Raw genomic sequence first — 117,965 nt, 5'->3', positions numbered from 1 at the left:
TTATTTATTTATTTGTTTATTTTAGATATTATTTTTAATTGAGTGACATAATGGTTTATACATCTAATGGTATGTTGTGCTAAAAATGGTGTAAAATGCTTTTGTTGAGAATGCCCAGTTGGATCCTCTAAAAAAGCTATGTTCTTAACAGAAAGCCCTTATGTGTTTTGTTTCAATTCATTAATCAATAACATACCAATAAATTCTACTCAAAATGATTTTTTTATCAAATACAGAAGCTAAACTTTGAGGCATAAGCGAGAACAAAAAGATACATACAATCAAACAAGGTGCCTGAAAAAGTTTTCTTTGATTTCTTCTCAAAGCAAATGCAAACATAATGAAATCTCCTTCTAAAATAACATTTAAATTAATAAAATCCCGAAAACATCCATTTTCCAAAACATAGTAGCCAATCTGTAAGATAACAATATAGGAGATTATAACGTAATTCAATGTATCATGGTTTTGGATATTATGTAAATAGTGAGTGATCCCATGTAAATAAGCTAACCTGAAAAAAATGCCCAGCATCAATGCAGTGAATTTCTCAAGCCTCTGTGTTTGTTTCCATGGATAACGCAGTCTAGAAATAATACACTATTAATCTCGAATGTATATAATACATTGCAAAATAACGCTTATATTTCAATACATTTCGAGGAGCCTTAATGCGTGTCCGAATTTGAAATCTATTCTCAATCAAACGCTTAATTTGATCACTAAATGTAATGATCAAATAACAACTGAAAATTTTGGAAATATTTTCTAAATAATATAATTCTATTTAATACATACATACGTCAAATGTATACTGAGTAAATATACGTCATGTGATTCCGATTTACATACTGCTATATATAAACTATTTTGTGTTATTTTTTATTTTGCATACAGCGTTTTGCTTCTATTTTATAACTTGAATATAAACAATGGTTCTGCCTTTTCATAATTATGTATAAAATATAAATAACTATTTCTTAACTGATTTCTCTCATATGTAACTGATTTTCATCAGAAAAACTCAAACAGCGGGTTTAATTCTGTTACTGCCCCCTCCTATACACACACTTCGCCTTATAACAAGAAAAACCCTAAATATATGGGTATGTATGTGTGAGCATCGACATAAGCATACATAAATATAACTGCAATTAATGAAATTTCTAACAAATATGTATCACTTTTCACCATATTTAAACTTCAGTTCAATCATTTGATATGTGTGAATAACATAAGATTTGAAAGTGTCTGTACATCAAATGGATAGGTCTCTATGGATCTCAAATAGTAAAATTTCTTGATAATTTTCATGGAATTGTGTCCAGTAAAACTCCTATTCAGTTAAGCAAAGGTGCTTTTCGGGAAGTATGCTTGCTTAGACATGTTGAGGAGAAGCGTGCCATGCGCCGTCTGTCATATATCATTATAACCCACCAGGTCATGTTGGTTCAAGTGACGTCGAAATTTAACGTCGGGATATCCTATCAGATTTGCCTACAGACTATGTAGTATTCCAAGCAGAACAGAATTCTGCAACATAGGCCTATGCAAGCCTCCACAGAATATAACGCTACTTTATGACCTGACTTGAGTACCAGAGCATGCGATTGGGCAGTGGACACTTGGGAAAGGGTAAAGTAATCCGAAGGATCTAGCTTCCAAGTGTTTTGGGTTGATATCAAAATCTAGTCCTGGAAGTAGTGGATCCACTAACAAGTGGAAACCGGCACGGATATGTGAGGGTGTTGGGTAAAGTTCTTAAAGAAATTTCGTTTTTCAAATTAATTTCAGTCTGGTAGTATTTGTGGCATAACTTAATAATGGAACATTTTGTGCAACAAAACGATTAATCAGGTCGATTACAAAACATTGTTGGTACTTCGAATCCTTAGAGTGTGGCTTCCTCCTTCTCTTCAGCAGTAAATTCCACAGTCCAATTTGGATTAACACGATAACTTACTTAGAGTCATTAATTCCTTTTTGGTAGAAAAGAAAAGATTTATAGATGGTCATATTTAGGAAGGAGCATTTGTAGAAATTTTTTCTCCAAGCTTCAGTTTCAATATTACATAAGATCTATACGATAGAAAATACTGCATCATTTTAACATGTAAGTGTAAAATAATTGAAATATGCTCATTTGAACTAAATACCTTTTTATTGAAAGTTTTATTCATATATATTCTGAAAGTATATAAAAAACGTAAAATTTAATCCATATTATTTAGAAATATATTTATTTAAAGTGATGTAATGATCTCTCTTTATATTATAATGTTTTTAAACATGTTTTGTTTCATAAGACGAATTGCTAATATTTGTCCATTAGTATTTCATAAAAATTTGATTAATTTCTAATTTAAATAAATAACGAAAAACAAATTCTGCGTCATCTAAATTAGGGGTCTTCAATCCGTGGCCCTGGCTTGCTGAAGGTATTTTGGTGGCCCCACATTTTAATTTGAAGAATTTTAAGAAATTTTGATTTCAAGAAAAATTGCCTTGTCAACTTTTTGTCGTAAAAAAACTTTTTTTTTCTCTTATTCTTGATGTTTGAAACATTTTATTGACGTGCCTGTTATTTGAGATATCATTTTCTGAAAATGACGAATTTTTCAAAAATTTCACTTTTTTTATGTAATTTATTTTATGCTATATTGTTCCAACTCCAATTAGAATTTATAGATTTACAGTGTGACTCTGTAGTAAAATGCAAGTTTCTTGAAAATCCTACATTAATTGATTTTTATTCGAAGTATGTGACCGAAGACAAGTATCCAGGAATTCGTAAACATGCATTCTTCATACCTTCTATCTTTGGCAGTATCTACATAGGTGAACAGCTTTTTTGTAAAATGAAAATCCTAAAATTAAAACCAAGAACACGACTTTATGACACTGACAGCCAAACATTTGGAGGAAACTTTACGAATTGCAACAACACAGATTTAACCGGATATTGGAGCTTTAATCAAGCAAAAATAATGTCAAATTTCACATTAAAACTAAATTAACTACCATCTCCTGCCAGTAATGTAAGTTTTTTTTTTTTTTTTTTTTTTTTTTTTATTGCAAATGCATTTTGTAACATCGTTCTGTACAATCATCTTTATACTTTTTTTTTCATAAAACATTTTAATTTGATTTCCATTTGACTTTTTGAAACCAGTGTGTATATATATATATATATATACAAATCTGACTCTTCTCTTAGAATCAATTGTAGTCTTGCAAAACAAACCTCCCTTTTTTATCTAAATTTTCTGACTACACTATTTTTTGACAAGTATCCAAGCCCACGTATCTCTGTGAATTTATCGATGTGGCCTTCGGGCACGAAAGGTTGAAGACCCCTAATCTAAATCATTCGTGTATTTTTATTTCTGCTCAAGAAAGGAAATCGGTGGACTTTTCGTCCTCAAACTGTGATTTTTTTTTCTATGCAAAGCTAAACTAAATGAGGGAATGAAGTAGTCGTATGATCCATGGCTGAATTTAAGACTTCTCGATTTGGGTAGCTAAGCAGATATTATTCTCACATTTTATAATGTAAAGCGCATTTTCGCCAATTTATAAGAATCAGGTTTAAAATTAAAAATTACTAGAACTAGTTTACGTTTCTTCATTTAACTGTAAATTAAACTTCTGTAATAATTCTGCAGAAATATCTGATAAATCACTGAAGATTTGAATTAAATTTAACACTGCTTTCTAACGTGAAACATGAAAATTATAACATTATCCCGAATTTACAGTAAGTTATGTTTACTTCTTTTATTTTTCATAGCTACATGTTGTATATTGTGCCAATCATTCGTTTCGTATTTAAATATGTAGTGCTAACGAAGCATCTGAAGAGCAAAATGCATTAAAAAGCAATTCAGAAGTACATCTATCTATCTATCTATCTGCATGTCTACCTCTCTATCCATCTATCTATCTGTCTGTATGTATGTCTACCTGTATATTTATCTATCTATCTTTCTCCCTCCTTTCCGTATGCCTTTGTGTGTGCACACTCGGCGCATGTTCGAAAGGTCCAAGTTCGAGTCCCGGTGAGGGCGTTGTGTATGTATTAAAATAAATTAAAGATTACATAACTACATTTTTCTTATTAGTGACTGACATGTATTAGGGTTAGTTTTCATAGGATTGCCTAATTTTCTTAAAATTATTTAAAATTCAAAAGTTAACTGGGCTAATTTATTTGTACAGTTTGTCCAAGTACATATTTGTATTTTGGTTTATTAGTATATTTTCATAACAGTGATTTATTCTGAAGCAAATGTAAAGTCATTTAATTTTAAAAAGTTTTTTTTTTTATTTCTTTTTGTTTTGAGTTTTTATTGAGCATTTTTTTAAAAATTTTTTTATTTATTTAATTTTTTTTCACTGCTTTAATGGAGTTTCGTTTTGCTGTTTTTTTCCCAGCATCAGTATATGATTTTTGAATCTGCTATTAATTTTAATTTATTACCCAAAATTATTTAACTTTTAAAAATAAATTTTCTTTTTCACTTTTATCAATATTTGTAGAATGAATTCGCTGTTTTAGACGAATTTCATTTGATGTTCTATTTTACTGTATCTGAATATGATTTTTAAATTTGCTATTAATATTAAATTTGCTTTTAATTTATAGGCTTATATATGCTTTTGTGTGTAATATTATCAGTAAATATCTTGACGACTGGGCAATAGCTGAAAGAAAATTAGAGAGGTTTATGGCGTAGATATAATGAAACGATGTGGCCGAAACTGTAGAAAGACATGGCCTGATCTGGCACCTGATGGCTTTCCTCAAGATAAAAGACTGAAACTCTATTAAATGTGCTGCAAGAAGCATGATGATGTTATCAGAACGATCCGAGAATATGTGGATTAAACCTGATGACGAAGAATTTCGTGTAGCTTACGAAATTCTTTCTTCTGCAAGATTGCATCGCCCAATGCGACAAAAATCCCTAAAGGTGTTAATTTTAAAAGGAAAAAAAATAAAGAAATTCTATGTTACACAATAAGCAACCATTTATTCTCTATCTCGATACGTAATATATAGGATTATAATCAAAATTTTTGTTAAATTACAATAGTTAAGCTGCAAATTTAAAGCATTATTTTCATAAGGGGGAAAAGTTTCAAGTCGGTTTCTGTTCCCCTTCTGAGAAGCATTTTCCATCCTCACAGAAGGCTCTGGCATCATAACGTTTAAATTGAGTCAGGAAAGAGTCTTTGACAACTATTAAATAAAAGAAAAATAATTTCCAGTTTTCATAATGCTGTATTAGTTGTTCTAGGAGAGCAACTGAGCTAGGTCAATGCGAACCACTAATTAAAGATATAGACGCACTAGAAATGCAAATTCGAATGAATTTTCTGATCCGTCAGTGTGTTCTGTTCATTAGTAGTTGGAAAGAGTTCAAATATCGCCCAGGTGGTTTAGTGTTTAAGGAAGCCTACTACGGTACCGAAGGGTCCGAGTTCGAATCCCGGAGAAGACATTGATCTAAGACCTTAGAAAACGCAGAAGAACGACTTGCAGTCTTTCCTACAGAATGGCGTAATTGTATAAGTACCAACTGTATAAGTTGATTATAGGTCTTATCATCAAAAAAGAAGTTTAATCTGCTAACCTAACCATTTTAATTCAATCCGCAATTTTGATTAACTACTCTTAATGGAGAAAATTCTCGCGTAAGTTGAATTTGTCTTTTTATCAACATATGGTTTGAAAGTAAGTAAGCCTGTTTGTTAATACTCCTAAAATATTTAGTTTTCCCTAATGTAGAATTATTTCATTGTTGATAGTTCCTCTAATGTTTACATTGATGTGAAGCTTGTACCTTCTTAAAGGGACTGTCGCGCACTTTGAAGTATTCATTTGAAATTTTCATAGGTTGTAGCAGTATGTAATGGTATTAGTGGTATCTTGCAATTTCCTAAAAGCATGCTGTGGGTTTATTGAAGTCGTGGTAATTATAGAGTCGTCGGCTTATTTAGCAACATTTGACCTTAATGGATTTGGTACAGCGCTTATAAACTACATTGAGTAGAAAAGACTCAATGATGCAACTTACAGGATTTACGCTTTAATACTTTTCAATTAAAGTATTTCTAGTGCCAGTTGAACACCACTGATCTAAAGCTTTCATACTTCAGTTTTTTTTATTTCTTTATTTCTTACCTTTTCCTGTCCTAAATAATTATTTAAAAGTAGCTGCCTTTAGCTGCAAAATGATCATCATATAATGTGGGATTGATTGCAGTCACAGTCAACGAACCACACTTTCCCAGTTTCGTATGTATACGAGCCAGTTTCCCTTAGAAAGTCCTCCACGAAGGCATCCCTCCCCTTAGGCAGATAGCCCTCGAGGCTTTGCCATAATCACATACACACTTTCCCAGTTTTGCATATTTTAAGATGAAATTTCGAATGTAATTTTACTGACATAACAGCGACCTATTTTTTTCATATAATTATAGCTTATTTAAGCCAAAACCAAAAATATAAAACCAAAAATCGCGTACACCAAACTTTCAGAAACTGTCAAAATTACAAAACGGGTATTAATGGCAATTTGCTTGAACCGGTGAAGCTGCTATGCTGTTACAAATAACGTAACGTAAGTTGAAATTTTAATCGTGTCTAAACCGTAAACTTTAGAAACCGTTTGTTTAATACAAGAGGGAGATAAGTCTTCCCGAAGGAGAATGAATTTTTATGATTGAACATTAAAATTTTTTGAAGCGTTTAAATGTTCCTGAACCTAGCAAGACAACGATTTTTCCCTTGGCAACCTGATTTTGAGAAACTGGAAGCATTCAGCATAATGATTTGTGCAATGCCGTATGGTAAATTTGATTACGATGTCAGTTTTTTACACTTTTCTGGTGACTGCAAAATTTTATTCCTGAATTCATCCATTTTGTCCGAACTCATAAACGACAAGCTGCCAATTCGTTGCCTAATGTAATGGTTTAGATTTTTAAATTGATTTGCCAAGCGGAAAATGGTTGTCTTGTTATATTCACGAGTATTTGAGAAGGTATCTTTAAACACTTGAAATAATTTTCTGTAAGAACGCGTTGCGCTCAATCACAAAAGTTCATTCGGCTTGGGAAAAACTCATCTCCATTTTACATAGAAACACACGGTGAAACTAACTGCATAAACTACAACCTTAATTCCAGCTAAAGCCCTAAATAAAATTACCTTCAGTATTTTATTCATTATTTAATTATTTGCCGTTTATGACTTATTAACCTTTCATTTATTTCCATTTATTTTACATATCGCATATTTCCGAATATAAGATGATCCGTGTATAAGCCAAAAGGACGTTTTTTTCTTCAAAAATTCACCCCAATTCCAGTATGTAAGCCGAAATGAAAACTAACAAATAAACAAAAATTATGGAGATTAAACATGTTACGATGAGAGTGAAAATGTTGCCAAAGGAGTGTAATATTTTCCAATTAAATCGCTGTAAAGTAAAACGCCAGACGCCAATGTGACAACAGTTCTGGTAACCCTATCTGAAGATGCTACTTTTCCCCCGTTCATTTGTTGCTTTTAACGATCTGTGAGTTATCTGTTCTAGTCTGATTTTCAATGCCATTTTATTTTGTGGTTGAAGGATTAGCGGAAAGAGAAATTCTTATACGGCGTATTTTAAACTTAGATTGTTACTACCAAAAGCTTGCTGAAAATTTTAACAGGGCTGCACGACATTTCTCCTAACTAAAAACCGAATTCGAGGGTACAGAAAAAAAATTTATTCAATTAGCAGAGATGCCGAAATCCGAAAAGGTAGCACGTGATCATCTTTCAGTAGCCAGGAGCAAATTTCGCCAACGTCAGATGTTTCGTTTTGACCATGACGCAATAAACCAGCAATGTAAATGATTTCGAAAATAAAACAACTCATTTTCATAACACAAATATCTTATTCTATTTAAAATATTTTTTTAAAAATATACTATAGAAATATAAACGAAAGAAAACAAACAGTGCTATATTTGGCGATTTATCGGTTGCTCCTGGCTAACAGAAAAGTACGTACATTTTTTGCAAGATTAGTGGATCCTTATAGTAGTATATAATTTAGCTTTAGAAAAAGTTCCAAAAATTTTCGGCTTGTATACGGAAATATACGATAATTTTTTTATTCGTTACTTATTTTTATTTATTTAATGTTATTTATTTCCTCTGACGCTTTCCACAGAGTTCCGGCTTTTCTAATCTCACAAATTCAATCCTGGTTCCAACAGATGGCATTGTATTAAGCCCTATGCTGTAGTAATCGATTTCTTTTCTAGTTTACATATGCATATATGTGTAAATATTTTTATTATTAAAAGAAAATCACTTTCAATTTTCAAATCATACTGTTGAAATTGTAAAGATACAATTTTCTGCCAGGTTTGCGGATATTAAGTTAAAATAAAAAAATCAGTTTAAAAGGTTTTAAACGTCAAAATAACAAATATTTTTACTTCATATATTTATACATAATGCCAGAAGAATAGATAAACAATCAAATTTGAATACAACATAATTTACCAATTTTAAGACCGAATAAATAAATATGCAAGACAAATAAAACCGCGCTTTTAAATTTTTAAATACTTAGAAGTTTATTTACAATTTAAAATGTTACATGTCTCTGTGAAAAAATAATAAAGTTGTCAGAGATGTAAAAATGCTTTAAAAGCCTAGAAGCATAACAAAAATGTAAAAGGTTTGAAACAGAAGCGTAAATAACTTTTGCAGATTAGCAATGGGAGCTCAACTGTCGTTTATCAGAAAAATAATTGCTAAACATTTCAAACAGCTTATTATTCTCTCTTTCCAACAGCTTGCTATACATTAAACTGATTCAAAAAGGACAGGTGCAAAACAATTATAGCTGATAAACAATAGCAGAAAAATGAGAAATTTAATATGACGTGCAAAGGCTTCTCAAGTCATATTTATTTATATAATAAAATCTCAAGAGTGGAGAAATATCGTACAAAATTTCATCTACTTAATTTTATATTTACCGAATAATTTCTAAGTACCTTCGAAGTTATCTTACCTCTGAAAATTTCTTCTGTCGGTATGAAATTCAGCTGTCATATTCAGCATTCACACAAAGCTCTGAAAGTATATTTAGGATAACAATACAAAGAAATACTCTCCAACCTTGGAAACTTACTCACATTTTTACTTATGTTAAGAAATATCCTTACTTCGTGCACATAATTTCAAAACAAGCAGCACCATTTGAAACAAGATAGAATTGTTGCTGGGCAAATAAATGCACTACGTTCTTCCCACTGACTATGAGAACCTGACACACTCATAGCGTTAAAAACCTGTCAGGGGAGGAATATAGTGCAGAAAGCTGAGGTGTAGATTTTGAATAATGTCAAGGTCCGATGGGGGGACTTTTTGCACGTCTTTGGCCTAGTTTTCAAAGAGTATTGGCATGAAGGGGTTTAAACTTCATCCAAATCTTCAACAAAAATGGAGTGAAACGTCTCACCTTGATCTACATCTTAAAGCGTTCTTTTATTGTGCGTTACTAGAATGTTTCAGGAAAGAACTCTTCATTCCCATCCATTCAGCAAAAGGTCATGGTTAGAATTAGTGATAGTAATGCACACACAATTGAGTTGGAGGTTTTGTTTGGGGAAGTAGCACTGTGGGATATTAATGTAATTTTAACATCAAGTGGGAAAAAAAACTTTTTTTTTAACGCATAGAAAAATTATTTTTCATTGGGAGATTTTATTGGTTAGTACTGGCAACTTTATGAGTTGGTTGGTACATGAATAGTCTGGCAGCTGGTCAGTTATTTCACTATTAGCAATAATATTGCTTTTATAGCCAAACTGAGTTAGTATTTATATGTTCCTGTCTGTCGCATTGGATTTTATTTCTCCATGACATGCAAGGTCATAAATAGAACTGCTGTTGTTGGGTCCAGTACTTGATCGTAAAGATACGTGGTTCTGTCTGCTCATTCAAAGTATATTTTGCTTTAATGCATTAAATGAAAAGGACGTAAAAGATAATACAGCATTTGTTTTAGGTGCAACAGAATGATGATCTGTGCCATCGATATTAAAGGAGCTTTTCCTTCATTAACTTTGGTGGAATACATACATTGGAATTAGTGAGAGAATTATAAAAGAAATGAAATTGATTTTGTTCTAACAGCATAGAATGGACGTTAATTGCGAAAGATTTCATACTGTTTCTGGATTTTAGCAAACTTTTGAATGGCTCTAAAAATAATGAAGTCTTCAGAAAGCATACTTCCTGAAACTGTATTAGAAACAGAAGCTTCTTATAGGAGCTAAGGATGGAAGAATACAAATGGATCGATATTTCTCAGATGATCTGATGCCTTTACGAACTGCTAGGAAAAAATATCAGTTTTAGGCTATCAGATTTCTCAGCGGATTTTCATGCTGGAATCTTTTTTAAAAACAGTAATAAGTGAAGCAAAATTGCCTTTAAAGTATCCAGCTTTATTCTAACTGTACCACCAGTGGTTAAGTGGATAAAACCCTTGTAGTTCGTCTCGCTTTCAGGCTATTGATGGTCTTCATGAAAGGTTTATATCATTCTCATATGGATAGGAGAAAATCATGTTGTTATACACGATGACAAATACAAAGTTCTTCACTGAGCTTAATACCTTTATACAGATCATATAAGATAAATTATCTGTTTATCTCACCTGTTTTATAAGAATTCAAAATTCAAAAAATTCAAGACAATTTGTAGAGGATATAACGATAAAATATGTGATTATCGTAGGAGTTTTAAACAGATTTAGGATAGCAAACTATTATGTCTTTATACAGTAATTAATGCTAGTTGAAAGAAAATTTTAAGCGTCTTACTCATGAAATTATTCTTCTCTGAAAACAACAAGATATCTGTTAAAAAAATTCTATGTCTATTAAATTTAGAATTGTTAAAATTGATGGCGGCATTGCTAAATTTAATAAAAATTTCATCTTTTGATTTACATGTAAAGCTATTAAGGATTCTATTTTGATTTACAAATAGAATATGTAACGATGTAGGAACTGAAGTGAAATGACATCAGTGACTAATGAAATTTTTTCCGATGCCAAACTTTTTGGAAAATTTAATCCACACTCTTTTTACATAATTACTGTATACTGTATACGAAATGCAAATTATATTTACCAGCGCGATGTCACTAAAAATAAATTTCTTAAAATTTTTACAACTATGTGGCTTTTATTATTTTGCAATTTTTTACTGCTCGTCTGTATTTATTAATTCTGCAAATTAACCAAAGTCAAGGTTTTAAACAAAATTTGCAAATATTTAGTATGTGTTTTTAATGCATAAACGAACTCCCTACTTAGAAGAAATACAGTTTCCATGCTGAAGTCAAGACAGCTTACAAAATAACGTTCCACTTAAAATTCCTAGCGACTTAGATTTTCGTTTCTAATACACGTTTTTCATTTTTCGATAAAAGATGCATTAGAATTTCAAATTAATGTCACTGAAAAGAAGAATCTACTGATTGCACTACACTACAAACAGAAAAGTCTGGAAACGTGTTATTTTCAAACCATTACCAAGCAATATCAGTTATCGCTTAGTGTTCACATCTTTTCCTTACTCTTGAATCAAAAGGATAATTCTTTAATTCTGTGTTTTTACCCATACCGAGTCTTAACGGTGAAGATTAAATGAATGAAGAAGTCATAAAAGTTCATATCAAATAATTATGTTATTCCAAAGGATTAATTCAATGGAATAATATATAAGTAAATCTTTATTGTTTGGCGTATGCAGATGGGTAAGTTAATTATATCTCCTTCTCTCATCTATACATTACCATTCTAAAAGTATATTACAGCTCTTCTCATGTGTAACGTAAATGTAAATTAAATTAGCATACGAAAGGTATCCCTCTGTAAGGCAGATGGCCATTGTCTGTGTCAACTTATTTGAATATCGATAATAATATAGATCAAACAGTTTTCCATTGAAAATGAATTGTAGTTTGTGTTTATTCGTACGATGACCATCTGCTTTGTTATATGAATAGTTAGAGAACATGCATTTTCACTGCTTAAAACTGAAGTACACAATTTAAATTATTCGTTAGAAGCCAAATCTTATTATTTCTTCGTTTCAAATTATTATTTTTGTATGCTCGACAGTTATTTCGTTTGGTAATATTTTATATTCAAGTTTTAAATTTAACTTTGAAAGTTTATTTTGTAATGAGTTCAGAGAAATCAAAACAAACATCTTAAAAATTAGTAATTTATATTGACTAATTTTTTTCTGTTGAAAATGTTGAATGCCTTAAATATTGATTTAACTTTTCATTTTTTATATGTGTGTTTTTATATGTGTGTGTGTATTTGTGGATTTAATTACGGCAAAGCACACTAGGGCTATCTGCCTAAGGGAACGGTTGCTTTCGTGGAGGACTTTCTAAGGGAAACTGGTGTTTTTATATGACAAGCTACTTAAGCTACTTAACAAACTATAGAAAAACCAAACTAAAAGTACCATTGATTTTTTTAACAAGTAAAGCAATTCTATTTCTGTTAAAACTGAAAATTTCCGCATTTTGTTTTCAAATATCACACGCATTTTTATAAATATTAAAAGCATAAACATTTAAAAAATTCATCAATATTATCTGCGAATTAAATATAATTCTATTGTATGAAATATTACTTATAACCGTTTAATCATACATACAAGCTAAGAATTATAAAAATAAAAAGTACTTTATACAGTTTTTTATAAGTGCATTAAATGTATATAATATATTATGCTGGTTTCCATTATTACACTTTTTTCCTCATATTTATAAATACCGATTATTATTCTTATAATTCTTATTATTCTTGCTTTTCTTGCCATGATTCTTATTGTTAAAAATATTATATTCATGAACGTGATTCAAGTGTTTTTAAATTAAATACGCTTTTCTGTACCAAAGGTAATTTTACTTGGGCTGCACGTTTTCTCAAAGAATATATTTAATCTTCTTTTCATATGTTTTATTTTTTATAAGATTTAAATTGTAAGGAATATTACAATTATGAATATGGATAAAAATATTTCAAATTAAATATGCTTTAGATAATGAAATTTTTAAAATAAAATCCGCTTTAAATATGCTTTTAATTTCATAGTATTCTCCAAAATATATTCAACAAATAAATTCCATGAGAGTAAATTCAGAAGCGTTACACATATTGAATTTTATAAATTTTTTCACGCTTTAAACAACAAACAGTTTATAAAACGAATTTCTTCTTCTTTCTTTCTTTTTTTAAATCCAAAGGAGCGTTAGCTCGGAAGGATTATTAGTCTAGAAACGGGATTTTACGTTGAATCACTGTAAAAGGATGAATCACTTTCCAAATTGTTGCCATCAAATATTTTCCCCCTGTATTAGTTTAAAGAAATTAAATAAAGCAGAACTTCCTCGAATATAGGTATGTTTCTCGCACTGTTAAAAAAACATGAACCTAGGGTATTAAAATTTGACTAACGTAGTCCTCCACCAAAGCATGGGCGCTCCTGGAAGCCCGAATTTGTTTTATTATCTGTTTGACATTTTGTAAAACATTAATGAATTTTTGATTAACAAAGTCAACGATTTGAAAGCGAGTAATGGCAACACTGTACAGAAAAAGTCATTTTTATCTCCAGCGCGCGAGACTGTTTATCCGAAGTTCTAAAGATATGTTTTTTCCAAATATTTTTTATATTGTTATTGAATTGAATTTTATACGGTTTAAGTACGAAGAACACGGTATTTAATAAATAAAGGTAACACACAAAACGTAAAAAAAGTTCCTTTGGGCGTAATATAAAATCTGAAAGCTTTCAGATTTTTTACTTTTTTGCGTTTTATTTTATTTATTTTTTTAAATCTGAATATTATGTAGTTTGACTTGTTTCCCAGTGAGCCTTTTTAGGAGAGGGTATTAGTACATAAACAAGGTTTAAAATATACGGTCTCTAGAATATTACGTTTATTGAGTTTTCATCAAAACATAAATTCGTTACTGTTTTCATAAGCAACCATTCTGTAAGTATATTACCATTCTGTAAGATTAACTCTTCGTTCTATTTACGTTTTCCTTTTAACAATTTGGAGATTTTATTCAATTCCCGATTTACAGGCATATTTACCGGTGATTAAGTCCACGGTTAACTCAAAGTCACGGTTATTCCGAGGGTATCTTAAAAACTTAAAATGAAAAATCCATATTATAATTAACCAAAAAATATTAAAATAACTAATTGCGTGTTTTATCAAGCGGTATAATTTGGAGAATAATTTCCTTGAATCGCGTAAATTAAATCAGAATTCCGAACAAACTATCACACAATAAATAATGGAAGAAAAAATATTAATAGAAAAAAAGAAACCAAGTTATATCGGGTATTAAAGAACAATATATTTACATTAGAACATAAAAAAACATCATTCAGTTCAAGTCCGTTTAAAGAAAGTCGGTTAGAAGTTTTAGTGTTTTTACTGTACAACGTTTATATATTCCAGATTACACACAATTAAATTACGCACTGTTGCAGAAAATAAGAACTTCCGAATATTATATCTTCTTAAATTTTTCTATTACTTTTTCCATTTGGCAGTTCTGTTTTACGCTGAAAGTTTATGACAGTAATTGTTCCATCATTCCGCATTAAACAAACTTAATCTGTTTTTAGACAAAAGCCAGTTTATCCGAAACGTTGTTATCCGCAGTATATCAACGTTCAGTTACTATGTTCAAGTTAGAAGTTACTTAAAAACAAATCATGAAATTATGTAATATCAATGTGATGAATAAATAAATGAACAGTGGTTACGAAATTCTTCTGCCTATCGCACTTTACAGATGAGGAAAAATTTTCAAAGTAAAATGAAGAAATTTACTTTCGTGTATTACTTAAATGAAAATCTTATTTCATCTTTATTTAAAACAAATGCTTTACTACGGATGTAGATCAAAATTTTAAAAGCATTCGGAGAAAATGCGAAAACAGTTTCCAAAATTAGGCTCTATGAAACGCAATTTTAAGATTTGCCTTTTTATTAGAGCAACATTTAATTTTAAATTATTACTGCATATTAGAGAAAAATAATCATCTTAATTAATTTTAAAAATTCGCGAAGTAAAGGTAAAATTAGCATATCAGTTATTTAGTTGCATTTCCAAAGAAAAATGTATGCAAAAAAATGCATTTTTATTATGGTCAGACTGAGAAAGTGATCAATAACTCTATGAAATTAAGTTAAAATTTTACAGGAAATAGAAATCGCTCACTTCTGTTTATTTTAGAATATGTTCTAACCAAAGGAATCCGGATAGAAATCTATCAACGTTTGAACATTTGGTGTAGGAGTTGTTGAAATATAATTCTTAGATCGGATATAGAATTAATGAAAAATATTAGCAATCTAAACAATTTAATCAAAATGCGTTTAAAATTTAACAATATAATTAGAATATTTTTATAATACTTACATCAGAATGACACTTCTCTGGTTTATCTTTCACCTGGAATAAGAATATCTGACATGTAAAAGTGCCATATAAATTTATACCAATGTACACAGCTTTCATTTAAAATGATAGGAATACAGAAAATTTTGTATCAGTAAAGTATATCTGAACAATGCATTAAGTACGGTTATTAACGTTACCGTATTATAAATGGGTAAAATGTACAAGGTGTCTGATTTCAGTTTAACATTTAATATCGATTTCTACTAAAATGTTATTATATGCATATTAAATAAGTGCATTTCACGAAACAATGCCCAATTTATAGTTATTAATTTATAATGTTCGCAAACATTTAATTTAAATTCGTAAAGACAAAGAAAGATTGCTGATTATTTTATAATAATATATTTTCTGATAGGTTCTTATTATCATGCATATAATATTTTATTGAGCTTGCCAGCGGCTAAACTGTAGTCGTTGATGACTGGTAGTTCGACTGGGTTAACATCTCGGAGAACGGGATGGTCGCATGCGCGTGTAAAGCGGGAAAAGCAGCGGATTTTTTTTTTTTTTTAATAAATTGAGACTAGAGATGAAACTTAATATTCATTCTTATGATTCTGTGACGTCCATCATCTGTTTAGGATGGAGAAAGTTACTACGGCCAGAAGAAATCTAGAGTAAAAAACAATGTTGGCGATTTTTGAGTGACTGGAAAGCGATAATTCCCAAGTTTGTTCCTGGAGGGCAGACGGCGAACTCCATATTTTATAAGACGTAACAGAAATAATTCCGAAGAACTTTCAGCGATAGAAATCTGAAAAATTTCGATCGAATAAGTGGTTTCTGCCGTATGACATTACCATACACCATCTCACAGTTAAGCAGTTTCTAATAACACATAATATATATCAGTATTTTCAAACCCCCACTGCCCCTATATTTCCCATATATGGTCCCTGCAGACAACTTTCTTTTCCTGATGTGAAGTTTAGGAAGAAATATTCTTTAATTATTTTAATACTTTTGACAACGTTGCAGTGCTTTCCAGGGCAATTTCGATAATCTTCCAAATATTCTTCCAATTTTGCAATGCCAATGTTTGCTTGTATGTATTTTATTTTATCAAGAGCCACTAAATATTTTTAATTCAACATTTCATTAAATATTTCAGCAGAAGTTTCCTTTCGTAGCCTAAAAATAAGAAACGAATATGCTTTTTAGAAGCAGCTATGATATCAGAACATTGAAATGACTAAAATTCTGACAAAATTTTATTGAACAACTAAAAGAAAAGATGTTTGTAGATTTAATTAAAAATAAATGAAAAACATTAAATGGATGAAGTTTACTTTCAACGAAGCAGATGCTTTAAGTCTAAAACTGCTCTCTAGAATTATTAAAAAAAAAAAAAAAAAAACTAACAATCTGATGTTTCAGGTTTTATCTTGACACTTCATTGATATTTACAAAGGCTATCTTTCTGTATAAAGCCGATAAATCCTACAAAAATTGAAGATAAAGTTTCCACAGAATAAGAAGTGATGATTCGTGTATAAGTTTGACATATAAACTAAAAATCCAGTTATTTTATAATGAATATATTCTTTCTTATCCTGTGATATATAAGTTAAACATAAATCTTTAAATTGCTGAGTATTATAACTTCGTTGAAATACGAATAAACGGAATACCCGATAAAAGCTTCGCTGTACTTGTTAAATAAAAAGAGCAATCCTTATTGTCATCCAATGAAATTCTTTCCTTTAAATAATTTTTTTCAAAAGAAACGAAACGGGGAAAAAATTTGTACATGGTTGTAACATTTTTGTTACTGGAAGTGTTTATCAAATTTTACTTTTGATGCTGACAGTTGTATATAAATAAGGTAGTTGCCGAAAATTTTAGTAGCAGAAACAGATGTTATAACACAGTCATAGTATCTTATTAATTATGGTATAAATGCTAATAAAATCTTTTGTCAAAAAAATATTCCTAAGAAAAACCTATTGATTCTATATGTAACAATTTGTTTTATTGGCGCTCAACGTACCGTTACAACTTAGAAGGTAAATGAATGATCTTAAGACGGATGGATAGATAACGCATAACTGTTGTGATATGTCATGATTTCTCCTCCATCTGAAAATAACAGGCAACTTCTTTCAAATCGTAATAAAAGCAACCAGTGTAATAAGCTATTTTCTAGGCAAATGTTTAAGGATTTTTCAAAAATGAGCAGTATCAATAACAAGGACATTAATTAAGAAATATTGAAATGAAATCTCAGCCATACAAAAAAATATCTGAAAGCTTTCAGATTTTATATTAACACCCAAACGGGCGTTTTTACATTTACAGACACATACACGTTTGTTATGTTGTAATCAAACATTCGTTAAAGTCTTACAAAATATGAAACAGACAATAAAACAAATTCCAAATTCGGGTTTCCGCGTGACCATGTTTGGGTGGAGGACTATGTTATTCAAAATTTTTGTTACTCTAGGTACAGTTGTTTGTTCACTGTGCGAGAAACATACATATATTCATGTAGATTCTTCATTATTTAGTTTCTTTAAATATAATACAGGGTGATAATATTTGGTGGCAATCACTTGAAAGTAATTCAGACATTTAAGGTGATTCAACGCAAAATGCCGTTTTTAGACTTGATGTAAGTTACCTCTCACACCACGTAAATTTACTGGATTGTAAAATGAACAACATTAACTGAAATTTCTAAGAAGCAAAATTTCTAAAGAAGTTCTGCTTGTATTTGCTCTAAGAAAAACACAAGGATTAAGAATCCTTTTTACCCATTTAAAGCAAAACGAGTTTTGAAACGATTAACACTCAAAATTTCTTACATGCGAGTAACTTGAATACCGTTTTAAAGTAAGTAAAAGAATAATAAATATTACTTTAAGTTACTGAAAGTACAGTAAACACCATTTTGTATAATCGAAAGAAAAATACATTTGCTACGGAAATGAAATTGTGAAATTATTATGTTTTTAAAACTTTATTTATATGGTTTAAAAGTACTGTTAATAACGAAACATTTCTTAAAATTATAAAAATCATAACATGCTAATGTAAAGCAAAAGCAAGTTAACTTATTACAAATAAACAAACAAAATTAATTTTATTAGTAATATTACGTACAGCGAATGCTGAATCAAAATAATTAACATTCAAAAGAGTTTTCATTAAGAGCGAAATGACTACAGAGTATTAAAAACAGTCACTTATTTAGTGACATGATTTCAAATAATGACTTTATTTCAATATGCAGTTATAGTCCTAATCTAACATAAAAGTGCATTTTCTGAAAGAAGAAAAATATAGATTCAAGCGTTTGAGTTTTGTAACAGCGCTCATGAAGATAGATGATAGAAAGCCATAAAAACGTCTTATTTCCTTATACTGCTATGATTACAGAAGCGGAAGTTCACCATTTATCTTAATGTTTTCTTTACTCGACTAGTATTACATGACACACATTAGCATATTAAACCAGATGTATCTGTCAAGCTCTTTTGCATCATTAGAATAAAATCATACAGCTGTTAAATTCGCAAAATTTCACAAGAAATTATATATGTTGAACAGTGTTTTAAATTGTCGGATGGATATTGAAAAAAACATTAAAAAATACACGAAAAGCTTTAAAATAAATGGAAATGAAATTTTTTATTAGAACGACCGGGATAAAGGTAAAGTACGCGCGAACTATCTGCCTTAAATCGCATACAAATTCTAACCGACAGCACTTCGGGAGACACGATGTGGGTATGTTGTATCCTACGTCCTCTACCATCTGTCTGTCTAAATAACTTATTTTTCAATAAATTTTACATGCTTCCACGATAAAAAGATTATATGTCATCTGTTTGTTGTCTGCTAATATCTAAATGTTGCACTAACCTAATGTAGTGTTTAGTTCACTTATTGTTGTGTGGTGACGTAAGTTACTTGTGGCCGATTTGGCCTACCACGGCTAAGCGAATACGATGTCCAAATACTGGTGGTATGGCCTTCGTTCGAATACCCACAACAAGCTGGTTACATTGGCTTTCTCGTGTGTTTTTCTATGCGTCATATGAATGCAGGCTAGTTTCTCTTCGGATGTTCTCGATGAAGGCATACCTTCCCATAAGAAAGTAGACCTCATAGGCTTTGCTAAACTGACTTAAAATTTTCTAGAGTTTGATTTTTTGAGGTGGTGTTGCTGAGTCTGCGACCAGAGGAAGCTATATTGATGAGAATTTGTAGTAATGTCGCCATGTGCGTTGCTCACTGTTCCTCAAAGGAGATTTAAGTGCAAAAGAAATGAACCTTAATCTATTAGCAAATATGTTGGTGCAGTTGTTGTGTGGCCGGATTCATCATGTATTTTTTTCACAAGGACTTCTACGTTCTTCCGCCAGTAATGAGACGCAGTAACAAATTTCCATACTTACACTGAATTCGTATCTCAGCCAAAAGGTTCAAAAGGATAAAAATCAACCTCTATCAGTAACCATATGGTTGGGGATTGTCTACCTATAAAGATTTCTCTCTGTCCGCTGTTCCAAATTCATTCATACATTTACAGATTCTTTCATTAAGAACCTATTTATTAACATGCTCTATTGCTCCAATGTGCCACAAATTTTCAGTCATAAAAAATTCCGGATTGTGGTAATGTGGAATGTTTTTGCCATGGATAACTGAAAAGAATGTCATCCTTCCAGATAACAGTAAAAAATCAGTTTGTAATCAGTATTATGAATCTTGCAATCGTATTTGTAAGTTGTAGTATACTTCAATCACTTCAGATAAAAATTAAAGTAGCAAGGATGAAAAAATAATCTCGCCAAGTTACATGACACAGAATCAGTTTTTAAGAATAGTTGTTAATTATCATGAACTTAAAATCTTGCTTGAAATTGTAGTTTGGTGAGTTTAGATAAAACGTCAAGTAGTCGAGATACAAATAATCAGTTGCAACCGTACCATGAATCCGGAAATTTTGTTTAAAAGTTGTAATTTATCCGAAGAACCTTGCCCTTTCAGGTAAAAATTAAAGTCATTAGGATGTAGAAAATATCCTTAAATTAAATGACACAAAATTAGCTGTAATCTATATCATGAATTTTGAATAATCTTGTTTGGAACTTGTAACTTGCTTTAGTAATTTTAAATGAAAAGTAGAGCAGGGAAGATGTCAAATTTTTTACCATGTTACGTAGTACAAAATCAGTTGTAAATCCGTACTATAAATCTTGTAATCTTGCAGTAAGATCTAACATATTTGGAATTTATGCCTCGAGGTTGAACATCGAAATCTGTACTTGGATCGCTGTTTAAATTAGTTTAATGTTACGTAAAACAATTAAAATACACAATTCTTCTGTTACATCTCTATAACTAATACGTGTAAATATTTATAAAAACAAAAATATCTATTTATTGTTACATTTAAGTATGTATTGTTTGTCGCAAAATAAAATAAAAAATAAAATTTTGAAAAGAAAACAGAAGCAAATGTTGGTTATCATTCTGACTCTTTTTAAAACAACTTTAAGGATCCTTTTGTTTTACGAAGGTTTTTCCTTATTTTCCGCTATTTAATCGTCTCAGCAGCAGAACATCAGCAAATGGCAATGCCTTCCTGATGTTCAATTACTCTGAGCGGAAAAAAATATTCATGGCGTTAAACTAATTTTTATGAAGAATTTTTAATTAATTTTAACACACTGATATTTAAATGAATGAATGAAATTAATATTTAAATGAATGAAATCCTAATTGAAAAATCTTTCAGCATGTATTTAATATAATACGCATCGACATGTAATAAAGTAAAAGGCTAACTTTGAATACAATAAAAAAAATCAATGGGAAAAGTATTCATATGCATAGCATTATAACAATATGAAAACAAAAGGAAAACATTTTAATACTTAGTGCAATATCCTTTTACATTAATAGCGGCTTGCTGATGCTTAGGCATTGAATTTAAATTCAAGCGTACTGCTTTGTTAATTTTCCCCTTTTCTTGTACTAAGTAATGTTTAAGGTCATGCTTAATTGATATCGAACACTTCAGATTCTTTCTTTTCATTCCTTTTTAAAATTAAATATTTTAAAATATATTCGATTTCGTTAATGCTTGGTGAGTAGTTCTACAATATGCGACGGGTTCTATAGAACTCTTTCACAGTTAGAGCCCTGTGTTTGGGATAATTATCTTCTTGAAAATAAACATTTCCAGAATGATCTGGTTTTTGCGCATTTTTTTCAAATAGGTTTTTAAAGTGTTAAGATAACCCAATGTTTTCAAAGCAAAAATGTTACATATACGTTTCCAACAACGCTTGCAGCTATACATTCCCATGCAATTATGTTTCCACCACTGTATTTTATCGTTGCTTGTTTATTTTCCTTCTTCACTGTTCCTCCATATTAGCTTGCATCTATCTGATTCTTTAGCTTTGCTAGTGAATTATAATACCATCTATCGATTAGCTTTACTTATGAATGGTTTTCTATCAGCTACTCAGTGTCTGTCTTTTTATCAAATTTTATAATAACCTTCTTCACTCGTAACTTTTTGAATTTCTCACACAATTGAATAAGAGCTTACAAAACGACCCATGATTTAAATGAACCTTTTTCAAAATGAGTCGTTCGTCTCTCTTAAATTCGATCATCTCCCCATAGGGATCTTTTTTTCCTATAGTTCCAATCCTTTTAAAAACTTATTTATAATGTACTACTCAGTGATATAACTTCTACCATATTTTTTATTTCACGAAGAGGTTTTCGTGTGGATTTATGAAGTTTTATATATTAGCTGGTGTTTTATTTGTTTTCCTGCTAGTTTTTCACAATAAAGATAAAAAATTCACATAATCATTTCGTAAAACAAACAGAGGTGAGCAACATATTACGTAATTAGTTGATGATGTGGAAATAAAAAATTTGCTAACCAAAAGATTGAAATGTTTTAGGTGTATAGACAATTTTTTCGTACAATTTTAAGCAGTCTCGATTTTTTAATAAACGCTGTTATATTAATTTATATCATTTAGAGAAAATATCTATGGTTGTAAGCGTGTAATTCTCTGAGTTGTTTTGACGTACACTGCGCGCACGTCGTAAGCTAAATTAGCATAAGCAAATTGGCAAAAACATTTTATGCATGGTATATGGATACTTTTTTGATCACTGTACATTAAAGTGATAGCATTAAGTCAATTTGTGAGAATTCCTGCAGGTTTGCGTTTTCTTTGGGTTATTTAGAAAGTATCTAAATAAAATCTTATATGAATCATTAAGAAATTTAGCAAACTGCACTTATGAATTCTTCTTTAATAAGCAAACTCTTGGTTATCTGAAAAAAGATATTCACTTTTCCACAATATATCAGCGATATTGGAATGTTAATATTCTACAACCTGAGTAGTCTTAGATTAAAAAAAAACTCAAACTTTTTTTTTAAAACTTTTATAAGCTGTTAACCTAAGATAAGACCACAATGTATGTTCTAGTGAATCTTAAACATATATTAAGCTTCTTTTCTAAATTAAATTCTCTTGCTCTCTTCGAAATTAAATATTTATATATATCATTTTACGAGTAAAATTATCCAAATTAGAACTAAGCGACTATATTTCATCATTTGCCATTGTAACAAGCGAAACGTTTTCATAATGACGTGATAGGAAAATTTAAAAAATAGAATTTAAGCTTATCCGAGAAAGGAAAAAGTTAAACAAAGTATTTATATTTTGTATGTTTATCTCGCGAAGATAAATAAAAAAACTTGCAGTCAATTCCATATGAATCGCGGATGGATTAGGATTAATCGCGGATGGATTAGGATTTAGCAGGTTTAGGATTAATCCTTGTCTTAAAAACAAATAAAATGTATTAATTGAAGGAAACTTACTACCACGAATTTGCAGCGTGGAACAAAAACGTCTATGAAAAATACAAAAACGAAAAGATATATGTAATAACAGCAGGGAAACAGACGATTTCAAAGTAGTTGGGCGTTGGTTTTACTCACAATAGTACGTAATTTAATTATACAATAACCGGAATATATAAATGTTTTAAAATAAAAAGTAAAAGCTCAACGAACCTTTTTCGTGTGATTTTGTATTCAGTAAAATTATTAAAGAATTTTTTACATATATTATTCTCCAAAATCATTTGTAATTTAGTTTCTTTATTCCGGATGATGTTATTCGTCATTGACTATTGTTCTTTTTGTTTTGAAAAACCAAATCTATTTTTCTCCACATTTTCTTGAAAGTACAGATAAATTGCTAGCAGTATTTTCTTATCATTATAATATGGGTTATATCTGTAATCTTTTAAAAAATGGCATCGGGTTAACCGTGATTTTGAGTTAACCGCGGACTTCGTCCTGCTATTACCACGGTTAATCGGAAGTCGATTGTAAATTTCTTTCAAACATCAGATATTCCTTCTGTTAATTTCATTTCTTGGATTAAGACAGTGGTAACAAGAAAGATACTGATTTTTTGGTTTCCAAATATAGAATTTATGGGGCTGGAACATAAATTTGAGATTTTAATAGCATTGAAAAAAATACGTATCATTTGTAATTACTAGACTAATTTTAATTCATTATTTCTTTAGAATCGCGGTAAGCTTTGATCTAAGAAAAAGAAAATATTTCTTGTTTATTATCTTGCACCAGAGGGGTGAATAACGACAAAACATATGAAGCCTAATTACTTAGGATTGGGATTAATCAATTATGACAAAGCACACGAGAGCTATCTGCCTACAGGGAAGGATGCTTTCGTTGACTTTCGCCTTAGAAAATCATGGACTCCAAATTCGGACGTCGGAGGACTTTCTAAGGGAAACTGGCTCGTATACTCGTTATACATGAGGAAAACCACGAAAACGCCCATGCAGCCAGCCTGTTCGCGGGATTCGAACCTCGGACCGAGCTACCAGTGTTCAGCGTCTTTACCGCTCGGCCGCTAGTGGGTTCCTACTTACCTAGGAAGAAATGCCTTCGTTACTAAATTTTTTGTGTGTGACTCCGTTAATCTACATCATGCAATTTTCAAGGTTTGCATAGATTAATGAATTTTGTTGATTACTGGTCAAGGCTTTCTGAATTTTATTTATATTTTCTGCTTTTCAATAAATTTGGATCACTCATACCTTATGAGTATTTAATCAAGATTTATTGAATACGAGAGAATTACATTTTATAAATGTAACTGTACATAAGGAAAAAAATATCAGTACAAAGCAACAACGTAGTGAAGAAGCAAAATCGGGATGTCTGAGAGGAAATTCAATTATAACTAAAGAAATTATAGTTATTTACAAGAAACTCAGCAGTAATATTTTCTTTAAACTGATTCCCTTCTCAAATTCCGCTATTACGTTCCTTGCTTGTGCAAGCAAATGAGCTTTGAATAAACGAATGTAACTAAATTAATCTGGATGTCACAAGATTTTGACAGAGATTTGTTTCTCCTTTTTTTCCCATTCTGCATGTTATCTGCTGCTGGAAATTTTAATTTACTAATTCTGTCTAGCAAATGGTTTCAAATATACTCAATAGGATTGAGATCTGGACATTGCGCCGGCATTTTGATTACACGTGAGTAGTTATATAGTGTCCGCAGTTTTTAAATATAAGCCTTATACTTGGGATCATTGCCTTGATGAAATTTTTAATGCGATAGCATGCTCCATTTGTGGGTCTCTTCCAAATAGTTTTGTTTTAAAATACTTTAATACATAAATTTTCCATTTTGCGTCTATAAAATGAAGATTTGTAACGCCACAAGCACTCGTATATTCCCAGACCATCTGATTCTCTACCATATATTACTGAATTAGTGAGATTACTCATTTAAACTGAATACTGGATTTTCTTCTTACCACTTGTTTTCCATCACTCCCACAAATGTTCAGTTTAATTTCATTGTAAACATAGTAGAGTTAATTGTTTATTTTTTAGATGGTTGTTGTTGTTTTAAAATTGATTGTTGTTTTAATCCTTTGTTTTCCCCCCCATTTTATCCTGCTCGAATTTAAAAATAACATTTTAGCGGCATCATCTAAGATATAAATAGCTAACTAAAAGCAGTAGACTGCAATCTACATCATTACCTTGTAATCACGTGCTTCGATTATATTTATTGAGAAATGATTTTCTTTTAGCTATCCGGCGATGAAAGTTATAGTTTCTTAAAATACTCTTAACCGTTTCTGCCTTTCCTGATTTGTTAAATATTTGTTGTGCTTTTTAAATCAATTTGACTACATTGGTTTTAGGATTGCAAAAAATGTTTCTAACGATTCACCTATTTCAGGTTCATTGAAACAGCTTGGACGCTTTAGTCGTAGTTTGTTTTCTGCCAGATTTGTTTTGTGGTATTTCTAAATTATATTACGAACAAGAGCAAATACAAACAGTAGTCAATAGTCCTTATATTCATAGTTCATCTATGTTTCTCTCAGATTTTCTATGATAACAATGAAAAATTATAAATTTCTACACGTCAAAATTTTATTAACCTGTACAAAGTTCGTCAGTTTAATCTCGTCCAGATTTAAAATCCTTCTTTCAAGCATTTTACGAGAAATGTGTACGAGAATGTTTTACGAGATTCACCGCAACGTGGATATTAACAATGTCCTCGGACACCCGCGGTTATAACCAGATTTTCCTGCAGTTAAAAAGCGCGATTATTTGACTATTGGGCATACTCATGTCCTGATCTCACAAAAGTATTTTCATAACTGTATACAACAGCACTCTGTTTATTATTTACAAAATTCAGAAATATTAAAAGCATTTGGAATATTTTACGGTAGATATCCTGAAGTGAGACACTGAACTATAATACAGAGTTTTTAAGTCTCCTTGTACAAATTGTTTTGATCTTGTATGAATGAATTAGACGCACGACTAGTCACTTTATTTCATATACTTCGAAATATCTATAAGTACTAGATACAAATACCACATATTTGAAAGTTTTGTGCAATAAATATATTGGTACCTTTAGTTTAACTATAATTAAAGCAAGAAATAAGATAATGATAGTGAAAAATAGATAAAAGTAAAGCAATTTATATCTGTATCAATTATACATTGTGTATTCATCAGAGGTGCTGGTGTTTGTATAATAATTGTGTCAGGAGGTGGAGAAATAATACTATACTGCGTTCTGATGCGTAGTCGTTGTCTTATTGAGGAAGCAAGTCTGTGACGTTAATATTTTGCCGAGTAGTTTACTTACTATGTTCTTAATGCACTTTATTTGTAGTAGCGTTCTGATTATGCGTCTTAAACTGGACTGAATGATGTTCCTATAACACTGAGTGTTAAATAGCATGGAACTACCAAATATACCCATGAGATAAAGAATAGCATTTTATGGTGAAATTTAGTCATCGGCTTTTAACCTACTTACTAATAACCTATCCAGTTCAAATTTTGTACGCAAATTGTTTGTTGATTGATAATGCAAAATAATGAAGTGGTATTTTTCAGAACTCAATTTAGATTTTTTTTATTTGATGGTGAACCAATTTCTCGCACATTTAATGAACAAACTAAGCATATCAGAATTTTATTGTTTGCACCATCGAATACAACGGAAACAATCTTTTCAGTGAAGCTTGTATGAATATTGTAACTTAATTTCTGAATTTTTGGCAAATTTTTCAAAATAGCTTGATTTTTATCTAGATTATTTGACAGTTAAGATATATAAATTTCAATATCTAACGTATCAGATGTATGTGACTTTTAAATCTTCATGGATTGTAAAACAAACTTCTCGTCCTTTTCTAAAACAAGAATGGCAAAAATATATTAATTGAGAAGATTTAAAAAAAAATTTTTTTTTTAGTTTTTCAAATGGCAGTCTGAAGCAGAAGGGGGAAAAAGCGCTCCGAGTTTGCTATCTTGGTGGACTTAATGAAGAAGTTTGCAATCTTAGCGAACTCGATAGTGAATTAGAGATATTCGTTTTCTTGTGTTAGCTTTAAGTAAAATGTTCGTTAAGTAGCATTGTTATCACATCCAGTTTTCGAAAGTCAATGTTCAAAGCGATTTATTCATTCTCTGAATGACTTTCAAATATTTTTATTTATTTCATATTTTTTGTTTGTAATATATTACTTATGTTTTGGTGATGATTATAAAGAGGTTATTTATACAATAAGTGTGTTTTAAACGGGTATGATAATTAATGCACTAACAGAAGAAAAATAGATTAAATAATCATACTGATATAATTCATCTACATTCTTATAAACGAATAATGAAGTTCACTACGAAGGCATATTTTTCGCTATGGCAAGTAGCCTTTGTATACTTTGCCATATTACTATCAAAACTAAGCAACCATATATTCTTTATTTTATTAAAATACATATTGTAAGACTTATATCAGCTAACAACTCCTATGTCGTTATACACAATAAGTTATTTTTCTCAGATTTCTTTCTGAAGAATTTCTCAAAAAGAAGTAATTTAATTATTTTACTTTGTTAAAACATTTCGTTAATATCCTATAGAATTAGTTGAAACTTGTTTCAGTATTTTTTATAAATTATTGACGCGGTGATAAACACAAGTACAGATATTCGGAAGAATGAAGCCAGCAGTCAAAAATTCAAGTTAGAAAGAGTGAGTTATAAAAATATGTAAAGAAGATGAACAAATAAAGAATATTAAATATTTGTTAAGTAAGCTTTTATTTAAAACTCATAAAGTAATTAATGAACTAAAAGTATAAAAATAGCTTATCATCCTTCGAGTTCCTTGAAGTCAAGTTATCAAGCGGAAAATCGTTGTTTTGTTGGTTCACGAACACTTGAGAAAGTCATTTAAATTCTTGAACAACTTTTACGTAACAAAGCGTCTGCGAAATAACGATCAATCATAAAAATTCTGTCTTTTCTGGGAAAAATCCTGTCCATCTTAGCAAACAAATGTTCTTTATAAACATTCGGCATAAACTTCAACTGAAATTTCAAGAGATATATTGCTTAGAACAGTGCAGGAATGTCATCCATTGAAACATTTTGCTATTAATGTCCATTTTGGAATTTCCGTAGTTTCTGAAAATTTGATGTGCACAACTTTTGGATTACTTTGCATATTTAAGCGACCCTTCATAAATAAGCTGTAAGTTTAAAGGTATAATTAGACGAAAAAGTAGTCGCTATTCTATCTCTTAAAATACGCCACACCGTAGAAATGTGGGTTCCTCGCATAAAGCTGTAGTGAATCTCACAATATATGATGCTCCTTTGAAACTATGGGCAGCTATTTTTACATAATTATTTATGCTTGGAAAAGGTGAAAAATAGAGAAATAAAAAAAAAAAAAAAAACTGAAGTCTGATAGCTTTACCATACAGTCCATATATTCAAAGAAGTGTTGCCTACTTAAATTTTTTTAATGTAATTAACTAATGAAAACTTTAAAAAAAATTAAAAAATCTAAAACTTTATAAAAAGGAATAATTTTGTACCAGTTACGTAACATATGGAGGTTATAAACATCTTTTATCGCGTACAGCAAACTTTTTACAAGTGGGGACATCTTCTATAAATTAGAATATTCTGCGTAACACCTTACTTTTCTCCTGTTCGAAAGCAATTTTTTTAGTTACTAGTATACTTACATTACAATCAATTTAAGTTTACATTGCTATTAAGCAATTAAGTTAATAAAAATTCTATCTGTGTATGAAGCACCACAGTTATAATGATATAAATTCATCCTTTTATGGGTCAAACTGAAAAGGGAAGTCCGTAGATCGAATAACGGGTAGTGAATTTCATAAAATGTCAGTCTTGATAAATTACGTGATAGACGATTGCGTAATTTCTAAACTCTGAAATTTTAAGCTGTATGTGGTATATGCAGTTAGTCTGAATTTTATTTTTTGTCTTTTTAGAAAACTTAGAAGGGCCACAAGGGCAGTCTTTGAAATCGGCTTTTGTGGTTCACACTCACTTATAGTAACTCTATTGATTGTGAAACATTCACTTACAATAATCCTGCGACTAGGAAACACTCATTTAACAGTAAATCTACGAATTCTCATAAAATTATCGTTACATTTTAAAACAAATAAGTTTAGCGTGACTCCGTGCGTTAAAACAAGTGAAGTAAGGATTCAGATTGTATTTATTGATTTTAAGTCGCTCATTTTGTTAACAGAGAGGATAATAATAATACATTCAATTTTTTTAAAAGTACCTATATATGAAACAATGCCAAATAAATGCTAAGGTTTTCACCATAATATTAAATGCGATAAACAATTAATAAATTCCTATGTGCATCACTACGCTTTGTAGGGTTAATTTATAACGAAGCTCAAGTAGTATTCATTCATTAAAAAACAGGTCATGAAATAGATCCATGTTTTCTATTCATGTTAATCGAGGGATGTTTTACGATTAATTTATGTGGCAATATGTTCAAATGATCCAAGAACACAGGCCAGTTTTTCTTTTCAACATTGAGATTGTTGGTTAAGGCTGTAAGGATGGAAGACAGCTATCGCTGCTGTAGTATACCAGTGACTAATAGCCAAGAGGATTTAGGACGCCAGATTTGGAGTATCAATGTCTTAAGCCACTTTAATGATCTGTATCTCTTCCTATCTCCATTCATTACTGCTCTTAAGGGCAGGATGTCTAACTTGTATCATGAACGGGAGTGTACAGCAAGGGTAACTCTACAGTACTACTATATTTATAAGAGCTTAGAGATATCATATATGTATTTTACTTCGAGGATTGTAACTGGCATGAAAGATATACCTAAAAGGAAGTTTTTTATAGCAAAAGATGTGATTATCTTTGAGCTACTTACTCACGCATGGAAAAAATAAAACTGTTCATGCAATATGTTATAAAAGAAGGAAATTTCCCGAGAGGCTTTGATTTGGAATTTTCTCGAATATAATCGAAAATTAGAACTAGAACGAAAGGAGGACTAGAACGAAAGGATGAATTTATATCATTTGGGACAAAAGAATACTTCTTTTTAGTATTTCATTTCTAAATTCGTTTCTATTTTTCCTTTTTTTAAATACCTAGAAAGAGTAATAGTTTTCATTTATCTTGTCCGAGCAAAATAAAACTCATAGACACAATCATATCCCGAAAACTGAGAAACAAGAAAAACGGAAAGATTGTAAACGTGATGCTATTATTCAAAATATAAGGCTTTTAATTATTATTCCATGTGCCCTTGTGAATAGCCGATTCTCAAAAGGCTGCTATTCAGCAAAGCATAATGCATTATTTAATCTGTCTCTCTGTTACTGATTAATAAAATTAGCGATTTGAAAGCAATAAACGCACTTCTGAAAGTTAAAATCTTTATTTTGATGTTTTAACAACGTATCTAATTAGTATAGATTACAATCTATTTAATAAGATATTAAATGGTAATTTTATGAACAATTTGCAGCGCTATAGAATCATTTTTAATATTTTCATAACAAGTTTGGATGCATGTATAAAATGTTTTGTGAAATGTTTCACAGCAAAATTCTTTTCCGAGGCGTCAATTTGTAATCTAACATTTTCAAACTGCACTTTTTCCACAGTTCTTGACAGCGCTTTGAAAACCATTGCTACTAATTTATAAATTATACCTGTATTTTCAATGAAAAAATTTTTTACCTTGGGAAAGCAGAGACAATTTATAAAATAGCAGGTGGAAATAAGAATTTTCGTTACAGATAAGCGTTTCCATTCCTACCATTTCATTTATAGTAGACAGTCACACAGAATTCCATTTTCAGATACCGATCTGCAGCCGCGAATCACTGGTCTCTCTCCTGCAGTTATGTCTCCACACTCGTAAAGTGCTCCCTGTAGTTGAAAGAGCTACCTGCCTAAGACTTACATGGTTTTCTAATGTGCTGTATAAAGCGGAACAGTTTTTGTCACAGTGTTTTACATTAAAGCATGTCATTCCATGAAAAAATAGCCGTAGCACATTTTGCCTTACTAAAACAGTTTAATTCTTTATATAATAGTATTTTATAAAGCAAAAACCTGTAAGAGAAAATCTGGTTCAATCGAAAAATTATAATTTACTTGTTCTCGAAAACTGACTATAAATGAAAAATGCTGTGGTAGAAATATGTTTATGTTATTATATGCGTTTCAAGAACTTGAACTGAATTTTAAACGTCATACAGGTATTCACAATAAGCATAAAACTACGAAATAATAACCGTAATAAACAAGCAACTATGTTTCCTATTTTTCAATACAAATTATTATATTATTATTATTATTATTATCATTTACTAATTTGTTCTGTATAAAACAATATTACGTTTCTGTTTCTTTAATAATGCACATATTACTTTCATTACATAATTTTTTCCTACGCAGCTTAGTAATGCAGAAAAGTACTTTATTTCTTATCTAACAACTTAAATAAAAAATTAAGCATCATTAATTAGCACAACTGAAAAAGGAAGAAATGAAGATGTGTCATAAAAATGTTCAAACGTAATAGTTAAATGCAACGAATTATTAAAACTGTTCTGTTCATATCTTTTCTCGGATAACTATTTATATAAAAATTATAAATGAAACTTTCGTTCAAATCTCTAAAAATTAAGTAAAATCACAAAAAGTTCATCTGTGATATACAAACCATGCATCACTTTTATCACAGTCTTTCAAAGACCGTATTTATTCATAAATTTAATGGTGATATTAGCAGAAAATGATAAGATTCATACACTGACTGCTTATTATTTTCAGGCTGAAAAACTAACAGTCTTGAAAATGGTGTTCTGCAAATTTCGAAGTTTTGAGTTGTAAAATAAAACGTTTAAAATGATAGAAATACAAAGGGCATTCCTTTTTAAAATGACAAAGATTCCTTCGGTTGTCTGTATTAGTTGGTCTTAACACTAAAACAAAAGGTTGCGCAAATCAGTTCAAAAGCTACTATGCACTGAATTTGAACAGTTTTGCCTTTACGAAGCTCTAGAGAAAGAAGAATATGCGGACAATGGTACGTATAAACATCTTTACAGATAAAAAAATCGCTTGCTGCTGATTGAAATTAATAATTAGTATGCTGGAAATAGGAAAGTAGTTACAGTCAAGTTCTCATATCTAAGAAGAAATTTATGGCTTAAGTAAGCTTCAGAAATGTTAACAGAAAATTTTCTTGCCACTAAGAGGACTTTTCCTTTCCTTTTTATTCCCTCCTCCTCCCTTTCTTTATACTGAGGAAAACAGACTGGGAAAATTCTCGAAACGTGTAAGTTTTCATTTGGAAATTATTGCCAATTGAGTGTCTAATATACTCATTTATTAAAATTTAATTTTAAAATAAGCATACTTAACTTTTTTCCTGTCCACATGTGAGTAACAAGAAAAATAAATACCATTTATAATTCTTCCGCAAGTGATTTTAACTCATGTAGTGAAGAATTAAGAAATTATGCCAAATCTTATGCAGGAGACGATATGGAAAAATATACTTTTCAACTCAAGAGTCTGAACGAGTCTAAAAGAAATTATGAATTACAGTTATGTTACACAGAACCGGAAACTTTATTATTAAAGTTAAGTGGGATCAATACGCTCCAATATTGAAAGCTGGTTTTAAAAAGAATCTTCTAGAAGTTCATTTAAAATTAGATAATCTTAATATTAAGATTACTAAGAAATTTACGTTAAATTGTTTTAAAACTGGCAACATTTGAAAAAAAAATATAACATAAAACATAGGAACAATAGAGTTTTCATGAAGTTAATGTTTAGAAAACATGCTGTAAAAGATCTTTTTTCTAATATAAAATCTAATTTTCTGACTAATTAGCTGAGACCAGTCCAAATTTATTACGAATATCTTATGGAAAGTTCTGAAAATGGAAGAACAGCATAAATTAGCATTACACGGAAGCGAATATTTAAGTAACAGATACTCCCATTGACTATTTTTGTAATAAATGTATATTTCTGGGTTATAAATAATGCAAAGTTTTTTTTTTTGTTACAATGTGTAACATTCAGATTGTAATTATGACACTTAAGACTGCGTAAACCGTTTAATTCCGAGAGCTAAGACTGTAGATTATTAAGACCTTTAATGATTTTAACTTAAGCCGATTACAATTAAAATTATTAAGACTGTTCAGACAGTAAATACGACATATAAGACATTTACAAAGTGTTATTATTATATCTAAATGTAATACTACTTCTTTTAATTAAGATATATGCTCTTTAAATACATAAGTTCTATATTTTTATGCTATTTGTTTCATGTCTATGAGCTTATTTAAAATTTATCAAGCATGTGTATGAGCACTTTTATTTTTACACTTTATTCTGCAAATGAGTTTTTGAGCTTTTATTTAAAACGGATCTAGCCGATCCTCGCTGACTGAGTGGTTAAGACCGCTGAATATTGGTAGTTCGACGAGGAATCGAACTCTGACAAGCGGGCTTGGTAGACGGGTATGTCTGTTTGTGTTGCTCTCCGTGTGTAGCATAAATACGAGCCAACCTCTCTTAGAAAGTCCTTCATGAAGGCATATCCTCTTAAGAAGATAGCTGTTGTGTGCTTTGCTGTATTCAAATAACCTAAAATTGACATCCAAGGCCCAATTAAACAAGTTTTACACTACTCGAAGTAATATATAAATGTGATATTTTTTTAACTTATAGTTAACGTTTCGTTTTTAGGATATAATTAATAAACAAACAGAAAACCAGTGTTTATTTAATCTGTTACATGACACGCGTCCGAGGAGTGCATGAATTATGCCCAAAGCGCGTTGTGACATTTCTTCGGTAATAATCACCAAAGCAGGTAGGAGGAATACAACCATGGAGCTTCTCTAACGCTACTAGAAGAAGAACATAAACTTTGTCTTTAACATGCTCTTTTACATAAAGAGGAAAAGATCACCGAGCGTAAAGTCGAGAGACCTTGATTATCATCTGAACAATACTAAGTCATTGTCCCCAGGCCGACCGGACCTAGGACTGGAAACTCATCAATCAGGTAACAACACAACCTCATTGTGACAATGAGATACATCTGAAATTTGCTGGAATTTAAAATCTTTTCAATCGTCTTTGATTTCAAGAAATAATAGTGCATGGTTTTATACTTGTAACGCATTATTTTATTATTTCCTATTGTGGGCTCCCAGAAGGAAGTAAATTAGTTAAGGTAACAGAACGAAATTCTTAAAGTTAAGGGGCAGCTTTTGGCAGCTCTGCTGACTTTCTTCGAATTAGTTCCCTCTAGCTTCTAGCTGTACCTGAATTGTCTCTCGCTTTTGATAACTATGTGCTGTTTGCTCGATCATAAGGTCTGAGCCAAAGCTTACAGTTGGATTTTGCCGTATGGATGGCATACTTTAAATAAGTTTGACGTTTTTTATGTTCTCTTAAATCCTGCAAGAAGCGGTGACTTTGTTCTGTTTATTACACCAGTCAATATGTTGTTAATTTCTAATAAAAAGGATTTGTTTTAAACCTTTTGCTAAGTTCGGAGTTATTTTCACTGGAAGATTAAGATCCGACGAAACTTCCAGTGAAGCCTGAATAACAAATTTTAGCTTTCGGTTTCGTACAATTGCAAATACTGCACATCAAAAATACGGTATAATTATCACATTTTTCTCGGGGTGGAAGGCTTATATATTTTATTCTATTAAACTGCAAGATGTTTAATTTTGATGAATTCTCTGTCTCTGCCCAATGAGAGAAAGACAGTTTTCCAAGCACCATATTGTGATGTTATGACGGTTTACCATTCCGCAGAAATGAAATGTTACTATTAAAATGGTTTGCTACTGAATATAAGAAGGCAGAAAATCGTCGTCTTGCAACGCTTCTTGCATGCGATTACAAATTCGTATCACGTGACATAATCATTCATTTTTTAAATGTCGTAACATCCCTATACAATATGATTTTATTTGCAATCGATGAAATCTTCCATCTGGTTGGCTGGGGATTATCAAGTTCACAACTAGCGCTATTTGTTGATACTTGAAGTTTTGCGGGCGAAATTTTCTCGAAAACCTTCAAAACGAACATTGCACAGTAACAATGTGTAAAAACTTTTAATGTTATGAAACACAAAATGCCTTTTTTTTTCACCGAAAACTAACAATTTTCAACACTTATATCTGCTATATTACATATCACAAGTGTGAATGTAGAAATGCAAGCTGATTTCTTTCGTTGCGTAAATATCAACAACATCCATAATTCGGAAAATATAGGAATTCAAAACCCAATGAATCATCCGTAAAGAGCCCGTAATACAACATGCATCTCTAGATTTACTCGAAATTATATTAAGGAACTTCTTTAATACGTCAAAGATTTCATAACATTAGCAAAAACCTTTATGCCCAGAATATTAAAAATTATAGAAAGAGATACTTAACTACAAAGAAAACCATCCATTCTGTACCATTTCGAAATCATTCCCTACGGTAGTTAGTCATGACGTTTCATAAAAGTTCTGGTTTCAATTGCATTTAATTTAACTAGTTTAACTAGATCGCAGAACTGATATTTTATCAGAATAAAAACCACTTTCAATAGCATCTAATGGATCCTTTAAGCGACAAAATTAGCTTATGCATCCGTTTTACTGTTGATTTATACTATATGAATGAAACTAATATCATTTTACTTCATAATGTTTCTCATATAGCATCTGTTGCTGCATCTTGTGTTGCTTCTGCAGTAAACTCATTTTAACAAAATACTATTCATTTATGTATATAGGTAACGAATATTACATTACAATGCACACATATGAAGAGGAATATAGTAGTTTTAATTTAAAAGAAAAAATTATCAAATTTATAATTTTATCCTTTTCATTCGTATACTTTTGCATACATTTATTGTTTACTTACCATATCTTTTTAATATTTTTATTAGCCGAAAGAGCATTAGCCCAGAAGGGCTCTTAATTTCAAAATGGCATTTTGCGTCGATTCACTTTTCAAACTGTTGCCATCAAATACTATTGCCATGCATTAGATTTAAAGAAACTAAATAATGAAGAATTTGCATGAATGCATGAATGTTTCTCGCATTGTGAAAAAACAACGTTACCTAAAGCCATCACATTTTGAATAACGTAGTATTCCAACCAAACACGGGCACTTGGAAGCCCCAAATTTGAATTTCAAATTTGTTTTATTATCTTTTTCAAATTTTGTAAAACTTTAACGAATTTTTGATTAACAAACTGAATGATTTCAAAGCGAGCAATGGCAACACTGTACGGAAAAAAACATTTTTATCTCCAGCGCGTAAGACTGTATTGGAAATTTTAAAGATATGCTCATTTTAAAATTATTTTGCGATATTGCTGTTAAATTGAATTTTATGGTTTTAATGCGAAAAAAGTTGTTTCTGTATTTTCCCTTTTAATCGAGATTTTCTCGAAGAGATTTTGCAGAATGGTATCGATGTTACACTCTATTGCAAGGGTTCTAAAACTTTTCAAATTTTGTACCACATAAATTTGAAACAAAAATATATGTACCACCATAAAAGGATTTCGCCATTAAAAATCGATGCATCCTAAATGGAGTGTATATAATCAAAGAATAAAACCCTTTAAATTTATGTCATTTAATTATATTTGTAAATGGAACTTTTACATTACAATGAAATATAAATAAGTATACTACGAGTATACTGTACTGCCGCTACGATTCTTGGAAATCGTAAAGTCGGGAAATCGTTCGAAGCTCTTGGAAAAGTCGTTATTTCAACAGGGACAGGGAAAAGTGGACGGAGCACCAGAACTTCGTCAGTGACTTTTACAGGTATTGCTACGCCGCACTACTATACCCGCTGGGCGTTCGGTTGGTCCGCATCAGATGCCAGCCTAACAAGACATTTACATAGAAACTTTACCCTATTCTATGTAAATGTCTTACATAGAATTACTATAATAAAATTCCCCTTACGTATTGAATGAACAGTTACAAATACACGGTATACAATTATTTCAAAGAAATTAATCGATTAACAAAAGTTGGATTATGGCAGATTAATATAACTTAATTACTTCGAACATACATCATACATTCATTGCACATCAATGTTAAAAGGGGAGTAATTTTACATTCATTTAATTTTTTTCCACAAAAATTGTACCATTAAAAATTATTGCAATGTACCACCATTGGTACATGTACCACGGTTTGAGAACTGGTGCTCTGTTGTACTAGCATATTAAACAGTTTCCATGTTCAATGGTATATTCTAGAGCAGCATTCTTGGTGTCGGTTTATAATCTCAAAGGTATAAAAGAAAAATCTAAAAATGATATATGTACTACTCAACACTATTTAAAAATTGGAATGATTTTAAAATAAATTCTTGCTTTCTTTAATATTGTTTATAGTACATTTATTTGTCTATAGTAATCTAGTCAACGTTTCGTATCATGTGATAGTTCCAAATTGCCACAGTCTTTACCTTATCACAAAATTCCGTGAAGGAAATTAAATGTAATATTATACATACCTTTACTACAGAACTTAATTTTTTTCCCTTATTCATTTCATTTTTATAAATAATTTATTCATTTATTATTTAATTTTTTTTTCTCGTTTTCGAATGAACATACTTCAACATCATCCACTTAAAGCTTCAGTATAATTTTCATTTTATAAACCAAGGTTAGCAGAACGTGCAATGAAGTCTGCAACGACATTGATTTAAATTATTGGAGAATTACGTTCAAGTATTCACCATGCTACTAATATTTATCATATCGCAACTGCTTCGATTTTATAGGTTAGCTATTGCCTAATCCTATATTACTCAAGGCTATATCTAATTTCGGAATTATTGTCATTCAGTGAGCATGCGTAGCGCCATCTCTTGAACGATTTGAAAACTATATTCATACTTTTCTCCTAAACACAAAATAATTCATACACGTAGACTTTGTAAACACTACGACACGTCATAACACACGCAGATTTTTTATTATAGTTTTCTATAATTTTTATGCTTCTTTACAAAATATGATGAGTTAATTTATTAAATTAAATGACTGAAATACTCGAATCACGTTAATATCATTTTTAAAACAATTGAATAAATTTATCCAGGAGAACATAAATACTCTCTTCTCATTCTTATAAATACTCGCATGCATCAGTAATTTTGAGTCAAATTGTATTTTAAACTGAATCAGAGGAATCAGAAGAAAAATAAACTCCTTATAGTATATTGCACAAGGAAAAATATCGGTTATATTCAGGAATACAACTTTTTATAAGTAATTTGCTTATCTCTGTGACACTGAATCAGTTTATATTTTAAATCAAATCAGAGAACTTTAAGAACTATTTATATTTATTTCATGCATAAATAAATACATCATGCCCGGCCTTTATTTTCGCAGTCGATACATATACGTCAGTTAAGTATGTTTTGAGTCGCGTACATAGTATTCATGTCAATCAATTTGGTAAAAATTACGAAATTCAACTTTTTATACTTTTATCCCTACGCTCATATTTAGAAAAATCATCGTCTTTTTATAAAAAATAAAACATAAAAAGTTTAAAACTCCAGTATGACAAAAATTGACTGAAATATTTAATTTCAAAGTTTGCGATATTTAACGTTTATTCATTTTGCATTGATGGGTCGGTTAATAAATACATTAGAATAATTCGTGGTTAAGTTCCCCCCTTAAATGTCATTTGATGATATTCTTCTGTCAGTGTGTCTTGAAGTTATATTTTTTTTACGTCTGATGCCGAAAAAATTTTAACACAAAATAATTTACAAGTTTCACACGTATAATAATATAATACTAATATTCTCATTAAGTTTTATTATTTTAGAATCATAATCTGTTAATCATACAAAAATTAGTAAAACTTGAAATATATTTTATTTTTAATTAATACAAAAAATACTACGAGCGACTACGTTCCGATACTGAAGCTTGGAAGGCTTTTCTTGAGCACGAATTCGATAAGATTCTGTGAATATGAGCTGTATTTAAAATATATATGTAATATTAAAAGCACAAGGAAAAGCCGGAGCAGTGTCGATGCGTGCTTAGACCCATATTGAAGAAGACTTTTGATTGCGTAGTATTTAAAGAACTTGGCAGTCGAGGCAGTTTTAATTCCATTTTTATTTCCAATTGATATTTGTGGCCACAATCACTTGGCACTCTAGTCGTGCCTTTCCACAGAAGATTTACATTTTTGATATTTTAGGGATAGAAAGCAAGCCAGCGAAATTACATTTTAGCACGGTAGAGAGCAAAAGCTGAAGTGCGTAGTTATGAAAGATGGAATCACGCGAAGAGAAAAGTTTTGGTTTACAATTCGGTGATTGGTCGTCAAGAGGCATCTGGTATTAACGATTACGTAAGATCGCATGATTAATTTGAATGACGCAATGCAGATAAGTTATTACGATTTTAGAACAGAGAGGAAGAATTAATGTTTTTAGTTATATTATAATTCTGATTCATATAATTTTATCTTACATATTTCCCCCCTTCAAAAAGAAAAAGGCGTAGCGACAGTGAAACCTTTTTAAAGAGAAAGAGTTAAAGCACTAGCAAATGTAAAAAAAAACATAATTCATAAAATTTTTGTCCTGTAAAGTATAATTTATAAATATCAATTTTTTTTAATAAATTTTTAATTTTTAGAGTCCTATTGAATTTTTCAGCATTTCGGTCCAAAAGTCTTTTTGTTTGAGAGTTCACATAATCATAATTCTTCAGGGAAGGTTCTTGTTATCGCAGAATATCACAAAATAAACTTTTACATAATCATTACTTATAATTAAATGTAATGCACATAAATATTTATGATATTAATTTTCATATTGATAAATTATATTTTAATACCATATAATAATAAGAGTAAGCTTCAGAAATTATGTTTTCACCGTTATCTTTCATTTACAATTCCTGTATTTTTCCAAACTGGAAGCCTCGCAATACTTCTAAAGAAACATATCCATCAATAGGGCTGTCCTCTTGAGCTAACCAGTGTGTTCTATGCACTGGTGGCCTAGGGTGCCTAGACAGTTACTTGAAAAGGCATCCGTTCCTTGCATTAAGGTAACTGGCCTTTGAGAACTGCATTAATACATTCCATAATAAAAAAATATAATAATAATACAAAAAAATTACAAACACTCATAAAATGAGAGCCTCCAACATTATCTTACTTGAAGAATGTGAAGGGAACAACTGTAGAGGTAATTACAGGCCTCTGTTGAAGGAACCAGTACACCCTCATCATACTATACTTAACACACAATAACCCATAAATTTTAACATGCATTTACCATAATTTCATATTACGTATCTGTAATAATTTCACTTATTTTTTACACCTACTTCATTTTTAGAATAATTATAAAATTCGTATTCAAAATTCTCAACAAAATTTCAAAAACATAAAAACTTGTCTTTATATCCTTCCCTATGAATAATTTAAATAGCTTAAAATTAATTACTTAATTTGCTCACACATAATTATGAAAAATTAGAAAAATTAATGAACAAGAATTTCAGATTTTCTCAAAACAAATTGCAGAAATTTTAACCAAAGTTGAAATGAAAACTATAGAATTCGCAGCACATTAAATAATTTAGTTCCTGAGCTAGGTTCACACGAATGTAATAATTTTTGAGCTGTTGAAAAAGCGGAAGTGCAAATAATTTTCAGTCGCACATACTTGCAAACACTAACTCAGATCGACCTTGAACCCGCTGTAATGCTGAATCCCTAAACGGTAATTCACTGATGATTTCCTTTTCACTAGGCATTCGAACTTCTCAATTTATCGAGAGATTACTTTCAAACTTCTCAATTTATCGAGAGATTACTTTCAATCTGTAAACACTACGCGTGATTATTTTTTGAAGCACTTGCAAAACACCACAGCAGAAGAATGATCTGTTATTTTTTAAACACTGAAAAAAACAAATTTGATGATTCACTTCTTTCACACTATCTTGGATTTATCACAAAACGATGATTTGAAGAGCAGAACTAAATTTTCCATTGAGGTTTCAGGCTGCAGGAAACTATCCTTACCGGCTTAAGTGTCATAATAAAAGCACAAGGAAGAAAGACGGAACAATGTCGATGTGTAGTTATCCTATATTGAAGAGGAAGTAATCTGATTGCGTCGTAAGCTAATGTGTTGACTTCGTAAATAAAACTTGGCAGGAGAAGCGATTTTACTTCCATTTTTATTTGCAATTCATATTTGTGGCCACAATCACTTGGCACTCTAGTTGTGCCTTTCCACAGAAGATTTACATTTTTGATATTGTTGAGATAGAGAGCAAGCCAGCGAAATTACATCTTAGCACAGCACAGAGCAAAAGCTGAAGTGCGTAGTTATGAAAGATGGAATCACGCGAAGAGAAAAGTTTTGGTTTACAATTCGGTGATTGGTCGTCAAGAGGCATCTGGTATTAACGGTTACATAAGATCGCATGATTAATTTGAATGACGCAATGCAGATAAGTTATTACGATTTTAGAATAGAGAGGAAGAATTAATGTTTTTAGTTATATTATAATTCTGATTCATATAATTTTATCTTACATATATATATATATATATATATTTATCAATACTTAAACGCTTGTCACTTAATCTCTTGACATCAAAAAGCATTTTTTAAACTGATATTTTATTTTTAGTTACGTACAAATACAAACATTTCACTCATCAATTTGTATATGGCCCCTAAATATGATCCCCGATTTTTATATAAACTATCTCACTCAATTTTTATCATACTGAAGTCAAAACATTTGGGGTTTGATTTTTTTGTAAGGGCTACAAAATGTTCCTAAGTAGTCTAAGAACTAGAGAAATGTATAAAAATTTAGATTTCGTAACTTCTACATAATGGATTTCTTTAAATTTAAAAATGCCCAAACATGAATTTTTGCGCCGTTTTAAAAGGTTTTGTAACTGGAAGTGTTAGTCTATCATCAACGGTTGCGAAAATAAAGGCCGGATAAAAACTTCAGTGAACAACGAAGTATACTCTTAAAAAGAAAAATGTGAGTTAATTCATTTAGCAGAAAACACTGCCATTAGTGTTTGGTTTCATACATTATTCATGTCACTTATATGCGCTTTTAAATAACTATACGTAAGAACATAAGATTATAACGGCAACATAAAAATGAATAAATAATAAAGTTTTACATTTCTTTGGCTCCATAAAATTGAGAAAATTCATTGTATTTTACAAGATAAAAAAAACAGACCTCTGATTTTTAAAGGCAATTAATTTTGTACTCAAAATGTATCACATGCACTTCCGTTACTACATGGTTACCTTGCATTGTACCTTTGGGAAATGAATTAAAAGACACTTTAATAACGCACATTGCACAAGAGATTCATTCACATTGTCAAGGGGTCTTTCGAGGGTTGATGATGCATAACTCTTTTATTTCGTACCGTGATACATGAAAAAATGTGTTACGTTTGTACATTTCAAAGAATGTATATCAAAGCGAGCGTTCATAAAATTATCACTATCCCCCAAAAATATCAACAGACAATATGAATTGCTCAGTATCGTTCAGAAGTTGATTAGGATAAACAAAAATTGGTGTTGTTGATATTTTTCTACGTCATAATGTCCTGTTGATTGTATACTTAATAATGTTCAGTTGATAGTCTACATAACAATATCCGTTCAGTTGGAACTTATAGAAGCTCATAAACATTACACTATTGCTCGGCAAAGGTAACCTAAGAATACTAAAAAAAATGCTAAAGCAATCTATTTACTAATACTTCATATGAACTTTTTCTGCTGAGAATTGTTTTAAGAAATAGAACATGAAATTTCGATATTCCCTCTCTTTTCTTTACTTGAAAATGAAATGTTGAATCAGTTTTGTTTATAATTTATTATAACTTGTCTGTTTCCTGGAAAGGAGGGGTTATGAAAGGCATTGCTTCGCAAGTTACAGAAAACAGTTTAAAAATACTCCTTTCTTCTGAGCTGGATTGAAACTTTCATGGTCAGACAAAGTGCACACAATCCGTATGTAACTGCAGTTTACAATATTAACTCTTTGCGAAAGGATTTTTAAAATAAAGTCAGAAAAAGGTAGTTAATAATAGAGTTCATCGGTAAAAACTTCCGTAATTTCGTACTCCCCAGAAAGTAAAAATGAAGACTTTTTTTATTTTTCGTGTACAGAATTACTTATCAAATAAACGAATTAAATGTTTTTGGTAGATTTTTGTTCTTCTTTGTCCATAAGCCATTTGATATTTATTGGTACATTCTGTTCTGGTGTCAAAATAAGATTTAGTAAAGAAAAATGTCTAAAATTCAACCAATACAAAATTTAATGATTTTTTATATACATTAATTTCATCTGTTCTCAGTTTCCCGAGTCACTTCTAGTTATAGAGGCTTTCATGATACAACAGCTTTCCAAAATCTAATACTTGACACGTACACAACACTGTAGTTTTTCTTGTACTTTCAAGTTAGCTTTGTCCATAAGTACAGTTACGTGACTTAGAATTCTGGACCCTAGAAAATAAAACTAAATTAAATAAGGTAAAATATTGTACAAAACTGCATGAATAATCTACACGTGTTGATAAGCCCTTCAGCTGCACAGTGGAAGAACTATAAGTCTTCTCACATTTAATTTCAGTCATCAAGACCATGTCTTTTAAGCCTTGTAAAGGAGCATTCTGAACTTAGAGAGAGCAATGTCCTGAACTCTCAGCCAATTTTCATCCTGATATCCATGTTCTTGTATAAACCATTTTCGAATCCATTCCAAGTGTTATATGTATTAATTTGTCCTACTGTAAATTCAAAAAGCATCATTGAACTACTTTGAAAGCTAGTACAAAAACTAGTTATTGAACAACTTTTAAAGCTAACATAAAGAACTAGTTATTGAATAACTATTAAAACTAACTTAAAAAAAAAACAATCAAACAATTTTAAGATTGAGTTTTTCAAATGTTACTACCGTTTCTAATGGGAAAATTATCAATCTAATAAAATTGTTTCAAATAAGTTTATTAATTTTTAAATTAAATATATATATATATATATATATTTAATACGCAATAAATTTAAAAAAGAAATATTTCCTGACAATTATTCTGGATGTATGGTCCTACTGCACAGCAAAAAGTAAAAAGTATAATACCAATTCGATTGCTGTGCTAAGTTCTTAATTTTTGAAATTCTAAATATCACGCGTATATTTATCATTTTGAAAAGGAAAAAAATTAATTAGTTTAGGAAGACCTCACAGAATACATTCGAAAACACCTAATAGAATAAATAAAAACAAGTGGGAATTTTTCATACATATTTCAAAACACATTACAAAATTTTAGTAATTTTAGGTATATATCATGAAATAGAATTAGAAAAATCAATTAAAAATATTCAAATAATTTTATATCGCTATAAATGTCTGAAGAGAACACTAAAATCATTATAAATATTATTAACAAAATTCTAACACAAATATTATTTAACCAAACTTGTAGAATCAAAAGGAAGTAATTATTCATGGTAAAAAGGAATTTCCGTAAAAATTATTTTTTATTTTTAATAAAAGCTGAGAATAAATGCACGTTTTATCAATACAGTGCTTAAATTACACATGCCCCCACCAAAGTAACTTAATGCAAATAAAATAAATACGCGTTTTATCAATATAGTACTTAAATTACACATCCCTCCGCCAAAGTAACTTAATGCAAATACAACAGACTTACAATTAACCAGCGTAATTCTCGAGACGACACACACAGTTAACCCAAAAACATGGTCAATCCGACAGCCGTTAAAAAACATATGAAAGAGGAATAACCTGTAATTAACAAAAAATACCACTAACAATTTACCCGTATTTTTAAGCAGTTTAGATTGCAGTTCATTTGTTTAGGTTAATTAAATCAGCATTCAGAGCAAGAGCAGTTCCAAAACAGGATAAACAAAGCTTTTGTTTATATTATTTTCGTACTTTGATAGAGTCGAAAATAGACGACTTCACAACTGTACCCTTAATTTATTTGTGGGATTTACTAATTTATTTCTAATAGACGATTTAACAATATTCACATATTCCAGATAATGTACAATTAAATTGCGGACAGATAAATGTTGTTTATTTCGCGCATTTTCTTGTCGTTTTTGCATTTCTCTTAGATATTCTGCTTTATTTTAGTTAACAACAAAAATTTTTCCTTCATTCCGTAAATAAACAAACTTTACCATTTTTTAGACAATTTTCTGGTTGCGGCCGCTCCCGTTTAATTGGGAGTTGACTTTAATTATTCTTTTATTATATTTGGACAGTCAAACTTAAAATATTTGAATCTTCTTTTTTCCCCTCCTATTTGCACAGCGCTTTGTTTTGAGATGTTCTGCCATTGATAATATCATCACAATGTCAGATTGTATAAACTACTACTTCAATTTCAGAGAAACCTGTTTATTTAACTGAAATAATGTGTCTATCTCTCAAATAAAATTGTTACCTTGACAGTTTAATTTAGCCAGTTAATCAAGCACATTTTACCTGTCAACGATACATAATTTTTTTATATGCATTAAAAGTTAATGTATTTCTCTGTTCCCCTGTTGCCATTAACCTTTAAATCTCAAGATGTATTCTTACAATATATACCAGCAGATCCAAAGGGCGTGTATCGTTATGAATTTTATATTTAGTTAGATATTTTTAGTAGTATTGTAATTAAAATTTTTTATTTCTCCGAGTAATGCAGCGCGTAACGAGTTTTAAGAGAAAGCTACGCTGAAAAAGTAAAAATACAGGAGCACGCGTGTTTAATAAATAGCTGTTTCGTAATTTATATTTAAACTAATAAATGGATTTGACTATTGTGTCAGCTGTGACCGTAATTCTACTCTTTTGCTACTATTTTTTCTTTCCTTCCTTTTTTGAATAGTTAGCGTGGGAAGGCATTACCATTGACCCATGATACATCGCTGGTGTTCCCCATACTTTTATCTGTACCTGTACCTGTACTCTTTTGCTTTCCAGAAATCTCGAGAACACTGAAATTACCAGAACATTCTCGTGCCCGAATACAAAGCTAAAGCCGGAGAGAAACATCTCAGTTCAGTTGTCTACTTAGTTGTTGTTATTGATTGTAGCGAATTTTCGGTGAGATTGGATTAGCTTTCTCTGAGCCTTGGACTGCATTCTATTTAACGTTTTAATAGTTTAAAATATAACTACTGTGTGATATTGTACGAATATCTTTGAGGAAAGCCTAGAACCTTATATTTCTTATGATAAGAATAAGATGATGATAAGAATAATATTAACTTTTTATCGGACTACTGCATTCAGTCTATTACGAGCCCATACGTACGCTCATAGTAGTAATAAAAATACATGTAAGCCTGGATGAAGGAATTGAAGTTACAATCCTTTAATATTTTATTACTATTTATTAAAATTTTTATAAATTTTACAGTATGAATTTTTTTAAAAATAATCCTAAAGTACTGAGGTATGTACCAATTTTACGTTATCAGAATGATTCATTTATCATGCTGACGGTTCGTTTACCCTGAAGGACATTTGCTCTAAAAAAAATCACTGGTATCTATTTTTTACATACTTTACATATTTCTGTTTGGTCAATTTTAATAAATTACTGATTATTTACAGTATAGGGATTATTTACAGTATATATCATATTAAGTGCAAATAATTTGACCAAACTATTGGATACAGTAAGAGAAAAATACTCAGTTTATTTTTATTACAAACTGTATATGTTAATGAATTTTATTTTTACTCTAAAAATTACCTTGTGTATTATGTATTTATACTCAATTCCTTAAATAAATTAATGAGAGTGATAAACACCATCAAACTATACTTGTAAATGGCTAGAATCGAATTGGCGATTTTCCGAACAACAGCTTTTATAACACTAATTAGTTATATATCCGTACGTATATAGACGTACACATTTAAGAAAACGACGCACGAACTAACTATCATCACCTGCTACTTCCCATTGTCGTTACAAAGTTATTATTCAAATCATTAAAATTAGACCTGACCTAATTTTGATTAGATGTATTTAGAACACAATACACTGATGACGCGAATTTTCTTTTTAGAACAATCTCTTCCAAAATATTTAAGTCTTAAAACCACAGAACTATTTAACAAAGATGTTTATCAGTTAGTTCTGTATCTTGAAATGCTTCAGTTTTGTTTTATCAAACCCATTTACAAAGCATAAATAAATATTAAAGCTACTCGGCCAACTTTTGGCGCAGAACTTATTGTGCCATAAACGTAGCTTTAAATGCATTAATTATAAAAGAGCAAGGCATATGCGGGTTTCTGAGTTTGTAAACTGCAGAGGAAATACCACTGAGCACCTTATTAAGAATACGCATGTGTATCTGAGCTTCTAAACTGCTTTCATGAGCATTTTATAGATCTAGAAATATGTGAAAAGAGCTCCTGAGACTGTCAGGAAGCATATATGTTTCTGAATGTTATAGTGTTACGAGATAAAATGTAAATATATTGCATTAAGAAAAGCGAATTTTCACAACAATATTTGGATGATGGGTCAGATTTCTATAAATATAAGCGTATAGAATTATCAAATGGTTGGATGAGTAATTATTCGTTTAAGAAGTAATAATTCAGTTATCTTTTTTTGAGAAGACTATTAAGTTTTTCCGAGTGCAAGAAACATGGAAAATTGGGAGTTCGAACAACAGATCTTCCTTTCGTCAGCTGGAAGTGCTAACCAGTTACACCTTGACAAGGAGAAGGGAATGCGATTATTCTTTACAAGTTTATCTTCTGTTTACGAAATTGATAATTATTAATTATAATTCAATTGTTTTAAATTTGTTGATGTCTAAAGGTAGAAATATTTATTTAAAATCTATTTCAGGATGAAATGTAGGAAGGTTTTCTAACTTATTAAATATCCACATTACTATTATCATAATACATATAGAGAGAAATGTTTAATAATTTTGATTATATAATGCAACACATTACGCGTAAAAATATCAAAGCCCGCAATGCTTCTATTTAACAATTTTCAGTTTACTGGCAAATTCATCACAGTTAAATTAAAAATTACTTTCATGAATTCAAAAACATTTTATAGTATTTCGAAGGGCAAACAAAACTTTATTTTCCTTGTGATGTAATTAGGTTTATTTCGAGACTTTTGTTTTTATATTTTCCATTCAAATTCTACAGCAAACTATATTCTTGAAAATTGGTTAAATTTTCGGAATATTGTGAAACCAATACATCTAAAACAATATTTATCGATAATAAAGACAATTAAAACTAGGCAAAATGCAAGTTCAGTTTTATGTTATAAAAATATATTCCGAGAAATCTCAACACAGATTGATCTCCTCCCTTCCCCAAAGAACGAAGTTTTACTTAGTCATTTTATTTATTATTGATGTATTCTTGAAATAATCAATATCATGACAATTATACAATCAATTATCAAGCATAATTATTGAAGAACTAAACAATAATTATTGGGTATTGTTATAAAAATTAATGAAACAAAGAAACTGTTAGAGATTCTCTCAAAATGAATTTCTTGAAACTAATTTTCCTGAAATTAATGCTACTTAATTTTGAATTTTACCTTATCAGCTTTTGCTTGTTTCTTACATTATTATAGCGGTAATTAATTTACCAAAAATTAAATTTTGCCAGATAAGTGATTCATACTATTTTCATAGATACATTCAGGCTTTTTGTCCAATACATTTTTTTTTTCATGAAATATTTAGAAACTTTATTTCTTTAGTCTTTAACCCAGAACGCGGTTAGACGAGGATGCTACCCTAATTGCTAAGAATTTCGAATTAATGATACATACAATAACTTCTTTTTTTAACATATAATCCACATATTAATTATATCTACATTTTACAGTATAATTAACGTGTTAAAAATTAGCAAATTTATATTGCGTTTAGTAAAAATTTTAATTTGCGTACAATTTATATAATATTATTGGTCATTTATATCCAGTTATAATTTCATAGATCCAAGACCACATTCTGAGGGTTTCTAAGATTAAAGAACGATATTGCAGAGGAATATCATTCAGTTGCTTACGCAGAATACTTATGTGAACTACGTTATTGAATAGTTAACTTGGTTTCCGAGATATATAAGATCTCCTAGAACGAATAGTGGGGGCGGGGAATTTCCAAGAACGAATGGTGAGGGCGGGTATCTCTGAAGTATAATTTCATATGAAACAGATTGAAAATGTTTTTATATAATTTAGTCAGTCAAAATGATCACTAATAAAGTTAGTAACTTTTAGTATATTGCCCCATTAATAACATCACAGTCGTCATAGCAATATTCAGTTTCGGTGCATACGTCTGGTAAGAGCTTCTGACGTAGCACTAGCAATTGCTTGCGTGATTGTATTTTTCAGATGGTGAAGATGAACAATTGTTTGATTGTGAAATCGCATTACTAACAAAGCCCCAGAAGAAGTATTTAGTAAGGTAAGACTAGGACTTCTTAAGAGCATAGGCTATCAATCCATTTCATGTAATACGTACTTCACAAAGATTAATAAAATCCCACCATGCGGGTCAAAGATTTTGTTATCGAAGATGCGTAAAATATATGTATATGAATATATGACATATATGACATATATAAAACATATTGCCTATGAAATCTATAAAATGCCAAAAATGGAAAGTTAAAAAATGTATTACTTAATTGTTCATACCAAAAGGCAAATCGGCATATATAACATACAACCAATGACAAGTTTATCATAGCTGAAGATTTAGCCGATGTATGTATTAAAAAGGTTTATAGTGTGAAAGTTTAAACTGCTGGTTACGTAAAAAACGGCAGTTAGTACAGTTCACATTATTTATTCCACATTTCTTAGTTGCTATAATTATGTACATAATGTCTTTTTCTCTTGTTTTTTCTGTAAAAGAATCCTGCATTTCATTTTACGCCTTTTTCTCTCACTTTCATATATGCTTTTTTAAAAGATTTCCTGTATATTATTTTATATTTATTCCCCTTTCATATGTGCTCTTCAATACCTTTTTCATATTTTAAATAGTACTTGTGATTCTCGAAAATACCTAAATGAATAAAGTATTGCATTCTAAAAAAAAAAAAAAAAAAAAAAAAAAAAAAATCTGAAATGTTTCAGATTTTAAATTACGTCCAAAGGGGCGTTTTTTAACATTTTGTGTGTTATCTTTCTTTATTAAATATCATGTTCCTCGCACTTAAACCCTAAGATCCAGTGCAACAGCAATATCGCAAAATAGTTTTAAAACGAGCATATCTTTAGAATTTCCGATACAGAGACTTACGCGCTGGAGATAAAAATGTTTTTTCTGCACAACGTTGCCATTGCTCGCTTTGAAATCCTTGAGTTTGTTAATCAAAAATTCGTCAAAGTTTTAAAAAATAGGAAATCGATCATAAAACAAATTTCAAATTTCAAATTTGGTCTTCCACATGCTCATATTCGTTGGAGGATTACGTTATTCAAAATTCGATGACTCTATGTACCGTTGTTTTATCACAATACGAGAAATATACATACATTTATGCAGATTTTTCATTATTTAATTTCTTCAAATATAATGCAGGACTCTAACATTTTGTGGCAACAGTTTGAAAAGTGAACCGACATTTATGAGTCCGACGCAAAATGCCAAAACGAAACTAATAGTCCTTCGGGATTCAAATCCCTTTGGACTAATAACACAGACATTTCTTTGCCTAAAAAACATCAGGTATTGTAATAACGTTCTGGATAATCTATACACAACGCTGTTTTTCACACTTTGGCGTTAGCATATACATTATTAATGGAACTGAAGTGTAAACATTTAAGTAGAATTTACAATATGCGTACTCTGGGAAAAATAAAACCAAATGCCTATTCGATGCAGAAAGCATTTTTAATTCAAACAATTAATGAAGTAGGAATTAGAAAAAAATTAACGCATAGAAGTTGAATTTTGAACATCCTTTAATAAATAATATTAAACTGCACACATTGTCTTACACAGTGTGTCTAAGTTTTTCTTTTTTAGTGTGTCTAAGGTTTTTTAATTTAATTCTTTTAACTTTAGTAAACCTACCGCATAAGAATTGATAGCATTTATTTCCGTGTTTCTGTCTCTACTATATTTTATTTACATTCTACATTGTTTTTCTTAAAAATTGTCAGGTTACGGCCAGAATTTTTATGAACTTAATCGTTTGCTTTGATCCAGTGAACATCTGCTACCATGGAATCGAAAGTTGAGCAACGAATAACAATAAAGATTTGTTACAAAGCTGGAAAAATAGAAAAAAAATTTCAAGCAAATTATGACTGAGGGTAAAATTTCGTACTTTGCCTACGATGCTGAGAAAATAGCAGTCATCTACTAGGGCTGAAGAGGGTTCACCGCTGTCACAGAAACTTCGACTTCAAAAATCAAAAATAAAGACCATGTTGGTGATCTTTTTTGCTCATAAAGTAACAACTCACAATGAATTTGTTTTTGAGGAATAGATGATGGACTACATATTTTATAAAATCATAATGAACAAGATTCTAGAGAGAATTTAACGCGTTTGGTCTGAAAACGTTCAATCGAATAATTGGCTTTAGCTGTATGAAAATGCGCTGTCACACAACCCTGTTCTCCTCAGACTGTTCCTGACAAAGAAATGTCATATTTCTTAATAGCCTTATTGTTCAGATCTGAGACTTGCAGACTATTTTCCTAAAGTGAATGGCCAATATTTTAATAGCTCTGAATAGATTCATAAAACTAACTAGAAATTCAAAACAGTAATTTGAAACATAAATTCTTTGGAAGAATCTAGCAGCTGTACAATTGTGTCAAGCGCTGCATATACCTATAAGTACTGTATGTTGAATGTTAAAAAGTAAAAATGTTGTTTCCTACAGCTTTTGATCTTGCACAAATTTAATACTGAAATTTTTTGGTCTCACTATGTATTATTATAAAGTATAATTATTTCTGGCTTACAGTTTCGTAACTTATTGATTTTTGCATGTCAGAAAACTTACCATCTTTCAAGAATGTTCATTTTTATGATCCTTTGTCCAATTATACGAGGGTCCAATTTTTAGCAGAACGTGATCTGTATGTAACTGTTTGCATCCTAAACGGGAAACTGAAATCCTCCAAATCACCAAAGAGAATCTGAAAAACAAAAGTAAAAATATTACGTATTTTTAGAAACTCAAAATCCTGCTTGAAACATGATTGGTGTTATTTTTCCCCTTTGTGGAAACATACCAATCACCGATTACATATCATACTATATTTGATGCTGATTTTTAAAGCATAAGGAAAATATAAACTTAGACAAATTAAAGGAACGAAAGTAATTTAAATATCATTCTTTAATTCCTTCCCCAAATTCTCTAAAATCAGAAAGTAATTAATATAGCAATTAATTATTACAAACTGGCTAATATCATGATCAATAAAAATTATTCTTCCACTTCTATAACAAAAATTTTAGAAAAATGATTTTTTTAAACTAAACGATAATTAAAAAATGTCTAAAACTGCAAAAACTAACATCTTTTATATCATCAGAGGCGATCATGATATCTGGAAATTATCTACTTAATTAGATGCTCCTAATATCTAGTGACAATAAAAATTATCTTCTTAATTATACACTTTGAATATCCGGCGGTATTAGAAAATTATCTACCTAATTATATATTTTGAGTGTATGGTGCTGTTAGAAAATTATCTACTTAAAATAATCACCAGATACATATACTTCACGTATCGAGTGATAATAGAAAATTATGTTCTTAATTATATACTTCTAGAACGTGGTGTATCGGACTCTAATCTAACTACAAATAAAACAAATATTATTTCAAAGCCATGTACATAATATATCACATTAGGAGCGTATTTTATTTATAAAAAAATATCATTATATTATAAATTATTTCAAATAGGAAAAGTGAGAAAAAAATACCCAAAATAAAAATAATTTTCGTTTTCAAAGTGGCCGTCTTACCAAAATGATGTTCGGTTCGGTAATGATGTTTATTTATACCCTCAGAAATATTGATCGTTCTTAAAGGTAATCATTTTAGGAAGATGGTTGTCACAAAAGCTTTATTTTATGTTATCAAAAATTTTAAAAAAGTTAAAAATTGCTAAGAAACACAGTTAGCGTTTTACATAGTATAGTGTGACATGCTAGTGTAGGAAATGTACGCAGTGTGATTACTAAATATTAATAATATGCTTAAAGAAATGAAAAGTTGTAGAATATCTTATTCGAAATGTAGCACTCCTGCTTTAAATGAAAGAACTGACTCTATTTTGCGTACAGGTTGAAAACGCGAATTTCACAACTCTTTGAATGTTTCGAAATCAGATAGATATAAATCTTTCTTTGAGAGGGAGTTTTCAGTTTTTTAAAAATAAAATGCTCATAACAGGATAAATCTGGAGAACATGAAGAATGCTTGTATACATGTATTTGTCTTAGAGTGAGAAATTTCTTGTAAATGCAATGACAAGTGTGAAAGTACGCAGTCGGGCAGTGCAGCATGTTTGAAAGAACGTTTTCGGACTAAATAAAATTTAAAATGCGACATTTTAATATCATTTGCTTAGCTCTCAGTATTAAAAATTACATGTCTGGGCAGGTGATAAAAGACTTAACGATCGAAAGAAATATTATCCTGTATATCAGGGTTTCTTAAACTGGGGGTCGCCAAAAATTTTAGCAGTTTTGATATTTCTTGTTATAATAATTTTACAATTACCAAATATTTTTACGCAATATATCTGAAAATAGATAATAATAAGAAAATACAGACAAAAAAAACATAAAAAAAACCGAAAACGTTTCGAAGCATTCTTTTATAATATTAACGTTCATTTTCCTTGCTTTGCACGTGACGCTGTCATTTCGTCTGTTACATATTTAAAATTTTCACATTGTTCTATGTCTCAAAATTAGAAAGTTAATGACCTAAAACTGCAATAGTATATTACAGTAAGTGAAAAAATTGACAGTTTCACTCACGCCTGTGTCGGGTTTGCGCAATACTTATGAGGTCCCACAGAAGTTTTGTAAATATTATAGGGTCCTGAGGTCGCGAAAAAAACCTCAGTGATAAAAAGGGGTCGCGACTGAAAAAGGTTTAAGAAACCCTGCTGTATACAAACAAAATAATTTTATAAAATAATACTCCGAGACGACATACAAAAGTAGGAAAAGGAGAAAAAAATAATTGGAATTGTGTCCGGACACACGATTGCTTTCGGCAGGAAAGCTGTTACTAAGGCGCAGAAGATTTTAATGTTATATAAAGTCTTTTTGAATGAAAAAAACTCTTATTAAAGTAGGGTAATAATTATGTAGGCATTCCACATTGAAGGATGAAAAATGAAAATCAACATTTGTCACATTTCCGCAAAACTGAAAATCATCAGGTGCAATACACAAAAATACTTATGCTGTGTAGGATACACTAACAGAACACACAGCCAGACAAGCCAGAAAAGGTTTAAAATAAATCTCGTCTGATATTTTTTAAAGTATGTTCTAATGGAGTGTGAAAATCTGTATTTAGTGATTTTTATGTTGAAGATGAATCGCGTTCTAGTTGAACGTCTAGTTACAGCTCAGATTGCTGAGGACAAATTAAAAGTTGATTGTCACGTAATTGATTATAGTTTGCCGTGAATCTGAATCCATCTAGAACAACCACTGATGACTAGTTGAAAAGCCTGCTAATAATGGTTTGGCATTTCGATCCAACATGAATCATATCAATATAAGTGATTCGCGTTTGGAATAGTACCAAAATAATATATTTTTGAACCGATTGATAAGTGGTGATGAAATGTGATTGCTTACAATAGCATGTAAAATGTAAAATGTCACGGTCCAAACTTGTGAGCCAACTCAAACGACATCAAAAGTTGATATCAAGAAAAAAAATCATATTATCACTTAAGATAATTTCAAGAGAATTACTTATTTATTTTGAGATATTATTAAAGCTCGAAAAGATCAATTTCCAATGTGTACTATGAATGACAAGCAAGACTGAAAGAAGCTTTACAAGAGAAAAATCTACAGTTGCTGAATCGTAAAAGAACTACGTTTAATCACGACAATGCCAAACCACATATAATTTTCTTAATTCCTGTCAGAAACTGTTTGAGTTTTGCATAACAGTTTATTGATGTAAAAAAAAGCACCGCATAGTTCGGCAGATAAGACGAAGTATAAAGTTTCGTCAAAGTTTTATACCTTTAACACATATCTGTCCCATAAGACGATCCCCTCTATCAACTTTTAACGGCCTATAAATTTAGTTTAGATTAGTGAACATCATTTGGAACAAATTTTATTTTCTTTCATCTAGCAGCACTGGTTACAGAAGCACATGCAGATCACGAACTCACATACACTTTTAATAAGTTTTGCTGTAGGTTGTCTCGTATGTAAATGTATTGATAAAATGCACGCTAAAATACGTTATAAATACTATAAATGCCGAATTGATGGAAGCCAAGCTACCTCAATACCACACAATAAATGTAAACAACGCACAATATATAAAGATATGGGCTTAATCATAGAACTAACGAGAAAAAAAAGGAAATACGAGGCAAGCTTCAAGGAAAAGTTATTATATAGGCTAAAGAATTGAACAACTGTGCTGCAGCAATGACTTTCGATATAACAAAGGAAGAGGAATAGCTTGCTGGTGAGATTTAGAAAATAACTTTGAAGAATTCACACAAGAATAGAGGCAGAACTATTATATTATTACAAGAAATATTATTAGGGTTTATGAATTAAAGTGGGAATGGTATTATCCAGAACTGTTATCGTTTCATGAGCAGTAAAAAAACCTGGTAATACAAGAGAAAACAAAAATTGCTTACGCAGAAATTGCCACAGGATCTTGACCATAAAAGCATGGGCTTTCACAAATTTGTCATTGGTATGAGGCAAAAATACAATATCCCATTATCAAATATTGTAAATATGGATGAAACATTGACATGATAAAAAAACAGAACAGTGGAAACTTAAGACGTAACACATGTACAAATCAGAAGTACAGGCCATGAAAAGACAGGGTTTACAGTAGTATTAATATGCATGGCAAATGGAACAAAGTTAAAAACCCATAGTCGTTTTCAAGAGGAAAACTACTCCTAAAATTAAATTCCCGCCAGGCACTTTCGTACATTTTTATGAAAAGTGTTAGATGGACAAAAATGGTGTAAAATCGCTGATGGAAAATGTGCAGCAAATGTGCCCAAGTGCTCTACGAAATCAACAGTCTGTTGGTGTGGTATATGTTTTGCATCATGTGACTGTAAAAACTAAAAATTGTTTAACTCAGAACAATATTAAGATTAATATTACTATAACGGGTGATTTAACTTCGATGCTACAGCTTTTAGACATCTTCCTGAATAAACCATTCAAAGATCACATGCGTGAGCATTGGAATAACTGGATGATGGGTCGCCAAACTCGTATACGAAAGATGCTGCTATACGGGCTGCTTCACTTCATGTGCTGTATGATTTCGTGATCAAATCATGGGGAAAATTGAAAGTAGGAACAGTGATCAAATCCTTCAAAAAGTATGCGATTTCTTACATTATGGATGGCACTGAGGACGATTTGTTATAGGATATTGATGACAAAGAGGAAATCGACTCCCAAGGTTTAGAAGGGAACCCATTTGACGAGCTTCTCAACAAATAAACAACAAAAAGGGAGGATGCATTTGAAGAGCTATTTGTCTTAGATGGTGAACGGAAAGATTTTGCAGAATTTTAAATGCATTGGTGAGGAATTTTTTTTGTTTTTGTTTTTGTTTTAATTTATATTTAAATGTATTTTTTTGTATCTGCTCTACAAAATGACCCCGGATTTTGGAGACCTTTTTTATAATTAAGCTGTCGTCTTATCTGCGGATATATACTGTAGTTTCTGGGCAGCCTAATCAGAGTAAAATAATCCAAACTTTAAAAAACAAAATGTTCTAGAGAAACTGAGAAACTAAAATTACTACTAAACGCTCAACAATTGTTTCTAAACAAAGAATTATGAGATCTTCATATGCAGAGTGTTAAATATATTAATATTACAAAAATCGCATATTATATTTTATTTGCGATTTCTTTTTCTCTCAGTGACGAGAATACTTTATGTAGCACCAACAAAAGAAAATATATTTTGGATCTGACAATCTAAATGTTGGTTAACTTGGCAGTAAACATTGTTCAAGAGAATTATTATTCTCTCTGCCGACTGAAGTACCCAGAATGTCAAGAAAAGGGAACTGAAAGGATTGCATATATCGCTGAGCTCTTTATGGTACAGTACCTGGAGCAAAATAAGGTTCAGAGGAAATGAGCTCATGGTGCTATTCTGGGGACAGCTAAATTCGGAGGGTTTTATACCAAAACCGATTGGAAATGCTGCGTAACAGCTCTGAGTTGTAAAAGCGCTGGTACTTTTATGCAAGCCAAAGAGTTTTCGCCTTCAACGCAGAAGCCTTCACAGCAGTGACGCAGCATAAAAGTGTCGGTACCTTTATGATAGTTTTTAACTTAAATAAAAGCAACTGTAGTACAAAAATTTCGAAATTATTAATTCAGTTCATCTTGCATAACTCAAATAGGGTTTCTGTTTGCTTTATTAACTAGAATAATAAATAAAACACTTCATTACATACCAGTAATACAGAATAGTTTTCCCAACACCTTTATAAAGGTTTCTGTTCTTAGTTCAAGAACTAACTTTCATTAAAGGTATCTTTAGAAAATCTTTATGAAAGTTATCTTTATGAAAAAAAAAAAAATAGTTGGAAAAGTTTCATAGAAGTTTCATAAAGTTCATCTTTATGAAAGTTGCTAGTTCCATATTAAACACAGAGCTTTACAAAACTACTGGCACTTTTTATGTTGGAGCATCGCAGTGATAATAGCACTAACAAAACTGGATAAATATGCCGGACTCTTTATGATGATACACAATCATCAAGGTATCTTCCCTGATATAAACGACACTTCTGTTTTCTTTTAGGAAAATGGTGAAAGCTAATTGCATTACTTCCCTAACTTCAGATGATACTTTTGTTTAGCCTTGATAGTGAATTATTACAAATATTCATAAAGAGTAAAATCTTGGTTATTTTTTCCGATGTTATATGAATAGAAGTTATATCAGCTAGGATAGATGAAAACTAGTAAAACTATACAGACATTAGGATTTTTTATGCTTATAGACGTGAAAAATTAGCAATGCCATCGCCGGGACTCGAACCTCTCGAATACGCGACGAGCGTGCTGGCTATTACACCACGAAGGCATGCTAAGAAGACTGGACAAATACCTTATAAAAAGAAGGCCCCCAACTAAAGATCGATTTACGAAACTGGGAAGCCCGGAGCAAAATTTTCCATGCAAGCCCCTTCTGTAATTTTATCTAATAAATATTTCATATCTAATAAAATATTTCATGAAGTAATCTAACAATGCAATATTTTTAATTAAAAATTATTTAATTTAGAAATTAATTTTGTGTATTTTGTTTCGTGGTTTTAAATTTTTGTGTACTTTTTTCATGGTTTCAATTTATAATGCGTTACACAAAATATAAACTTATGCGTTTTGAAAAAGGATCTTATTTTCTTATTTTCTCTGGAAAGTAAGATCAGATTAATTGAATAAAAGCAAATCATATCCTTAATCAATTATCTAAATTTTGTTGCAGTTTTTCTTTTTCTTCTAATTTTATATAAGTCAGAATTGAAATTGTGCAAAAAAATAGACATAATTGAAATACCATAACATTCTTTACAACAATGTTAAACATTTTCACATTGAATGCGTAATCACACATTGATTATATATAAAGGTATGCAAAAGTTGTAATGACCTTAACAGATGGATATATTATTTGCACAAGGTAACACGATGCAAAGCGTTTTATTGTTTTGAACTTTTTTATACATGTTTGTTAGGGAATTTTTCCTTTTAAAATGAGTCCTCTCTTCGTTGCGATATGTTTATTAGTGATCTCAACACCAAAATGTTAAAAGACACATCATTTTCTTGTTGTTCAGAATGCAAAAACCCTCTTCGATGGCATCGGGATCATTTAAACAAGAAATCTTCTATAAACGTTTTCAGAAGTCAATCCAATATCTATGTTAAAGCTTTTGTACAAGAATCGTTTCCATTACTGGGAAACTTCGGTTAGTCAAGATTCAAATATAAGGGATTTCAATACATTTAACTTTTTCTGATGCTTCCAGTATACATCAGTAAACATACATGTTAACTTTCATATTTTGGCAACAAGTGAATAATTAATATCGCTAGTGTTCTCTTATATACATTTAATTGCCCATTAAATCCATCTTAACGAGTGCAAATTCTTCCAGTCTTGCTTAGATTTCTTCGCAGTATCTCTAATAAATTTTAGAGCTGCAATATATTTTTTTGCAAATTTGACTGATGTATGTAAAATGTTATTTAGACTTACAGCATAGCTCTGTTTATGTACTTAAATGTTGGAACACGGTAAATTAAATTTAATAAGTTACATACTAAATTAAAACTTTTTATTGAATTTTCGACTCGTGTTTATGAATATTTAGTTCACCGCCTAATTCAGTTACAGTTGAAATTATTTATATAATTTTATAGCGCTTTAATTATTTAAGAGAAAAATAAACTCATTACAAGTTCTTATTCGGTCTAACTCTCATTCAATTCACAAATACTCAACCCATAATGAATTTGTTTGTTTCTCTTCTCATAAATATAATGTCTAGAATGGAATTAAGTAACTTTTAGTTTACCTACTTTTAATTTATGTGTTTTCCATGTCAAGAAATTTAAAAGAAATGAACCCCTGAAATATCTGTTTAGAACAAATAATTGTGCATTCAGTTTTTCTGATAAAAATATTTTAAAACTATTTCCGTTCATTCGATCATTGCAATAACTGAATTATTAGTTTAAATCCAAAAAATCGTTAATTTAAACTCTGTTTCTTTTTAATTATTACTATTATTCCCAGTTAGAGACGTTATAAAAATAGGATTATGTATATAAAAAGTGACTGCTCCTTGTGCAAGCAAATTGCGAATTTTTAAATCATAGCAAGCCATTTAGGAAGCCATGAATATGTATAAGTAACTACTAATTAATTAAAATGAAGCAGTAATTAATTATTAGCATTATAAATAAATTATCAACATTATCATGACTTTCTTGTACATCTATTTCTTGCCAAGCTTAATTCGTTACAGTTCCATTTGGCATATTCATTGCAATAAACCCTCATTAACAGGAGTTCCAAGGGACCGAAAAATCAAGAGTTCGTGTTAAGTGGAAGCTCAAATTTTGTTTTTGGAATATTTTTTTCTGCACATTAACCCTTTACAGTAGATAGGTACATACGTAGTTGCAACAGTATATTGTGTATTATCGATGTCGTCATAGAAAACACTACAGTGCTACATTAATTTTACTGTACTGTAACTTGAAATACTGTACTCATCATTTCCGGTGAGAAATTCCTACATATTCCTGTATATTATTCATGTGATGTTATCCGTACTAGTGAAAAATTCCTGTATTTCTGTAATGTTATCCGTACTAGTGAAACCTTTCTGCATCAGATGTTGCAGCAAACCGTTTTAAAGTGTGCAAACACCCATTTCCTGGCAGGTGGGCGGAATAATAATGTCCTCCTCACTTTCTTCTAATGATATTTCTTGCACCTCAGACAGAAATGACTTCAATGCAGTATACACGATTGCATCATTACCTGCACTAACAAACTCCTCAAAACTAACACCAGGGTTCGCATCATTGTAATTAAGAATTATTCAAGATTTAATGTTATCCGTATTAGCTAACTTTTAAAGAATAAAAAAAGCACATCTAACAAAGAATTGCATTTGTTGCTTAAAGCTCACTGTTGATGCGATGATCGCTTTTGTTAAGCAGTATTACTCGTGCTCGCTGTCTTTGAAAGAATACACTGTATTCTGTAAGGTTTTCCAGTTAAACGTGAGAGAACATTTCTAAGCAGCCCTAGCAAAGAAACAGCAGGAAAATAATATAATTTGAATGTTCGTAATAAATTAAAAAGTCTAATGACGCAACGGAGTGAAAACAGTTCGTAATCCGTGATAATTCAAATTCGACGTTAACCTGTAAAACTTCATATAAGATCATGTACTTCGCTGAAGGGACCAAAATTTTATTCATGTTAACCGAGTGTTCGTCTTAAATGAGTTCGTGTCGGGGTGTTTGCTGTATTTTATCTCATTTTTCCTTGTCTATTTTTTCAATAACACAGTGGTTATGAATACGTAAAGTACTAAACTTTATCAGTTTGTCTCTTTCGTGTAACATTTTCAAGATTAAACTCAGTTTGACTTAAAATGAACAATAGTCTTGTCTCTTAAACTATCGGACCGACTTTTATCAATTCTTTACTATAATATTAAATAAATACAAGAATATAAAGCATTTAAAGAATTTATTTAAATTTCAACTTGAAGTGCAGAATTAAACTAAGTGACAAAATTAACTTCCGCGCTTGTGGAACAATGCATCAAAGTACAAGTTAAAATTCAAATTTAAATCATAAAAAGTTGTCTATTCTATTCCATGACTACTGACTTAATTTTTACTGAAAGGTAAATACACCATTTTAATGGCAACAACGGGCCAGGCAGAGAACAACCGAGGATTTTCCTTTCAAGGAAATTAACATTGACAAATTTCTTTCTTAAATTTAAATTAACCCTTCAGTTCAAAATTGACTTCATATTCTGGTGGAGTGGACAAAACAGTAGAAGTGCAGGACAGATCCTATTGTAAAAAAATAACGGTTTCAAAATAAATCTTACAATGTCGCATTTATTTAAAAACTCCAAGCTTCCAAAATGGATAATAAAAAATTAAAATTTCAAGAATAAAGTTGTACGTAATTCAAAAGAGTATTATAATTTTAACGTATTGGTCTTATTATTTTATAATATATTTTTCTTAATACCTTGAGGCAAACTTGTCAATTTGTCTGATACTATATTAACATCTATGATAATATTACCGGCTCAATTTTTGTTTTAATAATTTAAACTCGCTTTGAAAGATTTAGGACTTTTACAAATGCCTCCCTTATTAGCTTAAGCTTACGCACTGCGATTGCTAAATTTCAGGAGAGAATTCATAAATAATAGAGATTAGAAGAGAACATATTTCGTATTCATGTGTTCGGATAATAAGTTTTCATATTTGAAAAACTATCATTTCACGCAAAGCATTTATTCCAGACGTTTACATTATTTATGTAACTGAACAGAGATTTCTGTTCAAGCATCTTCGGACTTCGTAAACCAATATGCAATGTGTCTGCGTAGTTTCGACTTTCAAAGCTTTCCCATTAATCCCAGAGAATCTGCCAAATGATTACCAGTATCAGTAATTATTAATACATCTCAGGTAATTTCCTGTAAAATGTTGTCTGCTTACACTGCCATGGATTCAAAGACTGAACCCCTTTTGCAAAAGTAATTAAAAATGAAATTGCTTCGCAGAGTAGACTAAAAAACATTTTTTTTGGGGGGGGGTTTGGAAAACAAACTTTTAAAACTATTTCAATTATGAATAAACAATGTCTTACTAAATTTTTAGTATCTAAAAATATAGAACTTTTTAAATAAAAATAATAGCAGCAAAGTTAATAATTAACAAGAATAACTTCTCACAAATAACAGGAACAACGTTTTTAGATTAAAAGTTTAACATTATAATCTGATTTATCTGTTCATAAACCTGGTTCCTTATTATTATAATTTGAATATTTTAAAACCCTGTATTTAGAAAAATTCGATTAAAATGTATAGAATTTCTTACTGATCAGCACAATCCAACATATGTATATGTTACGGTGAAACACCGAAATCTGGAGAATGTTGACTTTCACCGGTGAATGTCAACATTCACATAGTCGCTTGGTGTATGTCCGAAATATTTTCCAAATACTCTTATTTCTGGTTTACACCGGTAAATGTCGACATTCACCATGTACTAATGGTGAATGTTGAGCATATAAGAATTTTCTTCTCCGTAATTCAGTCGCGAATTAACGCAGAGACTTAAAATAAGAACTTAAGAACTTGAAACACACAGTACATTCAAATTAATTATCATTTCTTATAAATACGTAAAAAATAATAATGATTACAAGCATTCAATATTTAATCTTAATTTATTCTGCAGACAATATGGCTGAATATTCAGCTTAACAGATTATTGCCACATAATGTATTAATTTTTTAATCGAATAATTTTGACTTATGAGTTTAGTGCTTTATATAAAATACAGCTATAACACATGAAAGCTATATTAATGGGAAGGAAACATTTTTGGAAAAGCTTATCAACCCATTTCTTTTATATGTTTTTATGTTTATTCATCATATTTTTAATATGTCCTATTCAATTGTATATAATATGAATATATCATTTTTTTCTGTAATAAATTATTCCTGAATAATTTCTGCATAACTGTAGAATATAAGTCTAGAAGATGGTCTCCCATTTGTTGTCAGGTCACGAAATTTGTTAGTCTCTAGAATTTTTGTAGGCGATTTTTCAACTGCCCTTTTTGTCCCTTAATGCCGATGCCGGATTTAGATACTGACAATTCTCCTACTTTTTCCTCTACCACACGAATATCTTGACAATTAACCTTGCTGCTCACTGTTCACGGTTAGAAGGACAAAGCATTCAACACAGGTTCACCAACTGCTGGGAGAGAAACATTTATTCGTAGATTCAGACAAGATTAAGGGTACGCAAAGTGCTATAATTATGCTGTTATATGCAGTAAATGTAATATACAGTTACTGCTGCAACGGCAATTATGACAAAATAGAGTAAACAGTTACGGTTACATTTGCAGCATCGTGCAACCGCAGATTGCTCCAAAATATACTGCACCATTTTTGTCATTACATTTACAAGATGAAGAAGCCAGATGCGCACGTACGGCTGATAAATATTTAAAACGCTTACAAGATTAACTTGAAAATTAACAGAAAAAAAACTGGCATGGTAGTTATTTATATTTAATAGAGTTATACACGTTAAAATATACACGATTATGACTGCTACATTTGCAAGTTACTCCTCGTTGCACTTATATCAAACCTCCAGTTTTGGACATTATACTATGCAGAATGTATAACGTCTGGGCGTTAACAGGAGTAAGTATACCATATGTTTGCAGCAAAGTATGTAAATTTAGAATAATTTAAACTTCTTGGGAAAAGCCATTAATAGATTGTGGTAACTTCTAATGCTCTGCTGCTAAGTTTTTTAATCAGGTGATTATTCTCTGCTTATCGTTAATTCCAACTACTATATTTAGCTTAGTGTCAAAGTCTATTCTTTCTTCGCTTCTAGCAGAAAGAATAGGTTTCTCTTGGAGGTTTGGTTAATGCGCCGTGTGAGGAACTACGATTTCGATAAATGCTTTGTCATATAAGTTCTGGCGCAAACGGGCTGGCTGCATGGGCGTTTTCGTGGTTTTCCCCATGTGTAACATGTAAACGAGCCAGTTTCCCTTAGTAAGTCCTCCACGAAGGCATCCCTCCCTTAAGGCACATAGCCCTCGAGTGCTTTGCCGTAATCTAATAAAACCAAAACCATATAAGTTCTGGTACTGTTTTCTTTTATGCTTGGGATTGTTCAGGATTAGAAAAAATATACACTACATTATTTGATCTATTTTGCTATTTTCGGCAAAGAAATTTTTTAAAAAAAGTAAGAAAAGAAAATTTCAAAAATAATAGTAATAGTGTTTTTTTAAGCTCCAAAACTAATAACTACGAATATTATTTTTCGTAAGTGCAAGAAAGGAAGAAAGAAGCTACATCATCATACTTACAGATAATTCAAATCTTTTCTGGTGATGCGAGAATTAATAGATAATGATATATATTTCAGCATGCGTATTCTCGTTTATGTTTTTGAGATTAGTAGGAAAATCAAACTGCGTATGATATATTATAATTTTGGCTTTTTTCTTAATCTAACAGAAGAGAATTCTGTCAACATGTAAAAATTACTGGCAGATCGTTGATATCAAGTTTAAATATTTCGTCTTCCCCAGAAATTTTAAGATAGACATTTTATGAATAGTATTTAGTATCTTTATGAAATTCCGTTTTGCCTGAATATATATATATATATATATATATATACAGATAGAGAGAAAAAGATATGTCTCTTTATGTACTATATCTGTATTTCTATATATATCTTTTTAATTTGTAATTTTTAAATGAAATATTTGTTAAATATGCATTTTACATTTTCATTATTAAGGCGATATTTAGATATGATAATAATACCATGATGTGTTATATTAAATTTTGAGCAGTGCTTATCACTTAGTTCTGAAGATTCAGTTTCTGTTAACAAAAATACTTCTTGTAAGGTTAAGAAAGTCCAGGTTAAATAGTCCAGGTATGCTCTTTAACTTGAATCGTTATCGAAATGTTATGAAAATCATCATCAGATTAGATAGAATAAATCGAAGAAGATAAGTAGAGAAGAAAGTATATTTTGTTTTTCTATCCTGATAATCCAAGTAATGTCGGGTCAGGTTTGCTCTTGAACTCGATTATTATTCAGTTGACTGAAAATACGTAACAGGAGTAACTACTCCTGAATTTAATATTTGGTGAAAGCAATTAGTATTTACAATGAAAAATGTATGCACTATTGAATATTAAAAAATGGAATTATATTTAATACATTTACATTTCGTTTATCTTCAATATTATATTAGCGTTCAGTTCTTTTTTCCAATTAATTTAATTTGATTGATTTTTTTTTTTTTTTTATATTCACTTCACTGATTTACTTCAGCCTTTCGTTTTATAATTTCAGTTTAGTTCAACAATAATATACTTTAATAATAATATACTTTAATAATAATATATTTTAATAATAATGTACTGTTTAATTCAATAATAATATATAGTTTAATTCAATAATAATATAATTTATGCACTAACAATACCGTTAATGTACTACTGTATTCAGCACTACAAGAGTTAAGAATATATATATGTAAGATAAAAATATATGAATCAGAATTATAACTATAAACATTAATTCTTCCTCTCTATTCTAAAATGGTAATAACTTATCTTAATATCCTTCCCTATGAATAATTTAAATAGCTTAAAATTAATTACTTAATTTGCTCACACATAATTATGAATTTCAGATTTTCTCAAAACAAATTGCAGAAATTTTCACCAAAGTTGAAATGAAAACTATAGAATCCGCAGCACATTAAATTATTTAGTTCCTGAGCTAGATTCACACGAATGTAATAATTTTTGAGCTGTTGAAAAAGCGGAAGTGCAAATAATTTTCTGTCGCACATACTTGCAAACACTAACTCGGATCGACACTGCTCCGGCTTTTCCTTGTGCTTTTATTATGACAATTAAATTGTAAACCAAAACTTTTCTCTTCGCGTGCTTCCATCTTTCATAACTACGTACTTCAGCTTTTGCTCTCTACTGTGCTAAGATGTAATTTCGCTGGCTTGCTTGCTATCCCAACAATATCAAAAATGTAAATCTTCTGTGGAAAGGCACGACTAGAGTGCCAAGTGATTGTGGCCACAAATATCAATTGGAAATAAAAATGGAATTAAAATCGCTTCTACTGCCAAGTTTTATTTACGAAGTCAACACATTAGCTTACGACGCAATCAGATTACTTCTTCTTCAATATGGATCTAATCACGCATCTACAGTGCATCTACAGTGCTCCGTCATTTCCTTTGCTTTTAATATTACATATATATATGTATATATATCGTCTACATACTTTGTGTTCGAGAAACTGAGTGTGTTATACTTAGTACTGAAATATGTATTTATATTTGTTTTCAACGTACTAGATAAATAGTAATACTAATACTTTTCATATATATTCATCCCTGTTTTAACAATGAAAGAGTGTTACTGTGCCTTATACACTCATACCTGTTTCAATGATATAAACGAGATACTCTGCTCAGAACATGAGCGTTAAGAGCACAGTAGTGTTTTTGTGCTCTTAACGCTCATGTGCTATGTGTGCTGATTGCCGCAAACATTACGCGTACATGAGTGTTTTAATGCATATTTTATTTCTGCAACATGTTTAACTAAGAGTGGTTTGAGCATGTACGCATATCCATCAGCAGCACCCCCCCCCGAAAAAAAAATAAATCTGTGAATTTATTTTTAAATTTTAAAGCCTTTATGGTGTAGTGGTCTGCACGCTCAGTGCGTAATTGAGAGGTCCGCGGTTCGATTCCCGGGGAAGGCATTGCTAATTTTTCATCTTGCCTGCATTCAAAAATACATAATGTCTCTACAAGCTTATAAAATAATTAATGAATTAAAAAATAGAAAAAAAATCTGAAAGCTTTCAGATTCTATATTATGCCCAAACAGGCGTTTTTCTTTTTATTTATAGACACATATCACATATAAACGTTTCGATAGCATTTGAGCTAATTCGAAAATTCGTTGAAGTTTTACACAAAACTATAAAAAATTTGAACTGCCATGCAATTTTAGGTACAGAAAATGAACTTTAAATTCGTAAGTTTTCATTAGATACTTCCTTAGTTAAATTTAGGTTATAATTATTTAATAAATACAGATTTACTTTTAACGATTGTTTACCTAAATTTGTTTTTCATTAAACACAGATTTCAAACTTTTTTTTAATTTTCAAGTTAAATTGTAATTAAAATTAACTTGAAAATTAAAAATATTAAATAAAATTTCTTTCTTTTTTTCTTGTTTACTATCTATCGCTGTTACATGATGTGCTCGACAGATTCGAGAACATTTTACAGTTTGGATTCGAGTTCGATAAAAATTAGGATTCGTTCCACCTCTATAAAAAATCCCTAATTATTTTTTATATTGCTTTGTATTATTTTATGATGAGTAAATGTAATCTTATTATACGTCATGTATCATGTATCTAAAATATTCTATTATTATCTCTCTAACAGCAATAAGGTTAGGGAGGCGAATGCAACTTCATAAACACTTATCTTCTTAATGCTTATTATTAATCGGAAACTGTACCGAAATCATAAATATAACATAAACGATAGATTAACAGATATTTTACCAGTACTATATACGATATTCTCGTAATGCATTCTTACAAGTCACAGAAAAGAAACTGCTTCAAAAACCATTGATAAAAGAAAATGCATTCACAATGCTATAGTATATATATTAATAACTAAGTTTGAGATGTTTGCAAAATGAATTGTATGTCTATCGGCAGTTATACAAGTCTATTTTGTCATATGACCCTCCCCCCTCCCGAAAAAAAAAGATCTCAAAGGTTAAATTAATAACTAACACTAGACATCGGAATTTATGAAGAGCTTTTGTAAGACTTTTGTGCATACTTTTCGGTTTTCGGTTTTTCGGTTTCACTTTATTTAAGGATAAAGTAGACTAGAGACTATAACTACAGTATACAGAAATTTCTGCTAATTTTTATGACCAGCTAATGATCGTTGAATACAGGTAGTTCGATCTGGGTTCAAAGCCAGGCAAATGAGCTGGCTGCATAGTTGGTTTCGAAGTTTTCCTCATGTGTATCGTGAATATAAACCAGCTTTCCTTAGAAAGTCCTCCATGAATGAATCCTTCTCTTTAGGCAGACGCTTTGCATAATCAAGTAATCCACCCCAACCTAATTTTTACTGAATTTATAGGCTTCCTGATTTCCAAGTTGTTTTAACCGCTACAAGTCTCCATATTCCTGATTTCCAAGTTTTTTTAATCGCTACAAGTCTCCATAAAAGTTTAAGATATAATAATTGAAAAAAAATTTTAAAAAAAAGTCTTTGCCGTCTTGTTCAAAATACAAATGTATATGGAATTTTAGAACCCACATATTTGTTTTGGATGCTAATACGTGTATGTGAACATTTTGCAAAATAATCTGTTCGATAAATGAAGCATAGGTTAGAAGCATTTCCTTTTGCGTTATAAAACATAGCCTACAGATAGCGTAATGCAGTGTAGTTCGTTGACCTTCATAAATTAGCAAAATCAGATTACAAGGTCCATGCAATTCAGTATTTGAAAAGTGACGAGTACGACACCATATTTATGGCAATGTTGCAACTTGGTAGCTTTAAGATTGGCATAAATTGACGAAAAAAAGGACAGACTATATTACTAATGAAGATGAAAAAGTAACAACGGGCGATTTTACATTTTATTCCGTCTGATTTCTTGCAGAAGTGTTTTCTTTTAATTAAAATGTTACACATTTGACTTTTATTTAGGAAGTTCTTTTTTCCGCCCTCTCGGATTTACAGTTTACTTATTCACGTTTGTAAAAGTTTCAATCTTATAGAACAGTCGATAGTCTTACGACATTTAAAAGAATTGAAGACGACAGTCATAAAGGTTACAACTATTATTATTATTATTACAAAAGGCACATACTTCACATAAAAACGTGAAGTTATGTGACACACAATTACTTTTACGCTTAATAAATATGTTTCAGTTGCATATTTCGGAAGGTAATAGTTTTATAATTTTAATAGTTATGACATTCGATGTTTTAGCTGACTGAATAGATTACAGAATTATTAGCTTTTACACTAAAATGCCCTGCATGAGGAATTTAACGGGAGTGGTGCAGCTGAAAATGTGACGTTATAAAAGTAAATCACAATATATTTCATGTTTAAAATCACAAACACTGTATCTTCCATCTTTCACACTGACCTTCTATTTTTACATTATAAGCAATAATTTTTTATAATATAATTAAAAGCTTTTTGATTTCGTAATAACAGATATAATTAAAAAAAGAAGTGTACCAAAAAGTGAATAATTAAAAATACTTAATTTTCAGTGAGATATCATTTTATAACTATTATTATTTTCCTTCACTCTAGAATTCCAGTTTGATTAAACACTTTCCAGTGTGCAGTTTATGCGAAGATACTTTTCTATCTTCCAAATAAATATTTGTTTCTTAAATTTTTATGAAAGTAATTCTATTGAATAATTTTTGTCGAAATGTTTAAACTGATATTTCTTCTTAAATGTTTTCATAATTCACACAACACATAATTTTCAGACATAAAAATTAAGGAATCTCAGATTTTAAACAAAGATTTTTTTAAATAAATGCTCTTTATGATTTTATACATATTTTTCTTATCATATCATTAAGAAATCTCTATTTTTTTAAAAAGGTATTAATTTGGATTTAATATACATGCATAACTTTACAAAATGTATATAATTTTTTGCGCTTATTCTTTATCTGTATGCATCAAAGACAGACAGTACATGTATTTTCAGATGAGCATTTTAAAGAAAACAATGACCCACCCCTTTTTTATTTACAAAGAAAAACAAATAAAACACACACACAAACATACATTCTTTTCTTCATAGCAAATTTGTTTTCCTTCATGATAAAAACATGTCTTAACATATAATCATGAAAAATGTTAGATACATTATAGATAGGCATTATTTGTAACCTTACAGTTTAAACTAATTTAGACCTGCAATAGATATATAAAAAAGAATGTTAAATTGAGGTTTAAAATTAGGAAATTGCTACCATAGATTGGCATCAATTTTAAGCAAAAGCTACATGTATTATTTCTGGAGAATTGGGCACGAATCACTTTTCTTCAAGAAAAAAAATATATTCTGTCAAGGCAAAATTCATTTTTACATTAGCATTAATTTTACACAAAAGTTTTATACATTTCACAAGCAATGACATAGGCACGTCTTCTTCCTACAGCAAACACATTCTGCTAAGGCAAAATTCAGCTTTAGACTGGCTTTAATTCATTTTGTACTAGAGAAATCTTTATGCATTTCAGTAGATTATATTCATATAAACATATTCTGCCTAAAATTCAAAATTAAAAACTAGCGTTAATTTTTAAAATGTAAAATTAGATTTATCAGAAATTACAATACGTTATTTAATGCATAACTTTAGAAATTCCAAAAACTTTTATATATTTATATGCATGACATAATAAATTACTAAATTCAAAATTTGAGTGAAATTTTGAAATAGTACGGAATTTTAAATATGCCTGATAGTAGAAGTTTACTCAGAGAAACCCTAATAACTTATATTTGAAATATAATAGGTAGTCTAAGAATTTTGATACCTTTGATAAAATCCTCAATAATAATACTGTATTTTAAGAAGATTATGGAATTTAAACATATATGTGGCAAGGGCATCTACGAGATATGTGGCAAGGGCATCTACGAGTGTTTCCTGTACATAGATAAACATCGTATGTTTATCTATGTACAGGAAACACTTCATCTTAATACATCCATGTTTGATATAATTACTTTTCGAAATTCCGCTGGTATTCTGACAAGGTTTTAAGACAACAGAATATTTTTGTACGCATAACTAAATCTAATGTCCTAAAATTATCTTTAAAGCAGTAAAGTTAATTTTAGAGAGGAAGCATATTTTTTTTTTAATGTAGAGATTAAAAAAAGGAAATTAGTAGCATTTTAACAGTTTTAACAGTTAACACGTTAAATCTTTAAGAATACATTACATATCACAAAATTTAGAAACAAATTGTACTTATAAGTAAAAGATGATATAAAATTTGTTTTAAAACACGCAACTAAGAAAAATATATTAATTAAAATTATTACAAAATGTAATCTATTTTGATGGCTAAATTTTTAATATATGTGTGCAATTCATTTAATGATGGAGTGCATAACAGATTTCTGAATTATTATAAGAAACAACGACTTAATCCTTTAAAAAATTTGCATTCATAAAATATAAATATGACTTTTTAAATACTGTTTTTATAATTTACAGCACACTATTTTGTGACTGCTAACAAAACTTATTAATAAAAGTATAATTACAAAACTCGTTGACAAATCGTGGAATAATTTTCCAACCCTTTTAAGAAAAAGTATATGTTATATAAAATAATGTAAAGAATCTTCATTCGAAATTAAGCTGTCGTATAAATTATGTTTTGTTTATACTTTTTAAGGAATAATTTTCATTTAGTTTCGAAAGAACAAATCGCGCACAGTAAATTTCAAAGCTTTAAATTCTTTCAAAATTATTACTTATAGTCTTATATAACTCTTTCAAGAAAATTATGATACATTTCAAATGACTCTTTTGTGTTTGAAAAGCATAAATGGTATAATTTTTTTAAATATTTTTGAACTAAAATTTTAGTTTCGTCATAAAAAATTCAATGACATTCAATTGTAATTATCTTGAAATTTGAAGTTAAATGTGGAAATCACTATGCTATTCTTTTCAGCCTAAACACTTTTTAAAATGTAGGGATTAAAAAAAAAAAATTGTGGCGTTATAACAGTGCGACTGAATAATCTGTTAATTTTTTTGTTAAAAAATAAATTAGCATTCTTACAAAATTTTAACTGCAATTAAGGTAAAGGGGAAAAGTCAAATAAAATCTGGTATTCCTTCCTTCAAAATGTAATTTAGAATTTTATTGTATAAATATATTCTATATTAATGGAAACAATAGCTACAATAAAAATAAACGAGTAGTAAATGGCACCAAAGCAGAAACTCTCTGAACTGAAATGCGTATGCATTGAACTAAGAAATGGATCACACTTTCGCCATTTTTTTTCTTGACCTTCAATATTATAATTATTCTTTCGAAACTTAACAAATCAATACCCCGCGAATTTAGTATTCCGAATAAGGGACGGAACTGTATTTTCTTCACTGATAGTCATATGAAATGTATCTCAAATGAAAAAAACGCTGAAACGGAATTACCCAATTTATTACGTATTTTTTGAAAGCACGGTCACGTCTCAATTTTTCATTTGTGACCAATAGATGGCAGCACAAGCAGCTGAATTGATAAAAATGTGACTAATTCTTACCATTTTTTCGTCGATATTTATTACTTACGAAATGACTTTGGATTTAATCAAACAAACGAACCAAAAAAAAAAAAAAAAAAAAAAAAAATGCTTATAATTTTCATGCGAGTTGTGATTCTTATTAAAAATTTATTTTGGAATCTAAAATCATTCTTCATGTATAATGACTATTGGAAAAACTTCTAGATTAGGGAGATATTCAAAATATGATGTACGCATAACTGAAATACATTTATGAGCATTTTTGTGAATAATGTGAATTAGTTAATTATTTAAAATTAGCTATAATCCAAATTCAATTTTAAATAAAATATTTGTTACATATTGTACAAAAATATGATAATTATACCTGGCAACTGAAATAAATTCTGGATAAATTAAGAAACTCTACAGCATGTTTTCACGAGTAATTAGTAAATTAAGAGTAGTAGAGTAAAGCAGTAAACCAGAAGACTTTACTGAGTTAGAAATTCTTCCCAAAAATTTTAAAAAACTCTCAGAGCACTGGAATAGCGTGATTTATATTTTGTATTCGTTATTCCTTTGATAAGAACATTAATTTATGCTTGAGACAAATACATTGTCATTGCAAGTGATCATTAATCATTTTAGACCATCTGCTAAATTAAATGTTGTATCACATTTATAACTAGCTTCTGCGTTTGCGCACAATAGTGAATACTATTGGCTGCTGAAAGACAGACATTAGATATAGTCAACCAAGGGAAGATTCTAATATTAGAATACAGGTAAAATAGCTTTTATGTTAAAACAAAATTGTTCAGATTCATTGAAATATTTAAATGTCATAGGTATAATTAATGCAATCATGTAATTAATTTATAAATATCTAAGTGCTGGTGATTTTTAAAAATGTAGGCTTCATTTATTTATAGTCCAAAGGGGCAATTTGCCCAGAAGAACTATTAATTTCGTTTTGGCATTTTGCGTTGATTCACTACAAGCGTTGTTTTACTTTTCAAGTTGTTGCCACCAAATATTATCGACCTGTATTATATTTAAAGAAATTAAATAATGAAGAATCTGCATAAATGTATGTATGTTTCTCGCACTGTGATAAAACAACGGTTCCAAGAGCCATCACATTTTAAACAACGTAATCCTCCTGCGAATATGAGCATCTGGAAGCCCAAATTTGAAATTTGGAATTTGATTTATCGTCGAATTCATAGTTTGTAAAACTTTAACGAATTTTTGATAAACGAACTCAAGGATTTCAAAGCGAGCAATGGCAACGTTGTACAGAAGAAAAAAAAAAAAAAAAAAAAATTTTTTATTTCCAGCGCGCGAGTCTGTGTATCGGAAATTCTAAAGATATGCTCATTTTAAACTTATTTTGCGATATTGCTCTTGAACGTGATATTTAATAAATAAAGGTAACACACAAAATGTTAAAAAAACCCTTTGGACGTAATTTATCTGAAACATATCTGAATTAATCTGAAACCTTTCAGAATTTGTTTTAAAGATTTGTTTAAAAAATTAAATTCAGTTTAACAAAGGATTTCAAGATGTATCTCAGCTTTAAGAAAATTATTTATAACTGTTTAGCAGGAAAAGAAATGGTAAGTAGCAAGTTAAATGGATTAGCAAGTACTTGATTGCTAAGAAAAAAGTTGTAATATCTTTGTTATCAAAATCTTAAACCTAACAATATCCGATAAAGTTAGTAAAGTTATATTTGGTTTCAAATGACGTGTGTGTTGTGAAGTTTTTTATACGCTATTGTATGAAAACAAATATGTAAACATTGTTCATAAAATTAGTAGAATAAAATCTCATCTAAGCCATTTAAAACAACAACGTTCAGGGCATAACAAATTAAGCACTACGAATTCAGAAGTCAAACAACAAAAATCAGCGTTATACCTACAAAATTTTCACAGGACTAGTTTCGATGGTTTTACCGAACCATCATCTTCAGCTGCAAAACCGCGGTTTTGCAGCTGAAGATGATAGACTAACGATAGAAACTGCGTGGAACTGTTGAAAATGCACTGAAGTCTGTCCCACATTCCAAGCTAACGCAAAGAAATCGGAGAATTACCATATCATGATCGCAAACTTCACTACCTTACGATGTGATATTCAAGCCTCCCATAATGTTTAGAGTGACACGAAGTTTTAGAAAACTGTATTTCGCTTACAGGTTTGTCTCAGATAACTCAGGATTCTGATGAAAGCTTTAGATGTTTTTATTAGTCCAAAGAGGTTTTGTCTCTGAAGGACTATTGTTTTCGTTTTGCGATTTTGCGTTGGTTCACTATAAATGTCCGTTTCATTTTTCAAACTGTTGCCACCAAATGTTAGAGTCCTGCATTATATTTGAAGAAATTAAATAATGAAAAATCTGCATAAATGTATGTATGTTTCTTGCATTATGATAAAACAACGGTACATAGAGCCATCGAATTTTGAATAATGTAATCCTACTGCGAATATGAATAACGAATTTTCTAATAATTATATCGAATTTTGAATAATATCGAATAATCGATAATAATATCGAATTTTGAAAACAAATTCGAAATTTGAAATTCATTTTATGATCGATTTTCTATTTTGTAAAGCTTAAACAAATTTTTGATTAACAAACTCAAGGATTGCAAAGGAAGCAATGGCAACGTTGTACATAAAAAAAACATTTTTATCTCCAGCGCGCGAGACTCTGCATCGGAAATTCTAAAGATATGCTCAATTTAAAACTACTTTGCGATATTGCTCTTGAAGTGAATTTTATGGTTTAAGTGCGAAGAACGTGATATTTTATAAGTAAAGGTAACAGACAAAATGTTAAAAAAAAAACGCCCCTTTGGAAGTAATTTAAAATCTGAAACCTTTCGGATTTTCTTTTCTTTTCTTTTTGTATTTGATTTTATTTACTTATTTTGTAAAGCTTCAGTTATTTAGAAATAAATTGACGATTTAGGTAAAAATTTTGCAATCTCCCCTCTTTCCCTCCTTCTTTGCGAATAATTTATATTTACGATGCCTAGATTTCATCAGTATTTCATTAACTTTATAATTAAATCAAAGCCTATTTTTGAATATTGTCACAATTTAATATTTAAACATTTTTTTTCTTCTACTAGCTCTCCTATTTTACAGCTAAAGCATATGTTAGAATAATATTATTTAAAAGCCAAATATCTGTACATCAGTTGCAGAATACAGTGGTGTCTGAAACACCTTTTTATCAATTACAATAACTTTTTCTTAACTACATTAGAAAAATCGCAATAATTAACAGCTGGATATGTATTAAATTTAAACATATTTTAATTCATGTCAGTTAGACACATTACTTGAAAAAATAAAACAAAGATTTAAATTGTTGCTTTTAAAGTGGTTATTAAAAATCAATAATTTAAATCTCCCACTTAAATTTAAGAGATAAATTAAAGACCTTATAGTTTGCCTAACGGCAGCACTTTGAGAAACTGGTTATGCACGGCTATGCCTGAATGATAAATTAGCTCATGTCTTTTGAGCAGCGGCGACATTTGGCTAACTAAAGAAGATAATGTATATACATATATAAATGTGTGTGTATTCGTAACGTAATCTAACGAAAGCAGTAGTGAAAATTTTAGGAAGACTTCGCTAAAGACGGCCCTAACATCTATAATTAAGTCTAAATCTCTGAATCCGATAAAAAAAAGTAATCATTATAAAAGCTTCTATATCTTTTTTTCTGTCGTTGTTGTTGTATATTTTTAACAAGGAGAAAGACTCGTGAAATTTATAATATTTCGCATCATCGTTCGACAATAATATGTTAAGAAACACTAGCTTAGGCAGGAAAGACAGTTTCAAACAGTTCTGTAGATTATTTGATTTTTTAATGAGGTTATATCTCACTATAAATTGTCTTCAGGGCACTTTAGTTTATAATAAAACAGTTTATGACCAATAAATGTAAGACAGTTTATGACTTTCAATCTACGATGGCAATAAAAATTTATGATCTTGTTTTTGAACATGCGTTACGAAACAGTTTATTTTACTTAATGTTTTGTTGCTTTTTAAACAAAAGCAAATAAAATTATAGCTCTTCTTTACTTGTCTAAATATAATTAGATGCGACGGTAGTGTTCATTAAAGTAGGTTACTTGATATGCTTTTAAAAGAATGAACTTTTTTTTAAAAAAAATATATTCAGGCCTTTTGAAAATAGGCTAAGTTTAGCGACTTTGACATTTGAACACACGATTAAATAACTTAAAATTTGCGAAACCAAATATAAAAATTGATGTTAGTGTCCATTTTAAAAAAAATCTGGAATTAAATTAAGATCGTCCTTCGTAATTTTGTAGGTTAAGAAATTTCGTAACACCAACTTAAGCATAAGAACCAGTTTCCACATATTAAGTGTCACTAAAGAATTATTCTTTAAATGTAAAAATACCCGTACACATCCATTTACAAAACAGGATAATTTGACTACAGTAAAACACATTAGACCTCTTAACCTGAGGGATATCTTCCTGCAGGACTTTTCATGGGAAACACTTTATATTCATATTACACATAAGACAAACCACAAAAATCTCCACATAGCTAGCCCGTCTGTCAGGATTCAAACCCGGGCAAAAACTACTAGTGTTCAGTGGGTTTATGCGCTCTGCCATTGTTAATTCTGTAATCTGATAAATGTTAAGATACCATTACCATTCCTCTCACCTTAAAAATGCGCTCAATTCGTGATATACACTAAATAACAAATAAATACACTAAATATTTTTACAGAATTATTAGCCCAAAGGGAAAATTTGCCCAGAAGGGCTATTAATTTTGTTTTGGCATTTTACGTCGAAAACATTAAATGTCGGTTCACTTTTCAAATTGTTGCCACCAAATATTAGAACCCTGTATTATATTTAAAGAAATTAAATACTGAAGAATCTACATAAATGTATGTATGTTTCTCGCACTGTAATAAAACAACGGTACACAGAGCCATCCAATTTTGTATGACGTAATCCTACTGCGAATTTGGGCATCAGAAAGCCCACATTTGAAATTTGTTTTATTATCGATTTCATATTTTGTAAAACATTAACGAATTTTTGATTAACAAACTGAACGATTTAAAAGTTAGCAACGGCAACACTCTACGGGGGGGGGGGGGAACCTTTTTATCTCCAGCACATGAGATTGTGTATCGGAAATGAAATTCTAAAGATTTGCTCATTTTTAAATTATTTTGCGATATTGCTGAACTGAAATTTATTGTTTAAGTGCAAAGAACATGATATTTAATAAATAAAGGTAACCCACAAAACGTTAAAAAAACGCCCTGTTGGACGTAATTTAAAATCTGAAACCTTTCAGATTTTTTTTTTTTCCCCCCCACCTCACCAAGTGCCGAGTTAGACCTCTGAATACTGGGGATTTGAGCTGGGTTAAATTCTGCGCGAACGGGTTGGCTGCATGTTTGATTTTCATACTTTCTTCTTATGTGTAATGTAAGTGCGAGAAAATTTCCCTTAGAACGTCACCCATGAAAGCATTCCACTCCTTTGGCAGTTAATCCTAGTGTGCTTTGCGATATTCTCAAATAAGCTAACCTAGTGTTTAACTTCAATAAGTCAAAGAATGCTCTGTATCTTGGTGGATCTATATTGTACTGCCTTCGAAGTGCATATTTACATGTAACGATGGGTTTAAAACTTTGCATACTCTGGCACAATATGCTACATAAATATTTTCTTTCGTTCAAATTAGGAGTTCTTCCAGTCCATAACGTGGAAATACAAGACTTCAAAATCCGATGAATCATTTGTTAAAACTTATATTATTATTCTTTTTATATTTTCTAAAAAGACTTTTAAAAACAATTCGACAAAGTTTGGATGAAAGTGCCATATGCACTATTTCTTCAATTTTAAAGATAACCATAAATTCTAAGACCATCCCTTTATTTTCATTCCACCAATAGAGAAAATGATTTGGGTTCTAAAAGAAAATAAAGTGAAGAAATCAAACGCTATAAAATGCATGTAGTAAATATTTTTTTAATAACTGGCTATATTTTTAATAACTTTTTAATAACTGTATTGATTTATTAATAGCAATATTGTGTTCCTATTTAAATTAGTAATTTGAAAATACATTCTGAAATAATTAATAATTACGGAAAAAATCTGCACTTCCAAGGCATATGGATGCTAACCCTATTTCAGCAATATTTACATGGGAGAGGAGTGCATTTTATATTCCAGAAATACGGTAATACTATTTTTACCATATTATCATTCTCAAAAGTTTTATTAATCATTCTCAAAAAAAAAAAGTTAACTTCTGGGAAGGAGGTAATAAACTATTTTAAAAAGCAAGTTACAAAAAATACCTTTTAAATTTTAACAATTTAAATTCAAAAATTTCTCCATATAGAGAACTGTTATTCCCCATTTCAAAGTTAACTCGTAATTGTGTTGTCCATATTCAATGAATATCACCTTTATTATTTAAAATTTTATTTGAACGACATCACAGAGCTTCAAAGAGCTCAAACATCACAGAGAACTAGTGTGAAGAGACTATTCGCTAGTGTTCATCACAGAGCTTGATTTTCTTTTCAGTGACTGTTGCCGACACAGGTTTTAATAAAATGTGTCATAGTGAAAACACCAATCCAGGAAATGAAATAAATCAGATGAAATATTATTGGAATCCCCAGAAATGACATGATGACAGATCAGCAAGTTCTAATAATTAGGAAGCACTTGACGACTATTTCTTGAAAAAGATACTGAAAGACTCTAGGATAAAGTACTCTTGGAAGATGAAATGGACAATAACAAATATAGCGGACTCAATCAAATAATACAGAATGGTAAGAAACTGAAGGAATGGAGCAAAATTCGCTACTATTTAACAAAACAACTTTAATCAAACTATGTATTGACAATAAAATTATACATCTTTTAGCGATAGGATGAAAAGGTGTGCACAATAGGAAAAAATATGCAAAACGAGCACTGTAAAATTGTGGTCCATACTGCAGATCCGAATCAGTTCTCATAATGAATTCTTCATGATCATGAGACTGTCTTATCATGATGGAAATTTTCAGCTCGCCGTTTTTTATGGGACTGGCAGAAGTAGAAGAAAATTGACAGTTCTGGAACAGCAAACGATGTGCCGTAAAATCCCGCGGAACCGGCTATTTGATAAGGATAAGAAGAAATATGACGTCCCAATTTGATAAGAAGTTATCTTTTATTGATTTACCGGGGATAATTTCTATAATTATGTTAGTCAATTTTTTACTCGTTCAGACTCTTTATATTCCAGATATTTTACAACGAATGTACCCTTAGCAATTTCCACTCTTCCTTTCAACTTAATGATTATTCGCAAGACTTAATGATTATTCGTATGATTGATTTGCAAGACCTTTACTGAATTTTAGACGCAAATTTTTAATTTTTGCCCTCTATTTTAAGTCTTTTAATCCCTCGTATGCTCTGAATTTCTTTTTAGTTTTTACATCTTCTCTTCCTAATGCCACATTTACTTTTTGTAATCTATATTCTATACATTAGTAATTTTTGTTGTTCGTTTTCATTTTACACGATATTTTTTTCATATCTTTTAACGAACATGCTTTTCATTTTACCTTAGTTCTTATATTTTCTGATTATATATATGATTTTATTTAATTTTAGAAGCATTTTTTAATTTCCTTCCTACTTTTTAGCGTTTGGAATTTTTAACATATTCTAAATTTTTAGTTAATTTGTTATATTTTCTAACTAGTTACATAACTTTTATTTAATTTTTAACTTCTTTCGTATTTTCTAACCTGAGTAATTTTCAACATATTCAAATATTTTTAACTTATTTATTATATTTTACGAGTGTAATTACTCAAATGACTTTTTTTAATATATTATTTAATTTTAGGTGTAATTTTGTGAATCTTTCGTATTTTTTAACATCTACAATTTTCCACATATTTTGATTTTTAATTAATTTATTATATTTTCTAACCATTTACCTGACCTTTATTTTAAATGTATTTTCCAACATTTTTCATACTTTTTGACCATTATAATTTTCAATGTATTCTGAGTTTTAACTAATTTGCTAGATTTTCGCACCATACATAACAACTGTTTAATTTTAGATACAATTTTAACTCCTATTATATTCTTAATATTTTAAATTTTTCTCCGCACTGATGTTTCCTAGTTACATTTGAATACACTAAGTTCCATTTTGAAGTACGACGTCATCTCAAGCAAGTAAGCGGCAGCAGCATGGATGAAAAGCGTTTTGCCAGCAGGAGAGCTTATGCGAAATAGGGAAGAGTGTCGCAGTATTTCATAGGAAGAATTGGGAGTCGGAAAAGTTTCAGTTCCGAGTTTTGGTTTAAATTAATTTGATTGGACAAGAGGTATCTGCATTAAAACGTTACGTAACATAGAGAAATCTGGAACCTGGGAAAATAGATGAACCCAGAGGGAGATCACCATATTTAGAATGTTAATTTTGAGGTCGTCAATTACTTTTTTTTAAACAGCTATCATATTTTGTTATACATTGCACTTCATTTTACTTATGTTAATATTTTCACGGAACCGCAGTATCTAAGCAACTTTTTAGCGTACGAACTAGGAATTTTCTTTTAACATTTTGTTATATCATATATAGATAATAGATAGATACATAGATAGATATAAGTAAAAATAATTATGAGTTAAAACTTGAGCTAAAGCTGCTAACTAATAAATCAATAATTTATTATTAGAAAAGGTATTTAGGTACCTTTCCGTTTCGCATATACATATAAAAAATGTTAATGTTAGTTCTAAGAATTTGTTATTTTGAAGGCATAAACATTTTAATATGGTTTAAAATTTTTTAAAAAGCCAATAAATAAATACAATAAATTCGTAAAAAGACATTAATTTAAGAATTTACTATGCTTTCATGGTTCAACATCCCGATTCGCCAGTTCTTATCACGTGACCCCCAAGTGATCTCATCTCACGTAAACTACGCTACAAAAATCTAATTCTCCCATTAATGATTTACATTAATTTCAAGTTAAATCTTGATTTGGAATACAAGTTAGTTTAAATGCAAGAATTATTTCAATTCGTACGAATAGCTTACTCGGAAATTATGTAAAACCGCACTGCTTTACTTCGCTAGTGCATTCTCATTAGAATGGATGAATTTAAACCTTGATTTTGCCTTTTTTATATTTTCTCCTTCCGATGAGCGGTGTGATTGCATCCTAATTGACTTAATTACCGGGAATGGTCTTAGGGCATAAAATTGAACCATCTTGCAAAAATTCTATGTAATTGTATGCCAGTATTGAAAGAATGGCTGCAACTTGTTTTGAAAATGAAGCGTAAAAGGTTGCCAGCGAAGGTATTCCGTTTGCCATTGGCTGTACCATTATTGGCGACTTTATCGTTTGCGCCGGCAAAACGGAAAAGTACCGGTATTTATATATTCTCTCCAAGGAAAAGAAATTTAATTAAAGCTATGAATTATTAGAAAAAACTTTAGTAATTTTTTTAAGTAGCTTTCCAAGTCAATATCCAAAGTTATCTGAAATTCTATTGTAGTAAAAATTATTTAAAATCTGTAAAGAAAAATCCTGTGATCGTAAAAATTACAAATATTAAATTCAAAATCCATATATATATATATATATATATTATATAATAGGCTGGAAAGTTTTACTGAATAGTTAAAATGATTAAATTTGTAGGTGTAGATTATGGGCGCAATATGCGCTCACATTTACGGAAGCTTAACACATCTTAAGGCAATGGATAATTACAAGAAGGCGCTACGTGTTAGTTGGAAGCAAGCAAACGAAAAGTGCGACGCGTTCAGAAGAAATCCTGGGAAAGAGTCAAAAATGTTTCGGTTTCAGTTTAAATTTTATGCGCTTATTGGCTGAAATGTACCTGCACTGCATCGCAGCGTTATGTAAGATGGTATGATACGGATTAATTTGAAATGACGCAATTTAAATTGATATAGTATAAGTAATTACCATTTTTAGGACAGAAATACTGAAATTAAAATGAAGAATTAAAGGGTCTTTTGCCAATTAAAATTAGAAGTTTGTTTTTATACTGTTTGTCTTACACACGGACACACTATATATGCAAGAAAGATAAATATGCAAATATAAATTATGATTTAAATTAGCAATAGCTCCTTAATTTTAATTTGGTATTTCTCTCTATTCGAAAAATAATAGTATCTTTTTCTGCACTGCGTCATTTCGGAACTAATCCATGCCATTTGACGCTTATATAATAAACTGGATGTAAGGTGTTACATGTTGGTGATGTAAATGAAACTAAAACAGATAGCACTACATTTACAACATTATTAACTATCTAATCAAATGCACTGAAAACCGAAACTACTCATTTTGAATTAAGATTTCATCCTTAACACAAGTTGCTTTCTACACTTCGGAATTATGCCAGTGTCTGTGCTGCGAAACCGACTGCTTGTGCTTACAAGTAGTTAAAAAAAATACCACAACTATCTTTTAATTCAAATTTTTCAAGTACTCATATTATCGTATCCTTATTCCTCTGTTTCAACAATACTAGCAGTTATAAATTGCAAAAATATTGCAGAAATGAACCGCAAATAGTTTCGTGAATCCTTCCCATATCATTAAGTGGCGTTAAAATAAAAAAATAAAAAAGTCAATAAAATTGCGCAATATTTTTGAGCACTTGCCCAACTCGTGTACTTTCCTTTAATCTATTAACCAAATGAGATCAAAAATTGAATTAATTATTAACGATTTACTATTTAAAAATGGGACAAAACGTCATCTTCCCATATTTTGCATAATTTTTTACTTTAGACAAAGTTGAAACTTTTACATAAGGCATTGTATGATACATCATACAATTTAAGCAAATTAATTCAAAACCTTATGCATGTTTTAGTTAACACTGCAAGAAAACGGAAAGTGTACAAAATCTTGAAATTAACAATTTTAAATATATTTAAATCTACAAAATTAATAGAAGAATAAATCTGATATTGAATGTTCGTTGGTTTCCTCGCATGATATGGCAAACGTACGAAGGCTGTTTGCATATGGAATGAATACTCTCGTAGCCACTTATGTAAACAGCCTTCGTACATTTGCCATGTCGAATTAAATAATCAAACATAATCGAAAGATTATCTCTCTTTTTTTTAAGGGAAATAAGAGAAAATTGTGTTGGGCAATGTCAAAATGCAGCTTGATTAAAAGTGATTACATCAACAAAGTATACCTATGACGAGAAGTTAAAGAAAAAGGTTAATAAATCAGACTACCAAAAATCAATTGATAAAAGAATCAGTTTTTTAGAAATACATTGTTTCATCGTAGAAATCAAAGAAATAGGTATATATTTCAACCTCAGAACTAAACCGAAGTTGTCCAAAAATATACGAGATAGCTTCAGACTTCTAGCTTCTATAACTAGTGAAAAATTAATATCATTGAATTTAGGTATTTTAAAAGATAGGTTTAAAGGTTAGGTCAATAATTCTGGTCTTAAAATCATATCTTTTATAGATAATTCAAGATTGCAGTCTGATTTAATCAAATCTGGATTTAGAAGCTATGGTTCAAAATATTAAGACTTAAGAAATCAAATTTTTAAAGAGTTTTTATTATTATTATTCTAATCTACTAAAATCTTAAGATTCCTAATTTTTAATTTGAGAGTTTTTAAATATTTTTTCTTACCGATTTCCAAAGAGTCTCTAGCTGTTTAAATAAAAGCCCGTTTTAATATGGGTGTAAGTAACATTTAATATTTTCTATTGCAAATTGAGGAGCCACAAATATTAAAATTGCACAGCATAAATTATTCATAACACGATATCGCTTGCATTATGCTACTAGTAAACGCATCACTAAATGATTCGAAACATTTAACACACCACTTGGGAAACACATAATTTTCTTTATGAAGTAGATTTAATATGCATATTAGCCACCATGAATGGCCGTGTGGTTAAGGCAGCTGAACACTGCTAGTTTGACTGGAATTCAAGAACTTGCAAAGTTAGATATGTGTTATTAACAATTTCCGCATGTATATCGTAAATATGTGACACTTGCGGTAATGTAATTATAGAGCACATCCATTTCTTTTAGAAATTCCTCCATGAAAGCAACTCCACTTTTTAATTAGTAACCCTCGCTTTAATCAATAAACCAGCAAACTAAACACATTTTAATAATGCAAATAATTTGTAAAAATTCAGCCATTAGATATTTTAGATTGGTAGGGAAGGATGCACCAGGCAAAATAATAGAGTACAAGAACATTACGAATTTAACGAGTATTTTAACTAAACCAGATACACATTGAGCAATTTAAAATTTAATTTCGCTAGTTAAAAAGGAAGTGCAGTAAAACTGCCATAAGCATTTCAGATTTAATAAACTAGCAAGCCAATCAATCTATTGTTTTCTTGGATTTTGTTAATTAGACATTTTATTTTACCAGCTTGAATAACAAGTCGAAATATAAGCATTTTAGAATTAACATTAGCAAAACGTAATGCTGAGATTTATTAAAAAATTGCGTTAATGAAAATATGAACAAAAATTGCTACATTTAATACCTCATTCGCCGAAAAGTATATTACTTATATTACTTAATATATTACTTAGCAATATAAATATTTATTATGGCGTACTGAGAACAATCATTGTCACCTCTGCTACCAAAATGTAAAGACTTCAAACATAATCCTCAGACGAAGCTGCGAAAGAACGAGTCTTTTGGGTTAACGCCCAATACAGTAAGAGGACATCGACACATGCAAAACAGGATACTCAAGGTCGTGGAATGCATTATATTAGTTTTTTGACTCAACTTACTTATAATCCGAATGAGAGTTACAAAAATGGGCGTTTTTTACTTAATAGATATTTTCGTGCATCTGCCTTTACTAACATTTCCTTTTTAAATGGATTTTACGAAGGATCCGTTAAAAATTATCTAAAGTAATATATATATAAACAAAATTTAAAAGCAAAATACACATTTCGTATATTCTCATTTTTGGAATTAAAACTAATGTTTAAAATATTATCCATAATCTTGTAGTTGCATCAAAAGTTTTATTTGGTGTCAGAAGCACAGCGATTAAATAATCAATAAAATCCATCACGTCTTTAATCACACAGAAAGTTTTTTTACGAAGTTTTTTTACTCGGTTTCACTTCGGAATTCGGCTTTTAATTCGGTTCGGTCTTGATACAGCTACTTAAAATTTAAACAAATACAAAATCCATTGGAGAAAATTATGATTACCTAATTAAGATTTCCTATTAAGATTACCTAATTAAAAATTATGAGTAATTAATTTATTTTTAACACCTGAAAGATGTATTTTTTAAAAACAAGTGTAACATCATATCTGACTGAGATAAAGAAGCTGCTTTCAATTCATACGACATAAGAATTTTCATTTATCTTCCAAATCATGGCAACATTGAAAACGATTAGCATTGGAGCACATGCAACTATATGAAAACAATGTTCTTCCTGATAAGCCTTCCATTATTCAATGGCAATACATTTATAAATTGAATTTCTGTTGTTTTAAATCTGCTATTGTTTCTATTGCGTAACGAATGCAAAGCCAATTAAGCCAGAGAAAAACTAACTGACCTTAAACATTATGAACTTTCATAGCGATTTTTACAAAAATTAAGGATTTTTTTTTTTTTTTTTTTTTTTTTTATAGAAACATTTTATAGTACTTGATTGTAAAAGAAAACAGAAGTAGAATGCAAATCCAAAACATTATTTTCTAACCTGGTTAATCAGCGCATAAATTACAAATGTAGGCATCTTCACAATAAAAAGTTTGTGAATTTGCTCCAAACTGTAGGTATTCCTTCATTTACCTGATTCGGCTTGAATTTCCTCTACAAAGAATGAATGCATGGCTAAAATAATACAAAACACTACAAAAACTACGATCACATATACAATATATAAGATGTACAAGTTACAATATAAGAACAACTATAAGAAGTTCAGTTGTCAAATTTAGGTTGTGGACCTTTATACAGAAGAGAAGAGAGATTTCAGACGAAGGAACGAAGGTTAAGTAAGTCGGTTTAAAAGTTCCTGTCGTACGTCTAGTGGTAGGAGAAGAGAAGTACGAGACCTTCTGTACGAGCCAATAATGTTTGCTTTATGCTCTGAATCAAAATTTGCAATTGCATAGTGTAAAATAATACTGCTATTCCTTGTGTTCACAGGTCTATAGTCAAAAGCCATTTATTTCCTACCTATGAATCTTCTGAACTAGTCGGGAAAATGGACAAGGTATAATCAAGAAAAGAGGTGTTAAGTGATTTTTGATGCAAGAAATGCCGTTCTATCGCTATGGATGGGTACGAACCTGTGATGTCTATTCACTTGTCATTAACGCTTTTTTATGGACTTCTGAAAAAAAAAATGGATATCAGGTGAGTAAGAAAAAGATTATCAGGCAATTTCGATGCAGGCAATGGCATGCTATCATCATAAATACTTGCAGGTCTATGACCAAATATAGACATACTCATTTCTTATGAATGTTACCCTTTGAGTTCATCGAAGGAAGGTGGGTTCTTGGAAAACAAAATAGCTAAGTGGTTTCTGTCGCAATCTTTTGATTACCTAAACATAAAATAAACAAAGTTTCATTTTGCATCGTGTTTTTAAGCTTTAGAATGTTAAATATTTTATTACACACCAAACTTTATGAACCTTTTTTGGCAACGGGAAGTTTTTTCCAGAGGTTGGAGGTAAGGCAAAAAAGGGAGGAGATCCTCGAACTCTGTCTTCTAGAGTGCTTTCTATCACATTGAATGCAGCTCAGGGAAAAAGCCCTCAGGGAAAATTAGGAGTTTCTTATACATATATTTTTTTAATAAAAATTCCCTTTCATTTAATAATGATACTTTTCCTGAGGATATTTGTTATTAATACTTCCTTGTTAATTTATACATGTATCTGAGGGAACTGGGGTATTTTCCGCAGAAGAGATATCACTTCTCCTATAGATAGCGATGGGAGAAAAAAAAAAAAAAACTACATTTGGGGGTGGAAAGCACATTTTATTTTTCTTTAGTTACACATTTTACCGAAAAACGCTTAGCTATATCTATAAGTAAATCTATGAGTATCTAAGTAAAGCTATAGAAAATGTTTTGGAGAATGTATTCCATTTCTCATAATGAAAAGCATGTCTTTCTCTCTAAGCACAGGCGCACTGCAACGCATCCAATGCTGCAAAACCACCTTTACTTTCAGCAAACTTAATAGACTACGACACAGCGTCAGTTTACTAAACATTTATGATGACAGAAATAATGCATCATACAGGTACAGTTTTGTATACTGCAGCCCTGTTTCTGTTCTACGCAGCTAACCAGTACAAAGAATTTAATTTACCAGTCTTTCTTAAATTTTCTCTTCAGTGTTTTTTAGGAGTTTCCAAGCGCTGTAAAACTTTAAGCAGCTATCTTCAGAATAATGATATTTCATTTTCAGTGAAAATTTCAACGGAATCTTTATTTCTATCCCAGTCCTTTTTGGATGTCATAGCAGCGTATCTTGGAATCCCAAGATTCCGAGTAAACCAGGTTGGGAAAGTTTGCCTTATATCATTACTAGCGAGTAATATAATTGAAGAAACTTAGCTAACATTAGCTAAATATTTTGTAATGGTAATTCAGATCAAACGAATTTAATAATAATAATAAAGAAGAAAAAAAGAAAGTCTGAAAGAATTCAGATGTCGTACCAGAGGGTTTGTTAAGGATTTTTATGCTCTTGCTGATCTGACAGTTTAGCAATCTGCTGTTGGATTCCCTCATGCTAAGGCAAATTTTTTTGTCTTTTTAACTTTATCATTAAACATCGATTTCTTCGCACTTACGCCATATTCCATATAAAATTCAATAATCACAGAATTTTTAAAAACAACATATGCCTAAAACTCTCAATACGATGTTAAGTAAAGCCATTATTTTTTTCATTCCTTTCTCAGTTCTTCAAGCCAATGTTCAGTTTTCTTAGTAAAATGACTTATAGAAGTTTTTGTGTTTATATTATTAACTTTTAGTCTTTTTAACTTTACTTATTAAATATCACTTTCTACGCATTTACGCCAATAAAGATAGCTTAACTCTAAATTTACCGATAGAGCGTTAAGTGTTGTTATATATTTTTTTTAATATTAGTTACATTATTCTTCAAAAAGAACACATGGCGATAATTGGTGGCAACATCCTTTTGTTTGAAAAGTGGTTTGGTTTAGGTTTATGTGATTACACCAAAGCCTCAAGTGCTTCTACCGAAAGGAAAGGATGCTTTCGTGAAGGAGCTTCTAAGGGAACCTGGCTCGTATACACGTTACACATGGGGAAAACCACGAAAACGCCCATGCAGCCATGTTCGGGGGATTCAAACCTCGGACCGAACTAGCAGTGTTCAGCGACTTTATCGTTCGGCCGCTGGTGGGCCTGTTTGAAAGATAATACGGACAAAAAATAAGGATCAATAGTCTTGATCCTCACTTTTTCTATTAGCACCAGAAATTAAGAATTCCAAAAAAAAAAAAAAAAAAAAAAAAAAAAATACAAACAATTTGTTTCTTTTCTTAAATAAACAGAAAAATTAACTTTTTGCTTCTGAATAACATTTAAACTCAAAAATATTTTCAAATAAAAGCGTATTCGTGTATGAGCTTTTTTGATTCTTTTCAGCAAAACGTAAAAAGGAAGTTTCAGGAAATGTATAAAAACAGAGAATATAAAAATATTTATTATTCATTCGAATAAATTCAAAATCGAAATATTCATTTTCAGTTGAACCTTGAACATTTTCAGTTTAACAGTATCTTTGAAGTTTACATTTTTACATGTTGCTACAAAATTTCATCCCCGGCATTCGATTTTATTTTAACGCAGAAGATAATGTACACAAACTATTGAAATACGTATTTTGGATTTCACCCATTGTTAGAAATCTGTTTTAGTTAGGATATTGGTTTATAAAACAACATTTGCTGCAAAATGCAAAATAATTAAATAACATTAACCAGATAAAATAACATTTTAATTTATTAATGTAATGCTACGTTGAACAAACTACTATTATTATAATAAATATAAATGAAATAGCCTATGCCATCGCTGATTTGTAGATTTAGAATCCATTTATTTGTCCATTTAGAATGGCCAAGAATTATATCACAAACTGAAAAGTCCCTTCTTTGAGGTGTTATAATACTTCCTTTTATGAAATAAAAGGAAGGACATTTGCAATAAAAATGTTGCTTTCTTGTACATTCTTACAATAATTTCGAAAAAAATTTATTTCCATTATTTACTATGGGAAACTACAGTTATTTCTAGGCAGTTTTTATAAGTCTTTTTTTTAGCTTTTTCTTGATAAGCTTATAAGGTATTTTCTCCCTCCTTCATGCATGCCTTCGTGGTATAACGACAGCACACTCGACGCGTATTCGACAGCCGGCGAGGGTATTGCAAATTTTTCACGCCTTTTTGCTTCAAAATAACCTAATGACTCTATAGTGGCGCCCGAACTAAAAGGTGGTGTATGATGATTCTTCACCACTAGGATCTGGCGATTGGGTCCCCTAATCCCCAGTCGCCCTTAAAGAGGGGGGAGTATATAAGGTATTTTCTCTCTCCTTTCTGCATGCCTTCGCGGTGTAACGGTAGCACACTCGCCGCGTAATCGAGAGGTCCAGGTTCGAGTCCCGGGGAGGGCATTGCACATTTTCCACGTCTTTAAGCTTCAAAATAACCTAATGACTCTATACCCTATATAGCTTAACGTAGACATTAAATGTGGATGACAGTAGTACGTCATGAATGCATACTTCCAAAATCTGATCTAGATTATTTTTTAATTTAACGCTGAAACGATTCCCCCACATCTTCGTTTAATGAACAAACTGAAAATCTGAATTTTACTTTTCGCACCTTCGGACAGAGGGGAGAAAAATCTTTTAAAATAAATTTATGAGATTTTAACATAATTTCTGTTTTTTTAGTTCAAATGGATTTCAGTCCCGAAGGACTATTGCTTCCGTTTTGGCATTTTGCGTCGGACTCATAAACGTCGGTTCACTTTTCAAACTGTTGCCACAAAATGTTAGAGTCCTGCATTATATTTGAAGAAATTAAATAATGAAAAATCTGCATAAATGATTGTCTATTTCTCGCATTGTGATAAAACAATGGTACATAGAGTCATCGAATTTTGAATGACGAAATCCTACTGCGAATATGGGCATCTGAAATCCCAAATTTGGAATTTGTTTTATTATAGATTTTATATTTTGTAAAATTTTAACGAATTTTTGATTTACAAACTCAATGCTTTAAAAGCGAGAAATGGCAACGTTATATAGAAAAAAAAATACTTTTATCTCCAGCTCGCGAGACTGTGTATATCGAAAATTCTAAAGATATGCTTAATTTAACATTATTTTGCGATATTGCTCTTGAACTGAATTTTATGGTTTAAGTGCAAAGAACATGATATTTAATAAATAAAGGTAACACTCAAAACGTTAAAAAAACGCCCCTTTGGACGTAATTTAAAATCTGAAAAATTTCAGTTTTTTTTTTTTTTTTTTTGTTTTTTTAGTCCAAAGGGACTTGAGTCCCGAAGGACTATTACTTTCGTTTTGGCATTTGGCATTTTGCGTCGGACGGATAAATGTCGGTTCACTTTTCAAACTGTTGCCATAAAATGTTAGAGTCCTGCATTATATTTGAAGAAATTAAATAATGAAAATCTGCGTAAATGTATGTATATTTCTCACATTGTCATAAAATAACGGTACATAGAGTCATCGAATTTTGAATAACGTAATCCTCCAACGAATATGAGCATGTGGAAGACCAAATTTGAAATTTGAAATTTGTTTTATGATCGATTTCCTATTTTTTAAAACTTTGACGAATTTTTGATTAACAAACTCAAGGATTTCAAAGCGAGCAATCGCAACGTTGTGCAGAAAAAACATTTTTATCTCCAGCGCGTAAGTCTCTGTATCGGAAATTCTAAAGATGTGCTCGTTTTAAAACTATTTTGCGATATTTCTGTTGCACTGGATCTTATGGTTTAAGTGCGAGGAACATGATATTTAATAAAGAAAGGTAACACACAAAATGTTAAAAAACGCCCCTTTGGACGTAATTTAAAATCTGAAACATTTCAGATTTTGTTTTTACTTTTTATTTTTTTTTTCCCAAATTACTTTTATTTTTTTTTATGATTTGATGCAACGGAATTGTTGGAAGCAAAAGAGTAATAACTCATTTTTGAAAGATGATTTTTTAATTGAATAATTTGATCAACAGCGTGTCCTTGAGACTAAAAATGTGAAAATGAAAAAAAAAAGTTTTTATAAAATAAGCTTTTCTTTAAAACTCATAAAATAATAAACGAATTGAAAGGAGAAAAAGAATTTATGCTATAGTTTAATAGGAATACAAGATTAAATAATTCTCTTTAAAAAATTCATCCGTAGTTTTATATCACAAATAATTAAAGAGTGGGTGGCTAATAACGAAACTGAATAGTCGAATTGCATAGTCAAGAATATATTTTGCGAAGAGAATTATTTAATCTTTGGCTGACATTAAACTATCTGATAAATCGTGTTTCTCCTTTTAGTTCATTAATGATTTGAGTTTTATTGATTAAGGGCTCCATATCACTTCACAGCTTGAAAACTATACACTGCTTTTCCAACCGGTTATGGATGAGCTTTCACCTGGGATTTAGATCAATCAGCAAGAGGATGGGAAGGCAAAAAATTCTCTTCTTAAAAAGCTAAATGTCAGTTCCATTTTAAGAAGAAATAATGCTTTAAATTATAAAAAAAATACATGGTTACTTGGGAAGAAGGGAAAATATGAGATACGTTCATGTCAAAGAAATACCAGCAGTATTTAAACTATTAATGTTTATAATGTGAATTCTATGATATGATGTAACTTCTTTATGTTCATGATATGCATGATTAAACCTAATCTATTTAAATCATCTATGGCAACGTTAAATATACGTGAAATTATGAAAAAGAGACCCCCCCACCCCAAAAATGATATAAATAAAATTAATCATACGTAGGTTTTTCCAATACACACTCAAAGATATAGAATTGCTAGGAATTTTAATTTAATAACTCATAGCAATTTTGGTATTAGTTTTGGAATTTGACTTTAGTTAAATTCCAAAACTAGTACCAAACTAATGCAATATTTGTCAGGAAGCTTGTTAATAGGAAGCAATATTTGTTTTGCTAACGGTCACCTAATTTATTGTAATTATTGTTAGTGTTTATTATTTCATTATATTTATCATTATTATAATTACTGAGTATTTACTGCATATTTATTTCACATTTATTTCTATTGTATAGTTATCGTATATATATTGTTTATATCTGTTGTTTTTGTATTTTACAGTTTAATGGCATTTAGTTGTCACGTACATTATACGTGCTCCGCTGCCGAAAGCGAAAATCCCTGAAATAAACAATTTTTAGACGAGACGTGAGATTTTACTAAGTATCAAAATTGAGATGTAAAATTGCCAAGTTGGGATAAATTTCGCCAAAACTGAACTGCTTATAAACGCAGAATTACCAATTATCATTGCGGAAAATACTTTTAGGCCTTTTAAAGTCGTAAATTAAGAGGATTACACCTCGAAATTTTTTTTTTATATTATCATAAGAAGAATTATTTATATTTTGAAAAACGGTTATGAATGGTAGTACTAATTGACAAGTCTTGTAAATTCACTTACAACTCCTAAATTTATGTATCAGTTAATATGCATCATTTATGTGGATAATAATATTGTTCATTGGCTTATAATAGTATCAGTTAAGCTTCGTCATTTTTCTGCGAAATAATATGTAGAGCTTATTTGCTTATTGTACAGTTTTACTAATAACATTTATTTTGCCAACTTGAATTTTAATTGGATTAAAACTTTCCTTTTACTGTTATTTGAAGATAAGTTCTGCTTACTCACATGAAACAGTGCTAAATTTATGTATTGTATCGGTTGGTCTTTATCCTTTATCGGTATAATAATATGCTTTATTTATTTGCTTGAAACAGTGCTAATGTATGTATTGTCTCAGCTAGCCTTTTTCATTCATCTGCATAATAATAAGTACTGTTTATTTGCTGTGTTAAGTACTGTATATTTCATGCGCAAGAGCAGTATTAATCCTACTATTTGAAAAGTTTTTAAATATATCTCCAGCAATATCAAATAAAATATAAAGAAAGATTTACAACTTAAGAAAGTTAAAAAACAAAATGTTCGCCGGTTTTCGCCCATGCTTGCGACTGGAAGCAGAAAGAGTAAAGCCCTATACGAACGCCATTTAGTGACAGATAAATGAAAATACATCATGACTCTTGATGAAGTAAGTGGGGGTTCAAACAACTGAAAGAAAAAAAAAAAAAAAAGGTTTATTATTACCGAAAATGCGAAGACTCTGTTACCAACAATGCAAAAAAATATCAATAAAGGGCCTATGATTGTCGTAGTTTTGTCTTATAAAGATAAATAAAAAGTAAGAAAAGTGGAAAAAATATTAAAATCAACACCTCAATTACCAGGAAAATATTTTAAGTTCTGTGTGTACGGATACAGGTGGGCAGAACACCACAATTTCATTAGTGCTTCTATAGGTAAAATCCCACTGCATTATCTGTGCATCTCCGCTCCAGTTTTAATGGATTTGACGGGCTTCTGCCTTCTTCCTGTACCACCAATCTACTCCAGACACTTTTCGGCTCGCCACCATTTTAAATGTCTTCATACCACACAGACACTATACAGTTACAAACATTTATCCTTCTCTGGGATTCTCTTCCGGGCCTAATGATTCGGCAGCCGGTATCGCTATCTCCTATATCGATCACAGCAAATCCATATATACAAAAGAAATTCCCTTATTTTTAATCCAATGACTTTAAGAGAGTATAAGTTTAATAGAGTAAGACAAATCCTCCAGTTATTATTAAAATATTATCCCTACCTTCCGGGAGAAAATAAAAATTATTAATCAGGTAATGGGTATGTAATTTTTCAACAAATTTGTGAGGGTTGAGGATTTCGGTTTAGATTAGCCAGCTATTTAATTATTTTGAATATGGCAAAGAACAAGAGGACTGTCCTCCTAAAAGAAGAGATGCTTTCGTGGAGGCCATAAAAGAAACTGGCTTGTATTCACGTTACACAATGAGAAAAACCAAGAAAATGAATAATGCAGCCAGCCCTTTTATCTGGAATCCAACACTGATGAAACTTCCAGCATACAGCGGACACTGATCAGGTTGATTTCAGTTTAGGCCTACATTCACTGTACTAGATTATTGATATGCTTGAAAAACAAATAAGTAATATTATATCATTATCCCCCTCTATACCATAGTAAAATATTGCATTTAATTTCATAGCTTGGATTTTCACTCTAATCAGAAACAAATGAATTCTAATCTGAGCCATGCTCTCGAAAATGTAGAATCCAACAGTATTTTTTTTCTTAAAATATGTAGAATCGGTATTTACTGTCTAGGAATATGATGTTTGCAAACTTACTTCTTATGTGGCTGTCTAGGGGCTAATAAACTAGTCCGATTTACAAATAACTTGAATATTTAATGAAACATAAATAGTTGCAACAAACTACAAAGTAATTACATACGTAGAAGGAAATAGATGACATTATTTACAGATGAAGAGAAGGAATAGTCTTTAATATGCAAACATCTTTTAATCGCGTCATCGTCTTAATGGCGGAATCGTCTGACTTCTATCATCGGAAAAGTAAAAGATTTATTCTCACAGCTTGTCACGTCATCCGATTATAATGAACGATGCCATCCCACAATTGCTCGTCCATCCTGATGGAATGCGGCCTCGCATTCTCGTAGCACCACCATGTACATCTAGGGATCTGAAAAATAAAATTTAAGAAAAAAAAAAAAAAGATTTTTAGTTACTATTGAGGAAAACGTCGTCCTAAATACTTTATTTCAGCCATCTTTTCTCATCATCTTAACATCTTCAGAAATAACGGCTTTATCTCTTCTTCAACATTCGTTCATCTTTAACAGTCTATCTGAATGCATGTATTTCCCAAACACGTCTTCCTTTCATGTTGTCTGGAACAATTCGTCTGGATTCGTCTTCGTATTTACGTCTTCTTAAACATCGTCTGAATACGTCTTCTGAATGCGTCTTCATAGATACCGTCTGGATACGTCTTCTCAAAATCATATTCTTTAAGCCGTCTTCCTTCATACATTTCATCATTAGACATCATCTTCAGTCTTCTTAAATTAGTTCATTAGTCAAATCGGGAGAAATTTGTCTAGTCGGGAGAAACGTCTAAATCAGGAATCATCAAAATCGGTATTTCATTATCAAAGATTTTTCAATTTTCTGCTTGGATCTTCTGAATCTGCTTTTTCGCTTTTTTTTCTCACCTTCTTTAGTTTCTTTTGTTCCGTCTTTGCTAACTGTATCAGCGTCGTTGTCATCAGGTTTTCTGACTGACTTCTGCTTTTCAATCTTCTCTTCTTCTTCGGTGGTCTCTGTAGTTTCTTCGTCTCCAGTGGCTTCTTTTGCTTCTCTATTGCAAGGTATTTTATTGAAATTGTTCTAGTAGAATTAACATTTAATTCATCATCTTTAGCAAATGACTCTTCTTCGGAAAAATGATTCTCTTCAAAATCTCCTTCTGCAGTGTTGTTTCTCCTCGTTGGCTTCGAAGCTAATTGTATTGTGCTTGAGTTTCCTTTTTGCACTAATTCAAATTCATCTTTAATAGCATCCTTTTCACTTATATCAGAATCTGCATCACTCGGGACGTCGTCAGAATTCACAATCAGAAAATCATTGCCACTTGCTTTGATTGTGGATGAGGTATCCAGTTTGATCACATTCTGTACTGTAACAGGAACTATACTAACAGGATCAGTTTCTGGTTTTGGAAGTAAAAAACCATAATTAACAACTTTTTCAAATCCTTCTTCAGAACCATTTCCATTGCAATGAGCATTTTTCTGCTCTTCAAAATCATTCTCAGATTTCTTGTTTTCTGCGATAACACAAATATTGGACTGATATGACGAACCATTAGTTTCGAATTCACCTTCAAACCTTCCTATAGGCTTAGTTTTCCCATTACCAAACATCGTTAACTGTAGATCTGCTGACTTAAGTTCAGGAGAATCTATCTTCTTATGTATATCTTCTCGGATTAACGTTACCTGACTACCAGTATCTATTAAAGCATCAATTTGCAAATTACCCAAATTAACAGTTTTATGCATTTCTTTCTGACAAGTCTGAGTTATTGGGATAACAGATTTGGCATCTTCGATATTTTTAGATGATGTTTTCGAACAATCTACGGCTTTGTGTCCAAACAAAGCGCATTTAAAACACTTAAATCCTTTACTCTTATTGTTACAAAAATTCGACTTACGGCCCAGACTTCCACAATTATAACACCTTGGCTCTTTAATCTTACTAGGTATAGCGCGTGCTTTATTTTGTGCGTTATTACTTGAATAACCCTTATTCTTCGTCTCTGGAACACGAATTTTCTCATAAATTTTTGATTTCTCTTTGAACTCAGAAATAGTTTTACACCCATACAAAATAATTTTGTTACTACTTTGATCTGGTATCCCATTGATTACATAATCAAGAATTGATGAATCATCAACAGAACCGCGACTGGCTATTTCACGCATGGTAATTAAATATTCGGAAAGTGATTCACCAGGTTTCAAGTGTCGTTTCTATAACAAATTATGAAGTTGTGCACTGTTTATTTTAGAACCAAATTCAGATAAAAGATTTTCTTTTAATTTTTTCCATGATATTATACCTTTCAAAGAGCTAATAAATACTTTAGCCGAACCAGTAAGCAATTTTTTAGCAAACACAATTTTCTGTAATTCCGATAACTTAAATAATTTAAAAGATTCTTCTAAATCACCAATGAAGGATTCAACTAGATATGTATCAGTGCCATTAAATTCAGAAACAGTTTCTAAGATATCACAAAAATGTAGGGAAATATTGGTAGGCATTATAATGTTTTCATTCACTGAGTTATTTATGGGAGGTGATTCTGACAGAACAGAATTAATATCATCATTTTTATCAGAATCATAAACACTTTCGTTTTCAGATAACTCATCATCGTCATCACTTTCGGATTTTAAAAGCTCAAAATCACAAAGACTATTCAATATTAAATCACAGTTTTTATCAGGATTTGAATCATAATTAAGATGTAACAAATTACACACAGAAATAAAATCATTTGCAGTAAGAGTTTTAAGTAATTTTTGTTTTGTTTCTTCAATATTAAAATCAGATGGAAAACCGCAAAAGTTACGCAATCTAGCTCTATTTTTTCGATCACCCAAAGTTCCAAACACAATTTGATGTAAAATTTTAATTGACTTAGTAGGCCCAGTCTTTAAAGAATTTGAAATTCTAGGAATAGAATTTAAGGTAGTCATCTTAATTCACAGTATCATGGAACACTATTCTTAGAAGTAAAAATGTGGAAATAATCGAAATAAAACTTACTTCTCTTCTTTTGTAATATTCAGCATGCTTCTTCCTAGGCTCATCGCGGCCTGAGCGCTAAAATCTGTAGAATCGGTATTTACTGTCTAGGAATATGATGTTTGTAAACTTACTTCTTATGTGGCTGTCTAGGGGCTAATAAACTAGTCCGATTTACAAATAACTTGAATATTTAATGAAACATAAATAGTTGCAACAAACTACAAAGTAATTACATACGTAGAAGGAAATAGATGACATTATTTACAGATGAAGAGAAGGAATAGTCTTTAATATGCAAACATCTTTTAATCGCGTCATCGTCTTAATGGCGGAATCGTCTGACTTCTATCATCGGAAAAGTAAAAGATTTATTCTCACAGCTTGTCACGTCATCCGATTATAATGAACGATGCCATCCCACAAATATAAAGGGGTATATCTTAGTTTCGAGTACATACAATAATATCCTATTTATCGATGCCCAATAACTAGCCAAATCACCTATAAAATATTTATCCATTCAGGAAAACCCCGTTTGTTTGTTTAATTCCCAATTCGTTTAGCATTCTTGAATCATAGAAAGTCGCATCGAAATAAAGCAGTCCAGAATATGCATTTGCTAAGCACCAAGCAAAAATAAAACGCAACAAAATACTATAGGAAGCCGTTATAGTTCTTTGCGTAACAATAAACTGCTCTATCCAATGTATTACAATTGTATCTTTCCTTCTATTTGAAGAGTAGTGTCAACTTCCTCCTATAGTTTCCGCCAAAACACAACAATTTGTTTCCGTGTGCCTTAAATACTGAGATTTACGACAGGGTTAGAGGGTAAAAGTACAAATCATTAGTTTGTGGATCCCGCCCATCCACTAAAAAACTCGGTTTCGGTCTATCTCACCGTAATTAGTAGCAAAGGTCGAAGGCGGCCCTTGCACCATTCATCATCGCTCACTGACAGTAGCGATCGTCTCTCGGTCCACATCTTACTTCTAAGCTCTATTCGAGGCAGTGTGCAATCAGCCACTGAGTTAGTTGTCCATTGCGACTTTATGCCAGTCTGGATTTCTGTGCTCCAATGAGACTCTAAGGAAATTCTTCATAATTTTTTTTTTTTTTTTTTTTTTTTTTTCGGGTTGTATTGTTAGTGCAAGAACTATGTGCATGCTTATGATGCGATGAGGCAGAAAGTGTGTTAAACGAAGATACATTCAACTCCCGATTAACTTGGGTCGACGCCCATGGTGAATTCAAAATTACGATTAATCTCAAGGCAGTTAAGAAAGAAAAGCTGAAAGGATTCAGATATTAACATTGCACCAGAGGATTTATTAAGGTTGCTGCGATGCGATGCTCTCGTTGAGCATCGCAGGTTACCTATATACTGCTAATATCTATATATAATATATATATATATATATATATATATATATATATATCTTTTTAGCTTTATTAATACGTATCATTTTCTTCGCACTATAAAATTCGACAGCAAAATTACATAATATTTTAAGACAGCATATCTTTAGAATTTTTGGTAGAGTGTCAGGGGTTGTTATATATATTTTTTAACGTTGACTATAATATTTTTTTCAAAGCAATACGCTCGAGCGGCATGTCGGCTAAAAGAGTCATTATAAATTTTAAAAAAAAGGGGGGGGGGGAATATACAATAATTTTAATGAATTTATAATGTATTTCTCCCTCCTTCTAGCATGCCTTTGTGATCTAATAATTAACACACTCGGCGCGTAGGCCACTGCTCATTTTTTATGTTTTCTGCTTCGAAATAACCTAATGTCTCAACAGTGGCGCCCGAACTTATAAAAGTGATGGATGATGATTCTCCACCACCACGATTTGGCGATCGGATCCCCTAATTCCAGGTCGCCCTGGAAAAAAAGGGGTATATAAGGTATTTCTCCCGCCTTCTTAGCATGCCTTCGTGGTGTAATTGCCACACTCCGCGCGTATTCGAGAGGTCGGAGGTTCGAGTCTCTTTGCTCTTTTTTCGCGTCTCTCAGCATTAAAAATCCTAAATGTCTCCACAGATTCAGCTAGTGTCATTTTACAAAAATATTTAATATTTCTAATTAGACATCTCATGATTTAAATGCATTTTTATTTAAATTCGATTTTATTAAAAAAACAGAAAAATATTTTTAGAGTTACCTTTATTCCTCTTCAATCACTGGTTGCTACTGTATAACAGAAAGATTATATTTGAAGGTTAAATGTCTTACACTTTATTCAATGGCAACAGGATGAAGCATGGAGATAATAAGTATTCTAAGTGAGGTAGTGGTAACAAATTACTTTCAAGTAACCGAATTTGTAAATTAAAACTGAAAGATAAATATCTTACATTTTATGGAATGGCAACAATCTAGCGCGTTAGAAATAAAAGTTAGAATAGAGTTGCCACTTCAAATCGCTGAGTTTGTTAAAACAAAATTTCGTCAAATTTGTAAAAAAATATTTGAAATAAATCAAAAACAAATTCGAAATTTAAAATTCTAGTTTCAAGATGCGAATATTCGGGCGGAGGACTACGTGTATTAAAAACTCAGTGACTCTAGGTGCCGTCGTTTCCCCACGATGCCAGAAACGTATATAATTACATACAGATTCTTCTTTATTTATTTATTTTTATATAAATTGTTATGAATTTTGTATTTAGATAGCTAATTTTAAAGAGGAAGCTATGCCGGAAAAGTAAAAATACAGGAGCACGTGCATTTAACATTAAGTAAATGAATATCTCGGTAATTTGCATTTAAATAGAATAAATGTAATGGACCATTACGTTAGCTGTAACCGTAATTCCACACTCTTTTTGCTTTTTAGAAATCTCGAGAAGCATAAAGTACTAGAAAGCTACTTGCGCAACCGGTTGAAATCTGTAAAAAGCCAGAGAGAGAACATCTCATTTCAGTTGTTTAGTTAGTTGCTTAATTATTGTTGCTGCTTTCGCGTGAATTGAGAAATTCGAGTTAGCTTCTTCTTTAGATGCTATGTGTGCACTGCGTTATTTATTTTAATGTTTTAGTAGTTTGAAGTATAACTACTGATTCTATTGCGTGGTATTGTGAACACGTGTACGAACACCTCTGAGGAAAATTCCAGAGTTCTGATATATTTCTTTTGATAAAAATAAATTTTATTAACATATTATCGGACTTGTGCATTCAATCTACTACGAACCCGTGCGCAGGTAATATATAGCGATAACATTTGGTGGCAATAACTTGAAACATAATTCGAACACAAAAGTGATACGTGCAAAGCAGGAGTTTCGAGATTAACAATACCTCTGGTCCTAAAACGCAGAAGGAAGAGGAATAACCCATATTATAATTAAGATGGGAATAATGTTTTTAAAGTTTTTACAAAATAATATTTTATTTAGAATTATTAAAATAATTTTAAAAAATAAAGGAGAAAAATAATTGATTATATAGTTTAATAGGAACAAGAGACTACGTAACTCTGTTTCCAAAGTTCATCTGCAATTTTATGTAATGAATAATAAAATCGTCGGCACCCTAGATAAGTTTATAAAGATACTGTCTGATACTTTAAACAATCCAAATCTATTAATAGATTTCATTATTTAGGCATCTCCGCTTTTATTATTTGAATTCACACTTAACAAAATCTGACCACTTATATGCTGTTTAATGAGAATAAGACCAGAGCATATATGTTAAATTTTAAAACATTAAATCATTCAATAAAGTTACCTTGAGGAATATGCTCCGGTATGGACTCATCTTTGAAAAAAAAATTCGCGTGTATTTTACGTCTCGATTTCCAGTTTGGCAAAAAGTAAGAGGAATTGTAAAAATTACGTGTTTAAATGCGATGCATTAAAATCGAGATGGAATATTTTAAACACAGTTTTCTTCTCAGTAGTGTTTGTTCACCAGTAGCCAAACGGTAAGATCGATGAATATTGGCAGCTTGATTTAGGCTCAAATCTTGGCCAATGGGCTGGCAGCATGAGAGTTTTCTCGGTTTTTCGCGTGGACAGAGTAGACAAACAAACAAACAAACAAACAAACAAACAAAAAAACAAAAAAAAAACCTAGCCCGGAATGATTTTTCAGCTGTTTACAGTACATTTTTCAAGAAACGTTTTGTCGGACCAGCTTTACTTTGGCCACCCTGTATAACGTGAATACGAACTAGTTTTCCTTAAAAATCCTCCACGAAGGAGTCCCGGCTTTAGGCAGATATTCCTTGTATGCTTTATCATAATCCAATATATTTCTATTCATTTATATTCCTTAAAAGACGCCTAAATGATTTCTTGGCTCTCGAAGGAGATTTTCATTAAAAAAATTAAATCCTATCTTGGCAAAATAAATCTGCAGACAGAATTATGCTTTGGATACGCATAAATAAAAAGAACGGAAAAAATCTAGACGCAGAGCTTGATAAGTATTACCACTGAGAGAAACATAAGGCCATTAATTTATTTTCCATGTACATTCTCACTCAGCAGATTCTCAGAGCAATGTCATTCGGCAAAGTTAAAGGTACTTTATTTTACTATCTTTCAGACTTAATCAATTTGTTATTAATTAACAAAGCAATCGATTTAAAAAGTTTTGTCACTACAAGAAACGGAAACCTTTGATTTATCTTTTGCGTAATATTCGCCCTCGCTTTCATAGCCGTTCTCAGAGCTCTGCCATTCAACAAAGTATAACAGCTTTAATTTAGTTTTAAAATTTAACAGGTTTGCAATTGATAAACAAACTGAGCGATTTAAATACTACAATAAAGCACTTCTTAATAATTTAAAATTTTAACTCTACTTATTTTTCTTTATTTTTTTATGTATCTCATGTAAATTATATGTATTATAAAATGAAAAACTCTCATGTAAGTTTATTCATTTTATAATATATATAATTTTTATAAGCATTTGCCTCTTTGTTGTAATTAATAAAAAAAATCTTATTCCATACCTTATTTCGGCGCATTTCCCCCCCCTGGCGTATTTTCCCCTCTAGTTTTTTAGGTTCTGAAAATTTTAAAATTAGCAATTTTTAATTCCCATGACTACATAAATTTGCCCTCTAAGGGCTAGTTTATTGGTAACTTGCATTTTATTGATTATTTTTATTTTTATTCGATGCATTCAATTTGTATTTGAATTTTTGTATTAGCATTTCATATGTTTTATTTTCGGTTGCATTTATTATTTGAAACGTGTTTTGTGCAGATTCTTTGTTAAGCTACACAGATGGGATAAATGTAGTATTCGAACTCTCGAATCCGGGTCTTTTGTTCACCCCTTTCTCCTTCCTTTTTCCAATGCCCATTTTGGGAAATGCAGTCAAGAGTAATTGCTGTAAGGTGCCACTCGGGCTTACGGTAAGGTAACTCAGCCTCAATATCCGTCAGATATTGCAGTGTTAATATTACTATATTGGAATGTAGCCTTCTTTTAAAGAAATAATATTGTAATAGTTACTACCAGTAGTTTATCTATGACTATTTTTTATTTGTTATGTTCTCACTGCAGCCGTGTTCTTCGGAAATTAAATTACTACAGTAATTTTCCTCTCTCGATTTTCGAATCATAAAATTAGTTACAAAAAAGAGGGATAATGGGCGAGAAAATAAGGTACTGGTGTTAACTGGTACATCTTTTCCTTTAAAGAAGTTTATGATTTTTTTTAATTCTTTAATGTTAAACTCTCTTTATCTTTTATTTTTATTTATTTATTAAAGCAGTAGATTGAAATTTGAAATTCTCAGATTACAATTTTCTTGCTTTAATTAATTAAAAAAAAGTATACATTTTCAGTATTAAGTATGAGTAAACAATTTGTTAAATATTCACTAATGTAATTTTGACCCTTTCGTTCCTGTCTTTCATTCTTGTCATTCATCAATGCTGAATCATTGCTCATAACCTCACACTGATACTCCCATAATCGCAATTTGACAACACTACCAATATGATTAATAAGCTTCCTTAAAAGAGAATTTTACGAGAGACAAATGCGACAACAATTCCATTTCATCAATTGCATTACTACGCATTCGTTTCTAATTTCACGACCGGCGACGGAAGAAAGAGGGGAGGACTACAGGGGGTGACTGGTGACACTCGAACTCCGGTAAATCCATTCAAAATGTTGACGGAGGCCTTATCGCTTACCTGCTTCTGTATTCATGTACACTTTGAGCATACTAAAGTAGCTATGCAAACCCGCTGTGCGTAGAATGTCCCTCTGTGATAAATATGTCAGAAGATAGCTATCTTATACTTCTACACGGCGTACCACCCATTCATATGACATACAATATTATTAAATACACGAAGAGTTATTTTTAGCACTCGGACAGGAGATGGCTATCAGAGATTCGAACTGGTTGGGAAATGTTACTCTAGGAAAGACGCTCTGCGTGTAAAGATCGCAATAACCGCAGATGGCAACCGTAAAATTGACATGGCACTGCAAATTCAATCGATCGAATTTGCAATGTTTATATTTCTTTGCTGTGAGACCTGTAAAAAAATCTGAATCTTGGTTTTATAATTCACACCTTACGGTCTGGAGTAAGTGCAGGGACTGATTTTAAAAGATACACACGTGACATGTGCCCTGCTTCCACTTTCAAAGAGATGTCAATATTTAAAGCATGTATTTTCTTTATTATTATTATTATTATTCTAAGTTTTAAAATATTTGAGTATTGCAAAGCATATGAGAACTATTTGGGTAAGGACAAGAATGCCTTCGTGGAGGTCTTTCTGAAGGAAACTAGCTTATATTCGTGTAACACATAGAGAAAACTACGAAAATTAAATCAGCCATGCAGCCATCCCATTCGCCTTTATTCAATGTATTCGAGCTGCGGTTGCACTAATTGGTAGAACCAATTTTAACTTTTAAAAATGTGAAATTAGAAACAAGATTTCATGAGAAGAAATTATTTTTTCACGTTTAAAAAAATGAATTTTTTAATTCGTATTTTTATCCATGTATTTGATTATTCATTTAATTTACAGAAATAAATTAATTAACACCTTAATTAATTTATAGAGATATTTATTAATTGATAATTATCTCTGTAAATTAATTAAGGTTCGTAGAAAAATCAATAAAGAATTTTTTACACGCTTTCTCTTTTTTTAGTTATTCTCAGGATATACATCTAATAGACTGGAGAGGTTTATTGCGTAGGCAGAATGCAAAAACGTGGAGGCAAACGTAGCTGTAGATTCTACACATTTTTATTACTGGGCAAAATAATTTTTGGTCGCATAATTTAATTCACACATCATTATGGACGCAATATGCAGCCCACGGTTTTGGAAGCTTAGCACATCTTAAGAGAATGGATGACACTAAGTGTTAATTGGAAACAAGCATGCGGGAAATTGTGACGCATGCAGAAGACAGCGTCCAACTGTCAAAAGGTCTTAGTTTCGAAAAAAGTTTTAACTTCAAATGAATTATTTTTCGCTGATTGGCTAAAACGTGCCTGCATTGTAGCGTTGTATAGATCACAACGTTGCCGTAGATTTGAAAATGACACAGTTTATAATGATATATTAAGCAGTTACTATTTTTAGAACCGAAAAGAGAAATATCCAAATTAAAATGAAGAATATAAGGGGCCATTACCAATTGAAATCAGGAGTTTGCTTTACATAGCCTATTTTACATACATATATATTCTATCCTTGTGTAAAATGTGTAAGATTTTATTTTATGCTATTACATACTAAACGGAAACCATAAAAAAAAAAGTGGAAAAAACATGAAATGTATTTTTTCTTCAAGTAACTTTAAATTAGAACTATTAAATTACAAGGGCATTTCATGCCCTTGTTAATAGTTAATTCATGCCCTTGTTCATGCCCTTGTTATTCAAATAGTTACAAGGGCATTTCATGGAATACTTTACTCGAAAGGTACTGTATATGAAATACCATTTCTGTCAGTGGTATCTTATATAAAGAAAAAAATAAAAGGGGACGTTCCCGTAGCAGGTTTTGCCCTTGGCCCCTGGTTTTTCAAATCGGACTTGGGGATATTTTTGACATTTCGTTGGAATGACAACTTTTTTTTTTTTCCATTAGCACTGCTAAAATAAAGGCAGAAGGGAAAAAATGAAAATAAATAAAGGGGGAAAGTTGATATCTGTAAAATTCCAGTGGCAAAAATTTCCATCCTTACAGAACATGAAACTTTTGAGGCCTGATCACGGGACCTTTTTGAAGAATAATGAAATTTATTTGTTTTGTCTATATGACAACAAACTTAAAAAAACGAAATTTATTAACATCTATCTCTTTTGAATAAATCTGCGAATAAATTAGAGACGGGATATTCAAACACACAAATCCAACAAATGTTCCTGAAAAAGATTGGTTGTTCTTTTCTCATTATTCGAATTTTTCTAATCTTAAATTAAAAATCATTAGATAACAGAAAACTTTGCAAACTTTGAATTTTGGAACGATTAATTTCATTGACATCTAAATAAGAACGTGAGAACTGCAATTCTGGTTCCTAGTATCATCTCAGATAGATCTTGAGACCCGTAGTGTTTCAGTATGTTACTTGGCGGAATTTGCTGGAATTTTCAAGCAATCGATGCCCTTCACTGTCACGGAAATACTCAACATTAATCTCAAATTGTGTGAATAATTCTGGAATGGATAATATGCTACTACAGGGTGATCCAAAAGTCAAACTTTCAAAAACTCCGGAAATTGCAGAAGGGATATTAACTGCCAATTGGTTCACTAGATGAAAACTCTATATTGTATTACGTACTGTATCATTTAAACTTTCATTTTAACTTTACACTGTTAGCTTTAAAAACTGTTTGCTTGTGCAAATAAATCTTTCCCAAGCAGAACGAATTTTTACGACTGAGCATTCGCGACGCATTCTTATAGAAAAGTTGCTTAAGGTTCGGGGGGGGGGGTAAAAAACAGATGCAGAAAATTCTAGTTATAGTCATATTTTTAAGATTCTAAAATAATTCAAAAGAATGCATTAATTGAAAGAAAACATAAACATGGTTACTTATAAGAAAAAAAGGGGAAAGGAAAACATTTATTATTGAAAATGAAATTTTCCTACGCAATACGACAGAATATAATAAAATTTATAACTTCGTATGGAATCAAAAATTTGAAAAAAAAAATTCAAATTCAAATCTATCACGTTTAAAAAAGGATTTAAATTCAAATATTCCTTACTGTCTTTGAGGTAATTTTTAATAACTGTTACACAAAATTAATATATAAAAATATTTTTTTAAATGCTCCACGCGTCAAAGTTAGAAATCTGTTCTTCATTGTTAACACACACCGTATTTCCTGTTAATGAAAAATGCAATTCACGCTGAAGCGCTCGCCACAAAATAAACAAAACTTAATTGGCTGAGGCAAAACAATCAAAACTCTCTCTTTTTTTTTAATTTGTTATTTTCCATTATTATTATTTATGTGCTTGAACTTGGACTACTTGAGATAAGAAAGTGTTTCGAAAATAAAATACCAAAAAAGTAAAATCCATGCATATTTATTAAAAAAAAGTACCCATTGTACTTACCCACTGGACCATTCCTCTGCTATTGGAACGCTCTCCTCAAGCGATCTGTTGACACCTTTCTCAACCGCTATCCTTCCAACACATGTTTAGACAGACCATCTGCTGAAATCTATAACCATGGCATTCCATAAAGATTTCAATACCTGCTTACTCGTCCCTTCCCCCTTCTCTTTTACAGCGGCTTTAGCTTCCCCATCACGGGCCTAGGTGAAGGTTAACACCAGTCAGCAAACGCGGGTTCTGCAGGAAAAAAAAAGTGTTGAAGGGGGTTTCTGAACATATGACCTAATTCCAGCACCTCAAGAATGCGTCAAAAAAAATGTCGAAGAAAGGATTTTGAGATATTCTCTGAAATAGACGAGAACTATTTTTAGATGAGGTTTTCTTTTAAGAAAACAAAGTGAAAAGATAGAACTTTCCTTGCAGTCCGAAAGATTAGAAGAGAACCTTGAAGCTAACTTTTTCACCCTCCCCTCCCCTATTTCGGGCCAGAGGCATTGAAGAGACAGGCTTTCGGACCGTGGGAGACTAGCGGCCGATTACGAATTTAACCCTTACGGCCCGGAAGAAAAAGTTGCCCCGTGGCCGTCTTTTTGAGGTAGATGTAGTCGGCGTTAAGGCTGGATGTGTAAGCGCTTTTTAGCCATCGTCTGGAAGTTGGATGTGTATGTGCGTGCGTCATTCGGCCCCGTTATGCAGTATCTCAAAGTCTTTTCAAGGTCGTTTGTTCCTATGCGTCTCGCGCGCGGCTTTTACGATCTTTGGAATCATTTTAATGATGACGGTTACGTTCTACCAGCGAACATAAAGAAATACAAGTTTCCTCTTATGAAAAAATGTTATAGGGACTGACATAATTCTATAGAACTTCATAGTTAAGCCTCTGTAAAAATGCTTCTCTGTAGAGTTCTGTAGAAATTTTATAAAGCTTTCATCGAACAGAATTTGATAGAAATGCTGCTTTACAAAATCATGTAGAAATTTTATAAAGCCTTTATGAAGAATTCTGTTAAAAATCTACAAAAAATCAAACTGTAATCACATAATTTATGTAATTAATACTTTTAATTATAATATATGTATCCTTTATGCAAGAAATATTTAAATTTTCATTAAATTTAGCTATAATTTAAAATATATTTATGTTTATTTAAACCCTTTTTTAATCAAAACGATATTAAAATTTTTTATTAGGGAAAAAAGTCGCAACAGCTTCGAAAGTTTTTATTCTCGCCTTCCCCATGTAAGAGGTCATTTCAAAATTTGGACAAAACCAAAAAATTTGATTAAACAATGAAAATGTATTTCATTACTTTTTTAATCCCAAAAGAATATTGTATTGTTATCGTTATGTGGCTCATCAGCGGCCGAGCTGTTAAGTTATTGAGTGCTCTTAGTTCGACCTGCGCTCTATGATATAGTTGAATGAGCTGGATGCATTGGGCGTTTTGATACCTTTCTCCGTGTCTAACGGGGATACGAGCCACGTTTCCTTAAGCAATTTCTTCCTCATCTGTCCGAAACAGACTGACAGCAGTATTTTCTGCTAATATGAAACACTTATTTCCTCGTATTTCATTAGAGATGTATTTCTCGATCAATTAACTCAGTTCTCACTTCGCGGCAAGGCAAAAATAATAAAAACACAAAATATCTTCATTAAAAAATTTAAAGATATAGAAAAACATAAAACATCAAATACAGTTGAAAAATTAAAAAAAAAAAAAAATTTTTTTACAATTAAAATTACAGTTTCTACGAAAAACAAGCAATTTGGCCAGCTGGCAAGAAGACAGATTTTTCGGTGCACAAAACAGAAAGTTTACTTTTGGTATCACTCGGCAAAAAGACACTGAAGGCGTAGAAACTGAATTTATTGTGGGCGTTATGCTGAGTCAATATATGGAATAGTTTAATAACTTAAATGATAATTTCAGTATATATTAAGCATAATTTAATTCGAAATAATGAAAGAAGATGTTACTTTGTTGTTGCGATACTTAGTTTCTCTAGACTGGCAACAAATCCATTATTCGGTTAAGTTTCAAATGTAAACAAATATGGCTGCTATGGTAAAAAAAAAATAGGATTAACCGCACTTAAACCGCTTCTAAATTGTTGATAATTCTACAACTATAACATGCAGGTTAACTAAAGGCCTAAAAACCTTAACTGGGAGATAAGCACAACATAATTCGATCATTTTAAAAGCAAAAAAAAAAAAAAAAAAAAAAAAAAAAAACACAATTTACAAACATATTAGAATAAAGAAACTGTATATGCATATATATTTGGTGCGGCCGATTGAAATCAAAATAGGAGTTGCACATCTACATTTTATAGCAGCCTTATATACAAAATTTCAACTTTCTGGGGCTACTGATTTTTGAGTTATGCGAGATAATTACACACGTGCGTACAGACCCCATGAAAAAATGGCTTCAAAATCCATTTTAAATATTTTTTTTAAAGAGTTCTTTATTTTGTCCTTACGTACAGATGTCACTCAAAAACACCGTTAAATTGCATTCGATAGCGGTCAAAATGGATACTTTCGTTGAAATATGATACCCGAAATCTTTCGCGATTACAATACTTCTTTTTACTTCGTACAAGGAAGTAAAAAGCTGAGCTCACTGAGCCGAGTAATTGAGTGAGTATATACATACATATGTAAGATATAACAAAATAACATAGCTGCTTTAAGAAATATTTGGCGACCTCAAAACTAACGATTCTAGATTTTATGCTCTCGCCCTAAATTCATCTGTTCTCTCAAATTCGAGATCATTCCCAATTACATAACATTGCTTGAAAAAGATAACTAAAAGTAAAATTAACCAATCACGGCTTAGATTCACATATGCACCTACGCGGTATAAATTCTGCTTCGCGAGGAACTACGTTCCTTTTTTCCTTACTTCTGCCATGCAAGAGTCTCTATGTTGCTTATGCTTTCCTGCTTGCGTCGTACTTTTAAAATTAAACTACATAAAATTTTATTATATTCAACGATGATTTAAAAATAATTTGTCCGCCAAAGAGATGATTTGACATGTGTAAATATAAAGATGTTGATTCTTCAATTCAATTTTGTTAGCTGCTTCATCAAGCCTTCAGCCTCAGCCACTCTTCTCAGGCATGTCTTCTCAGGCATGACAAATATCGAAAGCTACTAAAAAGTACGTACGCCCTTACGTACAGATGTCAAACAAACACATCGTTAAATTGCATTCGATAAGGGTCAAAATGGATATTTTCGTTGAAATATGGTACCTGGAATTTTTCGTGATTACAATACTTTCTTTACTGCGTACAAGGAAGTAAAAATGAGTAAACTTAGACTGTATAATTATAGTCCTAGGGACAATAAAAATAATTTGTTTTGAAAGTTCTTTAATTCTTTCTTAGAGTTAAAAGGAGCCTTCCTATAATTATAATCCTTGGAACAATAAAAATAATTTGTTTTGAAAGTTCTTTAATTCTTTCTTAGAGTTAAAAGGAGCCTTCCTATAATTATAATTCTTGGAACAATAAAAATAATTTGTTTTGAAAGTTCTTTAATTCTTTCTTAGAGTTAAAAGAAGCCTTCCTGTCGTCTTTAGCGAAATCTATCAAAATTTTTAGACTGTTACGTCACATTATGTTACGCTTTCATAAGCATCTAGTCCACTTGCATTGGGATACGTGTGACGTTTATCTTCCAACCATCTGACGCATAACTATTTCTCATAGTATTGTCAACGTAATATATTCAAATTATCTTTCGAATTCGCTTAGTTTGAAGTTGTTAACAAACTGAGCAATTTAACAGCAATAAATGTATTTCTCAATAGTTTAATTAAAATTTTTTAAATAATTTATTTAATTGGTGTAAATTAAATAATTGATTATTATTAATAAATGCTATTTATTATGTAATCTTCTAATACCATGTATTGCGTATCCGGTATGCATTGGTTTTTATATTTTTTAACCCTTTTATTGATGATATAAGTTCTTTCAAAACGAAACTCATAAGAGGACAACATTTAAAAAAATATTTTATCAATACAGCATGAACTCAGAAAAATATAAGCCCATATCAAATGGAGAAAAAAAAATTTTATTCTTAACACAGCCCAAAGATTAGCTCGATTAACACAGCCTAAAGATTGGCCTTAAAACAGCCTAAAGATTGGCTCGAATTGGGCTCGATTAAAGTGAAGGCTAGCAGTGCTGCCAAAAAAATAAACGTAATAGTCATCCTTTAAACGTTACCACTGATTTTCTTAGAAATCGCAACAGAGATAATAATATTTTTATACATTGTATTCATGTTTTTAATATTTACTTGTCTCTTCAACTTTTGTAATTATTTTATTGAAAACTACTCCTGACATCTGCTTTAATTATTTAAAATGTTGAGGATTACATAATTTGAGCTTGCTCAGTTTAATTACAGATGAAAGATGCTGATAAAATCTTGAAGCAGCTGCTTGTTTTTGCGCTTTATTACTCTTTATTTTGCGTTTACAGCTTGGCTTCTTCTTTGGTTTAAAAAAGATTTCATATTCATTAACCATCTGCATCAGAGAGAAGGAGAGAATTTCCTGAAAATTTAGCGACCTCGTAATTCCTGTAAAATTTTGTACAGCTTTGCCTCAGTTTAATACATTCATTTCATTCAAATGGACTATTCTTCCTTCTATTTATTCTCTTAGCTCCACAGCAGGTGGTTTTCTTTTCTCTTTTTTTTTTTTTTTTTTTTTTTTTTACGTGCGTATTTGTAACAATAATTCAAAAATTAATATTCATTTAATTAAATGTTTATTTTTAATTGTTTAAGCAACAAAATTAGACATTTGATGGAAAAGTTTATTTCAACGCTGGGTCAATTCATGGCTGAAACTCAATCAAATGTTTACTTTGTTTTTAAAAATTTGTATTTAGTATTTGTTTTTATTTTTTGGTGGTGCGAACTTTTAGTATTTTTACATTCAAGTTCCATTTGATATAGCAATATATTTGATTATTTTATATTACATAGTAAGAAATAATGTTCTTGTTTTAAATATTAAATACATTTCCAAAAATCATACTGTCCTTCATATTCTTACTGAAACGGGCACAATGCAAAAAGACTGCTGTAAACATTTACAACTCGCAGTGCTTGTGGATAACCATTCAATTTTTGCAAACTTAAAATTTTCTGAAAATGCACTCTTTGATTATGATAGCTTCTTCTAGATATGCCTTTGTTGCGACAAGATTTATATATGACCGCACATAAGCATTTTCCCTTTCAAATCGCGGGAAATATTATATCACACATTTTTAGTTACTTAGAAGTAGCGGCAAAAGATATTTTCGCATGTGTTCTCTTCCTCGTTTTTTAAGTAATCATTAGCCCAGTACCCATCACTACCATTGCATCGTCAAAAATACAAAGGCCGCATATGCACAACTTATTTGTTCTTAAAGGTCCACTCAAATGCTAAGGCTGAAGAAATATCGAGTCCTGAAAAGACGTTTTACTTGCATAAAATTGTAGATGAAGGGTAACACATGTTGATAAAATGGTATCTTGTTTGATTCAGCTATCAAATATGAAATATCAACTCCTGGATAGCGGAAGTACCAACTCCAGATTTGAGGCATTGCTTGTAGTTATCCTAGTCATCTCTTCACGAAAGTTGCACCATAGCTTACTAAACTGACGAAACTTTTCGAGATTTTGTTTAGTCTTAAAGTTGTAGATAACTCTTTTATAGTTTTATTTCATTTCTATTTAAAACTCATGATACAATTTTCACTCATTTTAAAAATTATTTTATATTTACGTATGAGGTAAAAATCTGTTTTATTCATTAGGCATTTGACTATTTTACAACAATATACAGTGGCTCCCAAAAGTGTTCGTACACTTATGATTTTCATTGAAACAGGGCTTTATCTATTAACTAAAAGTAAACTTTCTGAATGAGATTTTAATAATAAGATCTATAATCTATTCGTAACAAAATTGCAGGAAATATTTTTAAAATATAGCGAAACTTTATTTTTAGGAAATTAATAATAAAAAATGACAAACATTTTATCTCACAAAAGTCTTCGTACACTGAAATATTTTTCGATAAAATCAAAATTAGAATTATCATTTGCCGCTTTTTTTAATTTTTGCATTGTGGTTGCATTTAAAAAAATCGTTTGCTTTAATTTTTTATTGTTTACTTCATAATATTCTATTTATGATTGAAAAATGGGTCACAGTGGTAAAGAAATCACAAACAGCATTCGAAAACTGATAATTTTTCACCATAGTAGAGGTAAATCAATTCGAAATATCGATAAATTAGTTAATTTATCCCATTCTACAGTGCAGTATGTGGTAAAACGCTTTAAAGAAGAAAATCGGATTGAAAACAAGGTAAGAAAAGGTCGACCGAGAAAGTTAACTAAACGTGATGAGAGATTTATTGTTAGAAAATTTGTGAAAAACCCACGTTTGAATGCTGCAAAAGTTTCTGCAGAATTTAATGCAAAGTATTTTACTTCAATTTCACCTGAAACTGTTCGTTGAGTTTCTCAGAGAAGCTGGATAAATGGGCGTTCTGCCCGTAAAAATTTTTTTGTTAGTGAGAAAAACAGAAAGCTTAGGCTTTCATTCGCAAAATCAATGATAAATACACCCGAAACGTACTGGAATAATGTCCTATTTTCTGACGAAAGCAAATTTAACATTTTTGGTTTCGATGGTCGAATAACTGTATGGAGAAGAAAAAATGAGGAACTTTTCATTCTAAGAAACTTAGTTGGAACAGTTATGCATGGCGGTGGAAGTGTCCTTGTGTGGGGGTGCATGGCAGCATCAGGACTAGGTAAATTTGGTATTTATTGATGGCATAATGAATCATTCTCTTTATTTAAATATTTTAAGAGACAACTTAAAATTATCAGCTCAAAATTTGGGTATTAGAAACAACTTTATTTTTAATCATGTTAACGATCCTAAACATACGGCTCCCAACGTTCGCCTGTGGTGTCTCTATAATTGTCCAGAGGTTTTTAAAACACCACCTCAGTCGCCAGATTTAAACCCCATAGAACACATCTGGAAAGAACTGGGGGTTAGAGTACGAAAACACGACATTAAAACGAAAAGAGAACTCAAAACAGTCATGATGGAAGAATGGATGAACATTGATACAGAAATTACAAAAAACTAGTAAAATATATTCCCAGTAGTTTAAAAGCTGTTGTGGATGCTAAAGGATGTTCTACTAAATATTAATTTAACGAAAAATGAAAATATTTATTAATATATCAAGATTTCTTTGAAGTGTACGAAGACTTTTGTGAGATAAAATGTTTGTCATTTTTTTATTATTAAATTCTTAAAAATAAAGTTTCGCCATAAAATATATTTCATGTTGTTTTGTTACCAATAGATTACAGATCTTATTATTAAAATCTCATTCAGAAAGTTTACTTTTAATTAATGGATAGAACCCTATTTCTATGAAAATCATAAGTGTACGAACACTTTAGGGAGCCACTCTAAGTGCGTTTACTAATCGAATCTATGAATTTTATCTCTGTTCATCTGTGGGATTAATTCCTTCTTAAGACAGAAGCTGCAGAACAAATACAAAATGTAGGATAACTCACTGTTGCCAATACATTTTTTCCTTTTCGAAGACATCTATCAATGCATCTCACAGCAATGCTTTACGAATTGGATAAATCATTAAAATATAAACTCGTTTTCAATTCAGATGTGGATAATTACGAAAAAAAAAACTGATGTGTACACCACATGACTTCCTTGTACGGAATATTAAATTATACGCATTTTTTTCTTGAATTTCATTTAGACTTATTGGATTGAATTAAATCTACTTTCGATCGACAGCGCATAAACCACAATAGAATAAATGCATTCTTTAAAATTCACTCTGCTTGTTTACCATAGCGACACTCTGGCGCTAGGTTCACTTAACAATATTATATTTCGTTCATATTATAACTCCGAATATACAAAATTTATATCATTTCAAGAATTATCTAATCGTTGTCACATGTTCTATTCAAATACTATAATAAAGCTAGAACGACGTATAAAAGAAATTAAGCAAACAAAACAAAAAAGAAACAGTTTTTCACAGACGATTGAGTATTTCTCATTCAATTAATTCAGTTCTCACTTCGCGCCAAGGCAAAAATACATAAAAACTCAAAATATCTGTATTAAAAATTACGAAGTAAATCTTAAACACTTATTTCCTCGGAAAAATTCCAAAAAGGATTAAGTATGATTTAATTGGCAATAATAAATGAAGGCATTATCTTTGTTGTTGCGAAGCTAAGTTTCTCTAGATTGGAAACAAATCCATTATTCTGCTGTTTCAAATGTAAACAAGCAATGGCCGCGATCAAAAAAATTATTAGGCTTAGCGGCACTTAAACAACCTTAAAATTGTTGATAATTCTAAAATTATTGCATACAGATTTACTAAAGGTATAAAAACCTTAACCGAAAGATAAGAACAACATAATTCAATCATTTTTAAAGCAAAAAATATGCAATTTACAAACATATAAGAGTAAAGAAACTGAGATCACTGAGCCGGGTAACAGAGTGGATATATATATAAATATATATACATACTTTTGGTGCGGCCGATTGCAACCAAAATAAGAGGTGCACATCTAGATGTTATAGCAGTCCCTATATACAGAATTTCAGCGTTCTGAGGCTACTCGTTTTTGAGTTATCCGAGATACGTACGTACGTACACACGTTCATACAGACGCCACGAAAAATTCTCTTCAGAATTCATTTTAAAGCAGTTTTATAATTTCTTTGGAGGAAAAGAGTCTTTTATTCTGTC

The 117,965-nt window shown here is 30.6% G+C and overlaps 1 long non-coding RNA gene across 1 annotated transcript; it reads right to left on the bottom strand.

Annotated features, from left to right (window-relative positions):
• Positions 1-43,979: 43,979 nt before the first annotated feature.
• On the bottom strand, positions 43,980-109,647 carry LOC118190299 (uncharacterized). Its single transcript, XR_004758406.2, has 3 exons — positions 109,093-109,647; positions 52,767-52,902; positions 43,980-44,187 (listed from the first exon to the last, which is right to left on the bottom strand). It is a non-coding gene; the product is annotated as an uncharacterized LOC118190299 (long non-coding RNA).
• Positions 109,648-117,965: the final 8,318 nt, after the last annotated feature.

Source organism: Stegodyphus dumicola, chromosome 4 (genome assembly GCF_044657685.1).
Source record: "Stegodyphus dumicola isolate Sdum_Otavi_A_Nest chromosome 4, ASM4465768v1".
Taxonomy (NCBI): domain Eukaryota; kingdom Metazoa; phylum Arthropoda; class Arachnida; order Araneae; family Eresidae; genus Stegodyphus; species Stegodyphus dumicola.
Note: the sequence above shows the minus strand (reverse complement) of the source record. Positions and strands in the feature narration are given on the sequence as shown.